The sequence below is a fragment of the Chelonia mydas genome, chromosome 3 (genome assembly GCF_015237465.2).
Source record: "Chelonia mydas isolate rCheMyd1 chromosome 3, rCheMyd1.pri.v2, whole genome shotgun sequence".
Lineage (NCBI taxonomy): Eukaryota > Metazoa > Chordata > Testudines > Cheloniidae > Chelonia > Chelonia mydas.
Window position 1 is genome coordinate 10,312,693 of NC_057851.1, and position 144,179 is coordinate 10,456,871.

At 43.4% G+C, this 144,179-nt stretch overlaps 5 long non-coding RNA genes across 7 annotated transcripts in view; 2 read left to right on the forward strand and 3 right to left on the reverse strand.

Moving 5' to 3' along the window:
* Positions 1 to 36,361: 36,361 nt before the first annotated feature.
* On the reverse strand, positions 36,362 to 56,488 carry LOC122464897. 3 transcript variants are annotated; one of them, XR_006289313.1, is made up of 5 exons: positions 56,405 to 56,488; positions 53,492 to 53,579; positions 51,988 to 52,114; positions 51,380 to 51,469; positions 48,459 to 50,439 (listed from the first exon to the last, which is right to left on the reverse strand). It is a non-coding gene; the product is annotated as an uncharacterized LOC122464897 (long non-coding RNA). The 3 variants fall into 3 exon arrangements; XR_006289311.1 differs by having other exon boundaries at positions 56,284 to 56,470; XR_006289312.1 differs by lacking the exons at positions 48,459 to 50,439; positions 51,380 to 51,469 and adding an exon at positions 36,362 to 36,906 and having other exon boundaries at positions 56,284 to 56,470.
* Positions 56,489 to 64,716: 8,228 nt separating this feature from the next.
* On the reverse strand, positions 64,717 to 73,400 carry LOC119565732. The gene is made up of 4 exons (XR_005224541.2): positions 73,333 to 73,400; positions 70,926 to 71,013; positions 68,654 to 68,780; positions 64,717 to 65,065 (listed from the first exon to the last, which is right to left on the reverse strand). It is a non-coding gene; the product is annotated as an uncharacterized LOC119565732 (long non-coding RNA).
* Positions 73,401 to 78,459: 5,059 nt separating this feature from the next.
* LOC114019956 lies at positions 78,460 to 86,444 on the forward strand. Its single transcript, XR_005224539.2, has 4 exons — positions 78,460 to 78,581; positions 79,359 to 79,446; positions 81,600 to 81,729; positions 86,224 to 86,444. It is a non-coding gene; the product is annotated as an uncharacterized LOC114019956 (long non-coding RNA).
* Positions 86,445 to 112,983: 26,539 nt separating this feature from the next.
* LOC122464819 lies at positions 112,984 to 114,900 on the forward strand. Its single transcript, XR_006289211.1, has 3 exons — positions 112,984 to 113,072; positions 113,581 to 113,707; positions 114,671 to 114,900. It is a non-coding gene; the product is annotated as an uncharacterized LOC122464819 (long non-coding RNA).
* Positions 114,901 to 127,183: 12,283 nt separating this feature from the next.
* LOC122464898 overlaps positions 127,184 to 144,179 on the reverse strand; it is an 18,887-nt gene continuing 1,891 nt past the window's right edge. Inside the window, exon 3 of the long non-coding RNA XR_006289314.1 lies at positions 127,184 to 127,218. This is a non-coding gene — a long non-coding RNA (uncharacterized LOC122464898). The remainder of the gene's footprint in view (positions 127,219 to 144,179) is intronic.

Here is a 144,179-nt window from a genome sequence, read left to right on the forward strand (position 1 = left end):
CTCCCCCACTCTGAACTCTAGGGTACAGATGTGGGGACCTGTATGAAAAACCTCCTAAGCTTATCTTTACCAGCTTAGGTCAAAACTTCCCCAAGGTACAAAATATTCCACTCTTTGTCCTTGGATTGGCCGCTACCACCACCAAACAAATACTGGTTACTGGGGAAGAGCTGTTTGGACACGTCTTTCCCCCCAAAATACTTCCCAAAACCTTGCACCCCACTTTCTGGACAAGGTTTGGTAAAAAGCCTCACCAATTTGCCTAGGTGACTACAGACCCAGACCCTTGGATCTTAAGAACAATGAACAATCCTCCCAACACTTGCACCCCCCCTTTCCAGGGAAATGTTGGATAAAAAGCCTCACCAATTTGCATAGATGACCACAGACCCAAACCCTGGGATCTGAGAACAATGAAAAAAGCATTCAGTTTTCTTACAAGAAGACTTTTAATAGAAATAGAAGTAAATAGAAATAAAGAAATCCCCCCTGTAAAATCAGGATGGTAGATACCTTACAGGGTAATTAGATTCAAAACATAGAGAACCCCTCTAGGCAAAACCTTAAGTTACAAAAAAGATACACAGACAGAAAAAGTTATTCTATTCAGCACAATTCTTTTCTCAGCCATTTAAAGAAATCATAATCTAACACGTACCTAGCTAGATTAATTACTAAAAGTTCTAAGACTCCATTCCTGGTCTATCCCCGGCAAAGACAGAATATAGACAGACCCACAGACCCTTTGTTTCTCTCCCTCCTCCCAGCTTTTGAAAGTATCTTGTCTCCTCATTGGTCATTTTGGTCAGGTGTCAGCGAGGTTACCTTTAGCTTCTTAACCCTTTACAGGTGAGAGGAGTTTCCCTCTGGCCAGGAGGGATTTTAAAGGGGTTTACCCTTCCCTTTATATTTATGACAATCACATTTCTATTTAAAGGCTCTTAAGCAAAGTAAGCTGTCATGGGATAAGAGGGATGGTCCTCTCACGGATTGATAACTGGTTAAAAGATAGGAAACAAAGGGTAGGAATAATTGGTCAGTTTTCAGAATGGAGGGAGGTAAATAGTGTTGTCCCTCAGGGGTCTGTAATGGGACCAGCCCTATTCAACATATTCATAAATGATCTGGAAAAAGGGGTAAACAGTGAGGTGGCAAACTTTTCAGATGATACAAAACTACACAAGATAGTTAAGTCCCAAGCAGACTGCAAAGAGCTTCAAAAGGATTTCACAAAACTGGGTGACTAGGCAACAAAATGGCAGATGAAATTCAATGTTGATAAATGCAAAGTAATTCACATTGGAAAACATAATCCCAACTATATATATGGAATGATGTGGGTCTAAATTAGCTGTTCCCACTCAAGAAAGAGATCTTAGAGTCATTATGGATAGTTCTCTGAAAACATCCACTCAATGTGCAGCAGCAGTCAAAAAAGTGAACAGAATGTTGGGAATCATTAAGAAAGGGATAGATAATAAGACAGAAAATATCATATTGCCTCTGTATAAATCCATGGTACTTCCACATCTTGAATACTGCGTACAGATGTAGTTGCCCCATCTCAAAGATATAGGATGAAATTAATAGTTGAGAAGTGTAAGGTTATGCATTTAGGATTAATAACAAGAATTTTAGTTATAAAACTGGGGACGCATCTATTAGAAGTACGGAGGAGGAGAAGGACCTTGGAGTATTGTTGATCATAGGATGACTATGAGCTGCCAATGTGATATGGCCGTGAAAAAAGCTAATGCGGTCTTGGGATGCATCAGGAGAGGTATTTCCAGTAGAGATAAGGAGGTTTTAGTACCGTTATACAAGGCACTGGTGAGACCTCACCTGGAATACTTTGTGCAGTTCTGGTCTCCCACGTTTAAGAAGGATGAATTCAAACTGGAACAGGTACAGAGAAGGGCTACTAGGATGATCTGAGGAGTGGAAAAACCTGTCTTATGAAAGGAGACTCAAGGAGCTTGGCTTATTTAGCCTAACCAAAAGAAGGTTGAGGGGAGATATGATTGCTCTCTATAAATGTATCAGAGGGATAAATACCAGAGAGGGAGAGGAACTATTTAAGCTCAGTACCAGTGTGGACACAAGAACAAATGGATATAAACTGGTCATTGGGAAGTTTAGACTTGAAATTAGATGAAGGTTTCTAACCATCAGAGGAGTGAACTTTTGGAATAGCCTTCCAAGGGAAGCAGTGGGGTTAAAAGACCTATCTGGCTTTAAGATTAAACTCAATAAGTTTATGGAGGAGATGGTATGATGGGATAACATGATTTTGGTAATTAAATGATCTTTAAATATTCATGGTAAATAGGCCCAATGGCCTGTGCTGAGATGTTAGATGGGGTGGGATCTGAGTTACTACAGAGAATTCTTTCCTGGGTATCTGGCTGGTGAATCTTGCCCATATGCTCAGGGTTTAGCTGACCGCCATATTTGGGGTTGGGAAGGAATTTTCCTCCAGAGCAGATTGGAAGAGGCCCTGGAGGTTTCTCGCCTTCCTCTGTAGCATGGGGCCCAGGTCACTTGCTGGAGGATTCTCTGCTCCTTGAAGTCTTTAAACCACGATTTGAGGACTTCAATAGATCAGACATAGATGAGAGGTTTATCGCAGGAGTGGGTGGGTGAGATTCTGTGGCCTGCGTTGTGCAGGAGGTCGGACTAGATGATCATAATGGTCCCTTCTGACCTTAATATCTATGAATCTATCAATATATTAGAATTGGAAAAGGTTCAGAAAAGGACAACAAAAATGATTAGGGGTATGGAACAGCTGCCATATGAGGAGAAATTAATAAGACTGGGATTTTTCAGCTTGGAAAAGAGATGACAAAGGGGGGGATATGATTGAGGTCTATAAAATCATGACTGGTGTGGAGAAAGTAAATAAAGAAGTGTTATTTACTCCTTCTCATAACACAAGAACTAGGGGTCACCAAATGAAATTAATAGGCTGCATGTTTAAAACAAACCAAGGGAAGTATATTTTTACACAACGCACAGTCGGTCTGTGAAACTCTTTGCCAGAGGATGTTATGAAGGCCAAGACTAGAACAGGGTTCAAAAAAGAACTAGATAAGTTCATGGAGGATAAGTCCATCAATGGCTATTAGCCAGGATGGGCAGGGATGGTGTTCCTAGCCTCTGTTTGCCAGAAGCTGGGAATGGGCAACGGGATGGATCACTTGATGATGACCTGTTCTGTTCATTCCCTCTGGGGCGCCTGGCATTGGCCACTGTCGGAAGACAGGATATTGGGTTTGATGGACCTTTGGTATGACGCGGTATGGCTGTTCTTATGTTCTTATGGTAAGTTGTCTTGCTAATGAAATGTCCTCAAACTACTGGATTCTGTTACAGAATTATCAACATATTTTTGAGAGAAGGTGAGTGAGGTAATATCTTTTATTGGACCAACTTCTGCTGATGAGAGAAACAAGTTTTCAAGCTTACACAGAGCTCTTCTTCAGGTCTGGGAAACATACTCAGAGTGTGATAGCTAAATAACATGTGGAACGAGGGGGAAGAAAGGCAAATGATATGGGTTATTAGTGGGTTATAGATTATGTCTCTATAACCCACTAACAATGCCCCCAGATGCTTTCCCTCCTTTTCTTTCCCTCCATGACTGGAGAGGTGTTAAAGATCTACTTTACCTTGAATGGTCCCTTGAAATATGTGTTAACCACTCAACCACTAAACAATATCTTCCACCCTGTATTTAGCTGTGACACTAAGTATGTTTTCCAAACCTGAAGGCGAGCTCTGTGTAAGCTCAAAAGAGACAGAAACAGTCCCATCTCCATCAGAACACACACAGTCCCCATTCATCAAAGTTATTTCACAACTTGCTTTTATTAAAAGATGCAGATGCATCTTTCATCTGTGGCATATACTTTTCTTTTTGGATTGTTCCAACCCACGTGGTTGTGTACAGCCCAAATGAACAGAATTAACACTTACATTGAAGCAGGATCCAATGGTTTTAGAAGCGATAGGACATCTCCCACATTCCCAGAGATCTTGCCTAGACAATGAGCAGAGCCATCAGTGACACCTTCTGCAAAAAGGAAAGAGACTCTCAGATGTGAAGAGAGTGGTCACTTTGGATGGGCTATTACCAGCAAGAGAGTGAGTTTGTCTGTGGGGGGGCGGAGGGTGAGAAAACCTGGATTTGTGCTGGAAATGGCCCAACTTGATGATCACTTTAGATAAGCTATTACCAGCAGGAGAGTGGGGTGGGAGGAGGTATTGTTTCATGGTGTCTGTGTATATAATAATGATATTCTGCAATTTCCACAGTATGCATCCGATGAAGTGAGCTGTAGCTCACGAAAGCTCATGCTCAAATAAATTGGTTAGTCTCTAAGGTGCCACAAGTCCTCCTATTCATAAAAATGAATCTATATGATGTTTGATTTCAGATCAAAAGGCACAGGATGAATTTCAATAATGGGGACTACAAAAATACAATAGATAGATAGATAGATAGATAGATAGATAGATAGATAGATAGATAGATAGATAGATAGATAGATATTCATTATTAAATCCAGAATGTGGAATTCTTATTGACCATTGCAACATTCTGCTAAAGCATTGTAATTAGAATAGCCATATGTATCTAAAGAGGTGAACTGGATGTCTCCCTGGCTTGTGACATAAATAATAAACTTCTGAACATGGATTTCCCCTAACTCTCTAGTATGGAAAGATGTTCTTCCTATTATCATTTTGCAAAAGGTAAAATGATAATGACAAAAATAAATCCAGATGTGACGTGATACAAAACAGAAACGCAGCAAAATAAATATTGAAGCATCTTATCAAAAATGGGGCAACAATTTTGTAAACATTTGCATGACCTTTACATACCTTTTTAATCACTGAATTAGAAACAGACATTTTTTCATCAGAGACTGATGTGTTAGTGAAAAGTTCCATCAACATTTTGAGTTTCAAAAAATTTCAGACCAGTTTTAGCATTGGTCAAAAAACAAGACAGCATTTATATCAGAATGGCATCCTTTTCTTTTGTTGAAGTGTTACAGCTTCAGTAATTCAACATGAACTTCTCTGTACAGAACCAAGTGCCTTTTCTATGGGCTTCAATATTATGAACAAGCCACTCCAGACAAACATTTATTATCTTCTGAAAATGTGTGTGTGGGGGGGTTACGTTTTCACCCTTTGTTATGGTTTCCCAACAGTAAAAATATGTAGAATATCCCCTCAGTATTCAACCCCTTCTGCCCCTCCCTTCTTCCAGTGGAAAAAAGAGAAAATTGTAAAAAGAGAGCAGAAGGAAGAAAAAAATTCCAAAAAATGAAAATGGAAAACTAGATTGTTTCAGTTTCCAAAACCCAAAATTAAATGAAATGTCAACACATTGACATGTTGTTTTGAAACACAACTTTCATTTAGAAATGTCTCACAGAAAACCAAAACATTGCAAAAGGGAAACTTTCCCAGCAAAATATCAGTTGTCCGACCAGCTCTGTGTAGGGATATTTGTATCAATGTAACTACACCAATGCCACAGTGGCTCACCCCCCGCCCCCAGGGTTACATAAGCTGCACCAATTAAGCTATGTCCGTATAGCAACACTGGTAAAGCTATCAGAGGTGTGGCTGTGTTAGTCTGTATCCACAAAAACACTCCGTGCATCTGAAGAAGTGGATTTTTTACCCACAAAAGCTTATGCCCAAATAAATCGGGTAAAGCTATATAGACCCCCCTCTTAGTCTTGTCTTCTTAAAACACGTCTCTCTGAAGACATCTGGGGTATATCTCCACTGCAAATGGGAGTGAGCCTGCCAGGTTGTATAGACAGACTCATGGTAGCTGGGTTGCTGAAGCCTTTCATCCCAGAGAGGAAAGGTTCTGCCAGAGTCTTTCCCTGGGGTGAGGGAAGGCTCTGGCAGCCGAGAGCTGCTAGAGCCTTCCCCACTCTCTGCTGCCACAGTCTTTCCCTCTGGCAGGGAATGTCTCTGCCAGCGGGGAAAGTCTTGGGCAGCTCCCTGGAGTCTTTCTCTGTCACAGGGATGGGCTGCAGTGGTGGGGAGCTGCCTAGGCCTGTCCCCCGCTATTGGAGTCTTTCCCTGTGATGAGGAAAGCTTCAGAGGCAGGGATGCAGCAGGAGAATACACCGCTAAAAATAGCAGTGCTTATGGAGAGGAACAGCTTGGACAACTAGAGAGCCGTGTAGGGTATGTAGCCAAGTACATATCCAACAATAGTCATCCTTTATTCTGCTTGCCTAAGCTATGCCTTATACAGTGCTCTTTATACCAGGGTATTGGGCCTGTGGCCCATCAATGGTTTGAGCATTGGCCTGCTAAACCCAGGGTTGTGAGTTCAATCCTTGAGGGGGCCATTTAGGGATCTGGGGCAAAAATAAGGAACAGTATTTCGTCCTGCTGTGAAGGCAGGGGAAGGGACTCGATGACCTTTCAAGATCCCTTCCAGTTCTATGAGATAGGTATATCTCCATATTAATTAATAATAATTTATATTATGGGGTGTGACAGGCACAGAATTCAGCAGAAGACGTTAGACTTGAATTCATGGTCTCCTGATCCCCATCTTTCCAAAGGAAAAAATATTTTTTGAAGAAGCAAGGCTAGAGACGGAGAATTCATTTTGTCTGTGTCCCATCCAGATATTCAGTTCTGTGTGCCTTGGGGAAGCAAGAGCATGCTCAGTGCAAACAGGGTGTTGCTAGGGGGTTAGTAGCAAGCCTCTAGCAAGCTCTACCAAGTAAAACCCCAGGGAGAAATGGGGATTTTTTTTTTCACCAGCCAAAATTCTGTCATATCTGAATGGACTTTCATGGTGGGTAACAAAGACACCTCTCTCATCCCAGAACTATTCTCCTGCCAAAGTTTAAGGTCTGTCACATGCTGTGGAGGCATTTCAGAGTTCTTTTTAAAAAAAGGAGAATTAATTATTATAATGTAATGTATTAACTGGAAATTTTAATATAGGTTGACAAATCTCTCTCTGTTATCCTATTTTATATCCTATTTTACATCTTAACTAGGGCAATCGGGAATATAAACACAAAAATCACAATAAGAATGTAAAATATCTTCATGACTCAAGGTCGGCCAGGTGATCAAGATGGTCCTTTTTTGGCGAGAGAAGAGACACCGAGACAGACAGGAGATGAAGAGCCCCTGTATGATAATGACACAGCAGCACCATTATAGTATGCCAGCAGGAGAGTGAGTTTGTGTGTGTGGTTTTTGGAGGGGGGTGTGTGGGGGGGTGGGGGTGAGAAAACCTGGATTAGTGCTGGAAATGACCCACCTTGATTATCATGCGCATTATAAAGAGAGGTTTCAAAGAGGGATGGGCTATTACCAGCAGGAGAGTGAGTTTGTATGTGGGGGGGGGCGGGGGGAAGGGTGAGAAAACCTGGATTTGTGCTGGAAATGGCCCTACTTGATGATCACTTTAGATAAGCTGTTACCAGCAGGAGAGTGGGGTGGGAGGAAGTTTTGTTTCATGGTCTCTGTGTGTATATAATGTCTTCTGCAGTTTCCACGATATGCTATGCATCCGATGAAGTGAGCTGTAGCTCACGAAAGCTCATGCTCAAATAAACTGGTTAGTCTCTAAGGTGCCACAAGTACTCCTTTTCTTTTTACGAATACAGACTAACACGGCTGTTACTCTGAAACCATTTAAAGGTCAATGTTTTTAATTCCCCTAAAATTGATATTTTAGTTTGTCTGTTAGTGGTTTTATCTTTATATTTTATCGATTTTTGTCTGTTGGTTGGTTTGTTGTGTGCTTGCTTACATGTCATGCGCTTGCCTGATTGAAGATTGTAGTGTGGTCTGTTTTGGGGGCTGTGTGCAGAGTCAAGCAGCCTGCTAGGGTAGGCTGAGAGCTCACTAGCAAGGCACTAGCCTGCTATCCCTTGACTCTTAACCTCTCTGGCATCCCTTGATGGGGGGGGTGGGGGAAGCTAACTCAGAGAGAACAGGGTTTTTTAAAGCCAGCTCCTAAGTGATCAAAGGAACTTGAGAACAGGGGAATTTAAAGAGGGAGTGTGATAGGCAGATACACCTAACATACTCTAAACTTAGACAAACTGCCCATTCCATCCCACAAAAAATCCTGCAAGAGTAAATATAATGCAAGCAGAAGTCCAGCAGCAGGGTGGGGTCTCTCTAGTTTATTGTACTGAATGCAGCATGTAGGATTACCTGCCTTGTGGGCCGGTGGTCTATGTGTGCAAGCAACTCATGGCCCTCAGACACACAGTACAGGCTCATGAGTCCTAAGTCCAGAATGGTGGAACTGGAGGAGCAAAGGGAGACAGTAGAATGAGAGGAGACTTTCCGGGACACAGAAGAATGGTCCCACCCCCAACCTGACAGCCTCTGTGCTGTTGAAGAATATGAAAGTCTCAGAGAAGGAGAACATCAAGCTGGAGTGGAGGATAACCATCCCATAGTTGGGACCCACCTTCCAGATGATGGTATGGTATCCTCTCACACTGGAGATACCCATCCTGGGGAGGGAACCCCAGTTACTAGGAACTGCCAGGTAATAGTAATGGGGGATTCAATTTTTAGAAATATAGATAGTTGGGTTTGTGATGACCAGGAAAACTGCATGGTAAATTGCTAGACAGACTTACATTTAGTGCTGGGGTGGAGCTGGTGGTCATGGTTCATGGTATGTGTAGGTACCAATGACAGAGATAATGGTAGGAGAGAGGTCCTGGAGGCTAAATTTAGGCTGCTAAGAAAGAGATTAATGCTCCATGGTAACATTCTCTGAAATGCTTCGAGTTCCACGCGCCAGGCCAGTTAGACAGGGGGAACAGCAGGATTTCAATGTGTAGATGAGACAATGGTGTAGGGATGAAGGTTTTAGGTTTATTAGGAATTGAAAAACCTTTTGGGAAAGGAGGCGCCTGTACAGAAAGACTGGGCTCCTCCTAAATCAAAAAGGAATCGGACTGCTGGCATGTGAAATTAAAAATGTTGTAGAGGATTTTTTTAAGCTAAGGGCTGAGGGAAAGCTGATAGGTACAGAGGAGCACGTGGTTTGGGTGGAGATATCCCTTGGGGGTGAGTTTACTCTATATCCTAATAAAGAGGATAGAAAAGAAGTTGGTAAAGTAGAGGTAGGAGTTAGTGAGGAACAGATAAACATAAAAGAGTCCCATTTAAATATAACACATGAAGGCAACCAGCTGAATTTTGACAAAATGTACAAGTGCTTCTATACAAATACTATCCTTCTAAATACTAAAATGGGTGAATTCGAGTTCCTGGTGTTAATGATGATATTGATATAATAGGCTTCATGGAAACTATTGATATAGAACTGTGTTAATAGATAGAAACACTAATACCTATGTTCCAATCAATGTCTTGTTTTATTGGTAGCTGAAGGGTTGTTGGTTTGTTTGTTTTTTGGTCAGCCTTCTGCACAAATGGCCCACCTCTTCTCATAAAATTCTCAAATGGTCCCGCAGGTAGATCTAATTGCATATCACTGCCTTATAGTGTTAAAACTGAGAGGTACTAATGCAGGGGTGGACAAACTGTGGCTCGTGAGCTGCATGTGGCCCTTTTACAGTTAACGTGTGGCTTGCGGAGCCCCTCCCCAGTATTCTCCACCTACCAGACTGTTGGGGGGAAGCTCAGGGCTTCTGCCCTGTGGCAAGGCTATGTGGGTAGGGGCTTCTGCCCAGCAGGAGGGGGGTATTGGGACTTCAACCCCATGGGAGACACCTGCTGGGGCTCGGGGCTTCAGTGGATATGAGGCTTCAGCCCAAGCCCCGGCAGGCATACGCTGGGGGGGCTGAAGCTCCAAGACCCCCTGTCATAAATATAAAGGGATGGGTAAACCCCTTTAAAATCCCTCCTGGCCAGAGGAAAAACCCTTTCACCTGTAAAGGGTTAAGAAGCTAGGATAACCTCGCTGGCACCTGACCAAAATGACCAATGAGGAGACAAGATACTTTCAAAAGCTGGAGGGAGGGAGAAACAAGGTCTCTCTCTGTCTGTGTGTGTGATGCTTTTGCCAGGAACAGAAAGGAATGGAGTCTTAGAACTTAGTAAGTAATCTAGCTAGATATGCGTTAGATTCTGTTTGTTTAAATGGCTGAGAAAATAAGCTGTGCTGAATGGAATGTAGATTTCTGTTTTTGTGTCTTTTTGTAACATAAGGTTTTGCCTAGAGGGATTCTCTATGTTTTGAATCTAATTACCCTGTAAGGTATTTACCATCCTGATTTTACAGAGCTGATTCTTTTACTTATTTTCTTCTATTAAAATTCTTCTTTTAAGAAACTGAATGCTTTTTCATTGTTCTTAAGATCCAAGGGTTTGGGTCTGTAGTCAGCTATGAAAATTGGTGAGGATTTTTATCAAGCCTTCCCCAGGAAAGGGGGGTGTAACGTTTGGGAGCATTTTGGGGGGAAAGACGTTTCCAAACGGACTCTTTCCTAATAATACCGGTTAGATGTTTGGTGGTGGCAGCGAAAGTCCAAGGGCAAAAGGTAAAATAGTTTGTTCCTTGGGGAAGTTTTAACCTAAGCTGGTAAAAGTAAGGTCCCCACATCTGTACCCTAGAGTTCAGAGTGGGGAAGAACCTTGACACCCCCTCCAACCCCACAGGGCAGAAGCCCCTAGCCACACCACTCAGCCACAGGGCTGAAGCCCTCAGCCCCGTCAGGCATGCCCCAGCTCTTCTGGCGATTGTTGTATGTGGCTTAGAGGGTCAGTAAGTTTGGCCACCCTTGTACTAATGACTGAATGAATCATACATCTCATTAAGATTAGTAGCTGGGAATTCACACTTCAATTAACACAACTAGTGACAAGTTAATGACAAGCTCTGGCCTAAGAAAAAAGGACTTTTGGATAGAATGACTGGGCATTGCTGCAAGTTTGTGAGTCATGGAGAGCAATTTCGTATTGGCAGAATGTAATCATAGTCTATGGGAGGGAAACTGAGACTTTTGAATGCCAGATGGGAGGGGAGATGTATTAGGCAGCAGAGGAATGAGTGATGTGGGAGAGGGTTGCAGTGAGGGGACAGAGAAGATTTATGGGGAGGGGGATATATTGGTCTGTATGGAAAGTGAGGGGTGAGAGATGGGAGCTCAGGTGAGGTATGCGTGGAGCTTAGAGGGAATGAAGGACTGGGACACTTGGAAAGGGGATATGGGGGTGAATCTGAAAGAACTGGAAGGGACCTCTAGAGGTCTAGTCCAGTCCCCTACACTCGTGGTGGGACTAAGTATTATCTGGGGACTGGAAGACAAGAGGAACAGGGGCACCTATCAGCCCCACATTCTCCCTTCCCATGTGTGCCAGGGTCTGGGGCTTGGGACCTGGCTTTCAGAACTTTGAGTTTTGTTCAACTCAGTGTTCTGCAAGGGGATGACATACCACCAATCAACTTTAACGCTGCATTAACATAGCTTTGTGCCATTGAATTCATAGAGCGCTGGGCACTGCGATATACAGAACTGCAGAAATTTTGTTTGATGCAAGTGATATTTATCAGATGTGGGCTGCAATCTGTTAATTATTTTTATTTGTACAGCACCGTCAAAATTCCTGGCACATATCAGGGAATTATGGGTGGAAAAAATCCCTGCCTTGAGCAATCTGCACCTAATAAATTCCACTGTCTGCTCCAGTGCCATTTGAAATCAAAGGTAAGACTCCCACTGACATGATTAGGGTTTGGATGAGGGCCCGATTGCGAGAGAAATTCCAGGAAACCGGTCTATCTGGGGAGAGATATGGCAGCAAGGTGTGTCTGTGTGTTTGTTCTGAACAAATTGTACCAATATCCTATGTGAATGTAGGGTATTTTCCTATTGTATGCATCCAAACCCAATGAGATAATGCCTTGCTGAAAATGTGTGTGTGTGTGTGTGTGCATGGCCAGGGTGGGGGGTGGCGGGATAGCAGGGAGAGAAAGCGCAGCTACTGAAATTCAGCAAGGGGATGGCCAGCCAGCTCAAGTGTGGGAAATGGGGTCCCAGCAATTCCTGCCTGCTCCCTAGTCTGATCCTAGGTGCCTCTGCAACTGCTCCCTCCCGCCAGGTCCTGCTATAAACTCTGTATCCTGCAACCCCCGCAAACATGTGTGGGTTAACATGGGGGAAGAGCCCCCGCAATATTTCCATAATTCCAAAATTCTTAAAATTAACAAATTAAATCTCTCCCTTTTTCTTGTGGTTTTGTTTTGTTGCTGTAACAACCAGTAGCCTTCACAATAGCAGTGAAAAGGTCAGACACTTTTCATGCGTTGAACATGTGAGAGTCAATGGTCCCTGCAGATACTAAGCACCTGTTAAGGATTTGTCTCATCCATGCTATTCAGAGAGGAGAGAATGAGAAGTGACTGGGCTACAACAGCAGTGAGGAAAACTGAAGAAAATTGCTAAGGCTTCTGTAGTGGAATTGGGCCTATCAATGCAACTAGGTACTCACGGCTCACTGGGTGCCCAAGTAGGATGAAAGCAGTCGAGCAGCTGAGGCCTTGATAACGGTTAGTTTTTCACCTAGTGCAGCAAACCTGCTAGTTTTGAAGGCCTAGATGCTGCCACACTGATATCAACGCTACAAGTGTCAGAGTTGCACGGTGGCAATTCTGAAGGTCTGCCACTGTAGCGTGAACACTTATTACAGCAACAAAAGGGGGTTTTCTGTCACTGCACTAAATCCACCCCCCGAAGAGGCATAGCTAGGTCAATGGAAGAATTCTTCAGTCAACCTAGCGGAGTCTACACCAGGGCTTAACTACACCAGGTCGGCTTAACTATATCTCTCAGGGGTGTGAGTTATTCCCAACCTTGAGTGATGTAGCTGGGACAATCTATCTTTGAAATATTTTGAATCTTTGAAAACTCGTGGCGATCGGGGGAGGTCCCGTATGATTGGAAAAAGGCAAATATAGTGCCCATCTTTAAAAAAGAGAAGAAGGAGAACCCGGAGAACTACAGACTGGTCAGCCTCACCTCTGTCCCTAGAAAAATCACAGAGCAGGTCCTCAAGGAAACCCACTTTGGAGCAGTTGGAGGAGAGGAAGGTGATCAGGAACAGTAAACATGGATTCACCAAGAGCAAGTCATGGCTGACCAACCTGATTGTCTTCTATAATGAGATAACTGGCTCTGTGGATATGGAGAAAGCAGTGAATGTGATCTATCTTGACTTTAGCAAAGCTTTCAATATAGTCTCCCACAGTATTCTTGCCAGTAAGTTAAAAAAGTATGGATTGGATGAATGGACTATAAGGTGGATAGAAAGCTGGCTAGATCATCGGGCTCAACGGGTAGTGATCAATGGTTCAATGTCTAGTTGGCAGCTGGTATCAAGCGGAGTGCCCCAGGGGTCGGTCCTGTGGCCGATTTTGTTCCACATCTTTATTAATGATCTGGATGATGGGATAGATTGCACCCTCAGCAAGTTCGTGGATGACACTAAGGTAGGGGGAGAGGTAGATAAGTTGGAGGGTAGAGATAGGGTCCAGAGTGACCTAGACAAATTGGAGGATTGGGCCAAAAGAAATCTGAGGCTCAACAAGGACAAGTGCAGAGTCCTGCACTTAGGACAGAAGAATCCCGGCTGGGGACCGACTGGCTAAGCAGCAGCTCTGCAGAAAAGGACTTGGGGGTTACAGTGGATGAGAAGCTGGATATGAGTCAGCAGTGTGCCCTTGTTGCCAAGAAGGCTAATGGCATATTGGGCTGCATTAGTAGAATCATTGCCAGCAGATTCAGGGAAGTGATTATTCCCCTCTATTTGGCATTGGTGAGGCCGCATCTGAAGTATTGCATCCAGTTTTGGGCCCCCCACTACAGAAAGGATGTGGACAAATTGGAGAGAATCCAGTGGTGAGCAATGAAAATGATTATGGGACTGGGGCACATGACTTATGAGGACATGTTAAGGGAACTGGGCTTATTTAGTTTGCAGAAGAGAAGAGTGAGGGTGGATTTAATAGCAACCGTCAACTTCCTGAAGGGGGGTTCCAAAGAGATGGAGCTAGGCTGTTCTCAGTGGTGGCAGATGACAGAACAAGGAGCAATGGTCTCAAGTTGCAGTGGGGGAGGTCTAAGTTGGATATTAGGAAACACTATTTCACTAGGAGGGTGGTGAAGCACTGGAATGGGCTACCTAGGGAGATGGTGGAATCTCCATCCTTAGAGGTTTTTAAGGCCCGGCTTGACAAAGCCCTGGTTTTAGTTCATAGAATCATAGAAGATTAGGGTTGGAAGAGATGCCAGGAGGTCATCTAGACCAACTCCCTGCTCAAAGCAGGACCAACACCAACTAAATCAGGGATCGACAACCTTTGGCATGCGGCTCGTCATGGAAATCCTCTGGCGGTATGGGACGGTTTGTTTACCTGCAGTGTCCACAAGTTCAGCCGATCGCAGCCCCCACTGGCCATGATTCGCCGTTCCAGGCCAATGGGGACTGCGGGAAGCGGCGCAGGCCGAGGGATGTGCTGGCCTCCACTTCCTGCAGCCCCCATTGGCCTGGAACGGCGAACTGCAGCCAGTGGGAGCTGCAATCAGCCGAACCTGTGGACGCTGCGGGTAAATAAACCGTCCCAGCCCGCCAGCGGATTTCCCTGATGGGCCGCATGCCAAAGGTTGCCAATCCCTGATTTAGTTGGTGTTGGTCCTGCTTTGAGCAGGGAGTTGGACTAGATGACCTCCTGGCATCTCTTCCAACCCTAATCTTCTATGATTCTATGTTTTAGGTGTAGATCAGGCCTCACATTGCATCGTTCCATCATCCAGAATCAGCCCCATTGGAAACGATGTCACAGTTCACAGAGCAAGCACTACTCATTGTGAGGGAGGGTGGCTGACTCCTCATATCTAGTCATAGTGCATTTTTTGTGCTGCTGTTGGTGCTGTGGACACAATCTTAGCAAATCCCAGTCTTTCCTAAGCAGAGTATGTGCTGTTAGCCACCAAAGTCATATTCTCCACAGCCCACCTAATTATTATATTATATTATTATAATATGCAGTGAAGCTACCTGGTGCAGTGATATTGGCCAGTGGGATCTTTTCCCTTCCAATATCCTCAGGAGAAAGGACATTCTTATACAATGGGACCAGGTAGGGAGAGATACAGAGAGAGATAGAACTGGTAAGGTCAAGACACAACATCTACTAAGGAAGAGTTTAAAACTCTGTGGTGGTGGTGTTTTTTAAATTAGCAAATATTTCATTCTAATGCTTTTTAAGCACTTAGTAGGTTTTTTGAAAACATTCAAGAACTCCACCTCTTCAGTTCAGAGTTAATGAACCCCACAGACATTTCCCTGAGGACCAAAGAGAATTCCAGCAAAAGAAGGAAGACCAGACTTGATTTTCTTGATATTTGTAAGCTAAATAACAAGCAGAAAGAAAAAAATACACTTTAAAAAACAAAAACCCTTTCAGGTATCCTAATACTTTATAAAGGGACAAAAAAAGAGCACAGACCCATTGCTATTTTTCTCTTTGCAAGTGTCCTACAATAACCTGGGTCAAATATCGACAGTGAATTAGAGTATTAAGACATGCCTGACATTGTGCATAAACAAGGGTATCAGTAGATTCAATCTCTGAGTGGGACTGTACAGGCCTCTAAGATGAAGGGAATGGACCACCAACCATCCCCTGGAAAGTCAGGCGGGCGATGGGACATCTCCTCAAAACACTGAGGGGAAGATGTAGGAGGTGGACAGACCACCCCTCAGAAACAGAGCACAAAGCAAAGGGGAAGTATAGGGCTGTTAGGAGGGATGGTTCCATGATGAGGGGCCTCCAGGAGAGGAGGTTTGATGGGATGTAATAAGAATATTTAACTCCCCTATCTCCCTAAGGAATAGAGATTTGGGTTTTTGATGTGCGAGTGCCTCTGAGTAAGTGAATCTTCCTCAAACATCGGCCAAGTTTCCCTCCAACTTGTGTTTGGCTCTGAGAAGAGGCCAAAGTGGGGTTCATTGGCAGCAGAAGGGGAAGAGGAGGCATTTATTATTTTTTGCGCGGTGGGGTGTTTCCTATCTTTTCTGGAGCAGGTTGCCCATCCCTACCTGTTGACATTCTACAGCCTCTCCCAAACACAGGTGTTGTCATCAGTGTGACAGCCAGCACCAATTAAATGCAGGTCCTCGGGTTCTAGGCAACAGCTGGAGGGAACCAAGCTGGACCATTGCCGCCTGTGGGGAAAGTGTGGTGCACTGGCGCCTGTATTAAAAGTGTAAGTTATCACTTTAAATGCTCAAGGTATTGTCTTGGTCCAGCTTGAAGGCTAGGGAAGTGTGTGCTCAGGGCTTAGCAGAGTCAGCAGCTAGACAGCCTGAAATAAGGTGGAGTGAGTTGTGCTGCTCTGTTTTAGGGAGAAGCTTCTTTCTCTCTTTGTTTTACAGGTGTTGTGTATTGTTCTGAATTCTAAGAAACAAAGGAATGTTAGGATGTAACCTTCCACCAAGAGTGTTTTTGTGTTTATCTAACTTCTCTGTGGGTATGGTGTGAACGTAACAGGGAAAGAAGAGTGAGGTGACCAGACAGAGTGACGTGCCCACTCCTTGTGTCCCCACTGGGTGGGACAGCATCTCGGGTCCCTGTCCTGTCTCTGTGGAGAAAGTGGCAGGTGAGAAGACCAGCACCCTAACAGAAACAATTGAAATACAGGGCAAAGACAATGGAATGAGGGACAAGTCCCTTCCAATCTCTCGTTTCCCTGTTTTTGTCCCACTCTGTGTGGCTGTAGGACTAGTGGATTCTGATACTTGGTCCTCTCCCTTCTCCCCTCAACTTTTTTTTATTTTCTGCCTACAAAAGGGTGGAAATGGAGGAAAACAGAAGGTGATGACTGGGAAGGAAATTCCAAAGCAGGTTGTTAAACTTTGTGGTGATTCATTGTTTGTCAGCTCTGAGGCTTGGTAACAATGAATTCTCCCAGGGAACACTGAGGTGTCAAACTCCTCTATAGAACCCTTAGAAATTTTCCTGGCCACAATTTCAGCCCAATCACTTCTTGTTCTCTCCTCCCTGGGAGAAAGAGACTAATCTTAAAAGGAGCTTAGCACCTGCGACTGCCTTTGTCTTCCACATGTTTGATTCATCAACATTTTATGTCTCTACTTTAGATTGTTCTCATTAAGGCTGATGTTTGTTAGGTGGGGGAAATAAGGTAAAGTCATGGTTTTCTCCCATCAATACCTGTGCAATTCCTTAGTTTAGATTCACAGGGAAACAAACCAAAAACATAACAATACATTCCTGGCACACAGTATTTTCAGTGTGATTCACTTTATTTCTTACCTTCAAAAGGATTTTTAACCTCTTTGTAATGGGTTTTAATGCATGAAGTTTGGAAAATTCCTGAAATACATGTAAAATACTGGGGGGGAAATGTACAAAAATATACAAACACGCACATCCTTCAGTCCATCGCTTTTTGGGTGTGTTCTAGAATTCCCCTCTACAGTAGGGCCCTCATCTGAAGTCAGTGGGAGGATTTCCATTGACTTCAAAGGGCTTTGGACCAGGCAATAGATGTTTGCTAGGTGTAAATATTCATATTGCAACTGCATGGACAGGGAAAACAGGGAAATGAGGCATTGGGAGGGACCTGTCCCTTTAACTGCATGAAGGCAGGGATCTGTCAATTGTATTTCCTTGATGTGCCTTGGGAATTTTTATGCTGCTGTACAGATAACAATCATTATAATTAAGAGGTTGCAGCACACACTTTATAAATGTCACTTGTATCAAAACAAGATTTCCACAGAACAGCATGTCACAATCTCCAGTGCCCTATAAATAGAGAAACTACCAGTCTCCTGTCTAACTTGCAGTTTCTTCTCCTCAGTGACATTGAGTTCCTGGCCAAACGTTAGCCATGAAGATTCTTTACCTTCTTTTTGCTGTCTTCTTCCTGGTGGCGCAAAGCACTGAAGGTAAGATTTTCATGAAATGAAGGGAGAATATAGGACATCTGTGAGCCTGTACTGAGGTTGCCTAAATCTTTGTATCATAGTTTTTTCCAACTCTTCTTCTAAAGAGCTCTAGTACTTACAGGGTTTGAAGCAGATACTTGAAATTTAGCTGGGGAATAATCCTGGGGTCAGGAAGGTCCCTTTGATATGCCTATGAAAATCTGTACAGATGTGGTTGAACTATAACCTGTAAAAACTTCACCTAAATCCTATCTAGTGGGGTGCTTCTAGGATTGGTTCTTGGTCCTGTCCTATTCAATTTTTTTATCAGTGACCTGGAAGAAAATATAAACTCACTGATAAAGTTTGCAGATGAAAAGAAATTTGGGGAGTGGTAAAAATTGAAGAGGACACAACTCTGATACAGAGTGATGTGGATCGCATGGTAAGCAGGGGGCAAGCAAACAATACACATTAAAATAAGGCTAAATATAAATGCATACGTCTAAGAAAAAAGAATGTAGACATAGTTACAGAAGGGGCCACTCTATCCTGGGAAGCAGTGACTCTGAAAAAGATTTGGGAGTAAGTGGAGGATAATCAGTTGAATACGAGCTCCCAGTGTGAAGCTGTGGCCAAAAGGGCCAATTCAGTCTTTGGTTGCATAAACAGGGGAATCTCGAGTAGGACTAGAGAGGTTATTTTACCTCTGAATTTGGCACAGGAGCGATTGCTGTTGGAAAACTGGGTCTTGCTCTGGTGTCCACAAATCAAGACCGTTGCACCCGTGCATGGTTTAAAGGATACATTGGGCAGAATGCTTGTCAATCAAATTTGGCCCAGCTGCCCCTCCATCATTTTGGGGGGCCACCGCAAACTGCCTCTTTCATTCTTCCGCACCCCAGATAGCCCTGAGGAAAGACTGACCTGAATATCTGTGTGGACACAAGATATATCCTCTTCCTTTGGCCTGATCCCATGAAAATACAGTTTGTTCTAGTGGAGGGTGAACTAAGTTGGGAACTAGGAGAACATGAATTCGAGTCTAACTTCTGCTCACAAGTGTTAATTATTCAGGGCTTTGATGTCCCTTATTATTAAGTGTTGTCTCACTCCCAGGAGAGAATACACAATCTGGGACTAAAACCCCAATCTTTAATGTGGCAAATCATTTTCTCAGTATCTTAGCAACACTGTCTCCCAGAAATAATCTACTATATCTGTGTTCTGGGCTAGATTACTGCAAATGCCATTGTGTTGAGTTGTAGCAGTTTCTGAAGAAATGACATTGCATCCGTATACATCATTATTATGTTATTAATGAATTAGCACCTAGGAGCCCCTGGTCATGGATTTGGACCCCATTGTGTCAGGTGCTGTACAAAGTACAGCTAAGACATACTCCCTACACCAAACATGTATAAGATGAGAGAAATTACATACAAATAGGGGGAGCTCAAGGAAGCAATGAGACATTACTGTTTAGGTCTTGAGTTTATGCCTGTGGGGATTGGATACTTTAATGAAAGCATAGCTAAAATCCAGTTTAAAATAGTCTAATCTAAATATCCCAAAGGGTGAGGTGATGGCCATTTGGGCTACATTTTCCAAAAGTCCAGCCTCTCTGATATGACTATACCTGGCAACTGGGCAGGAAGAAACTATTCCTGAGTTGTCACAGAATGTTTGTGCAGAGTCTCCCAGACCGTAAGGCATTCAGACGTGAAGGGACTCGGTCAAACCCTTCTGTTCCTAAATGTTGCAACCATCCATCCCAGTGCTGAGCCGGTTCAACCCTGCTCAGCCAACCAGCATTTGTGATATTGCCTGGAACATCACTGTTTCAATAAGAAAGAGTCAGAACTGCAGCAGCAGCCACTAAGGGAAGTTGGCGATTCAGGCAGCTACCTGCTTCCTGTGCCTGCAAGGTGTGGGGCTGTGAAGGACATCCATGCTCAATGCTGTGGTTCTGAAGTGTGCAGCCAGGGAGCCCGTGCTTCTGCTTAATTAACTTGCTCTGTTCTCTTCCTAGGGGCAGCCACTGAATTGGCAGAGAACTACAGCCATTTAAGTATTATGAAATATCAAGTAAAATGGGGCATAGGAAGATAATTGAGTTGTTTTATCCGGGTCTCAGTGAATGGGAAATTCATTAACGGAGAAAAGCCCATCATGCTACAGCCACAGCTCTTGTTTCTCTGCTGTGTGAATGAAAATCATGATTCTTTTTTTTTGGTGTGTATGCAGTTTCTAACCGTGGAATCATTGGCACTTCCATATGCCTAAGTAGGAGGGGTGCCTGCTTCCTTTTCCATTGTCCTCTCAATACAGTGCGTATTGGACGCTGTGGTCTGTTTTGGCATTGCTGTAGATGGTAAGTTCAGGATTTTCACAAGGGAGATATTGCACTGTGAACAGAACTATTTGTCTCTTTTTTTTATGTATCCAAGCTATTGTTTAATGCTCTTGCAGGCTTCACACACAAGGCGCAGCCCAGGGGCAGAGGGCAATGGAAGGTCCTGTACTACCTTGATTCTGGACTGTCTGGGTGCTTCTTTGACCCTTGTTGACTTCTCTTACTTACAGCTGCCTTACTCTGTTGGCCATGGCTGGTCCACAGCCTGGAGCATCTGTAATGCTCAGTGCTGTAGAGATTGCTCTGCTGAGATCAGATAACATCCAGCACCATCTCCAGCACTAACCCTAAGACAGTGCTTGCAAGTAGGGCAGCAGAGGGCCAGTTATGCCTGCTGCATGTTGGTCATGCATTGGGGTAACTCTCCTCCAAACCCTTTTAGAGCCCCTGTGTGTAGCCAGAGCATTGGTAAGCCCTCACAACAAAGGCAGTTTCCAATCTTTCTATAATAACTCCATCCTCTCACTTGTCCATTTCTGGAACAGCCTCTTTCTTAGGGGAACATCAATGAATGTCCTACAAACAACAATGGGATCTCTTTTTTTGAGTGTTTGAGCACAGTTCATTCAGGCATTTCTGGTGCTGAATGTGTTTGACACAAGTTCTATTCATTCCTGGGACATGGCCTCTGCCAAAAACAGAGGGATTCTTTGACTTGTAGTCAAGCAATCATGGGAATTGTAGGCTCCTAACAAAGCATTCTAGAAGGCCTGTTTTTCTCAGTCTGAGGCAAATGGTAGGACTTGTTGTGAGTCTCTCCGGTAAGTAGGAGTGAGGGAAAGAGCAGGAGTGCTGATACAGAGCAATCCGGGTCACCAGGTAAGCTGGGCTGAAGGACACAATATGGGCTTTAATACAGCTACATATAAATGTATACATCTAGGAATGTAGGCCATACTTATAGGATGGGGTATTCTATCCTGGGACACAGTGACTTGGAAAAAGATTTAGGGGTCATGTGGATAAACAGCCCAACATGAGCTTCCACTGTGATGCTGTGGCCAAAAGAGCTAATGTGATCATTGGATGAATAAACATGAGAATCTCAAGTAGGAGTAGAGAGGCTATTTTACCTCTGTATTTGGCACTGATGTGCCTGTTGCTGGAGTCCTGTGTCTGCCTCTTGTGCCCAAAATTCAAGAAGGATGATGGGTTCAGAGAAGAGCCACAAGAACGATTTAAAAATTAGGAAGCATAGCTTATAGTGACAGACTCCACGAGATCAATCTATTTATCTTATCAAAGAGAAGATTAAGGGGTAACTTGATTACAGTCTATAAGTATCTACATGAGGAGAAGTATTTAATAATGGGCTATTCAATCTAGTAGACAACAGTATAAGATAATCCAAAGGCTGGAAGTTGAATCTAGGAAACTCAGACTGGAAATAAAGTGGACATTGTTGGTGATGGTAATTAACCTCTGGAAAAATTTACCAAGTATAGTGCAGGATTCTGCATCACTGACAATGTTTAAATCAAGACTGGATGTTTTTCTAAAAAAATCTGCTCTAGATATTAAAAACGGTAAGGCCTGTGTTATATAGGAGGTCAGCATGCTCAAATTAATGTTGCGGGAAGGACAGGACCCACAGAAGCAGTAGAGTGGGGGGTGAGATCGTCCCAGCCACAAAAACACAAGGGAGTCAACTTGCTGGGAGCTACATGTGAGCAACTGCAGTGCTGCTCTCCTGGCTCATTCGCTGAGCATTCTCAGAGCTCCATGCTATCACTATACCGAGCTGCCAGCATGGAACGGCCACCAGCATGGTCAGGCTTTGGGCTTACATGAGTTGGGAGGCAGAACTGGAATTTCTATGCACTCTGAAGAATAGCATTGATCATGTAAATAAGTATTTGTTCTTTAAATGTTGCTATAGACAAAGGTGTATTTGTCAGAAATACTGTACATGGATGTGAGACTTTATGTATTTTTGTTTTATTTTTCTATATATAACAAAATTTGTCTTTTTAATTTTGATAAAAATTTCAATGAAAAAATCTTTGCAGCAGTTCCAATATTTAATTTGATGGGTTTTTTAAATGTCTCAGATGAATTTATTTTTTCTGGTTGTTGCTTTGACTGTGTAGAGTGTTAATAGTCAGGATTTTTTAAATAAAATTGAGAATCTGCCTTCTTTACTAGAGAGTAAGGGGTAAAGGGAGGGGAGATCCATGTTCAGAAATCTTGTTTATTTACCAGGTAGGTCAGAGAGGCAGTCAGTTCACATGTTTAGATATATCAGACTATCCTCATTAAAACTCTGTAGCAGAATGTAAAATACAGAAAACACCTGTTCTTGTGTTAGCCAGGAATATCTGTACTCACCATTCAGTGATGGACACAGTCCTGCTGTGCCTTTGATTTGAAAGTAAATGTCACATTTTCCTTTTTTAATGGCTATAAACACAGAATCTAAGAGTTTCTTTCATTTTTGCAGCAATAAGCTTAATTGATGGCTCCAGAGATTGTGAATGAAGGATCTCTGGGAATCTGGCAGAGGACGCCTTGCTTCTGAAATCACTGGAGCCTTTTCATCTGGGCTGTAAAGAATCTTGTGACCTGGAGAAAACCCACAAGGGAGCCTAGTATTACCCATAATGACTTGTTATTCTCCTTTTAATAAAAGTAACTTGTTGTTGTGGCTGTGTACTGCTGAAACCTGAGTGGTGTGCAGGGGCTCTTTAGCTATTTCTTTTCCATAAAAATCCATTTATTTTTTTCCTCTTGAAATTAGAAATAAATAAAATAAAGGGTCACTATTGTATGTTAAATCCACCAGGGGTGTTCCGAGACTGGGGAACATACATATTTTTATGTTTCAGTCAACTCACGTGGGTAATCTTTACCTATTCCGTACACCTTTCACAAATCCATTTGGTTTATGTTGTTGTTAGAGGAGTTGGGTCCAGTTACAGTTTGATTGTGTGGTGTATGTCCACCTCGGCACCTCAACCCTCCCTCTGCTCCGAAACCTTCCCATCACCAGTTCCCCTTCACTTGTGGCAGAGCTTCCAGACATGGCCAGGGGCAGCAGGTTCTCTTGTAGGAAAATAACAGCACAAATCCTCCAAACATTTCACTGTGCAGGTCGGACCTCAAGGAGACTGAGACATTCCCTCAAACAAGTCCACACAGAAGAGAACAAACGAAATCAGGCCAGGTTGCTTTAAGGGCTGAGGCCTTAAAGTTAAGGGGCAAAGTGGTAACTTGATTACAATAGATAAGTACCTACATGGGGAACAAATAATTGGATCTTCAATCTCGCAGACAAAGGTATAACAGAATCCAATGGTAGGAAGTTGGAATTAGACAAATTTAAATTGGAAATAAAGTTTTTAAAGTTGAGAGTAATTAACCACTGGAACAATTTACCCAGGGTCGTGACAGATTCTCCATCACGGGCAATTTTTAAATCTAGATAGGATGGTTTCTAAATGATCAGCTCTAGGAATTTTTTGGGGAAATTCTATGGCCTGCATTATACACAGAGCCATAACCAGGGCAAGGTATGTGGGGCAGCTGCCCACGGCTCAAAGCCGCAGGGGCGGAAAAATGATGAAAAGAACTGGTTTGGCAGGGGAGCAAATATGCTTGGTCACCCCCTGGGTGCTAAATGCCTAGTTACGGCTCTGATCGTACAGGAAGTCAGACTAGATTATCACAATTTCTGGCCTTAGAATTCATGAATCTATGAATTCTGCTTCCCATTACTCTTGCATCGTAGGTGTACTGGTGCAAAACTGGCATAAGAGAGGTCAGAATTGGGCCCATGATATTCCACACAAAGAGGTTAGAATAAGTTTACAAAAGAGAAATGTCTGCGCTGGTTCAGTCTCAAATCTTAAATGCCTTACCCGATCCTGCCCCAACAGTGGTCAGAAATTAACCACTGCCGTTAGATCATTCACAAGAAGTTTAGCAGAGTAGGCTCTATGTGGAAAATCTCATCCCAGACTTAACTAGGCAGATGCTATGGCTCTCCATGATTCTCTTTCTTGCACTGTCACTGAAGTCCAGCAGGCTGAGCTGTGCTGGTTCCTAGTGCAAGGCTGTTATTCAAGATGGAGGAGCAGCTTTCCTTAGCCACCTCGGTCTTGTGGTTAGCACACAGGACTGACAGCCAGGGGTTAAGTAAAAGGCATTTGAGAAATGTATCTAGATTCCCCCTCCCTTAATAAGGAGACCTTAATCTCTCCCTTCCACAGATGTACAGAACTTCTCAACCCCCACATCGAACTGGACGTTAGGAGGGCATGGTTGGGGGGGATAAGAGGGGCTGGGCAGTGGGAAGTGTTTGAGTCCTTTCTTAGGGTTAGGGAGGGTTTGATAGCTAGGAGGTGGGAGTCAGGGGCTTGTCCATGGTGTGAGGACTCAGGAGAAATTTCAGGCCCTGGTTGTGTCAGCTGGAAATCAGGTGACTGATGTCTTTCCGAGGGGTTCATGTTGATTGCTAAAAAAGCTGAGTTTTTTTTTTAGCTTAATTAATTAATTGGTAATTAATGTATGTGAGCTATCCCAAGGTAAAACACTGTGACCACAAGGTACCTTTGGCAAGGTCAACCAGTTGTCTTAACTGGGCCCAGAAGTGTACCTCAACTGTGAACCCTACTGCATAATGGAGGGAAAGTTCATAGTGTCACAATAACATATAACAATAAATGTTGATAGGAAAAGGTGTAAAAGTGAGATAGACAGTGACTGAATTACTCCAAAGAAAAAGACCATCTGATATAACTCAAGGACTGTGTTAAGATCATGCCTGGTAAACAAAAGAAGTGTGGGACCAGAAATCAATGAACTGAAAGTGATGTGTTGGAGACTACATCTAATTGATGGACAAAATAATAAGGGGATGGGCTATTCCACCCATCACCATATTGGGTTTTTTAAAAGGCAAAAACTTTTGGAGGAAAATTAGCTGAAGAAAAAACAGCTGCCTGCCAACAGCCACTTCAGCAAGCTTTCCTATCTTGGCTGCCTACACCCACCATTTCCTGGAACCTTGAGTTCAAGCATGACACCATTGTTCCTTCTTCGGCTTATCCTGAGAGATGTTTTGACCAGACCAGGCCAGAGAGAGTGACTCAGATGACATCACCATCTCCACCAGCTCCAGCTAAATCCCAGAAAAGAGATTTTGTCACCCCCACCTCTGTGGTTGTTTCCTTCCCCACTTTCTTTTTTCTCTTTCCTAACCCTCGTTTGCCATCTGTTTAATAAGCATCTGGCTTAGCCTGTCAAGACCAAATATTTTGCAACACAGCTTTGAGTGTGTGACCAGAAAGAGGCAGTAAATCAATGCCCTAAACGGCCCAAGGTGGTATAACTTCGCCAGGTCTCTGAGTGGCTGATGAGACCATGTGTTTTGCCGATGTTTCTCTAGCAATGTAGCTGCAAGTGAAAGTCTACACCAGAGACTACATTTTTTTATCTTTACACTTCTTTGTTTTTTCCATCTTGCTTGTGTTTGTCTTTTTTTTTTCTTTTAGGAAAAGAGATTGGAATTTAACAACAGTAACAATGACAGCTCCAGCTCATCTCAACTAACTTCTGCTTTCCCCAAAAGAGCAGTTTTTTCCATCTTTAATACCATCAAAGAGACTGTTAAACAAGTGTTTTTATTTCCTTTCTAAAGACTTTCTCCATCTAAATGGAAAGGGAACAAGAAATGTTGCTAAAATGGAAGCCTTAGTTAGTGCTTTACATTTCAAATATTTTACCTGTTTTTCCTTCTTTTCAGTATCTTTCATACTGAGTAAAATAAAATAATAATGGTGTGCTTGTCATGGTCCTAAGCAGGCTGTGATCTCTGTATACCAAATCTCAAACTTTGTTTAACAGTGTTACATATTGAACAGTTACTGGGTCATGTTAATACCTTTGTCTCTTTGGGCCCATGTATTCCATCTACATTATCCGTGACCTTGGTGAGTTTACCTCACAGTAAAATTAAAGTGTTTTGTCTTCACTGTGTTTTTTTTTACCTTGAAATAGCTCATGTGCCTTCGTTACCCTGAGGTAAAATACAACTCTTTTAGCAATGAAGATGAGCCCTTAATTATATCTCATGCTGACTTTGGGGGCACGGTCAATGAATCCCAGCCCATGCCAAACACAGTGGGTATAGTTAGGTGATAACTGCATTGTTCTTTTGAGAGTTTGTTCTGTGGGCCTCTTCCCAAGGACCTGCCAGCATGCAGCTTCTTCTGCTCAAGGACTGATTTTTGTGCCGCTCCAGAGTCCTTTATGTTAAAACTCTGGTTTCCACTATTTCTTCTTCTTCTTTTATATTAATTAATTATTAATTATTAATATTATTATTATTACAGTTTAGAGGCACCCGACTTGATAAGAGCCCCATTGTGCTAGGCACTGTACATTGTAAATGAAAGTCTTTTCCACAAAGAGCTTGCTGTCAAGATTGACAAGACAGGCAAAGATAAGATCATTATCCTCCTTTTACAGACAGGGAACAGGGTCCCCAGGGAGATGAGGTGACTTGTCTGACGTCACACAAAAAGTCTGTGGCGGAAGTAGGAACCGAGCCTGACTTTGTCTGTCTCAGTCGAACCTTAACCTGAACCTTAAGATCATCCTACCTGACGATACTTGACACTGTGGCCATTACTGTCCATGATGTCTGACCTCAACCCTGGCAAATCAAAGAATAAAAACAGAATCTCTGTGGAGAGGCTAATGGAGCCACGGGCAGGAGCAGCACGTGGGTTTGGCGAGAACAAGCCCTGCCAGACACACCCGACTGTGCTATTTGCAGAATTATATAATTAGTGGCTGAACAGCATGCAATAGATGTCATGTGGTTGAATTTCTCCAAAGCACTTACTACAGTCAAAAGGACACTGTCTTTTAACTTCAGTAGGCACTGGAACAGACCCAGATTTAGAAGGTGTAGTCAGAGTGTAGCTTGCTTAAAGCCAGGACTTGTCCAGTGTAATGATGGCACAGAAATTATGGAATTCATTAGTACTAATAATGTCATAGACATCCATTAAGAGGCCAGAATCCTTGGTGTAACTCAGGCCAAAGACTTTAAAACACAGCAAGTGGCAGAGATTGCTTCTAAATTTATCTTTTTTTCTTCTTCCATATTATAAGCTTTGTGCCTGGAAGTTCATAATAAAGATACAGGTTTCGGAGTAGCAGCCGTGTTAGGCTGTATTCGCAAAAAGAAAAGGAGGACTTGTGGCACCTTAGAGACTAACAAATTTATTTGAGCATAAGCTTTCGTGCGCTACAGTTCTTACTTGATATGACAGCCCCAGAGACTGCAGATGGAGGTCATCCAGGGGCTAAGGGGGAGAGGGAGACTATTGTGGCCTCTGGTAGAAGATTAAGGTAAGAGAGGAACCAAGCCTAAGAGTTTGGTGTCCAGGGATGGGGGGAAGAGTCACAGGGACATGGAGGGATGGAGACAGGCGGGTAAGATGAGGCCAGAATCAAATGTAAGGGACAAGGGTTGGGATCCCCTGGCAGCCATCACCTTGCGGGATTGAGGATGCTACAGACCCTGACCTCAGGCAATAAGTAGGGCCTGCCCGTGGGGTTGGAACACGGAGCTGCTGCCTGAGGGAACTAGGAATGTGGGAGGAGTGGGGAGGTGGATGCTGGAGATCTGGAGGAAACCAGGCTGAGCTGACCTCTTAGTGTGGGGATAAAGTGGGAAGCTGGGACTTTGAAGATGGAGGCATGTGACTGTCTGACAAGGGAAATAGGAGCGAGGCGTTAGAACTGGGCAGGCCCGCCGACAGCAATTCTGGGCCCCAGGGCAGAACAGTCAATGGCCCCCCGGAAAGGGATGGCTGAGGTTTACAGCACTGCTTTTTATTCTCTTGATAACACATTAGAACTCACTATGTGTAAGTTGTGGCATTGCTTGATCTAGTTAACTTTTTTTTTCCAGTTACAGCAACGGTATTAAACAAATTGTGAGCCTAAATGTAAGATGTAGAATTTGTTACTTTGAATTATATTTAAATTAAATAAATACATTATGGAATGAAATTAAATAATGTATAAAACATTTAAAGAAGCACAAAGTACGAAAACACCTAAAGTATCAAGTAGGCTAATTAAACACCTAATCGTGATTCATATGTAATCTAAAATCAAGCAAAAAATTGATATACAAGATGTCACTGAATATGACCAACAAAGTTAAAATATACAATACTTGTGCTGCTGGTGCTGTGGGACATCAACACACAGAGCAATGAGGAAACAGTAGGCATGTTGCACCACATCTACCAGGAGATCTCCAAGGAGGCGGCCAGGTGTGAAAGCAGAGGGAAAACCCATGCCTCGTTCCCTGACTGAGCGGTGGAGGTGACCCTTCATCCTGTGCTCGTTATATCAGCTCGTCAGCCAGTGGAGTAGTATGTCCAGAAATGACAATGCATCAGTTTAAGGTTTTATATCTGTGGATTGCCTTAAAAGCAGCGGGAAAGTATATTTTTTTTATGATTTTGAGTGCATGCAGGAGACCAGTGTGCACATACCCAATGACACCTTTGTACTGTGCTTAAGCACAAAGCAGAACTCATAGGATTTTAAGGTGAAGAATGTATTTTGGCTTCTCTACACCATTATGGCTATATAGTTTCAGGAGTAAGTGTTCATAACGCCCAGCTCCAAAGGTTATAAAGTTTACTGTGTTAGACAATTGTTAATGGAAAAATTGAAAATAGACCTGATGGTTCAGAAAGTTAGACTATGAGTGCGATGGTGAAAGCCTTGAACCAATATTTTATTGACTGTTTAAACTTTTTACTCATGAAGTTCAATAAGATGCTTCAGACCATGGGTTTTTAGGGTTCCAAAGACTGTTTTCCGCATTTCTTTAACATTTTAAACAAAAAAAAATTGTGATGGGTGTATTGGGGAACAATTGAATACAACTAAATACCCTAAACTAAACTGAAGTACTAAGCACTTCAAAATCAAAATTACTAACAAGGCTTTTAATGATTTTCAAACATGATGCTGGACTTTGAATAAAAAGTCACCTGAAAACCCAAAGTTGGAAAAGATAAGGAAATGCTGACATTAAAGTTCATGGTGTTCCCCCAACTCTCCTATTAAAAAAAATGAATAAGGATGGTATCCATGTGTCACTGTGCCTCATATACAGCATCACAACCCGATACACATAAACTATTGAAATATGAAGACGAAGAATTGCAGAATGGTAAAAAGCAGGGTTTTTGTTAGTTTAATAGCTCATAATTATGGACAGTGAATGAGTATGGATAGGGTAATACTCATGCCAAGGCCTTGGCCTACCTTTTGCCGTACATGAGTGTTGTCTTGCCAATCTTTTTCTTTTTATATAGACTTGTTTAGATAATACTCACAGCGGATAAGACAAAGGTGATGTTTTGTTACTGTGTTGGAAGACTGGGATAAGAGCAAGTTAATTAGTCTAATAAAATTCACAAAATATCACACTAAAAGTCCCTGTGCTGGGAAAAACAGGAGAGAGTTGACATGAAGACATAATGATATGAAAATACTGTAGATAGCAAAAGCTGTGTAAATTGAAGCTTGTGCATGCCTATTGTATGGGGTACAGAAAACACATGTTAATGTTGATTAGAGGAAAGGTAATGAATATGTAATGTGAAAAGGTATAAGAAACCGATGAATAAGAACCCAAATTGGAGAAATACCAGACCAGAAACTGAAGGAATGAGATTAAAGGACCAGATGAGAGGCTAGGATGACCATCAAGAAGTGCAGAACAGCTACTCAGTATCTCGGAACTTGATAATTTGGGACCCTACCTTTTCTGCCTTTTCTGTTTATTCTCTGTCAAAAATATACAATCAGACACTATAAATGACAATAATTCTGTCTGAAAATTTATAAAGAAAGCTGAAAATTAAGCCTAAATCGGGTGGACTCATTACATAGCCCTGGTCTGCACTACAGAGTTAGATCAATGTAGGGCATCTTACATCAACCTAACTCTGTAAGCGTCTACACTGAAATGTTGCTCCTGGAATGTAACTAGCCCACTACACTGACTTAATAACTCCACCACCACAAGAGGTGTAGCACTTAGATCAATGTAGTTAGGTTGATGTCATGTTAGAGTAGACACTGCATAGCTTACGTCAATTGTTGCTGCCTTTCAGAAGCTATCCCACAATGCCCCACACTGATAGTTAAATCAGTGCAAGAGCTCCTGATGAGGATACGCACCACTGACACAAGGAGTGCAGCATGGACATGCACAAGCAATTTAATTACTGAGGCGGCTGTATGTCGACGTAACTTCGATCAACATAATTCTGCAGTGTAGACAAACCCCCAGTTTCCCACTTTACAGGCCTATGCCTAAAGTGGAGAACTATGGGTTGACTATATGCTGCCTGAGGAGAAAGCAGAGTTTCTGGAGTGGTATCAGATTAATCAAGGTCACACATTTGACATACAAAAAAGCTGATACATTATTGTTAGGAGGATGTAAAATTTTGAGTCAAGCCTGCATCCTCTACAGACACAAAATTACAGAGATGCCTGAGATGGAAAGTCTTAAAGAGCAGGGTGATGGCTTCATTTTGGTTAAAGAGTCTATAGGTCCAGTGGGCCTCAGTCTGCATGGCTATGTACAGGCTTCGATTTTTAAAGTCCTTTACCACAGGGCTTCACCCTCCAGACAACTACCATAGGCCAAAAAACAGATATTCTACCCAGCTGTCTAGTGGCTTATGTATACAGCCCATAAAGAAAATATATGTATTTGGCATGCCGTAAATAGTGGGGAGTTTCAAGAGGGCCCCTACTTTCTGGATGGCTAAGCAGTCATCAATGGTAAATCCACGACTTTTGATTTTAACAGCTGTTTTTTTTTTCATGGGGGTGCCATGGGTGTGCAAAGGTGCAGAACCCTCAGGTCAGCCAACCTTTAGTCAGCTTTATTAGCAGATTCAGTTTAGAGCAGACTTTCTGGAAAGGCCAGGGTATGTAATCAGAACCCTAGGGGAGCACCAGTGGACAGCCATGGCGGAATCAAACAGGGAGTTTGTAGAATTCCTAACCAACACACAGGTGCCTCAACCTCTGGTGCTGAGATGCTCTTTTCAGGAGAAGGACTAACTACTATCTTTGTAACATTGTAAGTATATCTGTCTATATTATAAACCTGAGGCTGGTGAGCAAAGCCACTATTATGAATGTACCAGTCTGTACCTGTGTGTAAACAAGACCAAGGAATACCCTGTTGGAACCCCCAAATCCTTTGTGACAAATTTGGCCTGAGCTCAAACTATTTTGGAATTGCCAAGGTAAAAATATCCTCCCAGAGTACCCTGTTTCCCAGTGTTACCTGTCAGGGCAGATGGCAAACTCGTGTTCCCTCGCGTTCAGCCTGGCATGTGCTGAATCCAAATAGCAGCTGCCTTGCACCCATGGTAATGAGGAGAGGGCCCTCATAGGCTGGTGGCGCACAGTGGAATTGAACCTGCCTATAAAGAAGGGGTACAGGTTGACCACAAGTGACAAAGTCTGGTATTTTTCTAAAAGTTCGGACAAGTTATTTCCGGAGCAAATTAAATTACACTTCTGTCCAAAATCAGAGGTGTCAGGGTTTCCCACCTTGTGTATGGACATGGAAGAACAAAACCAATACATTAATGATTTCTATAAGAAGGAAGCCACTGTCCTTCTGTCTTTTTCTGTGTAAAAGCCACTGTCTTTTACACAGAGATGACATTACTGTGATCCTGGCTAAAATGTGAATTCCTAAATTGGTTCTAATCTCCTTATGGATCTCTGAATACCAGTCTTGTGAGATCTTGACAAACATTGTAAGTATGTCTTTTCCCCATTTTATGAGGTTTCTTCCTATGTATTTATGAATGATGAAACAACTTGTGTGTGTTGGAGATATGTAAAAAAGCATTATACAACCTCTGCAGACACCAGCATTTTCATAGCTGCTTTCAGAACTAGAGCTCTACAAGCTGTTAGTCAAGTTACAGGAGCACTACCCTGTACCTTGACACAGACTGTGATATTTGTGAGTCATGAGAAGGCGGGGAAACCTCCTCTGGGTGATTACTTAAGGGAGCTGACAAGAGAGATTCTGACGGATCAGCACATCACAGGGTTTGTTTCAGCAGGACCAAAAACCTATGGGTGCAAACTGTCCAGGGGAAGGTCTGAACAAAAATTAAAGGGGGATTCGACTGATTGTGGAGAATAATGAAAAGATCAGCTTTGAGAGTTTGGACCCCACACCAGAAGTTAAGGACAATGAGAAGGAGTTTTTAAAGTATATTAGGCCCCAAAAGAATCCTAACTATGGTACTTGTCCATTGCTTGATGGAAATGGTAGAATTATCAGTAATAATGTAGAAAAGGCAGAAGTGTTCAATAAATATTCCTGTTCTGTATTTGGGGGGTGGGGGGGGAAATGATGTCGTCATATCATATTATAACACTCTTTATATTCCACTAGTATCTCAGGAGGCAGTTACACAACAGCTACTAAAGTTAGACATTTTTAAATCAGCCAGTCCAGATAACTTGCATCCAAGGATTTTAAAAGAGCTCACCAAGGAGCTCTCTTCCGGTACAATGGAAGAAAGCTAATGTTGTGCCAACATTTTAAAAGGGTAAACTGGATGACCCAATTAATTACAGGCTTATCAGTCTGAAATCGATCCTGGACAAGATAATGGAGTGGCTGATAAGGAACTTAATTAATAAAGAATTAAAGAAGGGTATGACGTTCCCCTCTGGTGTTATCTGGACCGGTGATCTGCTAGGTCACTACAGTCCTTGACTCTGGGAGCCAGCCTTACCCTGCTCTGCTGTGAGAACCTCCACTTCTGGGCTGTTCACGCACAGCCCCTGGCATGTAAGCTGCTCCTTGGACTGTGCAACCGAATGACACTACCCAATATCTCTGGTCCCAGACAAAACCCTAGAAACCTCCATCTTGCAGGGTCCAGTTATGCCTGCTGGACACTGCAAGCTTAGATGAGTTCATCAATTTAACAAAGAAATTGATATGTACTAGGCTTGTTCTCCCAAGGGGAGTCTCTGACATGCTTCAAACCAAACACACTGCTTCAGGTAGAATAAACAAACAAATTTATTAACTACAAAGATAGATTTTAAGTGATTATAAGTCAAAGCATAACAAGTCAGATTTGGTCAAATGAAATACAAGCAAAATGCATTCTAAGCTGATCTTAACACTTTCAATGCCCTTACAAACTTTGATACTTCTCACCGCAGGCTGGCTAGTTGCTCTTCAGCCAGGCTCTCTCCTTTAAGCAGTGATGTAGCTTCTCCACTCCTGTCTGTTTCTGGCAAGTCTTTCAATGATTCCCCAGCTGTGCCCCAGGTTTTTCAGCTCAGCTTCCACAGCTCTTCGCCATGTTGTTTTCTGGTGACTTAATTTTCGCTTGCCTAAATATATGAATGTTTCTACATTGGTGAGAACATGATCCTCTATCCGTACTGGTGATGGTGAGGCAAGATTAAAGGTCCTGATATTTATCTTATAGTGGCTGATTTTCAGTGTCCAATTTGCTGGCTGAATGTAAGACTGAATTAGACGGATTTAAATGGCAGACACACAGCACTGCCAGTGTTACATGGGACATTCTCACCTAATTAGGAATAGTATAATTATTTAATAATGGGAATGCTTGGCACTCATTAGCACCTTCCCACCAGGAAGATCCAAACTCTTCCCACACTTGAATTAACCTCGCAATATCTCTGGTAGGCAGATAAGCAAAATATCTGCTGTTGTAATTAAGCCATGTGCTGCATCCCAGACTTAATTGTAATCCTATAATTACCAAGTGAAAATAGAAATTAAAAGCAGATAAATAACATATCAGAAATAAACACTCATTGCAGAACTTCTGGGAGTCACAAACCTCTCCCTGCATTGTGACCATTCCTTGTTAGGCAGCTGTCACACAGACCTGAGTATGCAATATGATATGGCAGCAAAAAGGGCCATTGGAGTGCTGGGGCAGCATTCACAGCAGCATCACAACTCGGTCCCTCCATCTGGAATATTGAGTTCAGGTCTGAACCCTGCCTTACCTGAGAGATATTGACAAACTGGAGAGAGTTCAGAGATGACTGAAAAATGGAGGGGTTGAAATGGAATTTAAAACAGAGGCTGTACATGTATCGCTTGGCAAGTCAACCACTAAAGCAGGGTGGGGCAATGCTAGCAGCCTATAGATATTTAAAGGATGTTAACACCAAGCTGGAAGAGGAATTATTTAGCCCAATACAAGGATGGGGTCTACTGAGAAGCAGTGGGTTGAAATTAAGAAAGAGAATATTTGGGCTGAATCTCAGTAAGATCTCATTGAGCTTGGTGACATCTGGGAGGAGGCAAAAAGAGTCTCCACAAGGCAGACCCCGGTACTGGCTCCCTGGCAGCTGTGGCAGCCAGGCCTTATGGTCCCTAACTTTATGTTTCATGCCCTCCAGCGCTCAGGGCCCTCAGCACTCAATCACTGCTGGATCTTCCTCCATGTGGACAACATTTTTGACAGGAGTCTGTTTCTCTGTGTGTCTAGGCCATGGACAAGTGCCCAGGGGATCTCGTTTCATGCAGGCGTGGCCCTACCCTGATCTCTAGGCCACTGGCAGCTATTGAATATCTAGCCTTAAATGTGCCATATTAAGAGGCATTCACCATTTCCTGGGAGAGGGGAATGGGAGGTCATGCATCCCCTCAAGAACAGAACACAAGGGGAAGGGGAAGTGTGGCCTGTTGGGAAAACTTGAGTGAGTAAGGTGAGCAAGGTTTGGCCCTTTCAGGTGTGGAGAAATTCAGACACTTTATGTCTATCATTCGCTGCTCGGCCACTAAGGTTATAACTGTACCACACAAAGCAGTCAGGGGTGTCTAAAAAGGGTTCTCCTTTAGAAACCAGGTGCTGCTCCTGCTTGGGATTCCATTATCCTCTCTCTAGATTTAATTTTTTTTACAATTTGATCTACTGTGGTAGAACTTACTTCTCGGATACTAATTGCGAGGATCATTCCTCTTTTCTTTTCTGTGAAGCTGAACCAGGAAGGATGGTCTCATGCTTCAGTCACTAGACAGGACTGAGCAATCTGGGTTTAGTTCCCAGTTCTACCGCAGACTCCATGTGTGGCCTTGGGTAAGTCACCTCTTCGCTGTGAGCTTTGGCTACTCGTTTGAACAATTGGGTTAATAGCACCTTTTCCTTGTCTGTTCTATTTCAATTGTAAACTCTTTGGGGCAAGGGCCATCTGTTACCCGGGGTTCTATCAACCCAAAGCTCCTGGTAACTTTTACTCTGTGCGAGGTGGTGTCAGGAAATAAATCAGGGGAGACGCGGCCGTCCGACCGATCGATGGCTAGCACAAACAGGACAACACAAGAGTGCTTTCACTTAAAGCTAAACTTTACTTAGTCTCAAGCACTTACACACACATCCGCAAGAGGTTAGTAAAACACCCCCAACCCTTGATAATTACCAAAGCTGAGTGTGGCTCTCGAGTGGCACAGCGGTAGCCCGTCTGCCGCTGGGAAACACAAGATGCATCCAGAGAGAGAGAGAGTCCAGTCCTGAAGAGTCCCACAACCTCAAATTTTTTCCCCTTATTTATACATTAGTAATAGAATGACATGTCCCTTAAAGCAAACTTGTTAAGTAAGCAGTTTCAATGGTCAAGCGAGAGGTTCCTTCTGATTATCGATTAACCAGGTGCGGGTTTTTTCCAGAGTTTGCAGCCTTGAGGCCCCAATAGACATTCCTGGGGCACATCCTGCTCTTCTAAGATGCATGTATCAGCAACTTCAACACAATTCTTATCAGGAAGGACGCGGGGTCAAGCTGCCCTTTCTATGGCACCCAAAAAACCCCTTCCCCTCCTGTCTTGGTTAAGCTAAGCCTGCTGACTTGGCTAATTTACAGCCTGCTGACTTGGCTGCTTTTAGTAATAAGCCATAGTGGTTTCAGGTACTAGTTTTGCCAAAGTCTCCCTGTACACATCCTTTACTATGTACAGTGCCTAGTCCTATGGGGCTCTCATCTAGGCTGAAGCATCTAACCATGACCATAATAACAATAATTGAGAACAGGGTTTGATTATAAAGGACCTCAGACCAGCATAATAATCAGCCAATGACTATGACAATCTACACCATGGCAGGGCCTTGAGCCAACATAACAAGATCGTGCAAGGAAAATATGAACTTATTAGTTGACTTCACCACCTGGCAGAAGAGGGAATACACTGATGTTGTTCCTAATCCCGCAAGGCACACGCATGTTTCAGCAATATGATCTCACACCAACTTGCTTTCATTAAAAGGAAAGTAACAAATCTTTTACAGGTGATACAAGGGCTTCCTTCAGGAATTTCTCCAGCTGATGAGGTACTTTACAGGAAAAATTAACAGCGCTTCTGACTTCCACTGAAGCAGAAGCCAATGAAGGAAGGGATGTCTCCCAGATTCCCAGATCTCCTGCCTAAACAATCAGTCATGCCTTCGCCTGCACAAAGGAAAGAATAAAGGATTCATTGATGTGATTAAGAAGAGGGATAATATAACATTTGATTTGAAATGAAAGGCACAGCAGGAATTGCCCAGTCATTGAATGGTGAGTACAGATTTTCCTGGTTAACTCCAGAGCAGGGAATTCATTTTCCCGACTGCAACATTCTGCTGTGGAGTTTTCGTGAAGATAGTCATATGTATCTAAACAGGTGAACTGGCTGCCTACCTGGCTTAACAGGTAAATGGCAGGCTTCTGAACATGGGATATCCTCTGTTCTCCCCTCTAACTTTCTAATAAGGGAAACAGTCCTCTGTTTTTGTTTTAAGAAAAGGAGTACTTGGTCACCTTAGAGACTAACCAATTTATTTGAGCATAAGCTTTCGTGAGCTACAGCTCACTTCATCGGATGCATTCAGTGGAAAATACGGTGAGGAGATTTATATACACACAGAACATGAAAAAATGGACACTGTAAGGAGAGTGATCACTTAAGATGAGCTATTACCAGCAGGAGAGTGCGGAGGGGCGGGGGGGGGGGGGGGGGGGGGGGAAGAAAACCTTTTGTAGTGATAATCAAGGTGGGCCATTTCCAGCAGTTAACAATGTTAAAATTCTTGACATCTGATTTGTGTCCATCCCACCATCAACCTCAGCATGGACCAGTCCACACAAGAGATCCACTTCCTGGACACTACGCTGCTAATAAGCGATGGTCACATAAACACCACCCTATACCGGAAACCTACTGACTGCTATTCCTACCTACATGCCTCCAGCTTTCACCCAGACCACACCACACGATCCATTGTCTACAGCCGAGCTCTATGATACAACCGCATTTGCTCCAACCCCTCAGACAGAGACAAACGCCTACAAGATCTCTATCAAGCATTCTTACAACTATAATACCCACCTGCTGAAGTGAAGAAACAGATTGACAGAGCCAGAAGAGTACCCAGAAGTCACCTACTACAGGACAGGCCCAACAAAGAAAATAACAGAACGCCACTAGCCGTCACCTTCATCCCCCAACTAAAACCTCTCCAACACATCATCAAGGATCTACAACCTATCCTAAAGGACGACCCATCGCTCTCACAAATCTTGGGAGACAGGCCAGTCCTTGCCTACAGATAGCCCCCCAGCCTGAAGCAAATACTCACCAGCAACCACACACCACACAACAGAACCACTAACCCAGGAACCGATCCTTGCAACAAAGCCCATTGCCAACTGTATCCACATATCTATTCAGGGGACACCATCACAGGGCCTAATAACATCAGCCACCCTATCAGAGGCTCGTTCACCTGCACATCTACCAATGTGATATATGCCATCATGTGCCAGCAATGCCCCTCTGCCATGTACATTGGTCAAACTGGACAGTCTCTAAGTAAAAGAATAAATGGACACAAATCAGATGTCAAGAATTTTAACATTCATAAACCATTCGGAGAACACTTCAATCTCTCTGGTCACTCGATTTCTGACCTAAAAGTGGCTATTCTTCAACAAAAAAACTTCAAAAACAGACACCAAAGAGAGACTGCTGAATTGGAATTAATTTGCAAATTGGATACAATTAACTTAGGTTTGAATAGAGACTGGGAGTGGTTGAGACTTTACACAAAGTAAAACTATTTCCCCTTGTTTATCTCCCCCCCCCCCCCCCCGCCACCATTGTTCCTCAGACGTTCTTGTTAACTGCTGGAAATGGCCCACCTTGATTATCACTACAAAAGGTTTTCTTCTCCCCCCTCAGCCCCCCCTCCACTCTTCTGCTGGTAATAGCTCATCTTAAGTGATCACTCTCCTTACAGTGTGCATGATAAACACCCATTTTTTCATGTTCTGTGTGTATATAAATCTCCTCACTGTATTTTCCACTGAATGCATCCGATGAAGTGAGCTGTAGCTCATGAAAGCTTATTCTCAAATAAATTGGTTAGTCTCTAAGGTGCCACAAGTACTCCTTTTCTTTTTGCGAATACAGACTAACACGGCTGCTACTCTGAAACCTGTTTTTGTTTTAACATCTTTCCTGTTAACATGCTGCGAAGTGAAAACGACGATCACAAAAAAATAAACCCAGCTGTCACATGATAGAAAAAATAACCACAACTAATTAAAGATTGTATTCTGCATGATATTTTTGAGACCTAGGGAGGAACAATTAATGATGCATGGGAGGCTGAGGTGCAGATGTTTGCTCGGCAGTTCGAACAGTCAGCAAGACGCACCATAGAAAACAGAAACACCTGGGGAAATATTGTTTGGGATGGTAATTGGTCTTATTTTGAGTCTCAGGCCTGAAAATAAGGGGCTGTCCATCCAGCTGTTTGCCCATGGAGAGCAGTGTCTGGGTTCATTGAGAACTGTATGGTAGAGTCTATGGAAGTTGGAAGTGGGACATTGCCTATGTACTTTTTTTAAACTTCGTAAATTATTTCACCTTTATGGAAAGGGATTTCTGGCTTCAATGAGGTGATGAGCTACAATGGATGAATTTTAAACTGTTTTTATTATGAAACAACAAACAGTAATAAGAAAAGGAGTACTTGTGGCACCTTAGAGACTAACCAATTTATTTGAGCATAAGCTTTTGTGAGTTACAGCTGCATCCAATGAAGTGAGCTGTAGCTCACGAAAGCTTATGCTCAGATAAATGTGTTAGTCTCTAAGGTGCCACAAGTACTCCTTTTCTTTTTGCGAATACAGACTAACACGGCTGCTACTCTGAAACGTGTCAACAAACAGTAATGTAACCAATCAAAAATAAAGTTTTAATTGAACCAACGTTGAAAAAACTGTTCTTTGAAAACACATCTAACAAACCAAGCTACCACCCAGCTACTGCAAAAGAACCATTAAAAAAAAAACAGTGCACCCAAAACTGAAAGTGCAAAACAGGGCAGAACAGCTGGTGGGGGAGGGTTAAAGTCAAAGGCGTGTACATGCCTTTGCTCTCCCTCTGCCTGTCTGCAGGGCCTCTGGGATCGAGTGGTGCAGCTCAAACTGGCCAGGGGTGTGGGAGGGCTCAAAGGAGCTGGGCTCCCAGCAGCGAGTGTTCTCCGTGCCCAGAGGCTGGCTGGGTGAGAGGAATGTCTGTGCAGGTACAGTGGGAAGGAGTTACTGCTCCCCTTAGCTTGTATTGTCCCAGGTTTTTACTGTATCCACAAAAACAATGAGGAGCTCGGTGACACCTTAAAGACTAACAGATTTATTTGGGCATAAACTTTTGTGGGTAAAAACCCCACTTCTTTAGATGCATGGAGTGAAAATTACAGATACACGCGTAAATATACTGACACATGAAGAGAAGGGAGGTACCCTACAAGTGGAGAACAAGTGTTGACAGGGCCAATTCAGTCAGGGTGGATGTGGTCCACTCCCAATAATTGATGAGGAGGTGTCAATACCAAAAGAGGGAAAATTGCTTTTGTAGTGAGCCAGCCACTCCCAGTCCCTGTTCAAGCCCAAAGTAATGGTGTTAAATTTGCAAATGAACTGTAGCTCTGCAGTTTCTCTTTGAAGTCTGTTTTTGAAGTTTTTTCATTGAAGGATGGCTACTTTTAAATCTGTTATAGAATGTCCAGGAAGATTGAAGTGTTCTCCTACTGGCTTTTGTATGTTACCATTCCTGATGTCTGATTTGTGTCCATTTATTCTTTTATGTAGAGACTGTCCATCCTTCAATGAAAAAACTTCAAAAACAGACTTCAAAGAGAAACTGCAGAGCTACAATTCATTTGCAAATTTAACACCATTAATTTGGGCTTGAATAGGGACTGCAAGTGGCTGGCTCACTACAAAAGCAATTTTCCCCCTTTTGGTATTGACACCTCCCCGTCAATTATTGGGAGTGGACCACACCCACCCTGACCGAATTGAATAGGGGGGAGGGATAGCTCAGTGGTTTGAGCATTGGCCTGCTAAACCCTGGATTATGAGTTCAATCCTTGAGGGGGCCATTTAGCGATGTGGGGCAAAAATTGGGGATTGGTCCTGCTTTGAATAGGGGGTTGGACTAGATGACCTCCTGAGGTCCCTTCCAACCCTGATATTCTATGATTCTATGGCCCTGTCAACAGTGGTTCTCCCCTTGTAGGGTACCTCCCGTCTCTTCATGTGTCAGTATATTTATGCCTATATCTGTAATTTTCACTCCATGCATCTGAAAAAGTGGGGTTTTTACCCATGAAAGTTTATGCCTAAATAAATCTGTTAGTCTTTAAGGTGCCACCAGACTCCTTGTTGTTTTCCCATATAATGTGAGAACCAAAATCGAGCAATTTCTCAGTCTTAAATTCTGCTTTATCTCTCCTGCAGACATAGAGACAGTGCAGAGAAAAATCAAGAGGGTCCTGCAATGATTGTACAGCAGAATGTGTGTTACAGGACATTTATACTTCAGTGGGAGCAGCACTTGTTGTACCTGTGCTGGGCATACACTATTCATTTATAACTCACGTCAATAATAAATACCAACCAAACTTCTTTTCCTGTAACCACTGTCCCAGTGAGCTGTTGATTTTTAGGAAATACATGTTTTCATTTTTTGAATCTGCCTTGAGATGGGGTAGTGTACAGGCTGTGGCTACACCATGCTGCCAGCTCCCATTCTGAGATGGCAGATGAGTGCCTTGGGGGGAGTTACCCAGCGTTACATGGCGGTCACCACCTGAGCACCCCCTTGTGGACAGGGGTGCTCTGCAGTGCCCTACGTCTTGTTTCCCCTTCTTCGGGGCTCCTTTAACATATCTTCCACCCCGCCTTAGCCTGGTCCCTCTTCCCTGAGGTACTGTCCCTTCCTACTCCATTTATTTAGCAAACGGAAGAAAGCATTAGAGGAATTAAATTATTTTAAAACAACAGTCGACAGACATGTTTAGACTCATCTAACCTTATGCTTCATTGCATGTTAAATTCGATGGGCTTCCTTCCAAGTTACAGGAGCAGAACAGGCACAGGTAACAGCTTGCTAAGTGGGGAAATCTACTGCATAACAACACCAATATATTTATATCTCTGTAGTTACACTGGAGCTACCCCCACCCTCCCATGTGGACACTCTTACTCCCTAATAAAAGTGTCTTTTCCGACCTGTCCCTTCCATCCCCCACTCATTGCATCCTATTTTAATTGTCTGCTGTGGATGAAGGGGGGCAGCTGAGACAGTGACCTCTTCTGCTGCTTTCTGCAGAGACAGGATGAGGGCACTGGTTGCTTCCCTGCCCACTGGGGACACAAGGAGCTGGCATGTCAGCCTGGCTGGCCACCTCAGTCCTCTTCTTTCCCCACAGATGTCAATGCTCCAGCTGTGTTCCTTCCAGCTACTAACTGGAACTCAAGCATCTGCCCTTAATTGGCACCTGGCTGGCTCAATGGTGACCACACCTGGGTTTGGGAGGAGCTGGCGAATGTGGGTGTCACAGTTCAGGATGGGCGCACTGCCCCAGATAAAAAACAACAACAACACCATCTGCACAAACAATAAGAAACGCCTCCTCTTCCCCTTCTGCTGCCAAACAAACCCCACCTCAGCCGCCTTTCAGAACCGACTGAAAGTTGGAGTGAAACTTGATCAACGTTTGAGGAAGATTCACCTACCCTCCTAATGATCTAATGCCCTCAAGATATTTAACCCAGGTTATTGCAGGTTAATTGCAAAGGGGAAATAAAACAAAACACTGGGCCTGTGCTCCTTTGTGCCTCTTTATAAGGTATGAAGACACCTGCAGATTCTTTTGTTTTTTAAAGTGTTTTTTTCTGCTTGAGATTTACCTTAGAAATATCAGGACAGTCAACTCTGGTCTTCCCTCTTTTGCTGGAGGTCTCTTTGGAGACCCCAAAGAAATGTCTGCCAGGGTCGTCAGCCCTCAACTAAAAGAGACTGTGGAATCTTTAACAAAGAAAGATTTTCTCCCAACTACTTTAAGTCATTTGAAGGACTTTGAAAGACTTTGCACCAAGGCCCTCTAACAAAATGGCATCAGTATGGTAGCTGGATTCAGGCACACCGATGGAGGGTCAGCCTTTAAGGAAAGAGAGTTTCGCTGAAAAGGGGGGAAAAGCTAGGCTGCTGTAGCACTGTAGTGTAGACACTTACTACAGCAATGGAAGGGATTCTTCCATTGCTGTGTAAATCCACCTCTCTGAGAGGTGGCACCTAGGTTGACAGAAGAATTCTTCTATTGGTCTAGTGCTGTGTACGCAGGGGCTTAGATCTTCTTAACTATTTTGCTCAGTAGTGTGAATTTTTCACACCACTGAGAGATGTATTTAGGCCAACCTAAATTTTCAGTGTAGACCTGGCCTATGACCAGGTTAGGTTCCTAGAGCTCTGGTGCTTGTTAATAGAATATAAGGCCTTGTCTACGTGGAGAAATTATCTGGGAATAACTAAACTGGTATAACTACACTGCTCTAGTAACTATAGTATAACTCTCTGTGTGGACACACTTATTCTACAATAAGAGTGCCTTTTTCTACTTTGCCTTAAACCCCTTCCAGAGGGACATAACTAAACCAGGAAAAGGCCTTCTTGTTGGGGAATACAGTATCCAAACAGGGTGTTACAGAGCATAAATATAGTGGTATAATTGTACTGGTAGAGTTATGCTGCTAAATTTCCCAGGCAGCGAAACAGTGAGGTTCTGATCTCACTACAGTCTGAGCTGTACATTGTCATTCTTCTTGTTACCTGCTGACTGTGCCATAACCGACACAGGACACCCAGCAAGGTCAAATTAATACTGCAGCAGAGACAGGTCCCAGAGAAGCAGCTGGGAGTGTGAGAGACTTCCCCTCCCACAAAAATAGCAGAGGTAGCTTAGAGGGAGGCAACATGAAGCTAGGAGCCCTTTGCACCTGCAGAGTGGGGCCAGGGAAGTAGGCTGGAGTGGCCATGCTAGCAGCTGCAGGCCACTTGTTCTTCTCTTGTTCTTCTACAGGGTCCTTTTATCACATTTTTCAAATATAATTTCAAATTTCAATGACATTTTAATGGATTTTTTTAATGTCGATTTCAATAAGTCTTGGAGCACTGGGGAAATTCCAGAAGACTGAAAGAAAGTTGTGTCAATTTTTTTTTAAAAAGGGTAAATGGGATCACCTGGGCAATTACAGTCCTGTCATCCTGACATCAGTCTTGGGCAAGATAATGGAGTGGATGATAAGGGACTCAATTAAAGGAAGATAATATAATTAATGCAAATCAACCTGGGTTTATGGAAAATAGATCCTGTCATATTAACTTGATAGCTTTTTCTGATGAGATTAAAAGTTTGTCTGACAAAATTTATAGTGTTGATGCAAGATACGTAGACTTCTGAAAGGTGTTTGACTTGGTACCACACAACATTTTGATGAAAAAACTAGAATGATATAAACTTAACACAGCACACATTAAATGGATGAAAAACTGGCAAACGGATAAGTGTCAAAATGTAGTTGTAAACAAGGAATTGTCATTGAGTGGTTGTGTTTCCAGTGGGATCCCGCAGGTATCTGTTCTTGGCCCTATGATATTTAACATTTTGACCAATGACCTGGAAGAGAACATAAAATCATCACTGATAAAGTTTGGAGGTGAACAAAAGTGGGGAAAGTGGTAAATAATGAAAAGGACAGTTCAATGCTTCAGATCAGTCTGGACTACTTAGTCAACTGGGTGCAAGCAAAAAGATGCATATTAATATGGAAAAATTTAAATGTATGTATTTTAAAACAAGTAATGTGGGACATACTTTCAAAATGGGGACTCAATCCTGGTAAAGATTTGGGGGTTGTGGTTGATAAGAAGCTGAACATGAGTTGCCAATGTGATTCTGGAATCTCGAGTAGGAGTAGAGAATTTATTTTGCCTCTTTCTTTGTCATTTGTGTGACTGCTGCAGGAATAGTGTGTCTCATTATGGAGTCCATAATTCAAGAACAATATTGATAAATTGGAGAGGGTGCAGAGAAGAGCCATGAAAATGATTAAATGACTAGAAAATGTGCCTTTTCGTGATAGACTTAACGAGTACAACCTATTTATCTTAAAAAGAGAAGATTATGGTGTGACTTGATTGTAGTCTATAAGTATTTACTTGGGCAACAAATATTTAATAATGGGCTCTTCAATCTAGCAGATAAATGTATACCATGATCTAATTGCTGAAAGCAAGACAAATTTATATGGGAAATAAGGTGTAAATTTTGAACAGTGAGGGGAATTAACTATGGGAGCAATTTACCAGGAGTCGTGGTAGATTCTCCATCACTGATCATTATTATATCAAGTTTGGATGTTTTTTCTAAAATATCTGCTCTAGCAATTCTTTTGGGGAAGGTTTGTGGACTGTTATACAGGTGGTCAGACTCAATCATCCCAATGGTCCCATCTGACCTGGCAATCTAGGAATCTCCACAAAGAAAATGGATGAAATTTAAATGACAATATTGGATTGCATTCAGACCAGCTCTCACATTTACTTGGCTGTGGTTCTTTCTGGCATCATACCACAACTGGATTTATTTTTTGTGATGTTACATCAGTGATGAGCTGCTCAGCCCCTTATTGTATAATTCTATCACACAGAGCAATCAGGTGTGTCTGGCAAGGATTGTTGTCTCCAAACCTACATGGTGCTCCTGTCCATGGTTCTATGATCCCCTCCATCCAGACTATTTTATTTTAGAATATTATGTACCAGAGTAAAATTTAATTCTCACACAGTAATTCCCAGCATCACTCTGTTTTCCATTGTTATAAACCTCAGGCAGGAAGGATGGTTTATAGCTCAGTCACTAGAGGGAACTGAAATAGTCAGGGCTTAGTTCCTAAATCCTTAGTCCCACAGACTCTGTGTGTGACCTTGGGAAAGTCCCATGGGACAGAGTTGTAAAGGTATTTAGGCACCTAAAGATGCAGCCAGGCTCCCAGTGAACTTTTAAAAATCTGGGTACTTGAGGTGCACGGATAACTTTACAAATTTGGCACCTTTGTCTCTCTGGCCCTCTGCTCCTCAAGCATCAAATAAGATTAATAATATTTCATTTGTCTTGTCTATTCTGATTGTAATCCAATTGGAGTAGACACAGTATTTTCCTAGGAACATGTGCAGTGCCTAGCAGAATCGGGCTCTGATCTAGCCTGAGACCTCTAAGCATGACCGTAATAATAACCGCTGAAAGTACGGTTTGACCAAAAAGTTCATTGACTACAACAATCTGTATTTTGGCAGACCCGTGGGATGTGCCCATAGAACAAGAATCCTTCTTAGATAATGTACCCACTGTATTTGGCACAGGATAGAATTCATGGATGTTTCTCTAAAGTTCTAAAGCCAGCAAGAGACACCTGAGAGGTAACCTACAGAAGAAGTCAATTTCAACCTGACATGCCCACTGCCTCAGAGCACCCGCTGGCATCTGACCCCCACCACCCCACTGACCAAATTCTCCTTACACTCTAAGAACAGCCTCAACCACTCCCAGTTACCCAAATCCTCTTAAGCCCATCTCCACTTCCCCATAATTCCAAGTGTCCCTAAGTCTATGCCTACACTGGAAGTGGAGATGTAATTTTGGCTAGCCACCCGAAGTAAGTGTCCAGAGTTTCAGTTGGGATCCTACTCAGGGTGGCTAGCCAGTTCCACCACTAGCATGCCACAGCTACATTTCTAATTTTAGTGTGTGACCTGAAGCAGAACTGGTGTGGGTATGTCTACCCAAGCTGAAGATGACACCTCAAGCCCCAGTGTAGAGATACTCTTTGAGGATCTGAGAGTTGATAAGCTCTTCATGGTTGGGGAAGGGAGAAGTCAAGGGCTCATCACCCACGATCTATCTACCTTTCCAAAGTGTCTTTCACTGACATTCTTGGCTGTCAACCACTCCATGACAGCAGCATCAGAAAGATGCTCTTTCTAATTGAGCATCATCCTTGAAATTGGAACCTGCTGTCTCACAGTGCAACCTGCTGGACTTTTAATGACACTACAATGAATACAATGATGGAAAGATGACAACCTCTGCCTAATTAAGGCTAGGATAAAAATTTCAAATGTAGATTTCTTCACATCAAGTGGATTAAAAAAAAATCTGCCTGAAATCTGTGATGTGTGGTACAATGGCAAAAAGTAGTTTCAGGGAACCATTGGGATGAGATGAGAAATGAATTTTGAAGGATCATGTTCCATTGAAATAATCAAAAACTTTTCCTTTTGCAAACTTCTTATCGTCCTTTTGTGCACAAAAGTGTGCTTGATTCTGATCTCATTTATACCAGTTTTATGCCATTGCAAGTATAACGGTAGCTTCAGTGGACTTGCCATTGATTTACAGCAGTCTGTGTAAGAGGAAGGAGAATCAGGCCTTACACCTGAATCCAGATTGGCCTGATATCCTCTGTTGTCCTCAGTGTGGATGATGAGTTTTGGAACATAGGGAGGGGGTCTAGATGCCATGAAGCTCCACAGTGGGTGTTACACACCTTACGGTCAGTCTGTGTCTGAACCCAGCTCCTCTGACACCACAAACTGAAAGGATTTGTACAAGTTGTAAAAATTAAAGATCTACCCACAGGAGGTCACTGAAACTGACAGAGATGTGTGGACGGACCATGGTCTATAAACAGCCAGGTGAGGAAATAACATGTGATAGGGAGATTTTTAGGGATTTTTATTTTATTTTAAATTAAAAAAAAATAAACAAGATGAAATTCTAAAGGAGATGAATGATAGAAACAGCCACCTTGCCTCCCACTAATACACACTTCAGCAATATTATCTAAAACCAACAAGCTTTTATTAAAAGGAGAGTAACAAATCTTATATCGGTGATACAAAGGATCCCTTCTGGAATTTCTGCAACTCATAAGATTTTTTACAGCCCAAATAAACAGCACTTCAGTGTTCCATTGAAGCAGGATCTGATGATTTTAGAAGCAAGTGGCTGTCTGCCAGATTCCCAGAGATCCTGCCTAGATAATCAGTCAAAAAGTAGCCTGTATGAAGGAAAGAGAATCAGATTTTTGGATAAAAGAAAAGGAGGACTTGTGGCACCTTAGAGACTAACCAATTTATTTGAGCATAAGCTTTCGTGAGCTACAGCTCACTTCATCGGATGCATTCAGTGGAAAATACAGTGGGGAGATATATATACATAGAGAACATGAAACAATGGGTGTTACCATACACACTGTAATGAGAGTGATCACTTAAGGTGAGCTATTACCAGCAGGAGAGCTGCGGGGGGGTGGGGGGGACCTTTTGTAGCGATAATCAAGGTGGGCCATTTCCAGCAGTTGACAAGAACGTCTGAGGAACAGTGGGGGCGGGGGGGAATAAACATGGGGAAATAGTTTTACTTTGTGTAATGACCCATCCACTCCCAGTCTTTATTCAAGCCTAAGTTAATTGTATCCAGTTTGCAAATTAATTCCAATTCAGCAGTCTCTCGTTGGAGTCTGGTTTTGAAGTTTTTTTGTTGAAGAATTGCAACTTTTAGGTCTGTAATTGAGTGACCAAAGAGATTGAAGTGTTCTCCGACTGGTTTTTGAATGTTATAATTCTTGACATCTGAGATGTTTTCCTTAGAACAGAAATACTATGATGTTTGATTTCAAATCAAAAGGCAGCAAAGGAATTGCCTTGTCACTCTATGGTGAGTGAAGGGATCCCTGGTTAACTCCAGCACAGGGATGTCATTTTCCCTACTGCAACATTCTGTCCCAGAGTTTTAAGGGGGATAGTCATATGTATCCAAACAGGTGAACTGGCTGCCTATAAAAACTACAATGGAAAAAAGCATGACGCGCATCCAGGCACAGTTATTCTATCAAACACACCTTAGGCACAGCTGAAGCTAAAATGACAGATAATTATGTAGGTGATAAATAACTTACTCTTAAAGAAAAAGGGAAATTCCATTTCTATCAATGGTCAACTCTGTTCTGAGGGCAATTCCATATTAGTAACCTGGCCTGGTAATAGCAGGGATATCTGGGCATGCTCAGTGAATCAGCCAGGACGGTTGCCGAGCAGCTGCAAGCATGGTCACCCCAGCCTAGCTCCCTGGCTCTCACTCTGCAGGCCAAAGGTGCTCCCAGCTTCACCTGCCCCCCAACCTGCATATTTTAGTAGGTGGGAAAATCTCTCACCCTCCCAACTGCTTCTCAGGGAGCTGTACTTGATGCAACATTAATAGGACCAAGCTGGGTGTCCTGTATAATTTATAACAGATAATGTCTGAAACAAGCAGAGCAGGAATAAAAAAGCTTAGAGATTTACAATGTGGCCAGTCTAACTTTACATAGGAACCTTGATGTTTAAACCATTCAAAAACCTTCTGATTAGTGTTCACATTGACGTCACCAAGATATTTACAACTACCTCCCTTGGTTTTCAAAAGGGGAACAATAAAGGGTTAAGACTCTGTACACTGAGCTGCTTTAAGGACTAAAGGATTCATGAGCTCTTAAATGGCTTTAAATCCTTTGTGGACTGATGCTGTTTTAATTATATAGAAGACTGAGCACTCTGATAATATGTCTGTGTCACACACTGGTCAGCGTGCATTAAATTTCCCCTCTGTGCCTAATCTACAGCGAATGGGAGTCTGTTACAGCCCCAGATAGAGAGCCTGGTCCTTCAGTGTTTAGAGACCCATGAGCTTCATTCTGGAGATGTCTGCTTCATTCCCCAATCTGTTGGGCAAGATAGCGCCGAGCACAGTGATGTGTTCTACAGCATCTCCAGTCTGCAAGCTCTCATACACAAGCTACCATATTTTAATGTAGCTCCTCATGTGCATTAATATTAGTAGCGTCTGGACCCGCATATACTGTAAGGAAGCCCAGTGACATGCTACACTGTGCTGGTCTAACTGCAATTTTAATGAATTTGTTGGTTTCCACTCAAATATTCTTCACACGAGATCTGTCTGGATGGATCCTTGAGGGAGGCCTAGGACATGTGTCCATTTACAATATTCTGACAGTTGTGATTTAACTAGTTCAAAAATACTTTACCTTATTTACTTTTTTACTCTCCCTACACACACACAAACTTACACCCACCCTCAGGTGTCAGTAAACACCAAACTCTTAGGCTTTTCTTTTTTTATTAAGCTGTAGCTTTAGAGTTTGCAAGCTGTATAAAAAATGGGTCTCAGCTGACTGCAGCCATTTTTTCCTCAGAATTTCATAGATTTTAAGGCCAGAAGGGACCAATAAATCATCTAGTCTGACCTCCTGTACAAGGTAGGCCATAGAATTTCCCCCGTTACCCCTATATTGAGCCCAGTAACTTGTATTTAATTATCTTCTACAAAGACATCCAGCCTTGATGTGAAGATACCAAGAGATGGAGAATACCTCATTTCCTTGGTAGCTTCTTCCAATTGTTAGTCACCTTCACTGTAAAAAAATCCGTGTCCTGTTTCTAACTTGAATTTGTCTGGTTTAAGCTTTCAGGCATTGGATCTTGTTCTGCCTTCTCTGCTAGATTAGAGTCCTTGAGAACCTGATATTTTCTCCCTGTAAATATACATTTTAATCAAAATCACTGGGGACACCCACATAGATGATGATTCCCCATTGACAACATATTCTATTCTATTCTATTCTATTCTATTCTAATGTGTGCTTTACTGACATTATATGGTGCTAGGTTTTCAATCAGAATCTTGAGCAGTGCTCAGTCAAACTCTTCGCAATAATATAACTATGTTACATCCAGGCAGTTATATTTATCAACTAACCTTGAAAGTCATCTAAAAAATAAATTAGGTTTCTTTAGCAAGACCTAATATGATAAAATTCCTGTTCACTGGCATTAAGTATATTCCTAATCTTTAATTCTTTATTGATTGAGTCATCTTTTCTATTATGTTGCCAGGGATTGATGTCAAGCTCACTGGCCTCTAGTTTCCTGGGTCATCTTGCCTGTCCTTTGTGCCTATTGGTATAACATTATCGCTCTTCCTATCTTCTGGAATTTCCCCAAAATTCCAAAATGTATCAGAAATGATCAGTGGAACAAAGATCTCCTCACCTAACTCTTTGAGGATTCTGTGGCAGAACTTATCTAGGTCTGCTGATTTAAAAATGTTTATCCCTAGCAGATGCTAACATCCTCCTTAGTTAGTAATGGACTAGATAGACGTCACCAGCCTCATTTAATATCAGTACATCAACCTGCTGATTTCCAAATACAGAACAGAAATATTTATTGAACACTTCTGCCTTTTCTGCCTTATTATGAACATTTTTTTCAACATCTAGGAATGGGTCTATACCATTGTAAGCATTTCTTTTCTTCCTAATATTTTAAAACAATGCTTTCTTGTCCTTATACCTGTCAGCTGGGGATTCTTCCCTTTTCATATTGCTGCACTTCATTACTTCCTATTTAGATTGATTGCTATTTCCTCCGTATCCCATTTGTTATAGATATTGTTCCATTTCTAACAGTTACCTTCACTTCTTCTGTAGACTGCTACAGAGTAGACACAGCCCCCACACTCTCTGCTCCAGACTTTTCTTTTTCCTGCTTGATTTCTGTATTCTAAAATATAAAAGCAATGTAGACAATGGGGTGTTTGGCCCCAATACCTGCCCGTATATGAAGCTATGGCAGAATATGAAGTCTGTAAAAGGGGTTTGGGGGGCAATTCTCCCAAAGCATGAGCAGCACATGGCTGCCATAATAGGTCTATTCTGTCCCTGTTGCAACCATTGGAGTTGGGGTGGTTCTGGAGGCTGGCATGTCTAAGGAGGCAATCCCAGTAGCACTAAGCACTGCAGAAAGTCTGGGTTGCTACAGGCTGTGCAGTGGCTCATGTGCAGCCTGGGTGAGGCTGTTTTATGTAGGAGAAGCCACTGGGGTGGTTCTAATACATACTGGGACCACTCCAGCACCCAGGTGGCAGCACAAAAGTGGCTTGAAGCCTCCCTTTGACCCTGCCCTTGGGCCACATGTGCTGGGCCTCCGAGAGCATTAAACTGCAGCTCAGATGCAGGAAGGAGAGGAACAGTCATTTCTGTTCACACGGCAATGTCTGCCTTGTGCAATGCTGAACTTACCTTTTGCAGCAGACCTGATATTTATCACATATTCCAATGGCTTCAAAATTGAAGTGACATCTCTTCAAGTAACAGTCACCCCCATGGAGTCTACATTGCAGGTAGGGACTCTCAGCCTGCGAGAATTCTGCACACAGAAAAAAAAGTCAGTCGTTCCGCAGCGCTGGGTAAATAAGTGCCGTGATTCCAGGCATTTCTTATTCACTCATACCGACCGTGTGGGCCCAAACGTTCAGATCCAAACATTTATCACAGCATTAGTGCTATTGAAATGTGTGTGCTTCTGTGGCCATGCCGTGGCTGCCACTAAGAAGTGAATGGAGCAAGTGAATTAAACAGGGGCGCTGGCTCTCGGGCTGCAGAGTTGAGAACGGTAGCTCTCAGCATGGTGTCCTTTGCTTCCCTCTGCCTTTAAGTAATGGAAAGCAGCTGCTCAGACCTCCAAGTTCCCTGAGTGGCTGCTGCTGTGGGTTTGATTCCCTCTGTCTCTGGCAGTGATGTGCCAGGCAGTATCACAAATGCAATTTGTGAAGTAGGGTAGAACTGGCTCAGTACTGGGTTGGATGACTACACATTTTTGAAACAGAAAACCTTCCCGTTTCAAAGCATGCCTGTCTGTGAGACTCTGTGCAGATTTTTATTTTTTTCTGAAAACTCACTTGGAAATAATGTCTTCATGACCAGTTGCCAGGTTTTGGTTACACATGAAGGGCCTGTTATTTTGGAAATGCAGCCCCAATGTGCACACCCAAAGCTTGTAGACGATTTAGGTTAGAACATTTTTAACTGAAGGTTATTGTGCAATCTAATCAGATACATTGTCCTGTCTGCAAACACTGTCCCACCTTCAGATAATATAATTTCTTAGAAAGCAGCCAAGTACATAATATTGATAGATTCTCAGAGAGAGTGGGGCTAAGGCACTGAGATGAAGGGTTGCTGCTTTAATGATCTGTGTTCCATTCACAGCTGTGTAACCTCTCAGTTGGACATGAGGCCTGACTTTATAATAGACATTGTGAAAGGCACCTAATTATGAACATTAGCCAGCTGCAGAAGTTACATTTTAACTCTGTGTACTTTGTCTTACACCAACGAGTGTATTGAACAAGAGTTGGCCACACCTCAACTTCTTTATATCCCATTCTGATGCTCAGTTCTGTGACTGCCTGTTAGAGGAAGAGTACGTGCAGTGCAGAGAGACTGCGGGGTGGTTTAAGCAGCAAGCCTCAGAAAGATCTGAGGAAAACACGATGGCAATATTTTTTGCACTGGTCATAATTCAGTCAAATCTTTATGTATTTTCTTCGGGGCAGCAAAGACACATCCCTGACATCCAGACAATTCCACTGCCAAATTTCACATATTGTCTGCAAACTTCAGAGCCGCTGGAGCTCCTAAGCAAAAAGTCAGAAACACGTTTCTAATAGACAGTATTAGACAATCTTAGTATAGACGCCCATATATCCTTCTGTATCATCCCTCATTTTCATTTACCTCTTACCTGGTGCACCCTGGAGCACTAGAAGGAAAACAGCAAACAGCAGATAAAGGATCTTCATGGCTGAAGGTCAGCTGGGAACACAGCGTCACTGCAGAGAAGACACAGAAAGACAGGGAGGAGGCAGAAAGTCCCTATATTTATAGGACACTGGGGATATATTGAGTTGTAGAAATAGAGGCAGATTAAAATTTATTGGGGCCCTGGGCACAAAGAACATTTTGGGACCCCCACAGACACTCCCCTCACCACACAGCCCTGCCTCCTGCTCCTCCACTGCCCCCCAAGGTCCTGCCCCCTGGCCAGGCTGGAAGCCAGAGCTGGGCCATGGTCACACCTGCCCAAGGAGCCCCAGCTGCTGTGGGAAGCCCCGGACCCTCCACCTGCCCTGGGTGGCACATTCTGGTGGGGCTGGGACATGGGCCAGGGGCTACCCTTGGGCATTCTGGCCCCTTGCCCAGGGCAAGTGGAGGGTCTGGGGCTCCCCAGAGTGGCCCAGGCTCCCTGGTTGCCTCTTACTGTGGCCTGGCTCCATCTTCTGGCCTTGCCAGGGGGTGGGATCCACAGGGAAGAGGAGGAGCAGGGGATGGGGCCACAGTTCCAGTGGACCCCCCACTTCTATACAGGTTCTGGTGCTCCTACGGGGGCCCCCAAATTGGGCAGGGCGCCTGGGCCCCATGGACCTGTGCATTAATTCACCACTGTGTAGAAATATTATTTTCATCCAAATGGTATTTATAATATGTATTCTCTTAATAATTATTTTATCTATACAGCTGAACAGCTCCTAGGAGTATTTCAGAGAAATATGATTGTGTGATGCAAAATATATTTTAAAAACACATTTTCTGTAACTAATTTTAATGTTAACTGAGTGTCTTAAATTAGGTTTCTCGTGCTAATCTCTTTTTCCTTAGCCAAAATAAGAATTATTAGAGGAGAATTATTGCACAATTCTATATTTTATTAGCCAAGATAGAATTGAAAGCAATTCAGAAATTACAGAAAGTAAAAAAAAAGGTGATTGGATATTCATGTTTATGAAATTTATAATAATGAACACTAAAAAGTAAAGAATCACATAAATTCATTCGAGGCCTTATCACAATTGTGTTACATAGTTAAACTTTACCCTAGTTCTTTATTATTTTGGGAAACTGACTTTGGTACCAACGGGAACTATGAATCCTTTAGTGCAGATTTTTATCCACTTCTAATCAATCGTGTTCCCCAGTGGAATTAAAGGAGCACCTCTGGTAGTTTTAACAAATAGTTCTAAAATTACTATTTAGAAAATCAATCAAGTTACTTAAATACTAAGAATTAAACTGCAATTAGTTTTCACACTTTGTGTAGATAATGATTCAAACTATTTGAATTTCTCTGGAAGTTTACCAGGATTCTTTGCTCTTAGGCCACTTGAACTAAATATTCAAGGTTAACTCAATATTCAGATAGTGGGAACAATCTTTAGCTTACCAGCCAATTCAAAGCTTCTTCCCCCTTTTGGGAAAGAAGCTGTGAATTTCCCTCAATGACAAACTCTGTAGGATTTCCCGGCTAAACTCAGGGTGTCTCTCAGCTATCTAATATGGAGGAAACATTTCCTTTTACACATATTTCCCAACTTCAACACTCAGAATCACATACCCAGTTACCCTAATTTCTAGACAACAAAGATTCAGTTTGTTAGTGAAATACACGTATACATCACACATTCTATTATAGCACACTCCTGTTTCTCTGACCAGCCTGGGCAAGATCCAAACTTTCAGATAACTAGGCATTTGGACAAACAGAAGAAGTGCTAGAGAATTTAGTGCTAGAAGCCAGAGAGAGTAGGACGAGGGGATGGGGCTGAGCTATGCTTCGCTCCTGCATGCTAAGGTGACGGTGGTCCCCAAGGTGCTGTATGGACAGAGCCCAAAGGGAGGCAGAGAGGAGGGTGGAGGAGGGAAAAGGGGGAAGGAAGGACAGATGAGAGAGGAAAGGAGGGCAGAGGGGCTGCAGGAGACAGAAACCTCCTTGGTGCTGCTTGAGGATTTCCCAGCACTGACAGATCCGAGGGAGTAAGCCAGCCCTACCCTTCACTATTTTTACTCGTGCTTGTAGAGCCCAGGGCATCAGTGCCAGGATGCCTTGAAGAAGTACCAAGGTGGCTCTGGTCTCAGGTAGCTAACTGACCTCTTCCTGCATCTCTCCTCCTTTTTTCCTTCCACTTTTCTCTCCTCTATCCTCCTCTCTGCCTCCCTTCTTTCCCCTCCCTCCTGCCCTGTTCTCTTTCCCTTAATTTCTCTTCTGTCTGAGCCTGTCATTCTCTCCCTGAACCCTTCTCCTTTCAGCCTTCGCCTTAGTCTCTTCATCTGTTTTCTTTTTGCCTGTTCTCTCTCTCTCCCTCACATCACCTCTTCTCTCCTCCCCTACTTTTTCCCCTTTTTCTCACTGCCATCATTCCTAACTCCAGAAATCCTGCCAAATCACAGTTCCCAGAGCCCTATGCTTAGTTAATCATTGGGTGATTAGCTAACACACCACTACAGGGGGGACATACTGTGAATTCAGATAACTAGGATTTCTGGGTACAAGGAATTTAGATAACTGGAATTATCCTGCAGATGGTTTTAACTCAAGTAGCTTTACAATAACCAAGTTTTCATTGTGGCAAACAAAATGCATGTAAATGTGCCACTTATCTGTTAAAACTGGCATGAAGGCCTGTTCTCCAGCTCTGCATCACAGTGGCCCTGAGTAGTCTCTCGAGCTCACTAGAAAGTTCATTCAGGTAGTTCACTCACGCAATGGGTTACGACAGCTGTGTTCTTCTTCTCTTTCTGGATCTCACAGCCGTCTCCCTAGACAGAACATTAAAGAAAAAGTTAATAGGGTGAGCATGAAGGAAGTCACTTTAGTAGTTACCAGACTGAGGGTGCTGTCTGTAGCCAGGAGATGACAGTCCCACTCGCTGTCTCTCTCATCCAGATATATGAGCTTCACATGGATGCGCTGACCCAAACTGCCTGTTTTATACAGATTCTCAGGGCTTGGTTTCTTCTTGGCAAAGCTGCTGTGGGCCAATCAGAAAGTGACCCCTGCTTCTGGGAAAAATTTGAACTGTCCTACCACAATCTGGATGCTGGAATTCTTGCAACTCTGTCTCTGTAAAATTCCATGGTCTTTGTGCAAAACGTCTTGTGCCCTCCCAGATTGTGTAAGATATGTTAGGCCACTGTGTCTTGTGCCAAACATCTTGGGACATATAACGAACACCTGCTGGTTTAGCTCTGATCAACAACTTATTTCTGTAGGCCACTTCCCACAGGCCTCCCTGCGCTGTGGTCCTTGGCCAACTTGACACAACTCTGAGACCTTCCTGAAGTGGCAGTTTCTCTGTCAGCACTTTGAGCTGCCAGCACAAATACCCAATCTGTAGGAGAGATACTTTGCATAAAGCCCCTTCACATTTCTTGATGATTCTGTATGTTTTTTCATAACTTATAATGCTGCAATATAAAGTCATTTGACTCATTTGCTTGGTTAATGACTGATAAGGTTGGGCACAATTAAATCAATATATAAGACAAATTGCTCTGCATGACTCTGTACCAGTAGCTCGATAATCTCTACATTTGATTTGTAAAATCATAGGATTGACTCGTGTTTACATATAGTAATAATTAATACTTATAATTATTAGTAATAATAATGTTAAAATTAATCAGGCATTGTGGTTGTTTAGTCCATACTACATTTTAATTAAGTTCACCTTACACATTTTCACTTCCTATTGGTTTTGAATGTATCACTTTGTAGAATATAAACCACATGCTTTCTTCCCTTTGTTAAAATTCGTTATACATTATAGGTGTCACCGTAGGTAGCGACACCTTAATTTGAGATTGGTCGACACATTCTTTTATATGCCCCTGTTTCAGTTACTTAGACATTTGCCATATTTAAAGTGTTTTAAGTTCTCTGTGCCATGCAGAGAACAGAAAATGTTTGGATTGTTTTGTTTGTTTGTTTGTTTTTAGCAACAGGCCGTAGCAAGCTCTACTGAGGAAAACACATATGTGAAATGGGCTTTTTGATCATTTATAATTTAACCAAATCTGAATGGCTTTCCATGGAAGCAGAAAAGAACCTCCCTGGCTTCAGGGCTGCTTGCCTACCAAATATTGCATTTCTACTGCAATCCATGGAAGCTTTAGAACGCTCCAGAAAAAAGAGCTGGAAAAAATATAATAATAAAAAGAATTAAGCAACCTAACCCCAGCCTCAAAAATATCCCTCTATACTATCCCTGGATTTTATTTACTTCTTACCTGAAGCAATCTGGTACACAAAAACAGCAAGGAGAAGGTAAAGCATCGTTGCATCATAGTGCCATTCAAGATTTCAGCATCATTAGAGACAAAAAGCACACACACAAAAAGAGGAGCTAGTTAATCCCCATATTTAGGGTGCTGGGGATTGTGATATACTGAGTTGCAGAAATCTTGTTTTGATCGAAGTGATATTTAAAGTACGTCTGCTGCAATGAATAATACTGAATATTATATGAACAGCACCAGCATGTTAGGGAAATGAAATTAGCAGGTCCTTGCTTCCTTGTGGAAGTAACAATATCATTATTTACACCTGGCAAACATCTACAGCCTGTACAAATCCTTGTAGTCTATGGAAAGACCACCCATTGACAACAGTTTGGATAGGTCCTTAGTGCAGATTGAAACTCCAGCAACTGCATGAAAAAACTTCTGCAGTTTCCACGATATGCTATGCATCCGATGAAGTGAGCTGTAGCTCACGAAAGCTCATGCTCAAATAAACTGGTTAGTCTCTAAGGTGCCACAAGTACTCCTTTTCTTTTTACGAATACAGACTAACACGGCTGTTACTCTGAAACCTTCCCCCTGGAATGTTACTTGCAAGAGGGGATTTTGTGTGCATCTGAGTGTATCACTTTTAAACAATGTTATCAACTTTTTTATATATAGGATTTCCCCCTTGCAATCTTATGCATCCAAGCAATTACAGGAAGATATAACATCCTTGTAAAGACTAAAAATAACATTTATAAAAAGACAATCATGTGAGCCATTAATTTATGGAGGTTATTGTAGATCTAACATGATACATTTAACAGCTTTTGCCAGGACCAAGCTGTGATTTTTTTCCCATTATTTTTGCCATCACTAGCCACCATCATTAACAATAACAGTTAAAAGTATAGACACAAACTGTTGATGAGTCAAGCCGGGCAAAACCCAGGGGGGCTGCTTGTGCTAAGCACCTCATAGACTCATTGACTTGAAGGCCAGAAGGGACCATCATATGATCTAGTCTGATGTCCTGTGCATTGCAAGTCAGAGAACTTCACCCACCCACCTCTGGCTGAGTTACTGAAATCCTGAAATCTTGGTTTATAGACTTCAAATTACAGAAATTCCACCATTTACTCCAGTTCAAACCAGCAAGTGACACATGCCCTCTGGTTCCTCTCATTCACATGATTCAAGAGGGCGAGAACGAGAAGAAAATTGGGCTTACACCCTTGCCGGGAAAATTCAAGACAAATTCTAAGGGTTTTATGATGGATGCCATGGTTACTGGACCGATTGCACCTCTGTCCCATTACTGGCATCTCAGTGCCCCCCTTACGTATCAGGCCTCGGGCCTTGACTGGTCATGGGGTAGAATTATTTAACTGTCTGGGTATAACACCCCATCTATGCTAACTGCTTATTGCCATGCTTGTCTGACTGGAAACTTGCATCTCTTCCCTTTGGGGGCCTATGACCAGAGCTATCCAGTGACAAAGGGCCTTCTGAAAACAACTGGGTTTAAGTAGCAAATGGAAGAAGGAATTAGAGAATATGATTTTAAAACAATAAACAGCCAACACATGTTTAGACCCATCTCACCTTATGCTTCACAGCAAATTAAGCTAGATGGGCTTCCTTTCTGAGTTACAGGAGCAGAGCAAGCTGAAGAAAGGGCTTGTCTACATGGGGAAATCTACTGGTATAACTACACTAGTGTAATTATACCACTATAGTTATACTAGAACAAACCTGTGTGGAGACTCTTAGTCCCTAAGAAGGGTGCTGTTTCCCAGTTTAGCTTATGTCTCTTTGGAAGTGGTTTGGAGCAGGGGTGACCTGTCTATCTAATCCCTCAGTCATTGCACCCTATTTCAGTTGTCTGCTGTGGGTGGAGGGAGGCAGCAGTGATGGTCACCTCTCCTGCCACTTTCTCCACAGAGACAGGACAGGGACACAGAATGCTTCCCTGCCCAGTGGAGACACAAAGAACTGCCACAGCAGCCTGGCTGGCCAGCTCAGTCCCCTTCTTTTCCCAGAGGTGCTGATGCTCCAGCTGGGTCCCTTCCAGCTGCTGATGGGTGTCTCATCACCTCTCCTTAATTGGCATCCAGCTGTTGCACTGTTGACCACAGCTGGCTTTGTGAGAGGCTGGGGTTTGTTGGTGTCCCAGGCATGGATGAGTGAACTGCTCCAGATAAAATATGAGTCAGTCCCTGCACAAATAATAAATGCCCCTTCTTCCCCTTCCTCTGCCAATAAACCCCACCTTGGCCTCTTTTCAGAACCAACTGGAAGTTGGAGCAAAACTTAACTGAAGTTTGAGGAAGATTTACTAATACTTAAATGCACTGTAGATATTTAACCCATGTTATTGCAGGTTAATTGCAAAGGAGAAAATAACATAGGGCCTGTGCTCCTTTTTGCCTTTTTCTAAGGTATCAAGAAACCTGAAGGTTTTTTGTTTATTCAACTTTGGGGGGGGGGTTCTTCTTTTGGTTTCCCTTACGAATAACAAGAAAGTCACGTCTGGTTTGCCTTCTTTTGTTGGAGGTCTCTTTGAAGGGCCCAAAGAAATGTCTGTGATGTTCCTCCTCCCTGAACTGCAGAAGTCAGTTTGTGGAGTCTTTAAAATAGAAAGATTTTCTCCTAAGTACCAAAAAAGCATTTGAATGAAATAGTTGTTAATAATAAAAATAATAAACAGGGAGGTTTTTAAATACTTCCTTGGTACCTGCAGTGTCCCAATGTTAACAGTTCCCTCTTTTTGTGCATGTGTCTATCTATCTGGTTTTTTACCTGAAGACAACAGAAGGGCTAAAAACCCAAAGGACCTTATCACAGTACTAAATATTGAGAAGGAAGTGTGAGCCATTGGACTGAATGAGCTCTTACCTCTCACCGGTTGATGAAGTGGAAGAACAGACCTCCTGAGCAGACATTAGTTGCACAGATACACCTACTTTGCCAGTGTGCTCAGTTTTGGCTGGTTGGGGTTAAAATTCACTTACGTATTAGATACCGGGGTAATGAAATCACATTGGTTCCTTCTGGCCTTGGGATCTATGAATTCATTAATCTGTGACATGTTGTTATCCTTATTGTGTGACTAAAGGGCAGCAGAGCTGCATTTAATATATGCCCTATTGTGGGGAACTGAAACCTCACACTGTAAGCATGGAGTAGTGAGTCAACTCCAAGTGAAAGAAAGAGAGGGAGGGAGCGTTGGGTGGGAGAAAGGTGTTCCTACCTGTCTGTCAGGCTTTTGTTTAAGGGTCTAGAGGCCTTTTGACCCTTTCCTCCAGTGTTTAAAGATAGATCAATTGAGAATGGTTGTCACTCCTCAGTGATCATCAGAGCTGAAATCCCTGATAAATGGGTCAAGGGGCTTAACTATTAAAGATTCAACAAAACTTTTGTCAAAACAAAGGCACTTTGCTTGGTAACCTTCTGGTGCTTCAGAGTCCAGAGATGTGGTATGCAGGGGCTGCTGCCAGAGTCTTGGATGGACCTTGGACTCTCTTGGTTGTTAGGCTCCGTGCTCCATGATGGGAGCCTTGGCCAGAACTTGGATTCTTGGGGCAGCTTAGGGCAACAAGGATCCCAGAAGCACTGTCAGACCCAGCTAGAGGAGAAGCTTTCAGGGCTGGCCAGGCTCCTCCCTCCATGAAATTTCATCAAGAAAGTTTGGCAAATTTGGTTTTGCAGAGTGAACCCTAATTCAAAAGACCCCAAATTTCTCAGAAACCAAAGACTGTGACTTTTGGCCAGCTATAGTCCAGATCCCCCTCCCACCGATGCAGAACAGGAGTGGAGAGCCAGGAAGCAGACCCTTACTAGTGGAGGGTGAGCAGTCAGTGAGCAACTGTGTGGCACTGATGGGAGGAGGGACAAAGTGGGACCAACTCCAGCAGATATTACATGATATCAAGCTAAAAGATCTGACAATGCAGGTCGGTGGAAGAACAGCTTCACATACTTCCATTAGGACTGCCAACCAACCCAAAACTAATCACTAACAGTGACTAATTAAATTATACTCAATTAAAAATATTGGGCACGCATTAGCACCTTCCTTCCAGGAATATTCAAGTTCTTCTCATAATTAATTAGCCTCACACCATCCCTGGAAGGCAGACAAGTAGTTACCTGCTGTTCTAATTAAGCCACAAGCTGTATCACAGAATTAACCTTAACCCTTTAATTATCAAATTAAAATTGTACACAAAGCAGACAAATAGCACATCTGAAATTAACGTGCATTGCAAATCGTCTGAGGTTCTCAAACCCCTCCTTGCATCCTGCCCTGTGAGCTTCCACAAAGAACACTGATGCGCTTCTCTAGCGAATGCAATGTTCTTAGCAGTATTTTGCAATTTTTACAAAGATTTGAATCCTCTCTCTAAGGGAGTGGATGCATAAAAATAGGAAAATGAACTCAAATATATATAGAATATTGATCAAAAGTACATAAAAGAGATACACAACCCACACACACATAGTCTGGTCCCAAGGCACTTCTCAGGGGGAGCTGTTCCCTGAATTCTTCTCTGCACCGTGGAGCCTTGTGTAATGCCCACTGCAGTCAATGAAATCCTTTCCATTCACTTCGATCCATTTTCTATCAGGGTGATGATGTTTAATTGGTGTAGATGTTCAGGATGTGATCCTGGCCCCAAGGAAGTCAATGAGAAAACTCCCATTGACTTTCCTGGGGCCAGTATTTCACTCTAGACTGTAATTTCCTCCAGATAAGGATTTGTCAATTGTAATGATGACTCTGAAAACATGTTTCAGAGTAGCAGCCGTGTTCGTCTGTATTCGCAAAAAGAAAAGGAGTACTTGTGGCATCTTAGTCTCCACTTGTGCCACAAGTACTCCTTTTCTTTCTGAAAACATGGAATTTTTTACTAATAATAATGTCACATAAATCCAGGCATAGCCCATAATCCTTGCCATCATTTCAGCCTAAATTCTGAAAACATCTCAAACATCACATGCAGCTAGTGAAGATAGCCACAAACTATCAGCAAGTTCTGAAGCAACTTCAGCTTTTAACAGTTTCTTCTATATTATTTTCTTTATGCCTTAGTGTTCATAATAGAGATACAGTAGATCAACTCTTATGTGATATGGCAGTATAACCTATTATTTTATAAACTGTATAAAGTATTAAAATCTATCTTGAGGATTTGGCAACAGAGCCCTGCAGTCTGAGGGCGTTTCATTGCCAAGGTGATCTCATTAAAAGGAGTACTGTAATGCATTTTAGACAATGTTGTGCATTAATGATTAGCTACAGACATATATATATCTGTAACTAATCATTAACAAAGGTAGAACAAGGCATATTGTGCATTCAGATAACTAGAATTTCTGAATGAAGTGAATTTGAATAACTGGAATTATCTTGTTTTAACTCAAGTAGCTTTGAAATAATCAAGTTTTCATTGGAGTAAACAAAATGCATGTAATTGTGTCACTCATCCATTAAAACTGGCATGAAGGCCTGTTCTCCAGGGGTCTGTATGGCCCTGAGTGGTCTTTCGAGATACCTAGAAAGTTCTTTCCGGTAGTTCAGTCACTCAAAGGGTTATAGCAGCTGTGTTCTTGTTTCTTTCTGGATCTCACAATCATCTCTCTAATTAGGACTTTAAGGAAAGTGTTAATAGTTTGAATAAAAGGGAAGCAACTTTAGTAATTACCAAACAGGAGATGCTCTCAGTAGCCTGGTGATGACAGCCCCACTCTCTGTCTCTCTGATCCAGATATATGAGCTTCAGGTAGTCATGCTTTGACTCATACTGCCTGTTTTATACAGTTTCTGAATTCTTGGTCAGATGAAACCATGTCCACAGCCTCGGAGCACCCTCTGGAGACTGACCCCCAACTCCCCAGCAATCAGACTCTCCGTACACCCTAAGAACGGCCAGTTCCACCACTACATTTCTATTTTTATATCACTAGCTGAAACAGAACTAGTGTGGGTACATCTACCCAAGCCGGAAATGCGACCTCAAGCTCCAGTGTAAAGATACCTCTAGAGGATGTGAGAATTGATAAACTGTGCACAGCAATGGAAGAGAGAGATTAAGGGGTCATCATACATGATTACTGTAATTTCAAAAGTGTCTTAAACTGGCACTCCTGGATCTCAACCACTCCAGGACAGCAGCGTCAGAAAGATACTTCTAATTTAGCATCATCCTTCAAGTAGGAGGGATGCAACCCTGTCTCAGAGTGCAACCTGCTGGACTTTAGTGACACTACAATGAATACAGTGATGGAAGGATGACAACCTCTGCCTAATTAAGGCTAGGATAAAAAATTTCATATGTAGATTTTGTCACATCAAGTGGATTAAAAAAAATCCGCCTGAAATTTCTGATGTGTGGTACAATGGTAAATTGTTGCTTCAGGGAATATCATGTTCCATTGGGAGATCATGTTCCATTGAAATAATCAAAAACTTTTCCTTTTGCAAATTTCGTATCGTCTTTTTGTGCACAAAAGCAGGCTTGATTCTGATCTCAGTTATGCCAGTTTTATGCCATTGTAACTATGATGATGGCTTCAGTGGAGTTACCATTGATTTACAGCAGTCTGTGTAACAGGAAGGAGAATCAGGCCTTACACTGGAATCCAGATTGGCTTGATTTCCTCTGCTGTCCTCAGTATGGATGATGAGTTTTGGAAGATAGGGAGGGGGTCTAGATGCCATGCAGCTTCACAGGGTTTGTTACTCACCGTCTGTGACTGAACCCAGCTCCTCTGACACCACAAACTGAAAGGATTTGTACAAGTTGTAAAAATTAAAGATCTACCTACAGGAGTTCACTGAAATCTACAGAGATGTGTGGACTGTGGTCTATAAACAGCCATTTGAGGAAATAACATGTGACAGGGCAGTTTTCAGGTTATTTTATTTTATTTTATTTTAATTTAATTTTTTTTAAAAAATAAACAAGATGGCTTTCTAAGGGTGAAGAATGATAGAAACAGCCCCCTGGCCTGCCACCTACACATCAGCAAGATTATTTCAAACCAAATTGTTTTGGTTAAAAGGAGAGTAACAAATCTGATATGGACGATACAAGGGCTCCTCTCTGGAATTTCTCCAGCTCATGAGGTTCTTTCAAGTCCAAATGAATTGCACTTCAGGGTTCCATTGAAGCAGGATCTGATGATTTTAGAAGCAAGTGGCTGTCTGCCAGATTCACAGAGGTCCTGCCTAGACAATCAGAACCACCATTTCCTGTAGAAAAAAAAGAGAATCAGATGGTTTGATGATTTCCCATAGAACAGGAATAATATGATGTTTGATTTCAAATGAAAAGGCACAGGAGGAATTCCCAAGTAACTCTATGGTGAGTGAAGAGGTTCCTGGTTAACTCCAGCACAGGGAATTCATTTTCCGTACTGCAACATTCTGTTACAGAGTTTTAATGCGGATACCCGTATGTATCTACACAGGTGCTGCCAATGAAAACTGTACTGCAGAAAAGGACAACACTCATCCAGGTTCAATTGTTCTATCACACACACCTTGTGCACAGCTGAAGCTAAAATGATGGATAACTACTTAGGTGATAAATAAGTTACTCTTAAAAAATGAAGGGAAATTCCAGTCTTATATGAAAGTTGACTCCAGTCTGGTGGCAGGTGCACATTAGCGGCCTGGCCTGATGATAGCATGGGACTCTCTGCATTCTCAGTGAATCAACCAGGAGGGTTGCCGAGCAGCTGCATGGTCACTCCAGCCTGCTTCCCTTACTCTCATTCTGAAGGCCCAAGGGGCTCCCAGCTTCACATCGCCTGCCCTTGACCTGCGTCTCTGATGTTTTAGTAGGTAGGAAAATCTCTCACCCTCCCAACTGCTTCTTGGGGTGCTGTACTTGATGCAAAATTAATATATCCTGACTGGGTATCCTGAATACTTTATGGCTGATATTGTGGAAACAGTCCGAACATGAATAGAAAGGAATAGAGATTTACAGTGTGGCCAGTCTAACTTTAGATAGGAACCTTGATTTTTAAACCATTCAAACAAATTAGGTATAGTGTTCACATTGATGTCACCAAGCTTTTTACAACTACCTCACTTGGTTAAGGGCTAAGATTTGTACTGAGCTGCTTTAAGGACGGAGGGAATCATGAGCTCTTAAATGGCTTTAAATCCTTTGTGGACTGGTGCTGTTTTAATTATATAGAAGACTGAGCGCTTCCGATAATATGCCTGTGTCACCCACTGGTCAGTGTGTCTTACATGTCCCCTCTGTGTCTGATCTAAAGCGAATGGGGGTCTGTTACAGCCCCAACTAGAGAGCCTGGTCCTTCAGTGTTTAGATTCCAATGAGCTTCAATCTGGAGATGTCTGCTTCATTCCCCAATTGTTGGGCAAGATAGCGCCGAGCACACTGATGTGTTCTACAGCATCTCCAGTCTGCAAGCTCTCATACACAAGCTACCATATTTTAATGTAGCTCCTCATATGCATTACTATTAACAGCATCTGGACCCACATATACTGTAAGGAAGCCCAGTGACATGCTGCACAGTGCTGGTCTGACTGCAATTTTAATGAATATGTTAGTTTCCACTCAAAAATTGTTCACACCAGGTCTGTCTGGAAGGACCCTTGAGTGCAGACTAGGACATGTGTCCAGTAACAATGTTTTGAGTTAACTAGTTTGAAAATACTTTACCTTATTAACTTTTATACCTTCCCTTCACACACACAAACTTATATCCACCCTGAGGTGTCAGTAAACTCCAAACTCTGAGGCTTTTCTTTATTATAAAGCTGTAGCTTTACAGTTTGAAAGTTCCTGCAGACAGCAACCATTTTGTTCCCAGAATTTCATAGGTTTTAATGCCAGAAGGTACCAATAAATCTTCTAGTTTGACCTCCTATAAGACATAGGCCATAGAATTTCCCCCAGTTAACCCTGTAGTGAGCCCAGCAACTTGTATTTGATTATCTTCCACAATGCAACCATCCTTGATTTGAAGACACCAAGAGATGGAGAATATGTCATTTCCTTGGTAGCTTGTCCCAATGGTTAAACACCCTCACTGTAAACATTTTTATGTTATTTCTAACTGGATTTGTCTGGCTTCAGCTTGCAGCCAGTGGTTCTTGTTTTGCCTTCTCTACTAGATTAAAGAGTCCTTGAGAATCTGGTATTTTCTCCCTGTAAATATAGTTAAGCACTTTAATCAAATCACTGGAGACACCCACATTAGATGATGATTCCCCATTGACAAGTAATATTATATTATATTGTATTATATTATATTATATTATATTATATTATATTATATTATATTATATTATATTTATTAATGTGTGCTTTACTGAGATCGTATGGTGCTAGTTTTTTACTCAGAATCTTGTGCAGTGTAAGTCAAGCTTTTTGAAATAATATAATTACGTTACATCCAGGCAGGTATCTTTATCAAATAACTTTAAAGTCATCTAAAAATAAATTAATGGGTTTTTTTAAGCAAGACTGAATATGCTAAAAACCCTGTTCACTGGCATTAACTATATTCCTAATCTTTAATTCTTTATTGATTGAGTCATCGTTTCTATTATTTTGCCAGGGATTGATGTCAAGCTCACTGGCCTATAGTTTCCTGGGTCATCTTGCCTGTCCTTTGTGCCCATTGGCATAACATTAACACTCTTCCCATCTTCTGGAATTTCCCCAACATTCCAAAATGTATCAAAAATGATCAGTGGAATTAAGATCTCCTCCCCCAACTCTTTGGGGATTCTGTGATGGAAGTTATCTAGGTCTGCTGATTTAAAAATATTTATCTCGAGAATATGCTGTTTAACATCCTTCTGAGTTACTAATGGACTAGATAAAAATCATCATCCTCTTGTAATTTCAGTACATCAACGTGCTTCTTTCCGCATACAGAATAGAAATATGTAGTGAACACTTCTGCCATCTATGCCTCATTATTCACAACTTTTTTCACTATCTAGAAATGGATCTGTACCATTGTAAATATTTCTTTTCTTCCTGATATTTTAATTCAATGCTTTCTTGTCCTTAGCCCTCCCAGCTATGGTTTCTTCCCTCTTGTCCTTAGCTTCCCTTTTCATATTGCTGCACTTCATTACTTCCAACTTAGATTGATTGCTATCTATTTCCTCTGTATCCCATTTGTGATAAATATTGTTTTATTTCTTTCGCCTGCACTTCTCCTGCCGACTGATACACAGTAGACACAGCTTCTGCAAGCTCTCCTCCAGACTTTTGTTTTTCCTGCTTGATTTTTGATTCTAAAATATAAAAGCAATGTAGACAAAGGTACATTTGGGCCCCAATCCCTTCGTATATATGAAGCTTCGGCAGCATATGAAGGCTTTAAAAGTGCCACTAAGAGGTTTGGGGAAAATTCTTCCGAAGCATGAGCAGCACATGGTTGCCATAATAGGTCTGTGCTGTCCCTGTTGCAAATGCTGGGGTGATGCTGGAGATGTTGCTGGGAGCTGTCAGGTGTAAGGGGGCAATCCCAGTAGCACTGAGCACTGCAGAGAACCTGGGCTGCTCCAGGCTGTGCAGTAGCCCACAGGCAGCCTGGGTAAGGCTGCTATATGCAATAGAAGCCACTGGGGTGGTTCTAATACATGCTGAGGCCACTCCGCCCCCAGGTGGCCTAGAATGTGAGCAGCACAAAATTTGCTTGAAGCCTCCTTTGACCCCTGCCCATGGGCCACATGTGCTGAGCCTCGAAGAGCATTAAACAACAGCTCAGATGTAGGAAGGAGAGGAACAGTCATTTCTGTTCACACTGCAATGTTTCCGTTGTGGAATGTTGAACTTACCTGCGACAGCACAAAAAGCGTCCAGAGCATCTGCTAATGAGTGTAGAATTGAAGGGACATCTCTTATAGGAGCAGAAACCCCTGCGGGATCGACAGAGTATGAAGGGATCCTGAGCCTCAGAGAATTCTTCAGAAAGAAAAAGAGTCAGTCATCATTCTGCAGAGCCGGGTAAATAAGCTCTGTGATTCCAAGAGGACAGGCATTTCTCATTCACTGACGCCTGGCCATGTCAGCCCAAAAGTTCAAGTCCAAAAATGTATCACAGCTTTAGTGCTACATTAGTGCTGTGACTAAGAAGAGAATGGAGAAAGTTAATTAAACAGGGGCGCTGGCTCTCAGTCTGCAGGGTTGAGAACTGTAGCTCTCAGCATGGTGTCCCTTGCTGCCCTCTGCCTTTAAGTGATGGAAAGCATTTAGCTGCTCAGACCTCCAAGTTCCCTGAGTGGCTGCTGCTGTGGGTTTGATTCCCTCTGTCTCTAGCAGTGATGTGCCAGGCAGTATCACAAATGCAATTTGGTGAAGCAGGGTTGAACTGGTTCAGCACCAGGTTGGATGACTACACATTTTTGAAGGAGAAGGGTTTGAAAAAATCCCTGCCGGTTTCAATGCATGCCTGTCTGGGAGAGTCTGTGCAGATGTTTTTTTTCTAAAAATTTGCTTGGAAATAATGTCTTTATGACTAGTTGTCAGGTTTTGGTTACACTCAAAGGGCCTGTTATTTTGAAAATCCAGCCCCAGTGTGCACACCCAAAGCTTGTAGAATATTTAGGTTAGAACATTTTTAACTGAAGGTTGTTGGGCAACCTAAACCAGCGGTTCTCAGGACAAATTTTTTGGTGGCCTCAGAGTACGGCCACCAACTCTTGCTGGTGCCGCTCTCACACTTTTTCCTAAAATACTTAATTAGCTTTAGGAAAACCAAATAAATGTGCACATATACATGTCCAAATCATTTCAATTTGTTTATTGCTAGCTAGTAAGTCTGTTGTGAAAAGTGCTATTAACAAACATATAAGTATCACTTTCACAGCAGACTTACTCAGCCCTGGCAAGCCTGGAAACAAATTAAGCCCTGGATGGAGGGTTGTGGGAGGTAGTGGGGGCCATGGGAGATGGAGATGGAACCCGAAGCCCTGCGGCCAAAACCCAAAGCCCCGCAGCCAGAGGACGGGGCCCAGGGATGGAGGCTGAAGCCATATGGCTGAAGCCTGCCTCTGTGCAGCCATAGCCCAGGGTTGGAGCCTGAAGCCCCTCGGCCAGAGCTTCCTGCCCCACCACCCCAGGGCTGATGCCCAAAGCCTGAGCCACACAAGCCCTGGGAAGGTGGGGAACTCGCTGGCTGCATACTCCTCTAGTATTGTGCCCCAGGTGTCTCCAGAGGGGGGCAGGGCCCAACCCCTGCTGCTGGCCCCAGCAACCAACACCAGGGCAGTGCATCCAGGAGCAACAGGGAGCAAGAGGGGCTGTTACTTTGCCCTCCCCCCGATCACAGCCCAGGAGGCTGTGGCCACAAGAAAAGCCCCTGGTGACCGCATGTGGCCATGGTGGCCGCATTTGAGAAACGCTGACCTAAACAGATACCTTGTCATGACGGCAGACACTCTCCTACCTTCAGATAATATAATTTCTTAGAAAACTGCCAAGCACATAGTAATGGCAGATTCTTAGAGACAGTGGGGTTAAGACACTGAGATGAGGGGCTGCCATTTTAAAGATTTGGGTTCTGTTCCCAGATGTGTAACCCACCAGTGAGCTATGAGATCTGACTTTATAATACAGTTTGTGACAGGCACAGAATTATGAACACTAGCCTGCTGCAGAAGTTAATTCACAATCTCCTGGCTCCAAACTCCAGGTAGTTTGTTCTAAACCAAAGTGTATATTGAATAAGGTTGGTCACACTTCATTTTATTTATATCTCATTTTGATATTCAGTTTTGTCATTGCCACTTAGAGGAAGAGTACATGCAATGCAGGTATAATATGGAGTGGTTTAAGCAGCAAGCCTCAGAAAGATCTGAGAAAAACCCGATGAAATTTTTTTTCCCACTGGTCATAATTCAGTCAAACATTTTTCCTTGGGGGCAGCTAAGACATAACACAGATCTCTGAACAATGACCCTGCCAAATTTCATGTATCGTCTACAAACTGCAGAGGTACTAATACTCCTAAGGAAAAAGTCAGAAACTTGTTTCTAATGGAAAGCATTAGGCAACCTTAGACTCCCAGAGATCCCTCTGCATCATCCCTCGCTTGCATTTCTATCTTACCTGGCGCGTCCTGAAGCACAAGAAAGAAAACAGCAAAGAGCAGATAAAGGATCTTCATGGCTGAAGGTCAGCTGGGAACTCAGCGTCACTGGAGAGAGGAGACACCAAGACAAAGCGGAGTCAGAGTACCTATATGTACAGATCATGGGCATATGCTGAGTTTTAGAAATATTATTTTAATCCAAATGACATTTATAATATATGTTCTGGAAACTCTTAATAATAATAATGATTGTTATCTATACAGCTCCATAGAAATCATAGAAGGATTTCAGACAGATAGTTGTGTGAGGCAAATCACATTTTACAAACACATGTTTTGTAACTATTTTCCAGTGTCTTAAATTAGGTTTCTTGTGGTCATCACTTTCTCCTTAGCCAAAGTACAGACTCAAGAATTATCGAGCATTTACATATTTTAGTAGCCAATACAGAATTGAAAGCAATTTAGAAATTGCAGAAAGCGCAAAAAAGATGGTTGGTTATTCATGTTTATAAAATTTATAAAAATGAATTCCTGATTTGATGTTACAATTTACTAAAAAGTAACAAATCCCATTAATTCATTCAAAGCCTTATCACAGTTGTGTTACACAGACAAACTTTACTCTAGTTCTGTACTGTGCTGTGCAGGTAACTTTGATACCAACAGAAACTGTGAATCCTTTAGTGCAGATTCTTATCCATTGCTAATCAAAAGTGTTCCCCAGCGGAATTATGGCAGCACCTGTGACAGTTATAACCAACAGCTCTAAAGTTACAATTTAGAAAATCAGACAAGTTACTTAAGATTAAGAATTACAATTCAATTAATTTTCACACTTTATGCAGATAATGATTAAAACAATTTGAATTTCTCTCAAATTTTACCAGGATTCTTTGCTCTTCGGCCACTTGAACTAAATATTCAAAATTAACTAAATATTCAGGTAGTGGGGACAATCTTTAGCTTACTAGCCAATTCAAAGCTTCTTCCTGCTTTTGGGAAAGAAGCTGTCAATTTCTCTCAACGACAAACTGTGCATGATAGCTAGGCTAAACTCTGAAGTATTCAGGGTGTCTCTTAGCTATCGTCTACGGAGGAGACATTCCCTTTTACAAATATTTCTGGACTTTAATGCTTATAATCGCATACTGAGCTACCCTAAATTTCTAGATCACTAAGATTCAGTTTGCTAGTGAAAGATATGCATACATCACACATTCTATTACAGCACCCTCTGGTTTATCCAACTGGCCTGGGGGATATTCGAAATTTGGAATATTTGGATAAACATAAGAAGTGCTTCTGAATGCAGTGCTAGAAGCCAGAGGCAGCAGAAGAGGAAGGAGTGGTGCTCATTTGCATTTTGCCCCTGCATGCTGTGGTGATGGCAGTCCCCAAGGTGCTGCATGGACAGAGCACAAAGGGAGGCAGAGAGTAGAGGATAGAAAAGGGGAAGAAAAGGCAGAGGAGAGAGGGGGAAAGAGGGTGAGGAGCTGCAGGAGACAGGAGCCTCCTTGGTGCTGCTTGAGCATTTCCTAGCTCTGACAATCCCAGGGGAGTGAGCCAGCCCTACCCCTCACTATTTCTACTAGTACTTGTGGAGCCTAGGCCTATTGGTGTCATGACACCCTCAAGAAGCCACAAAGAGGCTCCTGTTTCCTGTGGCTACTCCCCCCTCCTCCTTCTTTCCTTCCCTTTTTCTCTCCTCTACTCTCCTCTGCTTTTCTTTGTTCCTCTACCTCCTGCCCTGGTCTCTTTCCTCCTCCATAACTCCTGTTCTGTCTCCCTTTGTCCTTTCTCTCATTGAATGCTTCTGCTTTCAATCTTTATCTTAACCCCCTTCATCTGTTTCTTTCTTGCCTGTTTCCTTTTTGTCTCCCTCCCCACATATTCTCTCCTCCCCACCTTCTCCCTAATTCTTCCCTTTTCTCCTTGTCCTCATCTCTAACTCTGGAAATCCTCCCAAATCTCATTTCCCACAGCCCTGAGGTTTGTTCATCAGTGGGTGATTAACTAACAAAGCACGACAGAGAAGCACGACAGAGAGGGGCATTCAGATAGGTAGTATTTCTGGATAAAGGGAATTCAGATAACTGGATTTATTCTGCAGATGGTTTTGTCTCAGATAGCTTTAAAATAACCAAGGTTTTTTTGGGGGGTAAACAGAACGTATGGAGTTTTGCTCCTTATTCATTAAAATTGGCATGAAGAAGCCATGTTCTCCAGCTTTCCATGACAGCGGCCCAGGCCAGAATGGTTTCTCGAGATAGCTAGAAAGTTCACTCAGGTAGTTCATTCACTCAAGGGGTTATGACAGCTGTGTTCTTCTTCTCTTTCTGGATCTCACAGCCATATCCCTAGATAGAACTTTAAAAGAGGAGTTAATAGGGTGAGTACAAGGGAAGAGAATTTATCAGTTACCAGACTATGGGCACTCTCTGTAGCCAGGTGAAGACAGTCCCACTCACCGTCTCTCTCAGCTTCAGGAAGTGAGGCTTTGGCACAAACAACGTGTTTTATACAGGCTGTGAAGACTTGGATTCTTCTTGGCAAAGCTGCTGCGGACCAATCAGAAAGTGACCCCTGCACGTGGGAAAGATTTGAAGTATCCAACCACAATCTGGAGGCTGGAATTCTTGCAATTTCTTTCCGTCTTGGGAAAATTCCATGGTCTTTGTGCAAAACATCTTGTGCCATCCCAGATTGTGTAAGACATGTTAGGCCACAGAGGTTTGTGTAAAATGTCTTGGGACATATAATGGACACCTGCTGATTTAGTTCTGATCAGCAACTTACTTCTTCAGGCCACTTCTCATAGGCCTCCCTGCGGTGTGGTCCTTGGCCAACTTGACACAACTCTTGTCCTTCCTCAAGTGGCAGTTTCTCTGTCAGCTCTTTCTTTGAGCTGTCAGCAGAATTGTCCATTTTGAAGGTAGGAGAGGTTCTTCATATAAAGCCCTTTCACATTCCTTGATGATTCTATAAGTTTTTTCAAAGCTTATAATGCTGCAACATAAAGTCATTTGACTCATTTGCTTGGTTTATTACTGATAATGTTGACCACAATTAAATCAATATTAATACATAAGAACATAAGGACGGCCATACTGGGTCAGACCAAAGGTCCATCTAGCCCAGTGTCTTGTCTTCTGATACTACCCCTATCTTTTAACCAGTTACCAATCCATGAGAGGACCTTCCTGCTTATCCCATGACTTGTTACTTTGCTTAATAGCTTTTGGGGAGTGACCTTGTTGAAGGTTTTCTAAAAATCTAAATACACTATATCCACTGGATCCCCCTTGTCCACATGCTTGTTGACCCCCTCAAAGAATTCTAGTAGTTTGGTGAGGCATGATTTCCCTTTACAAAAACCATGTTGACTATTCCCCAACAAACTATGTTCATTTATGTGTCTGACAATTTTGTTCTTTACTATAGTTTCAACCAGTTTGCCCAGTATTGAAGTCAGGCTTACCAGCCTGTAATTGTTGGGATCACCTCTGGAGCCCTTTTTAAAAATTGGCATCACATTAGCTATCCTCCAGTCATTTGGTACAGAAGCTCATTTGAATGATAGATTACAGACGATAGTTAGTACTCCTGCAATTTCACAAGTTCCTTCAGAACTCTTGGGTGAATACCATCTGGTCCCGGTGACTTATTACTGTTTAGGTTATCAATTCATTCCAAAACCTCCTCTAATGAAACCTCAATCTGAGACAGTTCCTCAGATTTGTCACCTAAAAAGAATGGCTCAGGTTTGGGAATCTCCCTCATATCCTCAATCGTGAAGACCAATGCAAAGAATGCATTTAGTTTCTCCGCAACAGCCTTATCGTCCTTGAGTGCTCCTTTAGCATCTCAATTGTCCACCCGGGGAACTATACCTCTATTACTATAGCAATATAATTCCACCATTATAGTTACTCCAATAAATTGCTCAGTGTAGACAAGCCCTTATGTTCTTTTTGAAAGCACCACAACTCTAAAGACAAAGCCTGGGCTCAGTTTCCCCTCCAGAGAAAGTGATCCCCAGTCTATTTGCCCCTTCTCAGGGAAATTCTTTTTTTTACAGAACGTCCCACCCCATGCATGCTTGAGCTCAGTTACCACACTGCCCAGTGCCTTTTTGTTAGCTGGACCGGGACTGAGTCTTCCTTTGCCTGAGATTGACTGTCTGGGCAAAACCAGTCAGGCCATCTAAGAGTATCCCCCATGATGGTTTTTCCATTGTTTGGCTGTTGCACTAACTCAGACTTAATGGCTTGCAGTCAGAGGCACTGTGGCTGTGGGGAGTGTGCTGAGATTCCCGCCCTCCATCTCAAGAAATCCTAGACAGAAAACACATTTTGGGGACCAGACCAATGTTCTGTGCCAGGCACACCCACATTCATCACCATAGAGTTTAAACCTCCCATTGACTTCCATGGGGCCAGTATTTCAACCAAGGTAGTAATTTCCTCCAGGCAAGGTTTGGCAGCTGTAATGATGACAGAAAATATGGAATTTATTTTTAATAATATCATATATATCCAAGGACAAGCAAGAATCCTTTGCAGAACTTAGGGCCAAGCCCTTAAAACATGTCAAAAAACAGATGCTGCGTCTGTGGCTCACAAAGGAGTTCGTTGGAGTAACAGCAACAGTCATTAGGGAAGCTAACCACAAACTCTTTCTAAACTGTGAAGTAACTTCACCTTTTATCAATTTCTTCTATATTACGTACTTTATGCTAGAAGTTCATAACAGACATAAAAGATGAAGTTGGGACTTGATATGTCATCATAATATACAATTTTAGAAATATATAGACTATATTTCTAATATATAGAAAATTAGTCTATCTGGCACAATCTGCAACAGAGCCCTGCAGTTTGAGAAAGTTTCACTGACAAGGTGATTTCACTAGAAAGAGTACTGAGAGCATTTTGGAGAAAGTTGTGTATTTTAAAAGAGCTGGCTGAGAAGCTGGCTGACTGGACCATTAATGTTGGTTTTCAATAAGTCTCGAACACCAGGGAAGTTCCAGAAGACTGGAAGAAAGCTATTGTTGTGCCAGTATTTAAAATGAGTGAATGGGAGGCCCTGGGCTATTATGGGCCTGTCAGTCTGACATGTAGTGTTAGAAGCCAGAGGCAGCAGAAGAGGAAGGAGTGGTGCTCATTTGCATTTTGCCCCTGCATGCTGTGGTGATGGCAGTCCCCAAGGTGCTGCATGGACAGAGCACAAAGGGAGGCAGAGAGTAGAGGATAGAAAAGGGGAAGAAAAGGCAGAGGAGAGAGGGGGAAAGAGGGTGAGGAGCTGCAGGAGACAGGAGCCTCCTTGGTGCTGCTTGAGCATTTCCTAGCTCTGACAATCCCAGGGGAGTGAGCCAGCTCTACCCCTCACTATTTCTACTAGCACTTGTGAGCCTAGGCCTATTGGTGTCATGACACCCTCAAGAAGTGGAGGAACACCAGAGCAGAGTGGGGAGGGACTACTCTCTCCTTCTCCCATGATGCGATGCCCCTATGTAGGGAGCCCCGACATTACAATGGCCTTCTTTGATGCCATGTTGTATTGCAAACTCAGGTCTGTGTGAGGGCTGTTTAGCAATTCAATATATTTGCTAGAGAAAGGCATCAGCATTCTTTGTGGACGCTCGCAGGGCAGGATGTAGGGAAGGGGCTGGGAACCTCTGAAGGTTTGCAATGTACATTGATTTCAGATGTATTATTTGTATGCTTTGTGCAACAGTTTTATTTAATAATTAAAGGGTTAAAGATAATTGTATGATGCAGCACATGGCTTAATTAGAACAGCAGGTAACTGTTTGCCTGCCCTCCAGAGATGTTGTGAGTGTAATTAATTGTGGGAAGAGCTTGGATAGTCCTGGAAGGAAGGTACCAATGAGTGCCCAATATTTTTAATTCAGTATAATTAGTCATTATTAGTCATTAATCTTGGGTTGGCCCACCAATGGAAGTACATGCAGTTGACTCCAAAGCTGTAACCAGGGGGTTACATGGCCAGATATTTTGCCTTGATATCATGTTATATCTGCTGGAGTTAGTCGCACTTGGTGCCTCCTGCCATTGGTGCCACACAGTTGCAAAACTGACTGCTCGTCCTCCACTAGTGGGTCTGCCTCCTGGCTCTCCACTGCTGTTCTGCAGCTGTGGGAGGGGGCTCTGCCTAGAACCTGCCAAAACTCACAGTTTTTGGTTTGCAAGAAAGTTTAGCATCAGAGGGGTAGCCGTGTTTGTCTGGATCTGTAAAAGCGGCAAAGAGTCCTGTGGCACCTTATAGACTAACAGACATATTGGAGCATAAGTTTTCGTGGGTGAATACCCACTTCATCGGATGCATGTAAGCAGTAAGTAAAATCCAGGGATGGTACAGTGATATATTTGTGACCCTAGAATATGGCTGCCTAAAGTTTTCCATTATTAACCTTTTTCCAATACTTTTTTTCTGAAGAGCTCTAAAGCCTCCGTGGGTTGCAGCAGAAATGTGATATTTTGTAGGCAGGGAGAGTCCTTTACGACCTCCATGGAAATCTATTCAGATATGGCAAAATTATCAAAAAGCCCATTTTTCCAGTTGTTTTCCTCAGCAGAGCTTGATACAGGCTTATTGTTTTAAAAAACCCACCCCAGATATTCTCCATGCAATGCAGATGCCCTTGCTTCAGCCTGGCACAGGAAACTTTAAACACTTCAACTTTGGCAAAGATCTAAGTAACTGAAAACAGGGACATATAAAAGAAAGTGTCGAGCAACCTCAACCTTAGATGTTGCTCCCTGTGCCACCTATAATGTCGAACTAATTTTAACAAAGGTAACAAAATATTTGGTTTATATTAAAGAAGGTGAAAATCTGAAAGGTGAATTCAGATAATATGTTATAAGGCATAAACAACCACAGGGTCCGATACACCTTAATTTTATTATTCTTAACAATTACTAGTATTATTTATTGGTATTTTTAAACATATGATGCAATCCGACTATCTCACAAATAAAATGTAGAGATTACACAACTCCTGGTACCAAACCATGTAGAGCAGTTTGTCTTAATATTGATTTAATAGTTATCAACATTATTAGTAATACATTAAGCAAATTAGCCAAATGACTTCCTTGCAGCATGATGAACTATGAAAACCATACAGAGTCATCAAAGACTGTGAAAGGATTTTACATAAATGGACATTTCTGCTGGCAGCTCAAAATGCTGACAGAAAACACTGCCTGGGAGAAGGACACAGAGTTGTGTCAAGCTGGCCAAGGACTGCACCGCAGAGAGGACTATAGAGGTGTCCCACAGAAGTAAATTGCTGATCAGAGTTAAAGCAGCAGGTGTTCATTATATGTTCCACGATATTTTACACAAACCTCTGTGGCCTAACATGTTTTACACAATCTGAGATGGCACAAGATATTTCAGAGAGAGAAAGTAGCAAGATTTCCAACGTTCAAACTGTGGTAAGGCAGTTCAGATTTTCCCCACAAGCAGGGTTCTTTCTGATTGGCCCACAGCAGCTTTCCCAAGAAACCAAGCCTTCAGCAAGTGAATTAAACAGGCAGTTTGGGTCAAAGCATCACTCTCTGAAGATCTAATATCTGGATGAGAGAGACAGCAAGTGTGATTGTCGTCACCCGGCTACTGAGAGTGCCTCAAATCTGGTAACTACTAAAGTCGCTTCCCTTATACTCACTCTTTAAAGTCTTTATAACTCTTCCTTTAAAGTCTAGGGAGATGATTGTGAGATGCAGAAAGAGAAGAAGACAGCTGTGATAACCCCTTGAGTGAATGAACTACCTGAATGAACTTTCTAGCTATCTCAAGAATCCATTTGGAGCCACTGTGATGCAAGGCTGGAGAACATGCCTTCATGCCAGTTTTAATGGATAAGTACCAAATTCCATGCATTTTGTTTACTCCAATAAAAACTTGGTTATTTTAAAGCTACCTGAGTTAAAACCATCAGGATAATCTCAGTTATCTGAATTCCCTTTATCCAGAAATCCTAATTATCCGAATGCACAGTGGGTCCCTCCCGTAGTGCTGTGTTAGTTAATCACCCTCTGATGAACTAACCTTAGGGCTGTGGGAGCTGCGATTTGGGAGGATTTCCAGAGTTAGCGATGAAGACAAGGAAAAAAGGGAAGAATTAGGGAGAAAGTGGGAAGGAGAGAATAGGTGGGGAGGGAGAGAAAAGCAAACAGGCAAGAAAGAAACAGATGAAGGGGTTAAGGTGAAGACTGAAAGGAAAAGGGGTCAAGGAGAGACAGGAGAAAGGGAGAGACAGGACAGCAGTTAAGGGAAAGAGAACAGGGCAGGAGGGAGGGGAATGAAGAGAGACAGAGGAGGGTGGAGGAGAGAAAAAGATCAGTATTTCCCCATGACCTATAAATACAGGGACTTTGTCTCCTCTCTGTCTTTGTGTCTCTTCTCTCCAGTGACACTGAGCTCCTGACCAACCTTCAGCCATGAAGATCCTTTATCTGCTCTTTGCTGTCTTCTTTCTGGTGCACCAGGGTGCAACAGGTAAGAGGTAAATGAAAATGAGGGATGATACAGAGGGGTAGCTGGGAGCACATACTAAGGTTGTCTAATCCTTTCTATTAGAAAAACATTTCTGATGTTTTCTTAAGAGCTCTAGCGCCTCTTCAGTTTGCAGACGATACATGAAATTTGAGAGGAATTATCCTGAGGTCAGGGATGTGTCTTTGCTGCCCCCGGTGAAAATCATTGAGATTTGACCGAATTATGACCAGTGGGGAGAAAAAAAGTTTCCATCATGTTTTTCTCAGATCTTTTGGAGGCTTGCTGCTTTTACTACTCCACAGTCTACCAGCACTGCATGCACTCTTCCTGAAATCGGAAATCACACAATTGATTAACTGGATGGTATACAAACAAAATGAACTCATGACAACCCTGTTCAATATACCTTTGGTCTAGGAGAAGGTGCGTAGGTCTGGGAGCTAGAAGACTGTAACTTACAATGTATCATCTGCTGGCTAGTGTTAGTAATTCTATGCCTTTCACAACTTGTATTATAAAGTCAGGCCTCCTGTGCCACTGAGACGTTACACAGCTGGGAACAGAACCAAGGTCTAAAAAAATGGCAGCCCTTCATCTCAGTGTCTTAGCCCCACTCTCTCTCAGAACCTACCACAGCTATGTGCTGTTAAGGAAAAGTTAGCACATGTGACTCCATTTTGGTTTGGGGCCCACCATTGTCTAAAAGCAAGCACATCATACACCAGGAGGAGTGATCCTTAGATACTGAATCCCTGTGAAAATCCTCCTCCTTGTCTCCAGCCTGCCTTGACTCCCAGTATCTGGTTTTTGTCAGTCTCCATCTCCCTATCTCTTGGCCTTTGATGTGAGGCCTCCCATCCTGATAATAAAAGTTACTGATGCATGGCTTTAGGACCATGCTGTGTAATTAACATACTGGTATAGCACGAGGAATGCACCAAGCAGGGATAGGTGGTAGATAAGACAAGGGTTTGTTTATTGGCTAAGGTTTCCGATGCACGAGGGCAACATGCTTTGCTAAAAAGTATATAACCTTTGTATAATCTGTATTCAGGGTCCCCTCCTGGCTAGCAGGGGGGCACCACGCTCGAGCGTAATAAACTTAGTGTCTTTTGGGAACTCTGCAGTTGTGGACTTTGTTTATGTGCCTCAGCCTAGATTTGAACTGTGCGTGACCTATCAGGTATAATTCACAGCATTGGTGTGCGTGTCCTACCAGGTGTAATTCGTAGCATTTGTGTGCGTGTCCTACCAGGTGTAATTCGTAGCATTTGTGTGCGTGTCCTACCAGGTATAATTCGCAGCATTTGTGTGTGTGTCCTACCAGGTGTAATTCGCAGCAGTTGTGTGCGTGTCCTCTCAGGTATAATTTGTAACAGTGCTTAGCTTTGTTCCTAGAAATGATATCATCAGCGTGTGACAGTGTTTGCAGCTGTAACGATGTACCCGTTTCAATTGCCCAGTGACCGCCACTTAAAAATGTTCTAATCTAACTATTCTACAAGCTTTGACTGTGCACATTTGGGCTGCATTTTCAAAACAACAGGTCCTATGGGTATAACCGGAGAGTGGCAATTAGTCATCAAGAAACTATTCCTAAGTGACTCTTCAGAAAAAAAAATCTACAGTCTCACAGACAGTCAAACTTTCAAAGGGGAAGGGACTTTTTCAAGCCCTTCTCTTTCAAAAAGCTGTAGTCATCCAAACCAGCACTGAGCCAGTTCAACCGTACATAGCCAAATTGCATTTATGATACTGCCTGGCACATCACGGTCAGAGCCAGGGGGAATCAAACTCACAGCAGTAGCCACCAAAGGAAGGTGGAGATGTGGGCAGCTACTTGCTTTCCACTCGTTAAAGGTATGGGCAGCAAAGGATGTCCATGCTCAGGCTGCAGATTGGAGAACTATACCTCTGAAAGCCAGCGGCCCATTTAATTAACTCACTCTGTTCCCTTCTTAGAGTCAGCCACTGAATTTGCACAGAACTACAACCATTCAAGTAGTAATGAAGCTGTGATAAACTTTTGCACTGGCAAATAATTGGGCTGACTTGGACAAGTGAAAGTGAATAGGAAATGCCTGTCATCCTGGAAATAAAGCCCTTATTTGCCCTGCTCTGCAGAATGAGGGTGACTCTTTTTCTTTCTGCAGAATTCTCCCAGGCTCAGAATTTCAACAGGAGATGTATACTCCGGGGGGGTACCTGTTTCTATCTGAGATGCCCCCCTTTTCTAAGGACACGCATTGGAAGATGCTTCAGCGGTGGTGTTTGTTGTGCAAGGTAAGTTCAGCATTCTACAAGGCAGACATTGCAGTGTGAACAGAGGAACAGTTGTTCCTCTCCTTCTTACATCCAAGCTGTTTAATGCTCTCGGAGGCTCCGCACAGATGGCCCAGCCCAGAGGCAAAGGAGGCTTCAAGCAACATCTGTGCTGCCCACATTCTAGGCCACCTGGGAGCTGGACTGGCCCCAACATGTATGAGAACCATTCCTCTGGCTGCTCTTACATACAGCAGCCTTACCCAGGCTGCCTGTAGGCTACTCCACAGCATGGAGCAGCCCAGAGTCTCTGCAGTGCTCAGTGCTACAGGGATTCCCCCATAGACCTGACATCCTCTATCAACATCTCCAGCAGCACCCCAGCTCCAATGCTTGCAAAAGGGACAGCAGAGACCTATTATGGCAGCCGTGAGTTGCTCATGCTTTGGGAAAGTCTCCCACCTCCAAGTCCCTTTATGGTTCTTGTACAGTCTCCATATGCTGCTGAAGTTTCATATATGGGCAGGGGTTGGCAGCCAAACACCCCATTGTCTACATTGCTTTTATATTTTAGAATAGGGAAGTCAAGTAGGAAAAACAAAAATCTGGAAGAGTGAGTGCAGACCCTGGGTCTACTTTGTATCAGTCTGCAGAGGAAGTGAAGGCAACAATTAGAAATAAAACAGTATCTAGACCAAATGGCAAACAGGGGAAATAGATAACAGTCAATCTACATTAGAAGTGATGAAGTTTAGCCTTGTGAAAGGGAAAGCTAAGGACATTGTGGAAGAATCCATGGCTGGCAGGACTAAGAATAAAATGGCATTTTAAAAAAAAATCTAGAAGAAAAGAAATCCTAACAATCATATGGGCCCATTCCTAGTTGGCGATAAAATTGTTTATAATGAGGCAGAAAAGGCAGACATGTTCCGTTCTGTATTTGGAAAGAAGCAGGCTGATGCACTAATAATACGTGAAGATGGTGACTACTATCTATCCATTAGAAAATAAGGAAGATGTTAAATAACATCTACTAGGGATAAACATTTTTAAATCAGCAGAGTTGGATAATTTCCATTATGGAATCCTCAAAGAACTGGCTGAAGGGAGCTCTGTTCCATTTACCGTTAGTAACAAATTTTGGAATTTTGGGGAGATTCCAGAAGACCAGAAGAGTGTTAATGTTCTGCCAATAGGTAACAAGCGCAGGTGGGATGATCTGGGTAACAATTAGTCTGACATCAGTTCCCAGCAAAATAATGGGAAAATGACTCCATCAATAAAGAATTAAAGATTAGGAATATAGTTGATGTCACTCAGCAGGTCTTTTAGGACATTAGGACTTGATAAACAAACCTAATGTAATTTTTAGATGACCTTACAACCTTAGTTGAGAAAGGTAACTGTGTACGTGTAACAATTGTTATTGCAAACAGTTTGACTTAGCACTGCACATGTTTCTGAGTAAAAGCCTAGCACCATAGAACCTCATTAAAGCACACATATAATACAATGTACAACCTAAAATAGTTGTCAATGGGGATTCATCATTGTATGTGGGTGCTTCCAGTGACTTGATTAAAGTGTATAAGTGTAACCCACACACCTCCTGGGTGTGGTTTTCTGTCCCATCTAGTGGCACCAAGACCACTTAGAGAGCAATTAATGAGTCTGCTCTACAGCCTTAGCTAACAGGCAGTTGGCTTTTAACTCATGCGGTAGATGCTCATGCACTAAGCTCCAGAGGTCCCTGGTTCGATCCCGCCCGCCAACGACCGGGGTTTGTGTCGGTGTTACATAAGCACAGTCACAGGGAGATAATACCAGGTTCTCAAGGGCTCTTTGATCTAGCAGAGAAGGCAGAACAAGATCCAATGGCTGACAGCTGAAGCCACACAATTTCAAGTTAGAAATAAGGCACAGATTTTTAACAGTGAGGGAACAAACGGCCAAAGGAAATAGTGTATTCTCCATCTCTTGGTGTCTTCATATCACGGCTGGATGCCTTTCTGGAAGAGAATCAAATACGTGTTACTGGGCTGAATAAAGGGGGTAACTGGAGGAAATTCTATGGCATCAGACTAGATGATCAAATGGTCCAAATTCTGGGAACAAAATGGCTGCTGTCTGCATCAACAGAATATTTATAAGGCTTTAAAACTGTAAAGCTAAAGCTTTATGACAAAGAAAAGCCTAAGAGTTTGGAGGTTACTGACACCTGAGGGTGAATGTAAGTTTGTGTTGTGCAGGAAAGGTAAAAAAGTAAATAAGGTAAAGTATTTTCAAACTATTTAACTCAAAACTGGCAGAACATTGTAATTGGGCGTGTGTCTCAGTCCTCACTCAAGTCCACACCACCAACCCAGTGTGGAAGATATTCAAGTGGAAGCTTACACATTAATTAAAAGTGCAGCCAGACAGACACAATGCAGCATTTCACTGGGCTTCCCTATGGTATATGTGGGTCCAAATGTTGCAAGTACTAATGCACATCAGGAGCTGGATTAAGAGTATCATTTTTCATGCGTGTGAGATCTTTCAGACTGGAGATGCTGTAGAACACAGACGTGTGCTAGGCGCTATCTTGCCCAACAGATTGGGGATTAAAGCAGAAACCTCTGAAGTAAATCACAAGAGGGGCTCTCTAACTGGGCCTGTAACAGACTCCCATTCTCTGTAGATCAGGCACAGAGGGGACACGTAACACATGCTGACCAGTGGGTGAGACCTGCATGCTATTGGAAGTGCTCACTGTTCCATATAAGTAAAACAGCACCAATCCACCCAGGATTTAGAGTCATTTAAGAGCAGGTGAATCTTTCAGTCCTTAAAGCAGCTCAGTACAGATTCTTAGCCCATGATTCCCCCCCTTATGAAGACAAAGGGAGATAATTATAAAAATCTTGGTGATGTCAATGCAGGGGTGAAAGTAACTTAAAGGACTTAAACGCCAGAGTCCTGAGTGGGGGTGTGGCCTCAACCGGAAGGGGCGCTTTAAAGGGCCTGGGGCTCTGGCAGCTGCAGAGCTCCCGGCATTGTAAATCCCTGCTGGAGCCCGGTTGCTGGAGCCCCGGGGCTCTGGCAACAAGGCTTAGGCAGGGATTTAAAGGGTCCGGGGCTCCTACCACTGCAGGGAGCCCCGGGCCCTTTAAAGCACCGCCCAAGCTGCACTGCCGGAGCTCCAGAGGTGATTTAAAGGGCCCGGGGCTCCCCGCAGTGGCAGGAGCACCAGGCCCTTTAAATCACCACCAGGGAAGCCAGTCCGGCACAGCGTACTGGCTTTTGCCGGTATGCCATACCGGATCATACTGGCTTACTTTCACCTCTGTGTCAATGTGAACACTATTCATAAGTGTTTTTTTAATGTTTTAAACATCAAAGTTTAGATGGTGTAGAGAAAGTAGATAAGGAAGTGTTGTTTACTACTTCTCGTAACACAAGAACTAGGGATCACCAAATAGAATTAATAGTCAGCAGGTTTAAAACAAATAAAAGGAAGTATTTCTTCACACAACACACAGTCAACCTGTGGAACTCCTTGCCAGAGGATGTTGTGAAGGCCAAGACCATAACAGGGTTCTGATAAATTAATGGAGGATAGCTATTCAATGGCTATTAGCCAGGATGGGGAGGAATGGTGTTCCTAGCCTCTGTTTGCCAGAAGCTGTGAATGAGTGACTGGGCATGGATCATTTGATGATTACCTGTTCTGTTCATTCCCTCTGGGGCACCTGGAACTGGCCACTGTCGGAAGACAGGATACTGGGCTAGATGGACCCTTGGTCTGACCCAGTAGGGCCATTCTTATGTTAAGGTTGCTATAGAAAGTTAATTTGGCAACTTTGCATTTCTCTAGCCATTTTTATTCCTGCTTTTATTGTTTTAGACCATATCTGTCATAAATTTTACGGGAGGCCTAGTTTGGTCTTATTGTTGTATCAAGCACAGCTCCCCAAGAAGGAGTTGGGAGGGTGAGAGATTTTCTCCCCCTACTAAAACACCAGGGAAACAGATTAAGGGCAGGAGATGTGAAGCTGGGAGTCCCTTGGGGTTGCACAGTGAGAACCAGAGAGCTAGGCTGGAGTGGCCCTAGTATGCAATTGTCCTTCGATCAGAGTCAGCCTTCAGTGAGACTTGGAATTTCCCTTACTCTTAAAGGATGAAGTTATTTATCACTGAATTAATTAGCTCTCATTTTAGCTTCAGCTGTGCTCAAGGTGTCTTTGATAGAGCAAATGTACCTGGATATGAGTTGTGTTTTTCGGGAGTACAGTTTTTATAGGCAGCCTGTTCGCCTGTTTAGATACATAAAATTATCCCTCTTAAAATTCTGTAACAGTATGTTGCAGTAAGGAAATGAATTCCCTGTGCCAGAGTTAACCAGGAACCCCTTCACACACCACACAGTGACTGGGGGATTCCACTTGTGCCTCTTGATTTGAAATCAAACTTCATATTATCCCTGTTTTACAGGAAAACATTAACAAAATCTGATTCTCTTTTTTTTTCCTACAGGGGACTGTGATTCTGATTGTCTAGGCAGGATATCTGGGAATCTGGGAGACAGCCACGTGCTTCTAAAATCACTGGATCCTACTTCAAGGGAACTCTGAAGTACTGTTTGTTTAGGCTCTAAAGAACCTTATGAGCTGGAAAAATTCCAGAAGGGAGCCCTTGTATCCCCCATATAAGATTTGTTACTTTCCTTTTAATAAAAGCAAGTTGGTTTGAGATAATCTTCCGGAAGTGTGTGTGTGTGTGTGTGTGTGTGTATGTGTGTAGCAAAGGATCTGTTTCTATAATTTGTCTCTGTGACGGGTTGGATCACAGAAACCCCCTTGGGGCTGCCAACTGATGTGCCAAGACTACTTCTGCCCCTGCTTTCCCTGCCCTCCCAGCCTGGGACTTCAGTGCCCTGCCTGGTTTGAGCCAGGCCCACTAGCCTGCTGCAAACCCAGACTCAGGTCTGAACCATGCCCCCTAACAGCTGTAGGTTTAAACTGAAAGCAGCTTAAGAAGTGTTCCTGTCTTTAACACTCAGATGCCCAACTCCTAATGGGGTCCAAACCCCAAATAAATCTGTTTTACCCTATATAAAGCTTATACAGGGTAAACTCATAAATTATTTACCCTCTATAACACTGATAGAGAGGTATGCACAGCTGTGTCGTCATCCCCTGTCCCCAGGTGTTAATACATACTCTGGGTTAATTAATAAGTAAAAAGTGATTTTATTAAATACAGAAAGTAGGATTTAAATGGTTCTAAGTAATAGCAGACAGAACAAAGTGAATTACCGAGCAAAATAAAATAGAACACGCAAGTCTATGTCTAATACAATAAGAAAACTGAATACAGATAAAAACCTCACCCTCAGAGGAATTCCAGTAAGCTTCCTTTTACAGATTAGTCTTCTTCTAGTCTGGGTCCAGCAATCACTCACACCCTCTGTAGTTACGGTCCTTTGGTCCAGTTTCTTTAAGGTATCCTTGGGGGTGGAGAGGCTATCTCTTGAGCCAAGTGAAGACAAAATGGAGGGGTCTCCCAGGGGTTTAAATAGACTTTCTCTTGTGGGTGGACACCCCTCCCTCCCCCTGTATAGAATCCAGCTACAAAATGGAGTTTTGGAGTCACTTGAGCAAGTCACATGTCCATGCATGACTCAGTTTTTACAGGCAGCAGCCATTACCCATGTGCAATCTTGAATGTCTCCAGGAAGACTTCTTATGTGGATTGGAGCCTTCCAAGATCCATTGTTCATTAAGAACAATGAAAAATCAATCAGGTTCTTAAAAGAAGAATTTTAATTAAAGAAAAGGTAAAAGAATCACCTCTGTAAAATCAGGATGGTAAATACCTTACAGGGTAATCAGATTCAAAACACAGAGAATCTGTCTAGGCAAAACCTTAAGTTACAAAAAGACACAAAAACAGGAATATACATTGCATCCAGCACAGCTTATTTTACCAGCCATTAAACAAAAGGAAATCTAACGCATTTCTAGCTAGATTACTTACTAACTTAACAGGAGTTGTAAGGCTGCATTCTTAAGCTGTTCCCTGAAAAAGCTTCACACAGACAGACAGACCCTTTGTTCCCCCCCACTCCAGATTTGTAAGTATCTTATCCTCTCATTGGTCATTTTGGGTCAGGTGCCAGCTAGGTTACCTTAGCTTCTTAACCCTTTACAGGTGAAAGGGTTTTGCCTCTGGCCAGGAGGGATTTTATAGCACTGTATACAGAAAGGTGGTTACTCTTCACTTTATAGTTATGACAGTAGCATACAACATATTCCAGTTATGTCATATTCATCAGCATATTTCCATAAAACCTTATGGGGTGCACCATCACAGTGTCCTTTAGAGAGCCATTTAGTTTTTCTTTTTTTAAATTAAAAATAAAATGCCCTTAAAACATCCCTCTCACATGTTGTTTCAACACCTGGGTATTTTTAGACCATGGTCCACATATCTCTGAAGGTTTCAATGAGCTCCTGTGGGTAATCTCTATTTCTTATCATTGTTACAAATCCTTTGAGTTTGTTGGTATCAGGGGGGCTGGGTTCAGGTCACAGACTGACTGTACTGTACAGTTCCATGGCACCTTAGACACACACACCCCTCCCTCCACACCTCTCTGCTCCAAAACCTCATCTTCTACATTGGGGAGAAAAGGGAAATCAGGCCAAACTGCATTCAGGTCTCATGCCTGATTCACTTCCCTGTTACACTGACTGCTGTAAATCAGGATTAACTCCACTGAAGCCATTATACTTACACTAGCATAAAACCAGTGTAATTGACATCAGAATCAAGCACAGGATTGTCCATAAAAAGGTGAGAACTAATTTAGGAAAGGTAAAAATTTCTGGTATTCCAACTGATCCCATGATACCCCTTTTAGCATATAGTCTTCTTTGTTAGCCTGAGATAGAATTTGGGGTTTGATCTTTTGATACTCTTATATCTTATACTAATACGTGTGAAGAACAATGAACAAAGAAACTGTGTGTTGCATTTCCCACAACCAGATGGGACTTTTAGTACAATGGGAAGAGATAAGGGATAGATCAGTTAAAGTGTTACAGGGCATGGTGGGAATGTAATATATGAGCATACCCTGGAAGGCTGCCTGGCTCTTCTCACAAGCCAAGGTCAAGCAACCAGTTAGGAGGGGCAAGGGGGGAATTGAGGAGGAAGGTATAAAACACTAAAAGCCAAAGAAAAGCCTGGCCTTGTCCAGAAAACAACCCCACTCCTTACCCCTCCTATGGGGTACAAAAGAGGTGGGATGAAGACCACAGACCAATGACCCCCCAAAGTGGAACATGACCATAAGTTGTAAGGGGTGTGACTAGGGGTGTGCACTGCAGGTATATTTGGACCTTCTAAGAAGAAGGAGGTGGGAATAGGGAATGGGGAATAGGGAAATGGGGACACAGGCAAGGCTCTGCGGCATGAGAGCTGGGAATGGGACGCTGGGAAACAAGGCTCTGCGGTGTCAGGGTTATGGTATGGTTCCAGGCTTGCTGGAACTAACCCCAATAAACATTGCTTTGCCTGCACTTCAAACTACTGGTCTTCTGCTTTCTGTCTGCATGACGAGAACCCGGGGAGAGGGTGTTGGTCCTGCTTTGAGCAGGGGGTAGGACTAGATGACCTCCTGAGGTCTCTTTCAACCCTAATTTTCTATGATTCTCTGAAGGGAAAGTCCTCCAACAACTTCAAAATTAATTTCTGATTCCCATCTTCAAGTTTCCCTGAAACTCACTTCTGTCATTGGACCATGAATCAGAAATTCCCGGTAGATTTTTTTTCACCCTTTAGACGTGTGAGATTTACATTTGAACATTTACAACAGCTTTCATTTGCCAGAGGCTGTCGCCATTCTCCAGTTGTCTTCGTTGTTCTGTCGCTAAAATCCAGCAGGCTGAGCCGTGAGACAGCAGGTTCCTACTTGAAGGAAGATGTTCAAATAGAGGGAGCATCTTTCTGATGCTGCCGTCGTGGAGTGGTTGAGCGTCAGGAGTGCCAGCGAAAGACACGTTGGAAAGGTTGCTAGATCATGGATGAGGAGCCCTTGACCTCTCCCTTCCCCAACCGCGCAGAGCTTATCAACTCTGGCGTCCGCGTAAGGGTGTCTTTAGACTGGGGCTTGAGGTGTAATTTCCAGCTCAGGTAGATGCACCTGCACTAGTTCTGCGTCAGCTAGGGCACCGAAAGTAGAAATGTAGCTGTGGCAGCATTAGCGGTGGAACTGGCTGGCCAGCTGGTGTGTGATCCCTTCTGAAACCCGACACACGTGTGCAGGGCGGCTAGCCAAAGTTACATCTCTGCCTCCAGCGTAGCCATTCGCTTACAGACACTTGGCATTAGCAGGAGGTGGGGATTTGGGCAGCTAGGAGTGGTTGAAGCTGTTCTTAGGGTGTAGGGAGAGTTTGATAGCTCAGGAGGTGGGGATCTAACTCCAGAGGGTGCTCAGAGGCTGTGGGCATATCAGGTTGAAATTGACTTCTTCTCCAGGTTACATCTCAGGTGTCTTGCTGGCTTGAGGGCTTTAGAGCAACCTCCATGAATTCTACCCCATGCCAAACTCAGTGGGTACATTATCTAGGAAGCTTTCTTGTGTGAGTTCATAGAATCACAGAATATCTGGGTTAGAAGGGACCTCAGGAGGTCACCTAGTCCAACCCCATGCTCAAAGCAGGACCAATCCCCAATTTTTGCCTTGATCCCTAAATGGCCCCCTCAAGGATTGAACACACAACCCTGGGTTTAGCAGGCCAATTCTCAAACCACTGAGCTATCCCTCCCGAGTTAATGTGGCCTCTCCCTAAGGTCTGCCAAAATACAGGTTGTTGTTGTCAATGACTGAGTGTTACTATGGAGCACCAGGTAATTTTTGTTCAGACCATACCAGCTATTATTATGGTCCTGCTTAGAGGCCTCAATCTAGAGCAAAGCCCCATTGTGCTAGGCACTGTACATTTACCTAGTTAAAGACAGTGTCTGCTTCAAATGGCTTGCAATAAAAAAAGTCAAGACAGAGACCATATTATTAACCCAATTTTACAGTTGAGGAGCTCTGACCCTGAAAGGGTGAAATCCTGCTCAGCTCATTCACTCAGGTTTTCCCTTTGGCAACTGGCAGACATCTGGGACAGATCTCAACATGGGATCAGATAAGGCTTTTGGGAGATCATGTGATCAGCTGAAATAGCTGAAACATTTCCCTTTTGTAAACATGTTCTAGTATTTTCATAGAAATCATGGACCCGATTCATATCTCGTTATGAAAGTTTCACACCAGTGTAACGATGACGGATTCCGTGGAGTCACTTCTAATTTACACCTGTCAGTGTAACAGGGAGCAAACTCAGGCTTTAACCTTAAAGCAGCTTAGCCGGAATCCTTCTCTTCTCCTCAATGTGGCCTTGTTTTGGGGCATCTCTCAGAACTCCCATGTGCACAGTGAAAGGTTTAGAGGTTTTGTGTTGTCATTTTAAGTTCTGTGCGGGGAAACTGCTGGCTCTAGCCATGTCTGGGTGCTCTGGGACAAGAGAAGGAGTCATGGGGGTTGGGAGGTTTCAGAGCAGTGGGGAGAGTCTAGGTGCCACTCAGCTCTGTGGCAAAGGCTACATACCATATGGTCAGGCTGTGACTGAACCTAGCTCTGATAACCACACAAACGGATTTGTAAGAGGTGTAAGGAATAGATGAAGGGTTGGAAGGGACCTCAGGGGGTCATTTAGTCCAACCTCCTGCTCAGAACAGGATCTACCCCAACTAAATCATCCCATCCAGGGTTTCATCAAGCTGGGCTTTAAAAACCTGTAAGGATGGAGATTCGACTGCTTCCCATGGTAACCCATTCCAGTGCTTCACCACCCTCCTCGTGAAATAGTTTTCCCTAATATCCAACCTAGACCTCCCCCACTGCATCTTGAGACCATTGCTCCTTTTTCTATCATCTGCCTCCAAGAACAGCCAAGCTCCATCCTCTTTGGAACCCCCCTTCAGGTAGTTGAAGGCTGCTATCAAATCCCCCCTCACTCTTCTCTTCTGCAGACTAAACAAGTCCAGTTCCCTCAGCCTCTCCTCGTAAGTCACGTGCCCCAGTCTCCTAATCATTTTCGTTGCCCTCCGTTGGACTCTCTCCAATTTGTCCACATCCTTTCTGTAGTGGGGGGCCCAAAACTGGATGCAATACTCTAGATGTGGCCTCACAAGTGCTGAATAGAGGGGAATAATCACTTCCCTCGATCTGCTGGCAATGCTTCTACTAATACAGCCCAATATGCCGTTAGCCTTCTTGGCAACAAGGGCACACTGCTGACTTATATCCAGCTTCTCATCCACTGTAATACCCAGGTCCTTTTCTGCATGGGCATGTCTCCCCTTCAGCCATTTTACATCGATCTTCCAAAATATTCTTTGCTCAGATTATCCCAGGCTTCCAGACTTCATTCTTAAACTCTTTGGTAAGATCTCCCCTCCTGTCCTTCTCTTCTCTCCTCCTTCCTAGAGGGGTTTCAGCAGGTCCTACCAACTCCCCTCAGACTGAGGGGAGCAGGTCTCTCACACCCATCTTTCTTAGCATTCTATATTTCCCACGATTGCTGGTCACAAGCCCCAGAGTCTCTGGTCTTGGTAGAGGCCATGTCCCAGAAGTGAGCTGAACTTGCGTCACACACATAAACCAACTACCGCTGAGTGAATTTTGCTCAGACTCTCCCCAAAAATCCCCCTTTGGTCATAGAGAGAGCATAGAATGTTCCTCCCAAAAAGAAAACCTTTCCAGAAATGGGCAACCATGTGAGAAGGAGAGCTTAGAATGGAAAAAGATTGGCAGATGACTCCTACCAAACTGTATGTATCTTCCCCTTGCATAAACCCTGGCTTGTAAGTCCTCCTGGGGTTTGAACAGCACATGAGGGCACCTTTAAGTTATTATTTCTTGCCTTACACTCCTGGTACAGCACAGTGTAGTGGCAGATAGAAGGGACCTTGCCTGCTCCTTGGTCAGCATTTTAGACTGCTTGCTCTCCTTTGTTCACTAGCCAGCTAGTGCGCTAATTACCTCATTACAGGTGCAAATGATCCCCATTAAACTTCCAAACCCAGACTGCCTAGTTCCCTCCTACTCTAACTACACCCAGTTCCCCTGCATGTTCTAAGTGACCGGGGTGCAGTCTCCCAGAAGAACTTGCACTCCTGGGGCAGAAGAAGCAATCGGAGCTGCAGCAGACAGCTATCTCTCCTTCTCCCTCTCCCTCTCCCCCAGCAACCGGAACCAGTTCTCACAGGAGGGGTGAGAGGAGGAAGGAGATCAAAAGCCCAACAGCTGATGGTGGCTCCCCCATCCCATCTGTGAGCAATGGGGATGGGATGGTACCACTGCTTCCCACCTCTCCCCTGCAACACCCAGCCTGAGAAAGGACAGAGGGGGCGTGAGGGGCTCTAGCAGCCACCTCCCCAGAATGAAAGGGGTTAACAGGACCCTGCTGCAGCCCCCTAAGGCCTGGGAGACTGAGTCAAGACCCCCAGGAAGAGCATAGGTGAGATTGAACGAAGATGTGGCTGAATTAATGGGCAGGGGTTGAACTGATTGGGTTGGGCCTGTGGGGGAATAGAATTAGCTGCCAGACGGGGGACAGTCAGATGTGGGGGTGAGAGACCCTGTAGCAGGGGACAACATCACCTTTCCCAATAAATCTGGGGCAAGATCATGATTTTGGGGGGTCTTACTCATGATTTTTTGATCTCGTAAGTGGGTAAAACACATGATGTTTGATCTCTTGAGGCTGGTGTTACTGCGACATTATGAAGCAAAATATATTTTTTAAAAAGACGTTTTGTAAGTAATTTTAATTTACCAATTACTTATATTAGGTTTCTCACTGTTCTTTGGATCTTTGTTCCTTAGTTAAAGTACAGAGTGGAGAATTATTGCACAGCTATGGTTTGTATTAGCCAAATAGAATTGAAAGCAAGTAAGAAAGTAGAAATAAAAGAAAACGAGGTGATTACATGCTCTTCTTCATGAAATTTATAAAAACAAATTATTTATGTGAAGTTACAATTTACCAGGGAAAAACTAATCAAATCATTTTTTTCAGAGTCTTATCCCTGTCTTTTTACGTATACAAGCTTTATCCTAGTTCTACATGTAAGTAGGGTCTGAATGAGCTCTCCCTTGACATCTGGTAATGAGCTGGGAAAACGACTTCAGGAGCAGACTGTATTTTCATAGACACACCTACCCTGCCTAGGTGCTCCACAGATGAAGCTGCTTTGCCAAAGTGATCAATTTTGGCTGGTTTTGGGTTACAAATCATTAGCGCAATCTCCAGCAATCTAGGCATTTTCGACTTGTATGGCAATACAGTGAATATCCTGGCCTATGCAGACGATCTGGTCCTGATCGCAGACAACCCTGAGAGTCTCCAACAAATGCTTGATGTTATGAGCCAGGCTGCCAACTGGATGGGACTCTGCTTCAGTGCCAAGCAGTGTGCATTCCTTCATATCGATGCTAGTAGAAGGGACTCAGTCCAGGTGATGCCATTTCAGATCTAGGGTGAACCCATGATTTTCCTTGAAGATGGGCAAGCGTACCAACATCTCGGCACACACACGGGTTTCCACATCTAGCAGACACCTGAGGATACGATTGAGGAGATCTTACAAGACGTGGCCAGGATCAGCTCCTCCCTATTGGCACCATGGCAGAAGATTAATGCCTTAAACACCTTCCTGCTGCCCCGTATTTCATTTGTCCTGAGGGGATCTGCTGTGGCGAAGGTGCCCCTTAATCAGGCAGCCAACACCGTAAGGCACATAGTGAAGAAGTAGATGTTTCTCCCCCAGAGAGCCAGCAATGAACTCGTGTACATCTTATCAGAGTGGTAGCTGTCTTAGTCTGTATCCACAAAAACAAAGAGGAGTCCAGTGACACCTTAAAGACTAACCGATTTATTTGGGCATAAGCTTTCGTGGGTGAAAAACCACTTCTTCAGATGCATGGAGTGAAAATTACAGATACAAGCATAAATATACTGGCACATAAAGAGAAGGTAGTTACCTTACAAGTGGAAAATCAGTGATGCAAGGCCAATTCAATTAGGGTGGATGTGGTCCACACCCAATAATTGATGAGGTGTCAATACCAAGAGAGGGAAAATTGCTTTTCTAGTGAGCCAGCCACTTCCAGTCCCTATTCAAGCCCAAATTAATGGTGTTAAGTTTGCAAATGAATTGTAGCTCTGCAGTTTCTCTTTCAAGTCTGTTTTTGAAGGTTTTGTTGTTGAATTATGAATTAAGAAACTCCCTGAAAAAGCACAAGATCAAATCCGCAAAGACACACCCCTGGAACCCCAACCTGGGATATTCTATCTACTACCCAAGATCCATAAACCTGGAAATCTTGGGCGCCCCATCATCTCAGGCATTGGCACCCTGACAGCAGGATTGTCTGGCTATGTAGACTCCCTCCTCAGGACCTACGCTACCAGCACTCCCAGCTACCTTCGAGACACCACTGACTTCCTGAGGAAACTACAGTCCATCGGTGATCTTCCTGATAACACCATCCTGGACACTATGGATGTAGAAGCCCTCTACACCAACATTCCACACAAAGATGGACTACAAGGCATCAGGAACGGTATCCCCGATAATGTCACAGAAAACCTGGTGGCTGAACTTTGTGACTTTGTCCTCACCCATAACTGTTTCACATTTGGGGACAATGTATACCTTCAAATCAGCGGCACTGCTATGGGTACCCGCATGGCCCCACAGTATGCCAACATTTTTATGGCTGACTTAGAACAACGCTTCCTCAGCTCTCGTCCCCTAACGCCCCTACTCTACTTGCGCTATATTGATGACATCTTCATCATCTGGACCCATGGAAAAGAAGCCCTTGAGGAATTCCACCATGATTTCAACAATTTCCATCCCACTATCAACCTCAGCCTGGTCCAGTCCACACAAGAGATCCACTTCCTGGACACTACAGTGCTAATAAACGATGGTCACATAAACACCACCCTATACCGGAAACCTACTGACTGCTATTCCTACCTACATGCCTCCAGCTTTCACCCTGACCAAAACACACGATCCATTGTCTACAGCCAAGCTCTGCGATACAACCGCATTTGCTCCAACCCCTCAGACAGAGACAAACACCTACAAGATCTCTATCAAGCATTCTTACAACTACAATACCCACCTGCAGAAGTGAAGAAACAGATTGATAGAGCCAGAAGAGTTCCCAGAAGTCACCTACTACAGGACAGGCCTAACAAAGAAAATAACAGAACGCCACTAGCCGTCACCTTCAGCCCCCAACTAAAACCCCTCCAATGCATTATTAAGGATCTACAACCTATCCTGAAGGATGACCCAACACTCTCACAAATCTTGGGAGACAGGCCAGTCCTTGCCTACAGACAGCCCCCCAACCTGAAGCAAATACTCACCAGCAACCACATACCACACAACAGAACCACTAACCCAGGAACCTATCCTTGCAACAAAGCCCGTTGCCAACTGTGCCCACATATCTATTCAGGGGACACCATCACAGGGCCTAATAACATCAGCCACACTATCAGGGGCTCGTTCACCTGCACATCCACCAATGTGATATATGCCATCATGTGCCAGCAATGCCCCTCTGCCATGTACATTGGTCAAACTGGACAGTCTCTACGTAAAAGAATAAATGGACACAAATCAGATGTCAAGAATTATAACATTCAAAAACCAGTCGGAGAACATTTCAATCTCTCTGGTCACGCGATTACAGACATGAAAATTGTGATATTACAACAGAAAAACTTCAAAACCAGACTCCAGCGAGAGACTGTTGAATTGAATTCATTTGCAAATTGGATACAATTAACTTAGGCTTGAATGGAGACTGGAAGTGGCTAAGTCATTATGCAAGGTAATCTATTTCCCCTTGTTTTTTCCTACCCGCCCCCTCCCTCAGATGTTCTTGTTAAACCCTGGATTTGTGCTGGAAATGGCCCACCTTGATTATCATACACATTGTAAGGAGAGTGATCACTTTAGATAAGCTATTACCAACAGGAGAGTGGGTTTGTGGGGGGGGGGGGGGGGTAGGAACCTGGATTTGTGCTGGAAATGGCCCAACTTGATTATGATACACATTGTAAGGAGAGTGATCACTTTAGATAAGCTATTACCAGCAGGAGAGTGGTGTGGGGGGAGAGAAAACCTTTTGTAGTGGTAAACACCCATTTTTTCATGGTTTGTGTGTATAAAAAGATCTTCTGTACTTTCCACAGTATGCATCTGATGAAGTGAGCTGTAGCTCACAAAAGCTTATGCTCAAATAAATTGGTTAGTCTCTAAGGTGCCACAAGTACTCCTTTTCTTTTTGCGAATACAGACTAACACGGCTGTTACTCTGAAACCTGTGATTAGTGTCCATTTATTCTTTTACTTGCAAGTGGGGAAGTATTGCCTCTCAGAGGTGCCCAGGGGTGGTGAGTAATTTTCCCAGGTTACAGGGTGGGGGCTCAAGCCGGTTCTGTGTTGCATTGTTGAAAAGGAACCCCTAGATTTTGAACCGGACCCTTGTTGCTGCCAGCTCCACCTGGCAGAAGGGTTTCAAGAGGAACCAGTAGATATTGAACTCAGTCCTTGTTGCTGCCAACACCACTACATGGTTATATATATTGCACTGTGCAGGTCACTTTGGCACTAACATGGATCAATAAATGCAGAATTTTATCCATTTCTAACCAAGTGTGTTCACCAATGGAATTATGGGAGTGTTAATGGCAGCTAAACCAAACAGTTCTAAAGTTACAATTTACAAAATCAGACATGTTACTTAAGCACTAGAGTACCAATCGAATTAATCATCACACATTAATCCCCAAACATAATATGCCAATAATATTTATCCCAATTTATCTGGGATTTTGTCTGTATTGTATTATCTTAGGCAACTTTAGATATATAATCAAATAGCGGTTAAGAAACGTAGTTTACAAGCCAGTTGAAAGCTTCTTCCTCTTCTTGTGTAAGAAGCTGTCAATTTCATTGACCACAAAATCTGAACAATTTCTAGGCTAAACTCTGAAACACTCAGGGGTTTCTCTCGCCTATCTATTGCTGTTGATCAGTGCTGTTTCCTGTTACAGATAGTTCTAGACTTCAACAATCTTAATCGTGTTAACTGAGTTACCACAATTTCTAAACAATTCAGGTTAAATTTGTTAGTGAAATGCAAGTATACATCATATATTTTAGTAATTTTGATCATTTTAACTCATGTATGTACTTTCAGAGAAGTACTTAGCTTTAAAATAATCATCTTTTAATTTGATAAAGAAAATAGATGTATTTTTGATATTTATATCATTGAAAGTGGCATAAAAGATTGGAAACGTCCAACCAGAATATGAGTTGTCTCTTCTCACCAACCAATGACAAAATGAGGCATCTCTTTTGGATTGCTGCAACATTTTCTCTGTAATAATCCATGAGCTTTCAACAGAACATCTTGTGTAAGACATATTAACTCACAGTGCTTTGTGTAAAATTTCTTGGATATAAACTGAACACCTACTAGTTGAGCTCTGATCATCAACCGACTACAGATGCCTTCCCCAGGTCTCCCTGTGGTGTGATTCTTGTCCAATTTGACATGACTCTGTACCCTTTCCCATATGTATCATCCTCTGTCAGCACTTTGAGCTGTCTGCAGAAATGTCCATTTTGAAGTCAGGAAAGATTCTTTATGTAAAGTCTTTACATGTTCCTTGAAGATTCTGTACTTGTTACATAGCTCATAATGCAGTAATATAAATGATCTGATTCAGTTCCTTGGTTTACCACTAATGTACAATTATTATCCACAATTATTTAAATAGTAAGACAAAACAGCTGTCCCATCTGCACCACATGTGTTTATTCTTTACACTTCTTTTTATTCGTAGAAGAATACGTACATTTCTTATGAGACCTCTTTAGAACTGGCCATAGGACAGATGATCGGTCCAAGTGTTATAGGGTCCTTATCATATTTCAATGGGATTCACTTTACATATTTTAACTTTTCATTGGCTTCACAAGATATCAACTGATGGTATCACCTTCTTTATCAAAATATGCTTTGTCATACCTTTGTTAATGATTAGTGAGACATTATTTTTATATATTTTATTTTATATATTTGTACACAAAGGTGTCCAAACTGATTTCTACATTCTATGTGGCTATGCAACTTCCTCAGACTGCAGGGTTCTGTTGCAGAGTACTCAAGATAGCTTTTATTTTTTTTATCATCTCGAATATTATATATTATACAGCCTCATAACACCTTGATTTACTCTGTCTCTGTTACAAACTTCAAAATATAAAGCGTATATAGAAGAATCTGATCAAAGATGAAGTTACTTCACAACTTAGAAAGAGTTTGTGGTTCGCTACCGACCGTTGTTGTTACTCAATCTAACTCCTTTGTGAACCACAGATACAACATGTGCTGTTTGACATGTTTTAAGGATTTAGCCCTAAGCTATGTTAAGGATTATGTCCTATGCCTGTATATATGTGACATTATTAGTAGTAATAAATTCCATATTTTCTGTGTCATCCTTACAGTTGACAAATCCTTGTCTAGAGAAAATTACAATCTAGGGTGATATATTTGCCCCATGGAAGTCAATGGGAGTTTTCTGTTGATTTCCGTGGGGTCAGGATTACATCCTGGACATCTACACTAATTAAACGTCATCGGTCTGGTGCAAAGCTGAACAAAGTGAATAGATAGTCTCATTGACCAGTGGGCTTTGGACGAGACAACAAGGTTCAGAGAGAAATTCAGGAAACAACTTCCTCTCAGCTGCCCTGAAATAGGCATACAGCATAGAACAGTGGTTCTCAACCAAGTGGGTACATAACGGTCTTTCAGGGGGTACATCAACTCATCTAGATATTTGCTTAGGTTTACAACAGGCTACATAAAAAGCACTAGTGAAGGCAGTACAAACTAAAATTTCATATGACTTTTTATACTGCTCTATATTCTATACACTGAACTGTAAGTACAAGATTTTTATTCCAATTGATTTATTTTATCAAATGAGATGTTCAGGTAAAAATGAGAAAGTACGCAATTTGTGAGTGACAGTATGCTGTGACACTTTTGTATTTTTAGGTCTGATTTTGTAAGCAAGTCATTTTTAAGTGAGTTGAAACCTGGGGGTACGCAAGACAAATCAGACTCCTGAAAGGGGTACAGTCGTCTGGAAAGGTTGAGAACCACCAGCATAGAAGGCTGTCCTTTAATCATACAATAAGGATAACAACACTTAATAGATTAATGAATTCCCAAGACCAGAAGGGACCAATGTGACTTCATGTCCCCTGCATCCAAGGTTTAAGTGAATTTTAACCCAAACCAGCAGAAATTGATCACCTTGGCAAAGCAGGTGTGTCTATGCAAATAGGGTCTGCACAGGAGGTCTGTTCCTCCAGCTCATTGACAAAGCCCTGGCTGGGATGATTTAGTTGGGGGTTGGTCCTGCTTTGAGCAGGGGGTTGGAGCTGGCCTGCAGCACAGGTTTGCCCTACCCCTGCCACCTCCTCTTCTTGTTCCCCCTTGCTTCTAGCACTAAATTCTCTTGCCCATTTGTTAGTCCAAATGCCCAGTTATCCAAAATTCTGGATCTTGTCAGGCCGGTCAGATAAACGGGATTGCGCTGTAATAGAATATTTGATGTATACTTGTATTTTGCTAATAAACTGATACTTAGTTGTCTAGAAATTAGGGTAGCTCAGTATGTGATGATGAATGTTAAAGTTGAAAAGTATTTGTAAAAGGAAATGTCTCGTCCTTAGAAGATAACTGAGAGAAACTTGAGTGTTTCTGAATGTAGCCTAGAAATCACACGGAGTTTGTGTTTGACTGAAATTGACAGCTTCTTTTACAAGAGAAGGGAGAAGATTTAATTGGCTGGTAAGCTATTTGAATATTAAGTTATCATAGAATAGTTAGTTAATGTGGCCTAAGAACTTAGAATACTAGTAAAATTCTAGAGAAATTGGAATAGTTTAAATCAGTATCTGCATTATGTGTTTGTGCTTTAAAGAATGATAACTAATTGAATTGTTATTCTTAGTGCTTCAGTAACTGGTCTCATTTTCTGAATTGTAACTTTACAGCTGTTTGTTAGAACTGCCACAGGTGCTCCCTTAATTCCACTAATGAACACCTTTGCTTAGAGATGCATTAAAGGCTTCATAGTTCCATGTTGGAACCAAAGTCACCTGCCCAGCATAGTACAGAACTAGGGTAAAATTTGCCTATGTAACAAGACTGATGAGGCCTTGAATGACTTGATCTGACATGTTATTTCTTGGTAAATTGTAACATCACATCATGAATTCATTGTTAGAAATTTCATAAATATGAAAATCCAACCTCCTTTATTTTGCTCTCTGTAATTTCTGAATTACTTTCAATTCTAACTTGGTGAATATAAAATGTGGTTGTGCAATAATTCTCCAGTCTGTATTTTGGCTAAGGAATAAGAGATTACTACAAGAAACCTAATTTAAGACGCTGGAAACAAAACACATTTGTAAACTGTATTTTGCCCCTCAATCATATTTCTCTGAAATCCTCCTTGTATAGATGACAATCATTCCTATTAAGAGCTTATAGAATACATAAATGTCATTTTGATTAAAATAATATTTCTAGAGATCAGTATTTTCCCATAACCTATAAATATAGGGACTCAGTCTCCTCTCTATCTTGGTGTCTCTTCTCTCCAGTGACACTGAGTTCCTGGTCCACGTTCAGCCATGAAGATCATTTATCTGCTCTTTGCTGTTGTCTTTCTGGTGCTCCAGGGTGTGCTAGGTAAGAAGTAAATGAAAACAAGGGATGATACAGTGGGATATATGGGAGACTATATGAAGATTATCTAACCATTTCTATTAGAAACATGTTTCTGACATTTTTCTTATAAGTTCTAGCATGTCTTCAGTTTGCAGACGATACATGACATTTGAGAAGAATTATTCTGAGGTCAGGGAGGTGTCTTTGCTGCCCCACTAAAACTTAGATTTGACTGAATTATGACAACTGGGGGGAAAAATTTCCCATAATGTTTTCCTCAGATCTTTCTGAGGCTTGCTGCTTAAATCACCCCACAATCTACCCGCACAGCACGTACTCTTCCTCAAACAGGGAATCACAGAATTGAACAACCGGATGGGATAAAGACAAAATGAACTCATGCCAACTCCATTCAATATGCCTTTGGTCTAGGAGAAGGTGCATAGAGCTGGGAGGTGGAAGACTGTAACTTAAGATGAAACTTCTGAGGCTCACTAGTGTTAGTAATTCCGTGCCTTTCACAGTCTATATTATAAACTCAGGCCTCATGTCCCACTAACAGGTTACACAGCTGGGAACAGAACCTGGGTCTATAAAATGGCACCCCCTCTTCTCAGTGTGTTATCCCCACTCTTTCTCAGAACCTGTCACTACTACGTGCTCGGCTGCTTTCCTAGAAATAATATCACCAGGGTGGGACAGCTGTGACAATGGATCCATTTCAGTTGCCCAACAACCTCCCATTAAAAATGGTCTAACCTACATATTCTACAAGCTTTGGCTGTGCACATTAGGGTGGCATTTTCAAAATAACAGGTCCTTTGGGTATAACCAAAGAGTGGCAATTAGTCATTAAGAAACTATTCCTGTGTGAGTCTTCAGAAAAAAATCTGCACAGTCTCACAGACAGGCAGGCGTTCATGCCAGAAGGGACTTTTTCAAGCCCTTCTCTTTCAAAAAGTTGGAGTCATGCAACTCAGTGCTGAACCAGTTCAGCCCTAATTAGCCAAATTGCATGGATGATACTGCCTGGCACATCATGGTCAGAGCCTGAGGGAATCACACCCACAGCAGCAGCCACTAGAAGAAGGTAGAGATGTGGGCAGCTACTTCCTTTCCGTTGCTTAAAGGCAGGGGGCAGCTAAGGATGTCCGTGCTCAGAGCTCCAGTTCTGAACTCTGCAGCCTGCAAGCTAGCACCTCTGTTTAAGTAACTCGCTCTGTTCCCTTCTTAAAGTCAGCCACGGAATGTGCACAGAACTACACCCATTTGAGGAGTGGTACTTAAGCTGTGATAAGTTTTTGCACTTGAAGATAATTGGTCTGTCTTAGCCAGGTGGAAGTGAATAGGAAAGATAGATAGAATAGGTAACATATAGAATAGATAAGTTCATGGAGGATAGGTCCATCAATGGCTATTGGCCAGGATGGGCAGGGATGGTGTCCCTAGCTTCTGTTTGCCAGAAGCTGGGAACGGGCGACAGGGGATGAATCACTTGATGATTACCTGTTCTGTTCATTCCCTCTGGGGCACCTGGCATTGGCCACTGTCGGAAGACAGGACACCGGGCTAGATGGATCTTTGATCTGACCCAGTATGGCCATTCTTATGAGCTTAAATGCCTGTCGTCCTCTAATCACAGCCCTTATTAACCCTGCTCTGCAGACTGAGGATGACTCTTTGTCTTTCTACAGAATTCTCCCAGGCTCAGAATCTCAGCAGGAGATGTAGACTGCGTAGAGGTTTTTGTTCCCTTAGGAGATGTCCTCCTACTGTGATATACATTGGAAGGTGCTCTTGAGTCGGGCACTTTTGCTGTCTAGGTAAGTTTAGCATTCTAAGGCAGACATTGCAGTGTGAACAGAAATACCTGTTCCTCTCCTTCTTACATCCAAAAAGAAAAGGAGGACTTGTGGCACCTTAGAGACTAACCAATTTATTTGAGCTGTTCTTTAATGCTCTCAGATGCTCCACACACATGGCTCAGCCCAAGGCCAAGGAGGCTTGAAGCCACATCTGTACTGCCCACATTCTAAGCCACCTGGGGACTAGAGTGGCCCCAACATGTATGAGAACCATTCCTCTGGCTGCTCTTACATACAGCAGCCTTACCCAGGCTACCTGTGGGACACTCCACAGCTTAGAGCAGCCCAGATTCTCTGCAGTGCTCAGTGCTACAGGGATTGCCCCCAGAGACCTGGTAGCCACCACCAACTTCTACAGCACCACCCCAACTCCAATGCTTGCAACAGGGACCTATTATGGCAGCCGTTTGCTGCTCACACTTTGGGAGAATCCCCACGAGTCCCTTTATGGTCCTTTTATAGCCTCCATATACTGCCGAAGCTTCATATATGGGCAGGGGCTCGGGCCCGAACACCCCATTGTCGACAGAAGTGTGCTAGGCGCTATCTTGCCCAACAGACTGGGTATTAAAGCAGAAACCTCCCGAGCAAAGCACAAGTCTCTACAGCTTGAGCTATGGGGGCAGGCTCTCTAGCTGGGGATGTAACCGATTCTCCTTCTCTGTAGCTCAGGCACATAGGGTACAAATAACATGCACTGACCACTGAGTGACACCTGCATGTAATCAGAAGTGCTCACTCTTCAGTATAATTAAATCAGCACCAATCCACCAAGGATTTAAAGCCATTTAAGAGCTGGTGAATCCTTCAGTGCTTACAGCAGCTATGTACAGACATTAGCCCTTGATTTCCCCCCTTTTTGAAGGCCGAGGACAGTAATTATAAAAATCTTGGTGACATCAATGTAAGCACTATTTGGTAGGTTTCTTAATGTTTTAAGCATCAAGGTTCCCATGGAAAGTTAGCTTGGCCACATGCCATATCTCTGGGGGCCTTTCTATTCCTGCTCTGCCTGTTTCTCACAGTATCTGTCATAAACTATACACGCCACCCAGCATGGTCAAATTAATTTTGCAGCACGGACAGGTCCCAGAGAAGCAGTTTGGAGGGTGAGAGATTTTCCCCCCTACTAAAGATACACGTTGAGAGCAGGAGATGTGAAGCTGGGAGCCCCTTGGGATTGCAGACTGAGAGCCAGGGAACTCAGCCAGAGTGGCCATGCCAGCAGCTTCTCAGAAGCAACTGCCACCCAATGGTGTCAGCCTTCATAGAGAATTGGAATTTCCCTTCATTCTTTAAAAGTAAGTGATTTATCACCTAAGTAATTTTAGCTTCAGCTGTGCACAAGGTGTGTGTGGTAGAATAACTGTACCTGGATGTGAGTCGTGGTTTTCTGCAGTATAGATTTTATAGGCAGCCAGTTCACCTGTTTAGATACATATGACTTTTCCCCTTAAAACTCTGTAATAGAATGTTGCAGCAGAGAAAATGAATTCCCTGCACTGTAGCTGAAGAACCTCTTCACCCACCACAGAGTGACTAGGCAGTTCCTCCTTTTGATTTGAAATCAAACTTCATATTAGCCCTGTTCTGTGGAAAAACATAAACAAATCTGATTCTCTTTTCTTTGTACAGGTGAATTATTGACTGATTGTCTAAGCAGGCTCTCTGTGAATCTGGCAGACTGTCACTTGCTTCTAAAATCATCGGATCCTGCTTCAATGGAACTTTGAAGTGCTGTTTGTTTGGGCTGTAAAGAACCTTGCGAGCTGGAGAAATTCCAGAAAGGAGCCCTTGTATCACCATATAAGTTTTGTTACTCTCCTTTTAATAAAAGCAAGTTGGTTTGAGATAATCTTGCTGAAGTGTGTGTGTGTGTTGGTGGGAGGCAAGAAGGCTGTTTTCATCATTTGTCTCCTTTCAAAATCCATTTAGTTTATTTTTTAAAATTAAAAATAAAACATCCTAAAAACATCCCGAGCACATGTTATTTCAACACCTGAGTGTTTGCAGACCATGGTCCACCCATCTGTGTAGGTTTCAATGGGTTCCTTTGGGTAGATCTCTATATCTTATAATGCTTACAAATCCTTTCACTTTGTGATGTCAGAGGGTCTGGGTTCAGTCACAGCTTGACTGTTCGGTGGAGCTCTGTGGCACCTAGACCTTCACCCAACCTATGTTCTAAAACCTTATCTTCTACACTGAGGAGAAAAGGGAAATTAGGCCAAACTGCATTCAGGTCTCATGCCTGATTCACTTCCCTGTTACCCTGTGTCAAGGTTCCTCCCCCACTCTGAATGCTAGGGTACAGATGTGGGGACCTGCATGAAAACCTTCTAAGCTTATCTTTACCAGCTTAGGTCAAAACTTCCCCAAGGTACAAAATATTCCACCCTTTGTCCTTGGATTGGCTGCTACCACCACCAAACAAATACTGGTTACTGGGGAAGAGCTGTTTGGAAACGTCTTTCCCCCCAAAATACTTCCCAAAACCTTGTACCCCACTTCCTGGACAAGGTTTGGTAAAAAAGCCTCACCAATTTACCTACGTGACTACAGACCCAGACCCTTGGATCTTAAGAACAATGAACAATCCTCCCAACACTTGCACCCCCCCCTTTCCTGGGAAATGTTGGATAAAAAGCCTCACCAATTTGCATAGGTGACCACAGACCCAAACCCTTGGATCTGAGAACAATGAAAAAGCATTCAGTTTTCTTACAAGAAGACTTTTAATAGAAATAGGAGTAAATAGAAGTAAAGAAATCCCCTCTGTAAAATCAGGATGGTAGATACCTTACAGGGTAATTAGATTCAAAACATAGAGAATCCCTCTAGGCAAAACCTTAAGTTACAAAAAAGATACACAGACAGAAATAGTTATTCTATTCAGCACAATTCTTTTCTCAGCCATTTAAAGAAATCATAATCTAACACATCTCTAGCTAGATTACTTACTAAAAGTTCTAAGACTCCATTCCTGGTCTATCCCCGGCAAAAACAGCATACAGACAGACAGAGACCCTTTGTTTCTCTCCCTCCTCCCAGGTTTTGAAAGTATCTTGTCTCCTCATTGGTCATTTTGGTCAGGTGCCAGCGAGGTTACCTTTAGCTTCTTAACCCTTTACAGGTGAGAGGAGTTTTCCTCTGGCCAGGAGGGATTTTAAAGGGGTTTACCCTTCCCTTTATATTTATGACACCCTGACTGCTGTAAATCAGGAGTAACTCCACTGAAGCCCTCATAGTTACACTAGCATAAAATTGGTGTAATTCACATCAGAATCAAGCACAGGATTGTCCATAAAAGGATGGGAACTAATTTCCAAAAGGTAAAGGTTTCCGCTATTTCAATTGGTTACATGATATCCCAACATTCATTTCTGGTCCCATCTTCAAGGTTCCCTGAAACTCACCTCTGCCATTGGGCCATAGGTCAGAAATCTCAGGCAGATCCTTTTAACCCTTTAGGTGTGCGGGAATTACATTTTGAAAATTGATCACAGCTTTAATTCGGCTGAGACTGTTGCCATTCTGTGGTTGTCGTCATTGTTCCGTCGCTAAAATCCAGCAGGCTGAGCCGTGAGACAGCAGGTTCCTACTTGAAGGAAGATGTTCAAATAGAGGGAGCATCTTTCTGATGCTGCTGTCGTGGAGTGGTTGAGCGTCAGGAGTGCCAGCGACAGACACGTTGGAAAGGTTGCTAGATCATGGATGAGGAGCCCTTGACCTCTCCCTTCCCCAACCGCGCAGAGCTTATCAACTCTGGCGTCCGCGTAAGGGTGTCTTTAGACTGGGGCTTGAGGTGTAATTTCCAGCTCAGGTAGATGCATCTGCACTAGTTCTGCGTCAGCTAGGGCACCGAAAGTAGAAATGTAGCTGTGGCAGCATTAGCGGTGGAACTGGCTGGCCAGCTGGTGTGTGATCCCTTCTGAAACCCGACACACGTGCGCAGGGCGGCTAGACAAAGTTACATCTCTGCCTCCAGCGTAGCCATTCGCTTACGGACACTTGGCATTAGCAGGAGGTGGGGATTGGGTTTAGAGGGTTTGGGCAGCTAGGAGTGGTTGAAGCTGTTCTTAGGGTGTAGGGAGAGTTTGATAGCTCAGGAGGTGGGGATCTAATTCCAGAGGGTGCTCAGAGGCTGTGGGCATGTCAGGTTGAAATTGACTTCTTCTCCAGGTTACATCTCAGATGTCTTGCTGGCTTGAGGGCTTTAGAGCAACCTCCATGAATTCTACCCCGTTGCAAACTCAGTGGGTACATTATCTAGGAAGCTTTCTTGTGTGAGTTAATGTGGACCTTGCCAGACACACCAGACAGCTTTGTGTGATGGAATTATCAAATGTGTGGCTGAGCGGCTCGTCATCACTGTTACATGTTGGGATTTCAGCCAAGCTCTTACTACAGCATCCTGTGAACTCTGACCCCAAAAGGGTGATATCCTGCTCAGCTCACTCACTCAAGTGTTCCCTTTGGCAACTGGCAGACATCTGGAACAGATGGGATTGGATAAGGCTTGGGGGAGCTCATCTGACCAACTGAAATAGCTGAACCATTTCCCTTTTGTAAACTTGTTCTAAAATTTTCATAGAAATCATGGACTTGATTCAAATCTCCATTATGACATTGTCACACCAGTGTAACAATGATGGCTTCAGGGGAGTCACTCCTGGTTTACACCCGTCAGTGTAACTGGGAGCAGACTCAGGCTTTAATTCTTAAAGCAACTTGGCCTGAATCCTTGTGTTTTCCTCAATGTGGCCTTATTTTGGAGAATCTCGCAGAGCTGCCTATAGTCCCATGTGCACAGTGAAGGGTTTAGAGGTTTTGGGTAGTGATTTTAAGTTCTGCAACGGGAAACTCTTGGATCTAGCCATGCCTGGATGCTCTGGCACAAGAGAAGCAGTCCTGGGGGTTGGGAGGTTTCAGGACAGCAGGGCAAGTATAGGTGCCATGCAGCACTGTGGCAAAGACTACAGACCATACAGTCCGGCTGTGACTGAATCCAGCTTTGATAACCACACACATCAAATGGATTTGTAAAAGCTGTAAGGAATACATGAGGATCTGCCCACATGAGATCATTGAAGCATACAGAGATGTACAGAGCATGGGCTATAAATACCCTTGTGTGGCATTAACAAGCAAGAGGGACTTTTTGAAGGTATTTAATTTTATTTTAATTTTAAAAAAGATAAAAGAAATAGATATGTAAGGAGAAAAACAGCCTCCTCCACCCACCACAACACCCGTGTACAAGTCTCAGCAAGGTGATCTTACACCAACTTCCTTTATTAAAAGGAGAGTAACAAATCCCCTATGGATGATGCAAGGGCCTCTTTTGGGAATTTCTCCAGCTCACTAATTTCTCTGCCGCCCAAATAAACAATGCTTCTGACTTACACTGAAGCAGGATTCAGTGATTTTAGAAGTGTGTGTGTCTTCCAGATTCCACAGGTGGAGATAAAATGAAAAATACATATTTAGGTTATGAATAAGTAACTGCGAGAGAATGCAGGGAAACTCCAATTCCGTCTCAAGACCGACCCTATTTTTGAGACAGTTCCATGCTAGCAGCCCTGCCTGGTGATAGCAGGGACTCTGGGCATGCTCAGTGTATTGGCCAAGAGAGCAACCCTGCAGCTGGCAGCATGGTCACTCTACCCTAGTTCCCTGGCTCCCATGCTCCGGGACCAAGGGGCTCCCAGCTTTATAACACCTGCCACAAGCTGTTGCTCTGGTGTTTCAGTGGGTGGGAAAATCTCTCACTCTCCCAGCTGCTTCTCTGGGACCTGTCTCTGCTGTAGCATTAATGTGACCTTGCTGGGTGTCCTTTGTGGTTGTTGGAATATCCTTTGCAGTTCATGGCACATCCAGTAGGTAACATATATATATATATATATATATATATATATATATATAATTTCTATTTAAAATACACAACACTGTCCAAAATGCTTACAACATTTCTTATAATGAGGGCAATGATATTTCCTCAGACAGCAGGGCTCTGTTGCCGAATACTCAAGATAGATTATAATTTTCTATTTAGTTTCTCAAAAAGAAAAGGAGTACTTGTGGCACCTTAGAGACTAACCAATTTATTTGAGCATAAGCTTTCGTGTATGCTCAAATAAATTGGTTAGTCTCTAAGTTGCCACAAGTACTCCTTTTCTTTTTGCGAATACAGACTAACACGGCTGTTACTCTGAAACCTATTTAGTTTCTAAAATTGTACATTATGTTGCCATAACAAGTAAGAGTTGATCTACCGTGTCTCTATTATGAAATTCTAGGCATAAAGAAAATAGTGCAGAAGAAACTGATAAAAGATGAAGTTACTTCACAACTTAGTAAGAGTTTGCGGTTAGTTTAGCTAGCGACTGTTGCTGTTAGTCAATCTAACTCCCCTGTGAACCACAGACGCAGCCTCTGATATTTGACATGTTTTAAAAACTTAGGCCAAAATGATTCCAAGGATTCTGGCCTATGCCTGGATGTATATGACATTATTATTAATAATAAATACCATATGTTGCGTGTCACCATTACAGCTGACAAACCCCGTTTGGAGAAAAATTATAATCTAGAGTGAAATACTGGCTCCATGGAAGTCAATGATAGTTTTCTTGTTGACTTCCATGGGGCCAGAATCACATCCTGAACTTTTATACCAATTAAACATCATCGCCCTGGCAGAAAATGTTTTTAAGTGAATGAAAAGAGTCCCTTTGACTGCAGTGAGCTTTGGATGAGACCCCATTGTGCAGAGAGGAATTCAAGAATCAGCTCCCCCTGAGAAATGGATTGGCAGTAGACTTTGTGCATGTGTGTAGGTTTTGTATCTCTTTTATACACTATGGATCAATATTCTCCATGTATTTAGTTTATTTTCCTATTTTTGTGCCACTACACTGGTACAAGGAGATTTCAAATCCCTGTTAAAATTTCAGAACAACCCCTAATAACAATGAGAGCCATTAATATATGTCTGTGGGGAAGGAGCATTATGTGGTGTATAGCAGTAGCTCTCAACTTTTCCAGACTACTGTACCCCTTTCAGGAGTCTGAGTTGTCTTGTGCACCCCCAAGTTTCACCTCACTTAAAAACTACTTGCTTACAAAAACAGACATAAAAATACAAAAGTTTCACAGCACGCTGTCACTGAAAAATTGCTTATGTTCTCTTTTTTACCATATAACGATAAAATAAATCATTTGGAATATAATATTGTACTTACATTTCAGTGCACAGGATGTAGAGCAGTATAAACAAGTCATTGTATGAAATTTTAGTTTGTACTGACTTCGCTAGTGCTTTTTATGTAGCCTGTTGTAAATCTAGACAAATATCTAGACGAGTTGATGTACCCCATGGAGGACCTCTGCATTCCCCAGGGGTACACGTACCCCTGGTACAGAACCACCGGTGTATAGGAATTGGGTCACCTTCTGATTGGCCGACAGCAGCCTTGCCAGGAAGAAACCAAGCCTTCAGAAACTGTATAAAACAGGCAGTTTTGGTCAAAGCGTCACTCCCTGAAGCTAAAATATCTGAGCAAGAGAGATGGTCATCACCTGGCTACTGAGAGTGCCCCTGTCTGGTAACTACTATAGTCACCTCTCTCGTAATCACCCTGTTAACTTTTCCTTTAAAGTCCTGCCTAGGGAGATGGCTGCTAGATCCAGAAAGAGAAGAAGAACACAGTTGTCACAACCCCTTGAATGAGTGAACTACCTGAATGAACTTTCTAGGTGTCTCGAGAAACCACCTGGGGTTGAGCTGGAGAATATGCCTTCATGCCTGTTTGAATGAAAAAGTAGCAAAGCTACACATGCTGGGTTTATCCCAATGACACGTTAGTTATGTTAAAGCGACCTGAGTCAAAATCATCTACAGGATAATTCCAGTTATCTAAATTCCCTTTCTCTGAAAATCCTAGTTAGCCAAAGACACAGTGCATCCCCCCGTAGTCCTGTGGTAGTTAATGACCACTGATTTACTAACATGAAGACTCCGGGAACTATAGTTTGGAAGGATTTCCGGTTTTAGGAATGAGGACAGTCAAAAAGAAAGGGGAAAAATGAGGGAGAACCTAGAGAAGGAGAGAAAAATGGGGGAGAGTGAGAAAGAGCCAACATGGAAGAAATAAAACAGATAAAGTTGAAGACTGAAAGGGGAAGGTTTCAGGGAGAAAAGGGACAGGCAGAGTCAGAGGAGGAGTTAAGGAAAACAGAATGGGGCAGGAAGGCAAGGAATGAAGGGAGGCAGAGAAGAGGGTGGAGGAGAGAAAAGGGGATGGAAAGAAGGAGAGATACAGGAAGAGAGGAAGTAGCCGCAAGAGACAGGAGCCTGGTTGGTGCTGCTTGAGCACTTCCAAGCACTGTCAGCCCTGGGCTCCACAAGCGAGGGGTGGGACTAGGTCCATCTTCCAGCGCCGTCAGTGCTGGGAAATTTCTTAAACAAGATCAACTAATGACCTTTATTCTTCTTTCTGTGATTTCTTATTTGCTTTAAGTGCTGTCTCAAAGCATATAAAATATGTAAATGTGCAAAAATTCCCCACTCTACACTTTGAATTTGCTGGTAAGTGAAAAATTATTTCCACTATTTGAATATTTTGTGAACTTTGCATATTTTGTGAAAGTGGCTTAAGACTGAAGGATACAGGTAAAATCCAGAGAAACTGGAATAGTTGCAATAAGAGGTTCTCAGCCAGGGGAAGGGACATGTCAGACTCTCAGGAGGCAGAGTTGAGCCTTCTCGAAATTCAGTAATTATACAGTGTTACAACTCCACTCACTCAAATCTAGCCCTGCTGCCCTTCCCCATCATGATGGAGGGGCATCTGAGCCAAATTTCAGTGGCACTGAGGGTGGCCAGGCCAAATTTGAATGAGAGGTGTTGCATTCCTATGTGCCTGGTAACAGGACCACTAGTTCAATGTTAGTAGCAAAGTCACCTCCCCAGTGCAGTAGAGAACCAGTAAAAAGCTTTCCTCAATAATAAGACTGTAATTAGACCTTAAATGAATTGATGTGATTTACTATTTCTTAGTAAATTGTAGCATCATATGAATTTGTTTTTAGAAATTTCATAAACATGAGCATCCAACCACCTTTTTCTTGCTTTCTGTAATTTCTTATTTTCTTTCCATTATATTTGGGGTAATAAAATACATAAATATGCCATAATTCTCCAGGTTTAAACTTTGGCGAAGGAAAAAGAGATTTCCATGAGAAATCTAATGTAAGTAATCAGTTAATTAAAATTATTTACCAAACATCTGTTTTTAAAAGATATCTTGTCTGACACACCTGTATTTATCTGAAATCCTTCAAGGACATCTATGGTGCTGTGTGGATAATAATCTTTATTCTTAAGAGATTGCAGAACACATATTAGAAATGTCATTTCAATTAAGGCAATATTTCTTCAGCTCAGATGTCACAATCCCTAGTGCCCTAGTGTCCTCTGTCTACTCTCTGTCTCAGTGTTTCTTCTCTCCAGTGACACTCAGTTCCTGGCCAACCTTCAGCCATGAAGATCCTTTTCCTGCTGTTTGCTGTGGTCTTCTTGGTGCTCATGGATGCCCCAGGTAAGATGTAAATGAAAATGTGTGATGATATAGAGGAATATCTGGGAGCCTGAACTAAGGTTGTCAAACAGTTTCCATTAGAAAAACAACTCTAACTTTTTTCAGCTCCCACAAAAAACCATAGAGATTTGACTGAATTATGACCAGTCAAAAAAAATATCCATGCCCCCTCAGTAATTTCCTCATAGCTTGCTGAGGCTTCCTGCTTAAGCCACACTACATTCTATCTGCTCAGCACATACTCTTCTTATAACTGAACATCTGGATTGGATGCTGAGCAAAGGAAGTCTAGCTAACCCCTTCCAATATGCCCCTGGGATTGTGAGAAGATGCATGGGGCTAGGACTGGCCAGGAGACCATGACTTAAAATAGAACTTCTCCTGCTGACTAGTGTTAATAATTCTGTGCCTTTCACAACCTGACTTATTATAAAGTCAGGCCTCATATTCCACTGAAAGGTTACATCTGCTCTGCAGAATGATGATTAAGACTCTTTTTCCTTCTCAGGGTTCTCCCAGGCTCAGCTGACCTGAAAGGAATGTGCGCACCATGCGGCATCCTGTTACCTTAAAGGATGTCCCGCCAAATCTCTATACCTTGCAAGATGCCATCCTCAAGGTCTTTGCTGTCGAAAGTAAGTTCAGTGTTCCACAAGGGAGACCCTGCAGTGTGAACAGAAATGTTCATTACTCTTTTTCCATTTAAGAGCTGATGAATCTTCCATCCTTAAAGCAGCTCAGCACTTAGCCCTTTATTTGCCCCCTTTTGAAAACCAGGGGAGGAAACATTGTTCGGAATCAATTTTAATGTTTTAAGCATGCGCTGTAAATTTGACTCGGCCACATTGCAAATCTGCAGCCCTTTCTAGTCCTGTTCTACTTCTTTGTGCCTGTAGGTGCCATAAATTATACAGGCCACTCAGCTGGTCACATTAATGTTGCAGCAGGAACAGGTCTCAGAGAAACAGTTGGGAGTGTGAGAGACTTTCCCACTCACTAAAACACCAGAGAGGCAGATTGGGGGTCAAGAGATGTGAAGCTGTGAGCTCCCTGAGCCTGGAGAGTGAGAACCAGGGACCTAGGCAGGAGAGGCCATGCAACCAACTGCAGGGTGATTTTCCTGGCCAAGTCACTGAGCATGCCCAGAGATGCATGTTCTCAGCAGGCAGGGCTGCTAGCATTGAACTGCCACAAGGTCAGAGGCTTCAGACAGAATTAGAGTTTCCCTACATTCTTTCAGAGTTGTTGTCTATCTTCTAAGTAAGTATGTCTCATTTTAGCTTCAGCTATAGACAAGATGTGTTTGATAGAACACCTGTACGTGGATGTGAGTCATACTTTTCTAAAGTATACTTGTTATAGACAGCCAGTTCTCCGGTTTAGATAATATAACTATCCCCTTTGAAACTCTGTGACAAAATGTTACAGTAGGGACAATGGATTCCCTGTGACATAGTTAACCAAGAACCTCCTCATTCAGCATTCTGTGAATGGGCAATTCCTCCTGTGCCTTTTGATTTGAAATCAAACATCATATTGGCCCTGTTTTAGTGGAAATCAACAACAAAACTGAGTCTCTTCTCTTTGTTCATGTGTAGATGGACTGATTGTCTAGGCAGGATCTGGGAATCTGGCAGACAGCCACTTGCTTCTAAAATCGTCAGATCCTGCTTCAATGGAACGCTGAAGCGCTGCTGTTCATCTGGGCTGTAAAGAACCTTGTGAGGTGGAGAAATTCCAGAAGGGAGCTCTTTTAGCATCCATATAAGATTTGTTATTCCCCTTTTAATAAAAGCAAGCTGGTGTGAGAGCATCCAGCTGAAGTGTGTGTGTGTGTGTGTGTGTGTGTGTGTTGGTGGGAGGCAAGGGGGCTGTTTCTATCATTCTTCTCCTTTAGAAATCCATCTCATTTATCTTTTTAAATTAAACATACAATAAAATACCCTTAAAAAGTACCGATTGCATGTTAATACCATATAAGAGTATTTATAATCCATGGTCCACCCATCTCTGTTGGTTTCAATTAACTTCTATGGGTAGATCTTTATTTTTTACAATTTTTACAAATCCTATTAGTTTGTGGTGCAGAGGAGCTGTGTTCAGTCTCAGCTTGATTGTACAGTGTGTGAGTAACCCTCACCACGGTGCTCCATTGCACCTAGACCTTCCCTCTGCTCTGAATCACCATTTTCCACAATGAGGAAATCAGGCTAAAGTTGCTTTATGGTCTGAGCCCTGATTCTGCTCCCTGTTCTCCTGATTTACAGCAGTGTGAACTCCACTGAAGTTAGCGTAGCTATGCCGGTGTAAACTGGTGTAAGTGAGCTTAGACTCAAGCACATGTTTGTTCATAAAAAGACGAGTACAATTTACAAAAGAAAAAAGTTTTCAGCTATTTCAATTGGTCACAAGATATCCTAACGGCCATATCTGATCCCACTCCAAAAGTTCCCCGGAACTAATCTTAGCCATTGGACCATTCAACAAACATTTCAGGAAGATCTTTTTTTTCCTTCCATGTGGTGGATCTACATTTGTAAATTGATCACAGCCTTAGGCAGAAGCTCTTGTCTTTCCATGATTGTCTCCATTATATGTCACAAAAGTCTAGCAGGCGGCTCTGTGAAACAGCAGGTTCCTATTTCAAGGCTGACGCTCAATAGGAAGGAGCATTTTTCTGCTGCTACTGTCACCTAGTGGTTGAGAGCCAGGTGCACCAGTGAAAGACTTTAGAAATGTAGGCTGGGGTGTGTCACACAGCAATAAGTCCCCAGAGTGGGTGTGGGCCAGCTGACTCAGCCTCAGGCTGAGGAACTGTTTAATTGTGGGGTAGAAGTTTGGGCTTCGACTGGAACCCAGGCTCTAGGACGCTTCAAGGTGGGAGTATCCCACAGCTCAGGTTGCAGCCCAAGTCTGGAAGTCTACATCGCAATTAAACAGCCCCTTAATCTGTCTAATTGCAGCATAGACATACCCTTAGACATAACAGCCCACAGCAATATCTCTAGCATCACCCAAACCAGTGCCTAAGACAGAGACAATGGAGACCAATTATCTCAGTTGTATCTCTCATGCTGTGGGAAAATTCTTCCCCAGCCTCTTGTGGTGTGATATCTCCCATACCCTGCCGGAACAGCACATTCACACAGGGTTTGGGGCTGGAAACAACTGGTTGCCTACACTGTGTTTTCATTTTATCATAGAAAAAAACACCATGGAAAACAAAAGCAAAGTCTTTAGGATAGAACATAGGGTGTTTGTCTCCCCTATAGCTGTGTGTATGAGAAATCAAGGGAACAAGTAAAAATTATATATATATTGTGACAGACCCAGACCGGTTGGGTGCAGGAGTCTGGTCCTATTGGGATCCAGGAAGTGGGCGGGCAAAGCTCGCCCACCGCTAAAGGATCCCCCCCCAGCCTAAGGGGGAGATCCACAGGACCTGGAGGCCAAAAAATTGCGGGGGACAACTAATGAAAAACAGGGACGGGAGTGCGGTCAAAGGGTCAAAAGAAGGGAACCGGACGGGGACACCGAGCAGAGAACCCCAGACAGCGCCCACCGCTCCTCAAAGGCGTCAAGGGAGTCGGTGGACGCCGCCCAGAGGAACTCTGCCTGGAGGCGTGAACGGACAGAGGATCGGAAATAGGCCCCGCAGTCGCAGGAGACTCCATCGGCCAACCTCCTCACCCTGGTTTTATAGATGGCCACTTTAGCCAGGGCCAGGAGGAGGTTGCAGGAGTCTGGTCCTATTGGGATCCAGGAACTGGGCGGGCAAAGCTCGCCCACTGCTAAAGGATCCCCCCCCCAGCCTAAGGGGGAGATCCACAGGACCTGGAAGCCAACTAATCACAGGGGACAACTAATGAAGAACAGGGACGGGAGTGCGGTCAAAGGGTCAAAAGAAGGGAACCGGACGGGGACACCGAGCAGAGAACCCCAGACAGCGCCCACCGCTCCTCAAAGGCGTCAAGGGAGTCGGTGGACGCCGCCCAGAGGAACTCTGCCTGGAGGCGTGAATGGACGGAGGATCGGAAATAGGCCCCGCAGTCGCAGGAGACTCCATCGGCCAACCTCCTCACCCTGGTTTTATAGATGGCCACTTTAGCCAGGGCCAGGAGGAGGTTGCAGGAGTCTGGTCCTATTGGGATCCAGGAAGTGGGCGGGCAAAGCTCGCCCACCGCTAAAGGATCCCCCCCCAGCCTAAGGGGGAGATCCACAGGACCTGGAGGCCAAAAAATTACGGGGGACAACTAATGAAAAACAGGGACGGGAGTGCGGTCAAAGGGTCAAAAGAAGGGAACCGGACGGGGACACCGAGCAGAGAACCCCAGACAGCGCCCACCGCTCCTCAAAGGCGTCAAGGGAGTCGGTGGATGCCGCCCAGAGGAACTCTGCCTGGAGGCGTGAACGGACGGAGGATCGGAAATAGGCCCCGCAGTCGCAGGAGACTCCATCGGCCATCCTCCTCACCCTGGTTTTATAGATGGCCACTTTAGCCAGGGCCAGGAGGAGGCTGCAGGAGTCTGGTAGAAGGAAAACACACTGGACACTGACTGAATAGTGTTCTGTTTCCTGAGTGACCAGGGCTGAGGCTACCCCAGAGCAGTCAGGAAGGTGCTAGAAGCAATTAAGTCAGGCAGACTTCATAAGACACCTGGAACCAATTAAGAACTGATTAGAAGCAATCAAGGGAAACAGGGTAATCAGATCACCTGAAGCACATTTAGAACCAGCTGGGACTAGTTTAAAAGGAAGCCCCTTCAGTGGGGGTAGCTGGTAGGAGCTGGAAGTAAGAAGATATGTTGTGGGAAGACTGGGAGAAGGAAGGTGCGCAGTAAAAGAGTTGGGACAACAAGCATGGTCAGGTACCTAGGAGGAGCTGTTTGGGGAAGTAGCCCAGGGAAGGGCTATAGCTCCAGTAATATAGGAAAACTCTCTGTTGCTGCTGCCAATTAGGGTCCCTGGGCTGGAACACAGAGAAGAGGGCAGGCCTGGGTTCCCCCCAACCTCTACACAAATGCTCCCTGAGAAGGAAGACAGGGACTAAAAAGAGTTCTTATACCAAACGCGTTGACTGGCTGACTATGAAGGTGGCTCAATAAGCTGTAACCATTGCCTCTAGGAGGGGAGAGGCTACATTGAGGGTCACAGCAAACCTCTGAGACAAACACTAACTGCCCAGAAGTGCAGGACCCCCCCAAAGCAAAGCTGGTGCTCTGCCACTATCTATATATCTATATAAAACAAATAGGAAACTGGGGAAATAGATTGTAATCAATGCAAATTAGAAGTAATGAAGAGCAGAAATATGGTAAAAGAAACTAAGGCCATCGGAGAAAACTCCATGGCTGGCAGGGCCAAGATAACAAAGAGGGTTTTTTTATTATTTCAGGAAGAAAATACCTAAAAATGGTATAGGGCCATTACTCCCTAGAAATGGAAAAACAAATTCATAATGATGCAGAAAATGGCAGAAGTATTCAATACATGTTTCTTTTCTGTGTCTGGAAAGAAGAAGTTGGTGTATGAATATCACATGACAAATGAGGCAGTGCATTAGTAACTAAGGAAAATGTTAAACATCTACTAGAGAAACATACTTAACTGTAGATAAAATTGATGGATGACACAAAATTTGGTGCAGTGGTAAATAATGTTGAGGACAGATCCTGAGTGATCTGGTTTGCTTGGTAAGCTGAGCCCAATAAAAAGCATTTTAATACAGACAAATGCAAGGTTATACATGCAGCAAGAAGGAATGCAGTCCATACCTACAGAATGGGGGACTGTATCCTGGAAAGCAGTGACTCCAAAAAGGATTTGGGATCACAATAGAGAAGCTATGGTAAATGAGCTCCCAGTGTGATGCTATGGGAGAAAGAAATGTGATCCTGAGACATATGAACAGATGAGTAGGGTGTTGGAGAAGGGAAGTGAAATTGTTCTGTATAGCGCACTGGTGAGGTTGATACCAGAATACTGTGTCTAGTTCTGTTGTCAACAATTCAGGAATGATGTTGATAAACTGGAGAATGTGCAGAGAACACCCACAAGAATGAGTAAAGACTTGGAAAACATGCCTTAGAGTGACAGACTTAAGGAGCTCAATCTAGTTAGCTTAAGAAGGAGAAGGTTAAGGGGTCAGTTAATCGCAGCTTTACAGTTCCTTTGTGGGTAAGAAAAAAATCATAATGGGGTCTTCATTCTAGCAGACAAATGTTTGACAAGATCCAATGTCTTGAACTTGACAGTAGATAAACTCAGACTAGAAACCTGGTGTGAATTGTTAACAGTGAAGGTAGTTGACCATTGGAACAATGTACCAAATGGGGTGGTGAACTCTTCATCACTCAGCCTCAGCAAAAAGAAAAGGAGTACTTGTGGCACCTTAGAGACTAACAAATTTATTTGAGCATAAGCAAGTGAGTTGTAGCTCACAAAATTTTATGCTCAAATAAATTTGTTAGTCTCTAAGGTGCCACAAGTACTCCTTTTCTTTTTGCGAATACAGACTAACACGGCTGCTACTCTGAAATCAGTCTCAGCAGTGACTGCTGTAAATCAGGAGGGACTCCACTGAAGCCATCCTAGTTACACAGGTGTAAAACTGGCACCTGGGAGATCAGAATCAGACCCATGATTTCCCATAGGAGACTAGAATAATTTTACAAAATGGAAATATCTTGGCTATTTCAATCAATTGCCTGATCTCCCAAAAGCCTATCCGATGTGGGCCTATTCCAAGTGTGTTCCAGTGTGCCCCTGGGATCACTTGAGTGAGCTGAGCAGGATTTGGCCCTTTCAGGGTGAGTCCACAAGATGCTGTAGTAAGTGATTTGCTGAAATCCCAACACGTTACATCAATGACGTGCTGCTCAGTCACTCATTTGGTAATTCCATCACACACAGCCATCAGGTGTGTCTGATAAGGCTTGTTCTCTCCAAACCCATGTTCTGCTCCTGTCCATGGTTCCAGTATCCCCTCCATAGACTCTTTTCTTTTATGCTTTCATCTACCAGGGTAAAAGTGACTTCTGGGATGATAATTCCCAGGATCACTCTGCTTCCCTTTGTTGCAGTGTTAGCCAGAAAGGATGGTTTGTGGATCAATCGCTAGAGGAGAATAAGAAAGTCAGGGCTAAGATCCAAGCTCAGCCACAGACTCCATGTGCGACCTTGGACAAGTCACTCCGGGCCAGATTTGTAAACGGCCAAAGGAGAATCTGGGCCCTTTGTGTCTCTGGGCTGCAGCTTTTCCAGTGTCAAATAGGCTTAATAATACTTTATCTATCTCGTCTATTTTGCTTGTAAGCCGTTGGGAGCAGAGACTATCTCTTCCTAGGTACAAGTGCAGTGCCCAGCACAATGGGGCTCTGATCCAGGTTGAGGCCTCTAAGCATGAGGACACCAATAATAGCTGAAAATAAAGTGTGAGCAAAAAGTAATCCAGTGCTGCATAACAACAATCAGTCATTGACCGCATCCACCTGCATCATGGCAGACCCTTGGGACAGGCCCACAGAACAAGCTCACACAAGAAAACTCATCAGATAATGTACCCACTGCGTTTGGCACAGGATCAAATTCATGGATGTTGCTTCAAAGCCCTCAAGCCAGCATGAGACACCCAACATGTAACCTACAGAAGAAGTCATTCTATCAATTCCACTTGACACACCCACAGCCTCAAAGCCCCCTCCAGAGTCTTCCCTGCATGGACAAACCCTCACCCCCACCTCCCCAGCTACCAACTTCTGCCTGCACCCTAAGAACAGCCTCAACCACCCCCAGGTGCCCAAACCATTTTAACCCCACCCCCACTCCTCCTAATGCCAAGTGTCCCTAAAGCTACGTCTACACTGGACGTAGAGCTGTAATTTCAGTTAGCCACTAGAAGGAGGCATAGAGGGTTTCAGACAGGATCATAAGTGGGCTGCTAGCCTGTTCCGCCACTTCTATTTTTGGTGCCCAAGCTCCCTCACAGCTTGTGCAGGTATGTCTCTGCGAGCTGGAAATGTCCCCTCCACCTACAGTGTAGACATACCCTTCGAGGATGTGAAAGCTGATAAACTGTGTACAGCTGGGAAAGGGAGAGGTCATGGACTCATAATCCATCATCTATCTACACTTCTAAAGCTTGGCCTGATTTCCTCTGTTCTCCTGCTTGTGGACAATGAGGTTTCAGAGCAAAGGGAAGGTCTTGGTACAATGGAGCACCAGGCGTGGGTTACCCACACATCGTACAGTCAAGATGGGACTGAACCCAGTTCCTGTGATACCAGAAACAGATAGTACTTGCAGCAACCTCAAGAAATAAAAATCTACCCATAAGAGCACATTGAAATCTACCGAGATATGTGAATCATGGTTTATAAATACCCTTGAGTGCTATTAACATATGATTGGGGATTTTTAGGATATTTTATTTTATGTTTAATTTTAGAAAGATAAATAAGATTGCTTTCTAAAGGACAAGAATGATAGAAACAGCCCCCTTGCCTCCCACCAACACACACACACACTTCAGCAGGATGCTCTCACACCAGCTTGCTTTTATTAAAAGGGGAGTAACAAATCTTATATGGGTGCTAAAAGAGCTCTCTTCTAAATTCCTCCAGCTCACAAGGTTCTTTAAAGCCCAAATGAACAGCAGCACTTCAGGGTTCCATTGAAGCAGGATCTGATGATTTTTGAAGCAAGCGGCTGTCTCCTAGTTCCCTGAGATTCTGCTTACACAATTTTAGAAAATCTTCTGTACAAAGAAAAGAGAATCAGATTTTTTGATGTTTTCCTACAGAACGAGGACAATATGATGTTTCATTTCGAATCAAATGGCATGGGAGTAATTACCCTTTCACTGAATGGTGAATGAAGAGGTTCTGGGTTAACCCAAGCACAGGGAATCCATTGTCCCGACTGCAACGCTCTGTTACAGCAGTGGTTCTCAATCAGGGGGTCAGGGCCCCCTAGGGGGCCACGAGCAGGTCTCAGGGGGGTCCACCAAAATAAACAGGGCTTCAGCCCCAGGTGGCAGACCCGGGGAAGGAATGCCACCTCCACTCCCTGACTCACCTTAGAGGGCCATCAAGCCTGTGGGTTATCACCAGCAAGAAATTTCCCACTGCGTCAGTAAAACAAAAAAAATATTCAGTTTTTTATTTTTGTACCTATATTATCCTTTTATTTTTTATATTTATATTATATACTGTATGTGTGTGTGTTTAACTGTATAACGATCAATTTAAGGCAGCTTTTAATCTACTGAAGATGCAGAAAACCAGTGTGGCACAGGTGGGTGGTGGAGATTTTATAGCCTGTTAAGGGGGGGGAGGGGGAGCGTCACAAAAATCCGTGAAAACCCTGTGGTACAGAGTTTCTAAGTGGATAGTAGCCAATATGTATCCAAATGGGAGAACTAGCTGCCTATACAGAGCACACTATGGAAAAGCACAATTAACACCCATGTAAACAGCTGTTCTGTCAAACACACCTTGTCTACAGCTGAAGCTAAAGTGAGACATACTTACATAGGTGATAGAAAATGAACTGAAAAAAATGCAGAAAATTCCAATTCCACCTGCAGTCTGACTCTGTTCTGGTGGCAGCTCAATGCTAGCAGCTCTGCCGGGTGAGATCATGGATCTCTGGGACTGCTCAGTGACTTGGCCAAGAGATCAGCACTGCAGTTGGTAGCATGGCCACTCCAGCCTAGGTCCCTGGCTCCCACTCTGCAGGCCCAAGGAGCTGCCCGCATCACATCTCTTGCCCTCTGTAGCAGGGTGGTTACCCGCTCCTGCCCTGTTGGGCTTAAAAGCCAGCCCTGGGAGAGAGCCAGGGCTGAGGGCAAGAAAAGCTAAGCGGATTGGGGAAATGGCCGCAGCTGGGGTTTTATAAAGGGGTTGCTAGGCTGAAGCTTAGCCAGAGTCTCTCTCTGCATTCAGAGAGGGAAGGGCCTGGCTGCAGGGACCTGAAGGAGTACCGAGAGTGGAGCAGGGCTGAGGGAGAAAGGCCAGGGGAGCTCTGGCCTGGAAACCCCCAGGCTGCGAGGCCTAGATTAAGGCCTATTAGGTACTGGAGTTTCAAGGGGGCAGCCCACGGGTAGACAGAGGCAGCAGGTCCAAACCCCCTCGCCTGTGATGAGTGGCTGATACACTGCAGTCTGGCCCGGGGAGCGGGGCTAAGCGATGACTGGCAACAGCCAAGACTGAGGCGAGGTGGGGTAGTGGGTGGGGGTTCCCCGGGAAGGGGAGACCCTCAGGAATTGGTGGGGTTTACTGCCAGGGGGCAGCACCCCAGAGGGAGGAGCCACCAGGTCCTGGGAGGGACTGGGGCTAGCGGTAAGGCAGATCACCGGACGGCAGAGGGTGCTCCGGAGGCTGATGAGCTAATTCCCAAGGACAACCAGCAGGAGGCGCCACCAGGTGAGTACGGCTCTATTACACCCTCAGTCTCGTATTTTAGTAGGCTGGAAAGACTCTCACTCTCCCAGGTGTTTCTCTATGTCCTGTTCCTGCTGCAGCATACAGTCAGCAACAAACAGAACAGGTATAGCATGGGCCGCAGATCTGCAAGGTGGCTGAATTAACTTTACGGAAGAACCTTCATGCTTAAAACATTCACATTCATTTGGAACAATGTTAACATTCTTGTCACCAAGATTTTTATAATTACCTCCCCTGGTTTGCAAAAGGGGGAAAATAAGGGGCTAAAAGCTGAGCTGCTTTAAGGAGAGGAGGATTCATCAGCTCCTAAATGAAAAGAGAGTACTGAACACTGCAGGGTCTCCCTTATGGAACGCTGAGCTTACCTTCGACAGCAATGGCCAAAAACGCATTTGCCAAGGTATCTAGTATGGTACGGACATTTCCAAAAGTGACAGTGACCCCCACGGTTTCTACATGCATGGTGGGTCAGCAGACCATGGGAGAAACCTGACAAAGAAAAAGCCTTAATCATCATTCTGTAATGCAGGGTAAACTACAGTTATGATTCCAAGATAACAGGCATTTCTCATTCACTGAGACCGGACCAAGTCTGCCCAATTATCTTCCCGTGCAAAAGTTTATCATGGCTTCAGTACAATTTCAGTGGTTGTACTTCTACTCATGTTCAACGGCAGCATCTAAGAAGAGAATGGGGTGATTTAATTACACATTGGCATTGACTTTCCAGCTGCCGATTTTAGAACCACAGCTCTCAGCATGGACATCCTTCATTGCCCCATGCTCTTAAGGGATGGAAAGCAAGGGGCTGCCTGCATTGCTTACTTCCCTTTGAGGCTGATGTATGGTTTTGATTCCGTCAGGCTCTGACAATGATGTGCCAGGCAGTATCATCAATGCAGTTTGGCTAAGTAGGGTTGAACTGTCTCAGTGCTGGGTTGGATGACTACAAAGATTTGAAAGAGATTGACCTGAGAGAGTCCCTTCCAGGTTTGAATGGTTGCCCGTCTCTGAGATTCTGCTCAGAATTTCTTCACAAGGCACACTCAGGAATTGTTCTTTCATGACCGATCGCCAGTGTTCGGTTATACCCGATTGATGTGCTATTTTGAGAAGGCAGCCCAAATGTGCACAGCCAAATCTTTTAGAATATTTAGTTTAGAACATTTGTTGTGTTTTCACAAAACTATCTACAGCCAACGGATAGAAACTGAACCCCTACATGATGCATTGTCATGGCTGCAAACACTGTCCCACCCACTGAGATGAACAGCTGCCATTTTGGAGATCTGGGTTCTGTGTCCAGCAGCATAACCTCTGAGTAGGACATGAGACCTGATTTCATAAGAAGTCAGGGGGTGAAAAGCAGAGAATTATTAACATAAGTCAGCAGCAGAAGTTATATCTCCTGGTTCCTGGCTCTGTGCATCTTCTCCCAAACCCAAAGGGATATTGAAAGGAGTTGGCCAGACTTCATTTGTCAGTATCCTATCCAGATTCTGTGATTGCCCGTTATAAGAAGAGTACATGCTGTGCAGATAGAATGGGGGTCTCAGGCAGCAAGTCTCAGAAAAATCTAAGGAAAACACTGAGGGGACGTGGATTTTTTTTTTCTAACTGGTCATAATTCAGTCAGATCTGAATAGTTTTTCTTGCTGGCAGGTGCGAGTGCACCTAAGAAAAGGTAAGAAATTATTTTCTACTCGAAAGTATAATTGCTTGTTTTCTTTCACATCTTACCTGGGGCATCCATGAGCACCAAGAAGACAATAGCAGAGAGCAGGTAAAGGAACTTCATGGCTGAAGGTTGGCTGGGAACTGAGCGTCACTGGAGAGGAGAGACACCAAGATAGAGAGAAGACACGGGGCAATGTGACCTGCTGAGCTGTACAAATATTGCTTTAATCAAAATAATATTTTAATGTGTGTTCTGATTATCCACACAGTACCACAGATGTCCTAGGAGGATTTCAGAGAAATACAATTCTATGAAGCAAGATATCTTTTAAAAATAGAAGTTCTGTAAACAATTTTAATTCACCAATTACTTGCATTGCATTTCTCATTGAAATATCTTTTTCCTTAGCCAAATTACAGAGTGCAGAATTATTGCACATTTAAGTGCTTTATTGCCCAAAATAGAATTGAAAACAATTAAGAAATTACAGAGAGCAAAATAAAGGTGGTTGGATGCTCATGTTTATGAAATTTCTAAGAATTATTTCATCATGTGATATTACAATTAACCAAAAAAAAAATAAATCACATCAGTTCATTTCAGGTGTTATCTCAATCTTATTACCGAGGAAAACCTTATCCTAGTTCTTTACTACACTGGGGAGGTGACTTTGCTACCAACATTGAAGTAGGAATGTTTAAATGCAGATTCTTATTCATTTTGGATCAGTCTGTTCGACAATGGAATTATGGGAGTGCCTGTGCCATTGCAACCAGAGAACTCCAAGGTTAGAATGAGAAAATCAGACAGATTATTTAAGTACTAAGACTGACAATTCAAGTAGGTCTCACATATTAAGCCCTAGGCATATAATGCACATAATGGTTTAAATCAGCTACCTTCAACTTGACTCAAATTTGGTCCAGATGCTCCTCTGTCATGATGGGGAAAGGCAGGCGGGCAAATTTCAGGGAGTGGCATTGTGACACTGTATAATTACTGAATTCCTAGAAGGCTCAACACTATACCCTGGAAAGTGTGACATGCCCCTCCCCCAGTCGGAGACCCTCTCATTTTGCAACTATTCCAATTTCTCTGGAATTTTACCAGTAACCTTCGGTCTTAGGCCACTTTTACCAAACATTCAAAGCTGACTAAATATTCAAATAGTGGAAACAAGGTTTCCCTTACCAGCCAATTCAAAGCTTCTTCCTCTTTCTTTCAAAGTGCAGAGTGGAGAACTATTGCACATTTACATACTTTATATGCTTTAACACAGCACTTAAAAGCAATAAGAAATTATAGAAAGAAGAAGAAAGGTGGTTAGATGATCATCTTTATGCTATTTTCCGGTCCTCACAGAAATGGAGGAGAGAACCAGAACCAGTCCCAGCCCTCACGATCTGTAACTGAGCTTACAGAGCCCAGGGCTGACAGTGCTTGGAAGCACTGAAGCAGCACAAAAGAGATTTCTGTCTCATGCGGATACAGCCCCTCTTCCTGCATCTCTCCTTCTTTCCTTCCCCTTTTCTCTCCTCCACCCTCCTGTCAGCCTCCCTTCATTCCTTGCCCTCCTGCCCTGCTCTCTTTTGCTGAACTCCTCTTCTGTCTCCACTGTCCTTTCTCTCCCTCAACACTTCTCCTTTCAGTCTTCGCCTTAACCTTCTTATCTGTTTGTTTCTTGCTTGTTATCTCTCTCTCTCTCTCTCTCTCCCTCCCCCCACCTTTTCTCTTCTCCGCTACCTTCTCCATCATCCCCCTCCACTCCCTTGCTCTTTGTCCTTATCCTTAACTCCAGAAATATTACCAAATTGTAGATCCCAGAGGCTTAAGGTTAGTTCATCAATGGGTGATTAACTAACACAGGGCGGCAGGGAGGACACACTCTGAATTTGGATAACTAGGATTTCCTGATAAAAGGAACTTGGATAACTGGAATTATTCTGTAGATGGTTTTAACTCAGGTAGCTTTTAAATAACCAACTTTTCATTCTGAGTAAACATAGCGTGTAGCTTTTTACTTCTCCATTCGAAGTGGCATGAAGGCATGTTCTCAAGCTCAGCCTCTCAGGACACTAAGTGGTTTCTCAAAATACCTAGAAAGTTTACTTACTTACTCAAAGGGTTATGACAACTGTGTTCGTCTTCTCTCTCTGGATCTCACAGCCATCTTCTTAGCCAGGACTTTAAAGGAAGAATTAAAAGGATGATTATGAGAGAAGTTACTATAATACTTACCAGACAGGGAGTGCTCTCGGTGGCCAGGTGATGACTGTCCTGCTCGCTGTCTCTCTCGTCCAGATATTTCAGCTTCAGGGAGTGACACTTTGACCAAACCAGCCTGTTTTATACAGTAACTGAAGGCTTGTTTTCTTCTTGGCAAAGCTGCTGTCAGCCAATCAGAAAGTGACCCCTGCTTCTGCGGAGGATTTGAACTGTCCAGCCACAATTTGGACGTTGGAATTCTTGCAACTCTTTCTGTGGAAAATTCCATGGTCTTTGTGCAAAACATCTTGTGCCATCCCAGATTGTGTAAGATATGTTCGGCCGGTGTGGTTAGTGCAAAATGTCTTGGGACATATAACGAACTCCTGCTGGTTTAGCTCTGATCAGCAACTTACTTCTGCAGGCCACTTCCCAGGGGCCTGCCTGCAGTGTGGTGCTTGGCCAACTTGACATGATTTCGTGTCAAACCCTCAGTCTCAACAATAATAGTCAAAATAGTAAAAAGTACAGACACAAATTGTGCCTACTGGTGCGAAGCACCTCGCAGGGTTGGTCTCATTCACATGATTCAGGTAGGGGAGAAGAAGACTGGGCTTCACGCTCTGCCTTGGAAAATGTAAGAAAAATTGAAAAGCTTCTTTGACTGATATCAAAAGTACAGGGCTGCTTGCACCTCTGTGCTCTCACTGGTCTCTGAATGTCCCCCTTAGGCATGAGGCACTGGGCACTGTCCTGTCCTAGAATGGAATTACACAAGTCTCCCACTCTCAGCATATGTCTACCCCGCAATCGGAGGTCTGATTCCAGCACACGTACACACACCTGAAATAGCTTTGGTCTAGCTACCTGAGGTACCAATAGCAGCGATGCCACAGAAGCTGAAGCTCGCAACTCAAATATGTATCCAGGGCCCTGGATAGACTTCTGCAGCCCATGCTGCTGTCCAAGCTGCCATGGCTTCACTGCTATTCTTATAGTTTATCCAGCTAGCTAGATAAAGCTAGCTCGGGTACATCTAAATGGGCTGCAGTCACACCTCGGACTGTAGTGCAGACCTACCCTGTGACCAGGGTTTACGTACAACACCCCGTCTACACCAACCACTTATTACCATACTGGTCTGGCTCACTAGTGCCACTTGCCTTTGGGAGCTTGTGACAAGAGCAATATACTGGCAAACAACCTTCTGAGAACAAGTGGATTTATTTAACAAGTGTAAGAAAGAATTAATGTAATGTTAGATCGGCTTCTCTCCTGGGTGCCTTGTTCAGGTTTGTAATATGTCTTTGGAAGGGGTTTGGAGCAGGGGTGACCTGTCCATCTAATTCCTCAGTCATTACACCCTACTGCAGTTGTCTAGTCGGTGGAGGGAGGCAGCAGTTACCTCTTTCTCCACAGAGACAGGATGGAGACACTGGATGCTTCCATGCCAAGTGGGGAAACAAGAAAGAAGCACATCAACCTGACTGGCCAGCTCAGTCCTCTTCTTTCCACACAGGTGCTGGTTTCCCTCCAGCTGCTGACTGGAACTCAAGCATCTGTCTTTAATTGCAACCTGGCTGTAGCACTGATGAACACACCTGGGCTTGGGAGGAGCTGGAAACTGTGGGTGTCACAATTTGGGATGGACAAACAGCTCCAGATAAATAACAATCAACCTCTGCACAAACAATAAGAAACACCTCCTCTTCACCTTTCTCTGCCAACAAACCTCATCTTGGCCTCCTTTGAGAACCGACTGGATGGTGGAGTGAACCTTTACTGAAGTTTGAGGAAGATCAACCTGCCCTCAAAATGCTCTCATCCCTTGTTGATATTTAATCCAGGTTACTGCCAGTTAATTGGAAAGGAGAAAATTACATTGAGCCTGTGCCCCATTTTGTATCTTTATAAGGCATCCGTGAACCTGAAGGACTTTCTTTTTGAGAGTGGTTTTTTTTTCTCCTTGTGATTTAACTTAGACATATCAGGAAAGTCAAGTCTGGTCTTCACTCTTTTGCTGGAGGTCTCTTTGGAGAGCACAGAGAAATGTCTGTCAGGTCCCTCTGCCCTGGAATGAAAGGGTCAATCTGTGGCATCTTCAACCACAATTTTCTCCTAACTACTTAAAAACCATTAGAAGGAAATAGTTGTTAACAACAACAACAATACACAGACAGTTTTAATCACTTCCTTGGTACTTGTGCTGTCCTAACCTTACCAGTTTTCTTCTTAGTGCATGAGTCTGTCTATCTGGTCCCACAGCATACACCTGGCCATTTACCTAAAGATATCAGAGAGGCTAGACACCCAGTAAAACATATCACAACAGAAAGTATTTGGAAGAAAGTGAAGCCATTGACTGGAATGAGCTCTCTCCTATCCTGTATAGATGAACTGTAGGAACAGACCTGAGCAGACCTTATTTGCATGGACGCACCTGATTTGCCGCAGTGATACGTTTTGGCTGGTTTTGATTAAAATTCACTTACACTTAGATGCAGGGGTCATGAAATCACAATGGTCCCTTCTGCCCTGGGAATCTATCAATCTGTGAAATGTTGTTCTTTTTATTGTTACTGAAGGGCAGGAGAATTGGATTCAGTATGCCCTAACGGAGGGGTCACCAAAAGTGTGAACTCACTCCCTGTGTGGGGGTAGTGAGCCAGCTCCAACTGAAGAATAAAATTAGGGGGAGAAATGTTTATGTTTGGTGAGGAGTCTGTCTAAGGGTTTTAGAGGCTATTTGACCTTTCTCTTCCAGTGTTTAAAGAAGGAGCCAACTACACTCAATTACAAGCCTTTGTCACTTCTTACTAATCAGCAGCAGTGAAAATGTTGATAAAGACATCTAGGGTCTTTTGTTATTATACAGTATTAGGCTGTCTCCTGAATTCTATTGAATCTGGAAGATGCTTTCTAGCAGATGTTGGCTGTTCTAGGTAAGCTCAGCGTTCTACAAGGGAGACGCAGCCACATGAAGAGAAATATTTGCTCCTCTCCTTCTTACATCCAATCTGTTGTTTAATGCTCTTAGGGGCTCAGCACACATGCCCCAGCCCAGGAACAGGCAGGAAAAGAAGCTTTTAGCTACTTCTGTGCGTCTCAGATCTTGGGGTTCCCTGGGGGCTGCAGTAGCCCCAGCATGTATGAGAACCTCCCAGGTGGCTGCTCTTCCTTAACAGCAGCTTTGCCGTTGCTGTCTGTGGTAGGTCTGGGCCAGCTGACTCAGGCTCAGGCTGAGGGACTGTTTAATTGCAGTGTAGATGTTCAGAGTTTTTTGGAGCCCAGGCTCTAGGTCCCTTCAAGGTGGGAGGGTCCTACAGCTCCGGCTGCAGCCCAAGCCTGGAAGTCTACACCACAATTAAACAGCTCCTTACCCTGACCACCAGGAGCCCAAGTCTGTTGACACAGGCCAGCAACTGGTGTCTAATTTCAGTGTAGACATACCTTAGACGTAACAGCCCGCAGTGACACCGTTTACCTCAAAGTAGCACCCTGGAGCCCCCATGTTCATCACTGTCTTATAATTATGATATTTATTGTACAAACTGTACCTCGTGAGGTATCACTTTAAAAGCCTTGATCTGCTGAATGCTAATATCCTTTTGGATTGTATGTATTATCATTGTTTGTGAATTTATGAAGAATTGTTATATGTGTCACTGAAATACATTAAGAGGTTGGGAATGCCCACATCCAATCTTTCAATTACAACAAAAGAGTAGCCATCATCAGTCAGATGAGCATGAATGGATCATCAACACCCAATCCACTATTCCAGAGACCTCTTGGAGAAGGCACGTACGCCATGGGGGTAGACTAACTCTGTCACTAAGAGGATCTTTTTAGCCTCTGGAAGAAAGTAGAAAAGAGGGAAAGTGACATCATCACTTGTCCTCTCTCTCCTCCACCCCCATCTTAACACCTGGCAGAACATCTGAAAGACAAAGATTTTGAACTGGGGAAGTTGGTCCCAGGTTGGAAGTTGGTCCAGCCTGTGTATTGAGGACCTGCGCTTCCTTGTATCCTCTGTTAGGGTGAAACACTGCTTGGTTCAAATCTAGCTTAGTCTGTTTAAGTTAGGGTTTAGACTGGAAATTTATTTTTGTTCTTAGGTAACCAGCTTTGATCTCTGTGCCTGCTACTTATAATCACTTTACAATCTATCTTTTGTAGTTAGTAAATCTGTGTTATATTTCACTTAAAACAGTGTGTTTTGGTTGAAGTGCTTGGGAAATCTCAGCTCAGATTACAAAGGTTGGTATGTGTCTTCTCCACACTGAGGGAGTGACAAACTATTTCATTAATTTGCACTGCCCAGGGCTGGAGCTGGGTGGAACTGGCTAGAGCCTCTCTATTGGTAGTTCATGAGTAGCTGGGAGACAATTTGTGTAACTCATTTGGGTGTGTCCCTGCCTGTGGATGGCTAAGAACATAACATAAGAACAGCCATATTGGGTCAGACCAAAGGTCCATCCAGCCCAGTATCCTGTCTTCCGACAGTGGCTAATGCCAGGTGCCCCAGAGGGAATGAACAGAACAGGTAATCATCAAGTGATCCATCCCCTGTCACTCATTCCCAGCTTCTGGCAAACAGAGGCTATGGACACCATTCCTGCCCATCCTGGCTAATAGCCATTGATGGATCTATCCTCCATGAATTTATCTAGTTCTTTTTGGACTGTTTTGGTTTTGGCTTTCACAACATCCTCTGGCAAGGAGTTCCACAGGTTGAGTGTGCCTTGTGCGAAGAAATACTTTCTTTTAGTTTTTTTAAACCTGCTGCCTATTCATTTCATTTGGTGACCCCTAGTTCTTGTGTTATAAGAAGTAGTAAACAACACTTCCTTATCTCCTTTCTCTATACCAGTCATGATTTTGTGGCTGTGGATGTGCAGTGCCTGTCATAGGCTTGGAGCTTGACATCAGCATTCTAGTGTGACAGCCAGCCCAGGTGGTGCATTTGGAGGGCTCAGTGGTCCCACAGCCCAGGTTGCACCCCAGAGACCCCATCACAGTGGGTACATCTACCTGAGCTGGAAATGACACTTCAACCTCCCATGTAGACACACCCTTAGAAGATGGGAGAGCTGATAAGCTCTGTGCAGCTGGTGAAGGGAGAGGGCTCATAATCCATGATCTATCTACATTTCTAAAGTCTATAACTGGCACACCTGGCTCTCAGCCACTAGATGACAGAGACAACAGAAAGATGCTCCTACTAATTGAGCATCACCCTTAAAGTAGGAACCTGCTGTCTCAGAGTGCAGCCGCCTGGAGTTTAGTGACATACAATGGAGATAAACATGGAGAGATGACAGCCTCTGAGTAAGGCTGTGATCGATTTCAAATCTGCATTGAAAGGTGTCATAAATATAAAGGGAAGGGTAAACCCCTTTAAAATCCCTCCTGGCCAGAAGAAAAATCCTCTCACCTGGAAAGGGTTAAGAAGCTAAAGGTAACCTCGCTGGCACCTGACCAAAATGACCAATGAGGAGACAAGATACTTTCAAAAGCTGGGAGGAGGGAGAAAAACAAAGGGTCTGTGTCTGTCTGGGTGATGCTTTTGCTGGGGACAGAACAGGAATGGAGTCTTAGAATTTAGTAAATAATCTAGCTAGAGATGCGTTAGATTATGATTTCTTTAAATGGCTGAGAAAATAGCTGTGCTGAATAGAATGAATATTCCTGTCTGTGTGTCTTTTTTGTAACTTAAGGTTTTGCCTGGAGGGATTCTCTATGTTTTGAATCTAATTACCCTGTAAAGTATTTACCATCCTGATTTTACAGAGGTAATTCCTTTTTACTTCTATTAAAAGTCTTCTTGTAAGGAAACTGAATGCTTTTTCATTGTTCTAAGATCCAAGGGTTGGGTCTGTGGTCACCTATGCAAATTGGTGAGGATTTTTACCAAACCTTCCCCGGGAAGTGGGGTGCAAGTGTTGGGAGGATTTTGGGGGGAAAGACGTGTCCAAACTAGGTTTTCTCAGGAACCCAGATAAAGTTTGGTGGTGGCAGTGAAAGTCCAGGGGCAAAGGGTAAAATAGTTTGTACCTTAGGGAAATTTTAACCTCAGCAGGTAAAAGTAAGCTTAGGAGGTTTTCATGCAGGTCCCCACATCTGTACCCTAGAGTTCAGAGTGGGTAAGGAACCTTGACATAGTGGCAGAGCGGTGGGATTAACTTGAAATCATTTTGAGATCAATTTGAGATTTTTTGAACCAGAAACACAGATTTTAAAAGGAAATTTTTAAAATCCTTTGTGCTGCTAGAAAGCAGGTCTCCAACTGGCAATAGTTGCAAGTTTTTTTGCTTTGCGTTGGGGCCAGAGCAGAGACAAAAGGGAATTGTCTTTGGGAACTGCAGTTTCTCTTCCTAAAGGCAGAGTAGTTAACCTCCTGCAGGGAAATTCACAAGTCTTCACAGACCTAAGAGCAACTAGAGGGGATTTCTACCTATTTGCCTGAAGACAAAAGTGTTAGTTTTGGGGTTTTTTAGGATTTTGATTTTTTTTTTAACAAGGAGCACAGATTTTAAAAGGAAATTTTTTCCTTTGGGCTGCTAGAAAGCAGGTATCCAACTGGACATAGTTGGAACCTTTTTTGCTTTGATTTGGGGCCAGAGCAGAGACAAAGGGAATTGTCTTTTTCTGTAGGCTGACAATCACTATCAGAGAATAGGTATCCTATTCCAGCACAACAAAATTTTACAAACCAAGTTTTGTTTGTTTTATTTCTAAACCTCGGGTGTAAAATTAGTTAAAAACAGAGAGGTTAGGATGACAGACTCCACAGCTCAACAAAAGCTGGAATTAGCCAGATTTGAGGCTGCTGAAAAAAAAAAGGAACATGAAAGACAGATAGAACTCATGTGGATGGAGAAGGATGTACAGGAGGCTGCCCACAGGAGGGAGATGGAGGCAAGGGACAAAGAGATGGAGGCAAAGGACAAAGAAAGGGAGGCAGCGAAAGAGGCAGAACAACACCAAGCGGCTGCTCACAGGAGAGCTATGGAAGCAATGGCCAAAGAACTGGAGGCAAGGGCCAAAGAACTGGAGGAGAAGAAAAAAGAGAGGAAGCATGTGGAGGAGATGGAAAAGGTAAAGGCTCAGCAGAATATACCAACAAACCCTAGCAATCCTTCTCCAGGTACCACTTCCCATCCCAGAAAGTTCCCCACCTACAAGGCAGGCGATGATACTGAGGCCTTCTTAGAAAACTTCGAAAGGGCCTGCCTTGGGTGCAGCATCTCTACTGACCAATACCTGGTAGAGCTGAGGCCGCAGCTCAGTGGACCCTTGAGGTGGCGGCTGAAATGCCTAAAGAACACATGAACAAGTATGAACTGTTTAAATCCAAGGCGAGAGTCAGAATGGGGATAACACCCGAGCAGTCTCGTCGGAGGTTCAGAGCCCTAAGGTGGAAACCAGACGTGTCATTTACCCGACATGCCTACCACATTGTGAAACATTGGGACGCCTGGATATCAGGAGCAAGTGTTGAATCTCCAGTAAATTTGCCATTCCTAATGCCAATGGAACAATTCTTAGAGGGTGTTCCTGAGGAAATAGAAAGATACATCCTAGATGGGAAGGCCAAAACTGTAATTGAGGCAGGAGAGATTGGAGCCAGATGGGTAGAGGTGGCAGAGAAGAAGAAAACTGGTCGCAGTTGGAGCGGAGACCAGAAGGGACAACCCCAGACCACACCCTATTACCAGGGGCCACCCAAGGCCCCACCTACCTCCCAAAGAACCCTCCAGACACCTTATCGTCCCACCACCCCGTTCTCCAGCAACCCGCCTTGCCCCAGTGACCCGTCAGCTGGACTATGTTTTAAATGTAACGAGCTGGGGCATGTAAAGGCCAACTGCCCCAAGAACCCCAACAGATTACAGTTCATTGCACCGGAATCACACCAGAGGTCCGCAGGCCCAGATACCTCCCAGATACCCTTGGAGCGGAGGGAAACTGTGAGTGTGGGCGGGAAGAAGGTCACCGCGTGGAGGGACACCGGAGCACAAGTATCAGCTATCCATGCTTCCTTAGTGGACCCCAATTTAAGCAACCCAGAGATCCAAGTGAGGATTCAACCCTTCAAGTCCAACTCTTTCAATTTGCCTACAGCCAAGTTGCCTGTCCAGTACCAGGGCTGGTCAGGAATGTGGACTTTTGCAGTCTATGATGATTATCCCATCCCCATGCTGTTGGGGGAAGACTTGGCCAATCATGTGAAGCGGGCCAAGAGGGTGGGAATGGTCACCCACAGCCCGGCTAAACAAGCCGTGATGCCTAGCTCTGTTCCGGAAACTTCTATCAGGACCCAGTCAGAGGTGATGGACCTGGACCCCAGGCCAATGTCTGCAACAGCAGTAGTGGATCCAGTCCCAGAGACCCAGACGGAACCAGTCCCAGAACTGGAACCAGCAGAACAACCAGCACCAGACCCATTGACAGCACTGAATCCAGTACCTGCAATCTCAACACCAGAGGGCCCCACCGAACCTGAACCGGCAGCAGCCCATAACCCTACACAAGAGGCTCAGCCGGAGCCTGAACCCCAACATAGTGTCCCAGCGGAGAGCAGTTCACAGTCAACGGAAATAGCGCCATCCCCTACATCGCTTCCAGAGGGACCAAGCATAGGTCCACAATCCAATGAGGAACTGATGTCTCCAGCATCAAGGGAACAGTTCCAGACCGAACAGGAAGCAGATGAAAGCCTCCAGAGAGCTTGGACGGCGGCACGGAGCAACCCACCGCCTCTCAGCTCTTCTAATCGATCCAGGTTTGTTGTAGAAAGAAGACTTTTATACAAGGAAACTCTTTCTGGTGGACACCAGGAAGACTGGCATCCTCAGAGACAGCTGGTAGTTCCAACTAAATACCGGGCCAAGCTCTTGAGCTTATCCCATGATCATCCTAGTGACCATGCTGGGATGAACAGGACCAAAGACCGTTTGGGGTGTCATTCCACTGGGAGGAAATGGGCAAGGATGTTTCTACCTATGTCCGGTCTTGTGAAGTATGCCAAAGAGTGGGAAAACCCCAAGACCGGGTCAAAGCCCCTCTCCAGCCACTCCCCATCATTGAAGTTCCATTTCAGCGAGTAGCTGTGGATATTCTGGGTCTTTTTCCGAAAAAGACACCCAGAGGAAAGCAGTACATACTGACTTTCATGGATTTTGCCACCCGATGGCCGGAAGCAGTAGCTCTAAGCAACACCAGGCTAAAAGTGTGTGCCAGGCACTAGCAGACATTTTTGCCAGGGTACGTTGGCCCTCCGACATTCTCACAGATGCAGGGACTTATTTCCTGGCAGGAACTATGGAAAACCTCTGGGAAGCTCATGGGGTAAATCACTTGGTTGCCACTCCTTACCACCATCAAACAAATGGCATGGTGGAGAAGTTTAATGGAACTTTGTGGGCCAAGATACGTAAATTCGTAAAAGAGCATTCCAATGATTGGGACCTAGTGTTGCAGCAGTTGCTCTTTGCCTACAGAGCTGTACCACATCCCAGTTTAGGGTTTTCACCATTTGAACTTGTATATGGCCGTGAGGTTAAGGGGCCATTACAGTTGGTGAAGCAGCAATGGGAGGGATTTACACCTTCTCCAGGAACTAACATTCGGACTTTGTAACCAACCTACAAAACACCCTCCGAACCTCTTTAGCCCTTGCTAAAGAAAACTTACAGGATGCTCAAAAATAGCAAAAAGCCTGGTATGATAAACATGCCAGAGAGCGTTCCTTCAAAGTAGGGGACCAGGTCATGGTCTTAAAGGCGCTCCAGGCCCATAAAATGGAAGCATCGTGGGAAGGGCCATTCACAGTCCAAGAGCGCCTGGGAGCTGTTAATTATCTCATAGCATTCCCCACCTCCAACTGAAAGCCTAAGGTGTACCATATTAATTCTCTAAAGCCCTTTTATTCCAGAGAATTAAAGGTTTGTCAGTTTACAGCCCAGGGAGGAGATGACGCTGAGTGGCCTGAAGGTGTTTACTATGAAGGGAAAAGTGCTGGTGGTGTGGAAGAGGTGAACCTCTCCATGACCCTTGGGCGTATGCAGCGACAGCAGATCAAGGAGCTGTGCACTGGCTATGCACCGATGTTCTCAGCCACCCCAGGACTGACTGAACGGGCATACCACTCCATTGACACAGGTAATGCTCACCCAATTAAAGTCCAACCTTACCGGGTGTCTCCTCAAGCTAAAACTGCTATAGAACGGGAGATCCAGGATATGTTACAGATGGGTGTAATCCACCCCTCTGGAAATGCATGAGCATCTCCAGTGGTTCTAGTTCCCAAACCAGATGGGGAGATACGTTTTTGCGTGGACTACCGTAAGCTAAATGCTGTAACTCGCCCAGACAACTATCCAATGCCACGCACAGATGAACTATTAGAGAAACTGGGACGGGCCCAGTTCATCTCTACCTTGGACTTAACCAAGGGGTACTGGCAAGTACCGCTAGATGAATCCGCCAAGGAAAGGTCAGCCTTCACCACACGTCGGGCTGTATGAATTGAATGTACTCCCTTTCGGGCTGTGAAATGCACCCGCCACCTTCCAAAGATATGTAGATGGTCTCCTAGTGGGATTAGGAGAATATGCAGTCACCTATCTTGACGATGTGGCCATATTTTCGGATTCCTGGGCAGAACACCTGGATCATCTACAAAAAGTCTTTGAGCGCATAAGGGAGGCAGGAGTTACTGTTAAGGCTAAGAAGTGTCAAATCGGCCTAAACAGAGTGACTTACCTTGGACACCAGGTGGGTCAAGGAACTATCAGCCCCCTAGAGGCCAAAGTGGATGCTATCCAAAAGTGGCCTGTCCCAAAGTCAAAGAAACAGGTTCAATCCTTCTTAGGCTTGGCTTGGTTATTACAGACGATTTGTACCGCAATACAGCCAAATCGCCGCCCCACTGACAGACCTAACCAAAAAGAAACAGCCAAATGCCGTTCAGTGGACCGAAGAGTGTCAGAAGGCCTTTAACCAGCTTAAAGCGACACTCATGTCTGACCCTGTACTAAGGGCCCCAGACTTTGACAAACCGTTCCTAGTAACCACAGATGCATCCGAGCGTGGTGTGGGAGCAGTTTTAATGCAGAAAGGACCGGATCAAGAATTCCACCCTGTAGTGTTTCTCAGCAAAAAACTGTCTGAGCGGGAAAGCAACTGGTCAGTCAGTGAAAAAGAATGTTACGCCATTGTCTACGCTCTGGAAAAGCTACGCCCATATGTTTGGGGACGGCGTTTCCACCTGCAAACCGACCGTGCTGCACTACAGTGGCTTCATACCGCCATGGGAAATAACAAAAAACTTATTCGGTGGAGTTTAGCTCTCCAAGATTTTGATTTCGACATCCAACACATCTCAGGAGCTACTAACAAAGTGGCTGATGCACTTTCCCGTGAAAGTTTCCCAGAATCAACTGGTTAAAATCGTCCTTGAGATGTGGAAAATATTGTTAGTCTTTATGTACTTGGTAGTATACTTAGAGGTGCATGTGTCTTATTAACTCTGTTTTTTCCTAAAGCTCCAGGAAGAAATCCCAGCCAGCGTTTCACCCTAGCTGAGATTTGGGGGGCGTGTCATAAATATAAAGGGAAGGGTAAACCCCTTTAAAATCCCTCCTGGCCAGAAGAAAAATCCTCTCACCTGGAAAGGGTTAAGAAGCTAAAGGTAACCTCGCTGGCACCTGACCAAAATGACCAATGAGGAGACAAGATACTTTCAAAAGCTGGGAGGAGGGAGAAAAACAAAGGGTCTGTGTCTGTCTGGGTGATGCTTTTGCCGGGGACAGAACAGGAATGGAGTCTTAGAATTTAGTAAGTAATCTAGCTAGAGATGCGTTAGATTATGATTTCTTTAAATGGCTGAGAAAATAGCTGTGCTGAATAGAATGAATATTCCTGTCTGTGTGTCTTTTTTGTAACTTAAGGTTTTGCCTGGAGGGATTCTCTATGTTTTGAATCTAATTACCCTGTAAGGTATTTACCATCCTGATTTTACAGAGGTGATTCCTTTTTACTTCTATTAAAAGTCTTCTTGTAAGGAAACTGAATGCTTTTTCATTGTTCTAAGATCCAAGGGTTTGGGTCTGTGGTCACCTATGCAAATTGGTGAGGATTTTTACCAAACCTTCCCCAGGAAGTGGGGTGCAAGTGTTGGGAGGATTTTGGGGGGAAAGACGTGTCCAAACTATGTTTTCTCAGGAACCCAGATAAAGTTTGGTGGTGGCAGTGGAAGTCCAGGGGCAAAGGGTAAAATAGTTTGTACCTTAGGGAAATTTTAACCTAAGCTGGTAAAAGTAAGCTTAGGAGGTTTTCGTGCAGGTCCACACATCTGTACCCTAGAGTTCAGAGTGGGGAAGGAACCTTGACAAAAGAATTAAAAATAACCGGCCTGAAATGTTGGATGCATGGTCCAATGGATGAGGTTAATTTCAGGGAACCTTTGGGATGGGATCAGTTACGGCTGTTGGGAGATCATGTGACTAAAGGAAATGGCAGAAAACTTTTCCTTTTGTAAAATTGTTCTTGTCTTTTATGAACAATCAGAAGCTTGATTCTCAACTCACTTACTCCAGTTTACACCAGTATAACTCCGATGACTTCAGTAGAGTTACTCCTGGTTTACAGAAGTCAGTGTAGCACAGCCAGGGCTTAGACGCGGCTTGGCCTGATTTTTTCTTTTTCTCACTGAAGTTTCAGAGCAGAGGGAAGGTCGAGGTGAATGGAGCACTGTGGTGAGGGTTGTACACCGTACAATCAACCTGTGACTGAACCCAGCTCCTCTGACTCCACTAACTGGTAGGTTACATAATAAATGTATGAAATAAAGATCTATCCACTCAAAAGAGCTAACTGAAAAACATGCAGAGGATGTGTGGACCATGGTATGTCAATAACCTTGTGTGGTATTAACATGTGAAAGTGACTTTTTAATTTAATTTATTTCAATTTTATTTTAATTTTAATTTTTAAAAAATGAATGAGATGGATTTCTAAAGGAGAAGAATGATAGAAACAGCCCCTTGCCTCCCACCAACACAAAAACACACTTCAACATGATGATCTCACACCAGCTTGCTTTTATTAAAGGGAGAGTTACAAATCTTATATGGGGGATACAAGGCCCTCTTCTGGAATTTCTCCAGCTCACAGGGTTCATTACAGCCCAAATGATCAGCATTTCAGGGTTCTATTGAAGCAGGATCCAATGATTTTTGAAGCGGGTGGCTGTCTCCCAGAATCCCAGAGATCCTGCCTAGACAATTAGTCACTCCATATACGCCTGCATGAAGAATGGAGACTCAGATTTTTTAATGTTCCCCATAGAACAAGAATAATATGAGGCTGGATTTCAAATCAAATGTCACGGGACAAATTGCCCAGTCACTGAACGGTGCGTGAAGTGGTTTTGGGTTAACTCCAGCACAGGGAATCCATCGCCCCTACTGCAACATTCTCTTATAGTGTTTTAACAGACATAGTATCTAAACTGCTGAACTGGCTGTCTACAAAAAAGCGATAGTTTAGAAAAGCACAACTCACACCCTTGTACAGTTGTTCTATCAAACACACCTTGTCTACAGCTGAAACTAAAATGACGGATAGATGTTTAGATGATAGATCACTAACTCTGAAGGAATGCAGGGAAATTCTAATTCTACTTAAAACCTGACTCTGTTCTGGTGTAAGTTCCATGCTAGCAGCCCTGCCTGGTGATAGCACAGATCTCTGGGCATGCTCAGTGAATTGGCCAAGAGAGCAGGGCACTCTAGCCTAGGTCTCTGGCTCCCACTCTGCAGGCCCAAGGAGCTCCCAGCTTCACATCTCTTGTCCCCAGTCTGGCTCTCTGGTGTTTTAGTGGCTGGGAAAGTCTCTCCCCCTCCCATCTCTTTCTCTAGGACCTGTTCCTGCTGCAACATTAATGTGACCAACTGAGCAGCCAGTATAATTTATGGCACCTACAGTCAGAAAGAAGCAGATCAGGAATAGGACGGGCTGCAGATTTGCAATGGGGCCGAGTTAACTTTAGAGAGGGACCTTCATGCTTAAACCAATTCAAATTCATTCAGAACAACGTCATCATTGATGTCACCCAGATTTTTAAAATGACCTGCCCTGGTTTGCAAAAGGGGGAAAATAGAGCGCTAAGAGCTCAGCTGCTTTAAGGACAGAAGGATTCATCAGCTCCTAAATGAGAAGAGAATACTGAACAGTTCTGCTCACACTGCAGGGTCTCCCTTATGGAACACGGAGCTTACCTTTGACAGCAATGGCCAAAAACGCATTTGCCAAGGTATAAAGCATTGGTGGGACATTTCCAAAAGTGACAGTCACCCGCACGGCGTCTGCACGCTTTGTGGGTCAGCAGAGCATGGGAGAAACCTGACAAAGAAAAAGCCTTAATCATCATTCTGTAATGCAGGGTAAATTACAGTTATGATTCCAAGATGACAGGCATTTCTCATTCACTGAGACCTGACCAAGTCTGCCCAATTATCTTCCCGTGCAAAAGTTTATCATGGCTTCAGTACAATTTCAGTGGTTGTACTTCTACTCATGTTCAATGGCAGCATCTAAGAAGAGAATGGGGTGATTTAATTAAACATTGACATTGACTTTCCAGCTGCCGATTTTAGAACCACAGCTCTCAGCATGGACATCCTTCATTGCCCCATGCCCTTAAGGGATGGAAAGCAAGGGGCTGCCTGCATTGCTTACTTCCCTTTGAGGCTGATGTATGGTTTTGATTCTGTCAGGCTCTGACAATGATGTGCCAGGCAGAATCATCAATGCAATTTGGCTAAGTAGGGTTGAACTGTCTCAGTGCTGGGTTGGATGACTACAAAGATTTGAAAGAGATTGACCTGAGAGAGTCCCTTCCAGGTTTGAATGGTTGCCCGTCTCTGAGATTCTGCTCAGAATTTCTTCGCAAGACCCACTCAGGAATTGTTCCTTCATGACCAATCACCAGTGTTTGGTTATACCCGATTGACGTGCTATTTTGAGAAGGCAGCCCAAATGTGCACAGCCAAATCTTTTAGAATATTTAGTTTAGAACATTTGTTGTGTTTTCACAAAACTATCTACAGCCAATGGATAGAAACTGAACCCCTACATGATGCATTGTCATGGCTGCAAAGACTGTCCCAAACCCAGATGATATCATTTCTCAAAACAAAGTCAAGCATGTTGTTGTGGAAGGTTTTGAGACCCAGTGGGGCTAAGACACTGAGATGAACAGCTGCCATTTAGGAGATCTGGGTTCTGTGCCCAGCAGCATAACCTCTGAGTAGGACATGAGACCTGATTCATAAGAAGTCAGGTGGTAAAAATCACAGAATTATTAACACAAGTCAGCAGCAGAAGTTATATTTCAATTCATGGTCTCCTGGTTCCCTGTGCATCTTCTCCCAAACCCAAGGGGATATTGAAAGGACTTGGACAGACTTCATCTGTCAGTATCACATCCAGATTCTGTGATTGCCCGTTATGGTGTGAAGATAGAATGTGGGTGGCTCAAGCAGGAAGCCTCAACAAGATCTGAGGAAAATACTGATGGGATGTGGATTTATTTTTTTTTCTGACTGGTCATAAGTCAGTCAAATCTGAATGTTTTTTCTTGGTGGCAGGCACAAGAGCTCCAAAGAAAAGGTAAGAACTTTTTTTCTACTTGAAAGTGTTAGACAACGTTACTACAGGCTCCCCAATATCCCTTTTTATTATTGCTTGTTTTCATTTACATCTTACCTGGGGCATCGATGAGCATCAAGAAGACAATAGCAGAGAGCAGGTAAAGGAACTTCATGGCTGAAGGTCGGCTGGGAACTGAGCGTCGCTGGAGAGAAGAGACACCAAGATAGAGAGAAGACACGGGGCAATGTGACCTGCTGAGCTGTACAAATATTGCTTTAATCAAAATAATATTTTAATGTGTGTTCTGATTATCCACACAGCACCATAGATGTCCTAGGAGGATTTCAGAGAAATACAATTCTATGAAGCAAGATATCTTTTAAAAACAGATGTTCTGTAAATAATTTTAATTCACCAATTACCTGCATTGCATTTCTCATTGAAATCCCTTTTTCCTTAGCCAAAGTACAGAGTGCAGAATTATTGCACATTTAAGTGCTTTATTGCCAAAATAGAATTGAAAAGAATTAAGAAATTACAGAGAGCAAAATAAAGGTGGTTGGATGCTCATGTTTATGAAATTTCTAAGAATTATTTCATCATGTGATGTTACAATTAACCAAAAAAATAATAAATCACATCAATTCATTTCAAGTGTTACCTCAATCTTATTACCAAGGAAAACCTTATCCTAGTTCTTTACTACACTGGGGAGGTGACTTTGCTACCAACATTGAAGCAGGAATATTTAAATGCAGATTCTTATTCATTTTGGATCAGTCTGTTCGACAATGGAATTATGGGGGTGCCTGTGCCATTGCAACCAGAGAACTCCAAGGTTAGAATGAGAAAATCAGACAGATTATTTAAGTACTAAGACTGACAATTCAAGTAGGTCTCACACATTAAGCCCTAGGCATATAATGCACATAATGGTTTAAATCAGCTACCATCAACTTGACTCAAATTTGGTCCAGATGCTCCTCCGTCATGATGGGGAAAGGCAGGTGGGCAAATTTCAGTGGGTGGCATTGTGACACTGTATAATTACTGAATTCCTAGAAGGCTCAACACTATACCCTGGAAAGTGTGACATGCCCCTCCCCCAGTCGGAGA